The 137983-nt window shown below is 48.0% G+C and overlaps 41 protein-coding genes across 41 annotated transcripts in view; 15 read left to right on the forward strand and 26 right to left on the reverse strand.

The window, feature by feature from the left end:
• Positions 1-2442: 2442 nt before the first annotated feature.
• On the reverse strand, positions 2443-3341 carry N7487_009059 (uncharacterized protein; the record flags this gene model as incomplete). The annotated part of the gene is made up of 3 exons (XM_056876789.1): positions 2443-2739; positions 2802-3038; positions 3096-3341. 3 exons carry the CDS (start codon positions 3339-3341, stop codon positions 2443-2445), a joined length of 780 nt encoding a protein of 259 aa, XP_056725369.1.
• A 383-nt stretch (positions 3342-3724) lies between these two features.
• Positions 3725-6682, reverse strand: N7487_009060 (uncharacterized protein; the record flags this gene model as incomplete). The annotated part of the gene is made up of 1 exon (XM_056876790.1): positions 3725-6682. The coding sequence occupies one exon, from the start codon at positions 6680-6682 to the stop codon at positions 3725-3727; it is 2958 nt and encodes a 985-aa protein (XP_056725370.1).
• Positions 6683-6804: 122 nt separating this feature from the next.
• N7487_009061 (uncharacterized protein) lies at positions 6805-7764 on the reverse strand (the record flags this gene model as incomplete). The annotated part of the gene is made up of 1 exon (XM_056876791.1): positions 6805-7764. One exon carries the CDS (start codon positions 7762-7764, stop codon positions 6805-6807), a length of 960 nt encoding a protein of 319 aa, XP_056725371.1.
• Positions 7765-7799: 35 nt separating this feature from the next.
• N7487_009062 (uncharacterized protein) lies at positions 7800-9152 on the reverse strand (the record flags this gene model as incomplete). The annotated part of the gene is made up of 1 exon (XM_056876792.1): positions 7800-9152. The coding sequence occupies one exon, from the start codon at positions 9150-9152 to the stop codon at positions 7800-7802; it is 1353 nt and encodes a 450-aa protein (XP_056725372.1).
• Positions 9153-9408: 256 nt separating this feature from the next.
• N7487_009063 (uncharacterized protein) lies at positions 9409-10737 on the forward strand (the record flags this gene model as incomplete). Its single annotated transcript, XM_056876793.1, has 1 exon — positions 9409-10737. One exon carries the CDS (start codon positions 9409-9411, stop codon positions 10735-10737), a length of 1329 nt encoding a protein of 442 aa, XP_056725373.1.
• A 143-nt stretch (positions 10738-10880) lies between these two features.
• Positions 10881-11243, reverse strand: N7487_009064 (uncharacterized protein; the record flags this gene model as incomplete). Its single annotated transcript, XM_056876794.1, has 1 exon — positions 10881-11243. The coding sequence occupies one exon, from the start codon at positions 11241-11243 to the stop codon at positions 10881-10883; it is 363 nt and encodes a 120-aa protein (XP_056725374.1).
• Positions 11244-11984: 741 nt separating this feature from the next.
• On the reverse strand, positions 11985-12839 carry N7487_009065 (uncharacterized protein; the record flags this gene model as incomplete). The annotated part of the gene is made up of 3 exons (XM_056876795.1): positions 11985-12299; positions 12396-12575; positions 12633-12839. 3 exons carry the CDS (start codon positions 12837-12839, stop codon positions 11985-11987), a joined length of 702 nt encoding a protein of 233 aa, XP_056725375.1.
• Positions 12840-13239: 400 nt separating this feature from the next.
• Positions 13240-14320, forward strand: N7487_009066 (uncharacterized protein; the record flags this gene model as incomplete). The annotated part of the gene is given in 3 exon segments (XM_056876796.1): positions 13240-13271; positions 13419-13683; positions 13697-14320. 3 exon segments carry the CDS (start codon positions 13240-13242, stop codon positions 14318-14320), a joined length of 921 nt encoding a protein of 306 aa, XP_056725376.1.
• Positions 14321-15118: 798 nt separating this feature from the next.
• N7487_009067 (uncharacterized protein) lies at positions 15119-15385 on the reverse strand (the record flags this gene model as incomplete). The annotated part of the gene is made up of 1 exon (XM_056876797.1): positions 15119-15385. One exon carries the CDS (start codon positions 15383-15385, stop codon positions 15119-15121), a length of 267 nt encoding a protein of 88 aa, XP_056725377.1.
• A 2347-nt stretch (positions 15386-17732) lies between these two features.
• On the reverse strand, positions 17733-19149 carry N7487_009068 (uncharacterized protein; the record flags this gene model as incomplete). The annotated part of the gene is made up of 2 exons (XM_056876798.1): positions 17733-18157; positions 18231-19149. The coding sequence occupies 2 exons, from the start codon at positions 19147-19149 to the stop codon at positions 17733-17735; spliced, it is 1344 nt and encodes a 447-aa protein (XP_056725378.1).
• A 1629-nt stretch (positions 19150-20778) lies between these two features.
• Positions 20779-21288, reverse strand: N7487_009069 (uncharacterized protein; the record flags this gene model as incomplete). The annotated part of the gene is made up of 1 exon (XM_056876799.1): positions 20779-21288. The coding sequence occupies one exon, from the start codon at positions 21286-21288 to the stop codon at positions 20779-20781; it is 510 nt and encodes a 169-aa protein (XP_056725379.1).
• A 5659-nt stretch (positions 21289-26947) lies between these two features.
• On the reverse strand, positions 26948-27433 carry N7487_009070 (uncharacterized protein; the record flags this gene model as incomplete). Its single annotated transcript, XM_056876800.1, has 2 exons — positions 26948-27149; positions 27204-27433. 2 exons carry the CDS (start codon positions 27431-27433, stop codon positions 26948-26950), a joined length of 432 nt encoding a protein of 143 aa, XP_056725380.1.
• Positions 27434-27723: 290 nt separating this feature from the next.
• On the forward strand, positions 27724-28345 carry N7487_009071 (uncharacterized protein; the record flags this gene model as incomplete). Its single annotated transcript, XM_056876801.1, is given in 2 exon segments — positions 27724-27757; positions 27774-28345. The coding sequence occupies 2 exon segments, from the start codon at positions 27724-27726 to the stop codon at positions 28343-28345; spliced, it is 606 nt and encodes a 201-aa protein (XP_056725381.1).
• Positions 28346-28860: 515 nt separating this feature from the next.
• N7487_009072 (uncharacterized protein) lies at positions 28861-30381 on the forward strand (the record flags this gene model as incomplete). The annotated part of the gene is made up of 1 exon (XM_056876802.1): positions 28861-30381. The coding sequence occupies one exon, from the start codon at positions 28861-28863 to the stop codon at positions 30379-30381; it is 1521 nt and encodes a 506-aa protein (XP_056725382.1).
• A 105-nt stretch (positions 30382-30486) lies between these two features.
• Positions 30487-31715, forward strand: N7487_009073 (uncharacterized protein; the record flags this gene model as incomplete). The annotated part of the gene is made up of 3 exons (XM_056876803.1): positions 30487-30703; positions 30831-30966; positions 31448-31715. 3 exons carry the CDS (start codon positions 30487-30489, stop codon positions 31713-31715), a joined length of 621 nt encoding a protein of 206 aa, XP_056725383.1.
• Positions 31716-32137: 422 nt separating this feature from the next.
• N7487_009074 (uncharacterized protein) lies at positions 32138-32798 on the forward strand (the record flags this gene model as incomplete). Its single annotated transcript, XM_056876804.1, has 3 exons — positions 32138-32171; positions 32236-32482; positions 32567-32798. 3 exons carry the CDS (start codon positions 32138-32140, stop codon positions 32796-32798), a joined length of 513 nt encoding a protein of 170 aa, XP_056725384.1.
• Positions 32799-33520: 722 nt separating this feature from the next.
• On the reverse strand, positions 33521-33890 carry N7487_009075 (uncharacterized protein; the record flags this gene model as incomplete). The annotated part of the gene is made up of 2 exons (XM_056876805.1): positions 33521-33729; positions 33887-33890. 2 exons carry the CDS (start codon positions 33888-33890, stop codon positions 33521-33523), a joined length of 213 nt encoding a protein of 70 aa, XP_056725385.1.
• A 561-nt stretch (positions 33891-34451) lies between these two features.
• On the reverse strand, positions 34452-34664 carry N7487_009076 (uncharacterized protein; the record flags this gene model as incomplete). The annotated part of the gene is made up of 1 exon (XM_056876806.1): positions 34452-34664. One exon carries the CDS (start codon positions 34662-34664, stop codon positions 34452-34454), a length of 213 nt encoding a protein of 70 aa, XP_056725386.1.
• A 192-nt stretch (positions 34665-34856) lies between these two features.
• N7487_009077 (uncharacterized protein) lies at positions 34857-35105 on the reverse strand (the record flags this gene model as incomplete). Its single annotated transcript, XM_056876807.1, has 1 exon — positions 34857-35105. One exon carries the CDS (start codon positions 35103-35105, stop codon positions 34857-34859), a length of 249 nt encoding a protein of 82 aa, XP_056725387.1.
• A 336-nt stretch (positions 35106-35441) lies between these two features.
• N7487_009078 (SNF2-related protein) lies at positions 35442-38095 on the reverse strand (the record flags this gene model as incomplete). Its single annotated transcript, XM_056876808.1, has 10 exons — positions 35442-35676; positions 35830-35963; positions 36018-36116; positions 36189-36440; positions 36521-36796; positions 36884-37108; positions 37169-37398; positions 37441-37553; positions 37704-37936; positions 37988-38095. 10 exons carry the CDS (start codon positions 38093-38095, stop codon positions 35442-35444), a joined length of 1905 nt encoding a protein of 634 aa, XP_056725388.1.
• Positions 38096-40060: 1965 nt separating this feature from the next.
• Positions 40061-43913, forward strand: N7487_009079 (uncharacterized protein; the record flags this gene model as incomplete). The annotated part of the gene is made up of 3 exons (XM_056876809.1): positions 40061-41915; positions 41943-42730; positions 43674-43913. The coding sequence occupies 3 exons, from the start codon at positions 40061-40063 to the stop codon at positions 43911-43913; spliced, it is 2883 nt and encodes a 960-aa protein (XP_056725389.1).
• Positions 43914-53387: 9474 nt separating this feature from the next.
• Positions 53388-54851, reverse strand: N7487_009080 (uncharacterized protein; the record flags this gene model as incomplete). Its single annotated transcript, XM_056876810.1, has 1 exon — positions 53388-54851. The coding sequence occupies one exon, from the start codon at positions 54849-54851 to the stop codon at positions 53388-53390; it is 1464 nt and encodes a 487-aa protein (XP_056725390.1).
• Positions 54852-65382: 10531 nt separating this feature from the next.
• On the reverse strand, positions 65383-67335 carry N7487_009081 (CocE/NonD family hydrolase; the record flags this gene model as incomplete). Its single annotated transcript, XM_056876811.1, has 1 exon — positions 65383-67335. One exon carries the CDS (start codon positions 67333-67335, stop codon positions 65383-65385), a length of 1953 nt encoding a protein of 650 aa, XP_056725391.1.
• Positions 67336-68154: 819 nt separating this feature from the next.
• On the forward strand, positions 68155-70511 carry N7487_009082 (glycoside hydrolase family 3 protein; the record flags this gene model as incomplete). The annotated part of the gene is made up of 2 exons (XM_056876812.1): positions 68155-69975; positions 70059-70511. 2 exons carry the CDS (start codon positions 68155-68157, stop codon positions 70509-70511), a joined length of 2274 nt encoding a protein of 757 aa, XP_056725392.1.
• Positions 70512-70781: 270 nt separating this feature from the next.
• On the reverse strand, positions 70782-72542 carry N7487_009083 (Major facilitator superfamily domain general substrate transporter; the record flags this gene model as incomplete). Its single annotated transcript, XM_056876813.1, has 5 exons — positions 70782-71011; positions 71086-71768; positions 71830-72086; positions 72151-72291; positions 72351-72542. 5 exons carry the CDS (start codon positions 72540-72542, stop codon positions 70782-70784), a joined length of 1503 nt encoding a protein of 500 aa, XP_056725393.1.
• A 4203-nt stretch (positions 72543-76745) lies between these two features.
• Positions 76746-78812, forward strand: N7487_009084 (uncharacterized protein; the record flags this gene model as incomplete). Its single annotated transcript, XM_056876814.1, has 1 exon — positions 76746-78812. The coding sequence occupies one exon, from the start codon at positions 76746-76748 to the stop codon at positions 78810-78812; it is 2067 nt and encodes a 688-aa protein (XP_056725394.1).
• A 540-nt stretch (positions 78813-79352) lies between these two features.
• On the reverse strand, positions 79353-81511 carry N7487_009085 (Monooxygenase FAD-binding; the record flags this gene model as incomplete). The annotated part of the gene is made up of 7 exons (XM_056876815.1): positions 79353-80176; positions 80209-80437; positions 80495-80649; positions 80709-80853; positions 80923-81033; positions 81090-81331; positions 81400-81511. 7 exons carry the CDS (start codon positions 81509-81511, stop codon positions 79353-79355), a joined length of 1818 nt encoding a protein of 605 aa, XP_056725395.1.
• A 6075-nt stretch (positions 81512-87586) lies between these two features.
• Positions 87587-88084, forward strand: N7487_009086 (uncharacterized protein; the record flags this gene model as incomplete). The annotated part of the gene is made up of 1 exon (XM_056876816.1): positions 87587-88084. One exon carries the CDS (start codon positions 87587-87589, stop codon positions 88082-88084), a length of 498 nt encoding a protein of 165 aa, XP_056725396.1.
• Positions 88085-90408: 2324 nt separating this feature from the next.
• N7487_009087 (uncharacterized protein) lies at positions 90409-90840 on the reverse strand (the record flags this gene model as incomplete). The annotated part of the gene is made up of 1 exon (XM_056876817.1): positions 90409-90840. The coding sequence occupies one exon, from the start codon at positions 90838-90840 to the stop codon at positions 90409-90411; it is 432 nt and encodes a 143-aa protein (XP_056725397.1).
• Positions 90841-97255: 6415 nt separating this feature from the next.
• On the reverse strand, positions 97256-100308 carry N7487_009088 (DUF3638 and DUF3645 domain-containing protein; the record flags this gene model as incomplete). Its single annotated transcript, XM_056876818.1, has 3 exons — positions 97256-98262; positions 98328-99306; positions 99358-100308. 3 exons carry the CDS (start codon positions 100306-100308, stop codon positions 97256-97258), a joined length of 2937 nt encoding a protein of 978 aa, XP_056725398.1.
• A 794-nt stretch (positions 100309-101102) lies between these two features.
• N7487_009089 (uncharacterized protein) lies at positions 101103-102284 on the reverse strand (the record flags this gene model as incomplete). The annotated part of the gene is made up of 1 exon (XM_056876819.1): positions 101103-102284. The coding sequence occupies one exon, from the start codon at positions 102282-102284 to the stop codon at positions 101103-101105; it is 1182 nt and encodes a 393-aa protein (XP_056725399.1).
• A 267-nt stretch (positions 102285-102551) lies between these two features.
• Positions 102552-103648, reverse strand: N7487_009090 (uncharacterized protein; the record flags this gene model as incomplete). The annotated part of the gene is made up of 2 exons (XM_056876820.1): positions 102552-103205; positions 103289-103648. The coding sequence occupies 2 exons, from the start codon at positions 103646-103648 to the stop codon at positions 102552-102554; spliced, it is 1014 nt and encodes a 337-aa protein (XP_056725400.1).
• A 6927-nt stretch (positions 103649-110575) lies between these two features.
• Positions 110576-112123, reverse strand: N7487_009091 (cytochrome P450; the record flags this gene model as incomplete). The annotated part of the gene is made up of 2 exons (XM_056876821.1): positions 110938-112123; positions 110576-110857 (listed from the first exon to the last, which is right to left on the reverse strand). Coding segments are annotated over exons 1-2 (1425 nt in total), but the record flags the coding sequence as incomplete, so codon positions are not given.
• A 2076-nt stretch (positions 112124-114199) lies between these two features.
• Positions 114200-115090, forward strand: ftmF (2-oxoglutarate dependent dioxygenase ftmF; the record flags this gene model as incomplete). Its single annotated transcript, XM_056876822.1, has 1 exon — positions 114200-115090. The coding sequence occupies one exon, from the start codon at positions 114200-114202 to the stop codon at positions 115088-115090; it is 891 nt and encodes a 296-aa protein (XP_056725402.1).
• Positions 115091-116640: 1550 nt separating this feature from the next.
• N7487_009093 (uncharacterized protein) lies at positions 116641-124683 on the forward strand (the record flags this gene model as incomplete). The annotated part of the gene is made up of 1 exon (XM_056876823.1): positions 116641-124683. One exon carries the CDS (start codon positions 116641-116643, stop codon positions 124681-124683), a length of 8043 nt encoding a protein of 2680 aa, XP_056725403.1.
• A 1013-nt stretch (positions 124684-125696) lies between these two features.
• Positions 125697-127994, forward strand: N7487_009094 (uncharacterized protein; the record flags this gene model as incomplete). The annotated part of the gene is made up of 1 exon (XM_056876824.1): positions 125697-127994. The coding sequence occupies one exon, from the start codon at positions 125697-125699 to the stop codon at positions 127992-127994; it is 2298 nt and encodes a 765-aa protein (XP_056725404.1).
• Positions 127995-130538: 2544 nt separating this feature from the next.
• N7487_009095 (Rieske (2Fe-2S) protein) lies at positions 130539-131065 on the reverse strand (the record flags this gene model as incomplete). Its single annotated transcript, XM_056876825.1, has 2 exons — positions 130539-130781; positions 130841-131065. 2 exons carry the CDS (start codon positions 131063-131065, stop codon positions 130539-130541), a joined length of 468 nt encoding a protein of 155 aa, XP_056725405.1.
• Positions 131066-131420: 355 nt separating this feature from the next.
• Positions 131421-133625, reverse strand: N7487_009096 (RNA exonuclease; the record flags this gene model as incomplete). Its single annotated transcript, XM_056876826.1, has 1 exon — positions 131421-133625. The coding sequence occupies one exon, from the start codon at positions 133623-133625 to the stop codon at positions 131421-131423; it is 2205 nt and encodes a 734-aa protein (XP_056725406.1).
• Positions 133626-133986: 361 nt separating this feature from the next.
• On the forward strand, positions 133987-134922 carry N7487_009097 (PICOT family protein; the record flags this gene model as incomplete). The annotated part of the gene is made up of 2 exons (XM_056876827.1): positions 133987-134784; positions 134848-134922. The coding sequence occupies 2 exons, from the start codon at positions 133987-133989 to the stop codon at positions 134920-134922; spliced, it is 873 nt and encodes a 290-aa protein (XP_056725407.1).
• A 637-nt stretch (positions 134923-135559) lies between these two features.
• N7487_009098 (putative Gamma-butyrobetaine hydroxylase subfamily) lies at positions 135560-137051 on the reverse strand (the record flags this gene model as incomplete). Its single annotated transcript, XM_056876828.1, has 2 exons — positions 135560-136133; positions 136162-137051. 2 exons carry the CDS (start codon positions 137049-137051, stop codon positions 135560-135562), a joined length of 1464 nt encoding a protein of 487 aa, XP_056725408.1.
• A 430-nt stretch (positions 137052-137481) lies between these two features.
• The window catches only part of N7487_009099 (thiamine transporter TPC1), a gene marked incomplete at both ends in the record, with an annotated part of 1026 nt that continues 524 nt past the window's right edge, over positions 137482-137983 (forward strand). Inside the window, 2 exons of the mRNA XM_056876829.1 lie at positions 137482-137721; positions 137791-137983. The exon at positions 137791-137983 is cut by the window's right edge and continues 524 nt beyond it. Of these exons, the coding sequence (XP_056725409.1) occupies positions 137482-137721; positions 137791-137983 (433 nt within the window). The remainder of the gene's footprint in view (positions 137722-137790) is intronic.

The following is a 137983-nucleotide window of genomic DNA, read 5'->3' on the forward strand; positions in this document are numbered from 1 at the left end:
CCTAAAACCCTAAAACCCTAAACCCTAAACCCTAAACCCTAAACCCTAAACCCTAAACCCGAAAAACCCTGAAACCCGAAAAACCCTGAAACCCGAAAAACCCTGAAACCCGAAAAACCCTGAAACCCGCGACGTCCCAACCACACATGCCCCACGGTATCGCGTCTTGGGGCCGCCTTAATCCTGGGAAACTCCGATAACGGTTACACGGCTTTAAACCTCGGGAACTTCGATAACGGTTACACGGCTGTGATCCTTGGGAACTCCAATAACCGTCAAATACCTCCAAATAAAACCACTCGTACCTCGTCTACGCAATGCTATGAACTTTTCTAACTATACCCCTATCAACTTCGTTAAAAATAACCCTACTTTTTATCAAGCTTATATCAAACCCTGAACATCCAGTCTCCCCACTATGTCTAAGCTTGATCAATGTCATATCAACACGCCATCGTCACTCTATCCAATATATATCAACCATATATCAACACACTATCATCACTATATCCAATATATATCGACCCTGCCTCACTACTATATCCAATTTTTCTCTAATATATATCAACACACCATCATCACTCTACCCAATTTTTCTCTAATATATATCAACACGCCATACTCCCTACCTAAATTTTCTCCAACATATATCCAACTCAAAAAAAACCCTAATTTAAATCCCTAAGCTTTTCTCTTCCATCCAACCTATATTAATAAAACCCTAAACCTTCATCGAAATCATATCCTAATTCTCTCCAACCTACCCCTACTTCCACCTTATAATCTAACCCTAATGAACCTAAACTAAAATTTATCCTAGTTCGTTATATCACCCATCTAGATCTTAGCCACCACCACTCCCACCCTATATGATATCACCACATTGCCTTATATCTTGGTAATATGGGCCCGAGCCGATGATCACCACGCTTTATACTTCCATTCCTAAAATCAACCTGCCTACCCAATTATAATCTCACCATCAAATGCGAAGTCTGCTACCAACCTAACACAAAACCCTACAATTCTGAATGTCCACCCACTCGATCCCATCCGAAGCAAGTCCGACTAATCCGAATCATTACGACGAAACGATACCCGACGAACCGTGCCAACCAGCCCATTGCTGCTGCGCCTGATCAAGAAACTCCTACACATATAACACGTCTTCCGGAACCGAAGACCCCTATTACCGGATCCATGAGACCACTTCGGACCGCAGAACGAGATAACCCTGATCGTTCTCTATCACTAGACTGCGACAACGCCCGTTTTTGTGGAGACATTTTTAGCGTCGCCAAGACAGCACTTGGGCACTCTTGGCACGGTGGGTACTGCCAAGAACTAGTTATGTACATAAAATCGCCGAATAGGGTAATTTTTGCATTATTTTTGCATAAGGATGGGCGATGGGCGTCGAATTTCAAAAGGCCCACGGGCCGTGGACACTTTCTAGTGCCCATGGACGGGCGATGTCGCAGTCTATCTATCACCATCCTCCTCTATGTGTGACCGACCGCAGGAGACTCTAACAAAGGAGCCATTCCATGACCTCGCTCGTCAATACAAAACACTGAACGTGAAGATCCAGGAACTCGAGCTCCAACTGACAGTCCTTCAAGCTCAACCCCTAAGATCCAACCTCCGGATCGAGAACCTGAAAATCGAACGGAATGACGCTATGGCTCATCGTGACATTGCACGTCGACATCGCGGACATCTCGCCAACCAGCTCCGGAACCGAACCCCCACTGGCACACCCATCGTAGACGCTACTGCGAACCGAAAGACTACGAAGATGCCTGACCCTCCGATCCTCCGCGACGGTAAACAAGTCCGATGTGAAACCTGGGAGACCGTGGTCCGACAGACACTTGAAGCGAATGCAGACCATTACCCGCTGCCCGTTCATCGCAAGCTCTGTGTACGGAGTCGTTGCGAAGGAAAGCCTCGGCTCTCGATCGCACCACGAATAACTTCCGACTCGAGCAACCCCTACGTCGACGCCGAAGACATCATGGTCCACCTGAAAACCGGGTGTGCGAATCCGAACCGACGTGCCGAGGCCTACGCTGCATATCGTAAACTAATCATGAAGCCGAAGGACGACTTCCCCGATTTCCTCGCCGAGTTCATACTGCTCGCTGAAGAGGCTGCGGTCCTCGAAGAAACCCGGAAATGGGTGTTGTACTCGAAACTGCCATACCGACTACAGTGTCGGGTTGGGTGGGCAGTCAATCAGGATACTATGACCGTTGAGAACTTCTCTCAGACCTGCCAGAGTATCTCTCGAATTTGATTGTAGTGGGCCTGAGGACTAAATGATGGGACTGGGTTATATCGGCTTATAGTAGAAGACTATGTCAGGAAGAAAATCCCACTGCACTATTCATATCATTCGGAATTATTCCTAGCCAGGACCACACGACAGACTACCCACTATCACTGAAAACCATGGGGAAACGCAGGGAGTATCCGATCCGGAAAGCGGCCAAGGAAGCCTGCATAATCGTTCTGGTGGATAGTGCCTCGAACACCATCCTCGACGTGGCGAGTGACACTCTGCCGGAAGCTGCGAATTGCACCATACCAATTGTGGACATGGTCTTCCGTGTCAATGGACTTATGCTTCGAGAGGGAGAAATCTGCAAATCTCTCAGGACTGCCGTCAAGCTCGATCGCGCAGGGGATAGGCTGGCGACTGAGCAGCCAGTTCCGGTAGTGGGCACGACGAGCCCGCTGGTATCAAGCAATAAAAGGTTAGCAAGAAGAGCTTGGAAAATAGGACGTAAGAACCATACCGAGCAACCGCTATAGATTCCATGCTCGTCAATGTGATTCTGGGCCAGCAGACGAAAGGACTGGCAAAGGTTGGCAATCTTGGCCCCCAGCTGCGCGAGGACCCGGCCAGGCAAGATCCAGTTACGCTCAAACCCGTCGAAATATGGCCGTGTGGGGTCATAGGATCCCCACATCAGGTTCACCCAGGCGATCAGGGAGAGCAACTCGTAACGGTGGCCTTCGATCCCAGCAGGAACCTAAGAGGGAGACCGGGAGTCAGCAAAGAGATCGTGGATTCAATGCGGTGATACTACCTGCTCGCAATTCCGACCCTCCTGGGCACAGTTCTGGCAGTCATTGGAGTTACCGGAGTCCTGAACACAGCGAAACTCAAAACGAGACCCGAAACCATGCTCGGCCCCTGCCTGGATCCAGTTTATAACATTGAGCTGGACGCATGTGAGGCAAAAGAGGAACTGCCGGACCGAGGTGGAGAGTTGCGCACGAACGTGCTGGCCGGAGGGGTTGCTGTCGCCGGGGGCGCGACGACGCTCAGACATGATTGCTGAGGATGAAAAGTACAAAGGGACGTGGCGTCACTTGCGACGAAAGGGGATGAAAAGGGCGATAAGCACACTAAGAGGTGGCGTTAAGGACAAGGCAAAGGTGAGGAGCACACTCAGAGATGGCGTCAAGGATAAGGCAAAGGTGAGGAGCACACTCAGAGATGGCCTCAAAGGACAAGGCAAAGGTGAGGAGCACACTCAGAGATAGCGTCAAGGACAAGAAAAAGGTGATGAAAGGCAGGTCCGTTTACTCTCAGAAGGCTTCTTTTTGCCGAAGAAATCTACACGGAAGGCTGGCCATAAACACACGAGAACGCGTGAAAGGTTACTTATTCCTTATATCGACTCTCATATAGTACTTAATTTGCTAGAGTTGCTTAGATCCGTGCCTCCTTCTCCCCAGCCTTCTGCCACTGTACTCGCAACCAAATAAAATCCCTACACAGCATATTGAAGCCGGTGGTATAGTCTACCATCCCCAGATAATCACACATCGTATCGCGGTTGTGGGGATCAATGGTCTCGCCATACGAATGGCCTGTCAACCGCTGCACGATCCCCTCAAGCCATCGATCTCGGATACTGCGTGCGGCGACACGACTGCCTGTCCGAGCTGTTAGTCGTGCCGGCTGGGTCCGGTGCGCCATCATCGCTACCATCGAGAACACCATCCCTCGGTACTTACACTCCGTGATTGTACCAGGGAAGTGTCCAGGGTCACACGTCCGTCGTGGCATATAGCACTTGAAACATGCTGTGCCAGGTACGAGCTTGACATGACCACGTCGGGACGTCCACCACTCCTTGGCCGCTTGGTTCCCTGGGTTAGGGCACCGCCAGAGATCGTGGGAGACCTGCTCTAGCTCCATCCCATCCTGCGTACAGAACCAGCACTGCTGACCCCACCGGATGACCTCCGCGATCAGGGTCTCGCTGGCAGGGGATCCGGAGTGATCCGTGTACCGGACCTTGGACGGGGTACGCTCGATGCGCGGTGGGGTGGACCGAGGCGTGGAATGCCCTGGAGGGTGCGCGAGGACGGGCGTTCGTGGGACATACGGTCGCTTGGTTGCCGGCGGGAGACTGGACGAGCTCTGGCCTGTCTTGTATATATCGCGAGCAGTGCAGAAAACGGCCGGGGGATCTGTGACAGTAAAGTCATGGGAGATCGGTCGAGCGCGTTTCCCAGATGGTGTGTGGGGACTGAGGTGGCTCACGTCACGGGGAGAGTTCCGCGGCGGTAGAATCGCTGGAGTGGTGGGCGAACGTGCAGCGGCAAGACTGGCTATCCGAGGAGGACTCATCGCCTTAGCACGGAACCGCTCGTCCAGCAGCATCTGTTCGCCAACCGCAATGTCGGCTTCAATCTGCAACCGCTCGGCCTCTTCGTGCTCCTGTGCAAGCTGGGCCACATGGTCATCGTCCACGGCAGGATCAGGGGGAAAGTCTTCAAAGAGGTCCACGTAGCAGTCAATGTCGATATCATCCGGCGCCTCGTCATCCAATGGATCGTCCTCTAGCCACCGACAACCGTGGTAGGAGGGACTGCGTTCGGTCGCACTAGATAACCCACTGGGTTCAGACGTCCAAAAGTCCGTATCGATGGACTGGGTGGACGGACTGTATGCGGTGGTACGAAGATCCCGAACCGTTCTCTTCTTATCGACGTTATCCGGATCCTCTGGGTCTGGCTCGCATCGGTCACACCGCCGCTCGAGACGACCAGCAGCTCCGTCTCCACATCGCTGGCGGGAGTATCCATCCACACAGCCGTCGAGGTACTGGTCCAGGATATACCGTCGACAGTCCCCAGCAGCACAGTCCACAAACCGCCCAACCCGCTCGAACTCGGCCACGCTGCCCCCCTGCTGGATACGCGGGGCTCCAACTGGTTGGATGATGATGGCCTCACTGGGTAACCCATCCCGTCCGGCGCGGCCACTCTCCTGTGCGTACTCGAGGAGGGAGTAGGGAGCGCCAAGGTGGATGATGCAGCGGATATCGGGGATGTCAACCCCCATACCAAGTGCACTGGTGGCAGTGATCACCGAGGTCTCACCAGTACGGAACCGTTCGAGTATAGCGGCCTTGGCATTCTGGGAGCTGTGGTATCCATCACACTCGAGCACTTCTGCAAGTGCGTTGACGGCAGATACGGAGTTTGCATACACCAGCACCTTGCCTGGCAGACTATCGCGGACCTTTTGCTGGATGAAATCAATCACCTCGGGCGCCTGTGCCGGGCGGTTCCCGTACTGATACTGCCGCTCGACCACTGGCTGGTACATACGATACGCAACGTTCGGCCGCGATGTCCGGTCGCGGAAAAGATGTACGTCTTTACGCTGCGTACGAATCCGCATGAACAGCTCGTCTTCGACTTCAGGGGGAAGCGTCGCGGTGAGGTACACCATCGGGACCTGGAACTTGGTCAGACGCCCCAGTCGCGCCAGGTCGGGTCGAAAGTGCTTCTGATTGTTCAGGATGACATGGCACTCGTCAATCACGATCCGGTCGAGGCGGTAGAGCGCCTTGGTGCGGTTAAGGAATGCAAAAAAGTCTTCCGTCAGCGCTGACTCCGGCGTTACCAGCACAATCGACGCACTGTCGACTGGTCGCCGGCTCTCCCACTCCACACTGGACAGCTGGAGTTCCTGACAGCGACGGTGGATATCCCCTCGGAGTGCCAGCAGGGGAACCACAACCACCGTGGTCCCACGGGAGCAGATCCACGCCGGCAGCATAAAGAGAAGGCTCTTGCCACCACCAGTGGGCATAACGGCGATCACAGGACTCCGTCCCTCCTGGATGGCCTCGAGAGCAGGACCCTGCATACCACGGAACCGCGCCTGCTCATCTCCGGTCATATCACGGAGTTGGTTTTCCAACGACGCCTCTCGGAACTGGAGCTGCCAGTACTCCCGATTCTGCTGCGCCTCCACCTGCCACGGCGAGTGTGGGCCGAGTGGCCTCTTTTCGTCTCGGTGGGCCGTGGCAGATGGGAAGAGGAGCCATCGGTGGAGGTCCTCGCTGACAACACGGAAGATCTGCCGTCGATACGCCGTCGTGCCAGGCTGCTCGTTGATCAGGCGGCCGTAGGTCGTGCCAGCCACGTTGGACGAGTGTCCGGCCTGCATGTCGGAGGCGTGTGCCAGCCACTCGGGCAATCCCATGCCGCTCTCGTCGTCTGGATCATCCGGTTCATCCTGTCCACTATCCTGGGCTTGGACCGATTGATGCACAGCACGGAGGAAACGGCGACTGATCGCGGTACAGATGTCACGCCATGCACTCGGTGTGAGGGACTGTCCCTGGAGATCGTGGAAGCTGGCCATCTTGAGCTGATCCCGCAGTCGGTCACGGTTCCAGCTCTTGCCAGTGTAGTCTGGTGGCCATAAGAACGCACGGCGATCACTGTACAAGGTTAGGGATGCGGTCGTGATGGATTGGACAGGGCTTACCGTAGGTGATCCTGCTGGCCTCGCTCGGCTCGATACTCCTGGAGCTTTTCCACAAACGGCAGAACCAGCCAGAGATACCAGACGACCAACTCGCCGACCTCCCGGGGTAGGTACCGATGGATGACCTTAACGTCGTTCGACGCGTAGAATCCCTTGTGGTACTTGGTCACAAACGTGACCATCCCATCCTCGATGAACAGATCGCGAATCCCTCCACCAGGGGTATTGCGGTGTCGGATACTGAGGAGCTCCCGGCCACGTGCTGGCTGGCCGCCGCAGAGGTGGACGATCACGCAGAGTTTCTCCCGGAAGCGGATCACTTTGTCGAGGTAGATGTCAATTCGCTTTGTCGTCAGCTGCCGGTCGTCGATGAACTGGCTCTGGATACTCGGTGTGTTGCGGGTGCGGAGTAACAGCCAGTTGGATCCGTCAACCGGCCACGGGGTCCGTTTGTCCTGCAGGAAATTCCATCCGTCCTTGCTCTCCACGGGGTCGTCGTACAGCTGACTCCATGGGATGGTAGGGATTGCCGCCGTACCCTCGGCCGGGGCAAAAAGGAGTTGGTCGAACAGACACTCGTGCGCGTCGCTCACCCGCCGATGGACGAACGACCGGAACTCCGTCATCGTGAAGTTCAGGTCTTTGTATAGTAGGCGATCCTCGGCCATCCAGCTGACGTGGCCCGGCACCGTACTGTTGAAGTGTACCTTGAGGCCGTACGATCGAAGGTCGAGCATCCATTGGAGAGGACTGCGGGAGCCACGTACCATGAACAGGTCGACCATATGATCGACCCACTGTGCAAAGGTACGGGTGGTTGGTGCTAGTACCGTGGCATGGCGGCCAGACGTCACGAAACTGGGGTCGTTCAGGGGACTCGCACTGTGCCAGTCGGAGATATTGCTCGGATCCTGCATCTGTTGCATCACGCTGGCGGCGTTTGGGTCGAGCAGCATGGCCGTGTGGACCACCATAAACCGAGCAATCTTGATTACCTTGGATAAAATGGGGGGAAGCTATCTGCGGTACGCCATCCACCAGGTCCGTGGCCCTGGACAGCAAGGGCACAGAGCAGCGCGCACTCGTAGTCCTGGACGTGGATCTGCTGGTTGAGGAGTTCGATGCAGAAATCCAAGCATGCACGGTCGAGCTCGGTCAGTGGACGGCTGATATCCGTGGCGTACTGCTCGCCGTCCATCGAATCGTCACTGTCGTTGGAGCACTCGCTGGCGACGTCGTCAACCCCACAATCTTCCTGCGTCTCGCAGCGGCTGAGCACGGGAGGACCGTCAGGGTCTGGTCCATGGAGGGAGAGTCCAGCCTGCCGCCAGAGGTGCTCCCATGATAGACGCTGGCGAGGGGTGAGGCGATAGGACGGGCTCTTCCATTGGTGTGGGGTCTGGGTCCGAGCGAAGAACATGAGGATCTGCTGCCACGGGAGACAGTGGCGTTGGATGTTAGCCCCGTCCATATACGCCTGCAGTGGTTTGTGGGGGAGTTGATCCCGCTGCACGCGGATGGCGGCGATGCGGATGGTGTGGCCAGTGAGTGCGGTGACTCTCTGGCTACGGTGGGTGACCGCTTCCATCGCATCCCAGATGGCCGCAGCCGTCCGCTCCGCCTCGAGCTGGTCCCCACGCTCCGGTCGTCGTACGCACTGGATCAGGTCGTCTGGGTCCGATCCCTGGAGATACTCCGCCCACTGGGTACGGCGGAGCCATGGGTTGGCCTCGTCAGCCTGGGCGGGATCGATATCGCGGTTATCGGTGGCCGGATCGCCAAGTGCGGCCAGGCGGTCGAACTGCGTATAGAGCGGATCCAGTGTCGTCGGGTGGGTGTCTTGGACGCTGCGCTTGGCTGGCTGGGCCTCGATCATCACATAATGCGATCCAGTTCCCGAGGTGAATACCTTCTGGCATACCACCTGCGTGGTGGGCTGTGCGGTGCTAGGGACGCCGTTCTCAAGGAGCGCCGGATGGTGGAGGCGCCAGTGCTTCCTCATTGTCTGCGGAGTTCGTGCGATATACCGGCACATATCGACCGAGCCGGCGTTCTGGGCTGCCTGGTAGTCGATATCCTGGATGGTGCACATCAGAGCGTCTGGGTACTCGGCGATCCCGGCAATGGGCATAGGGAGACTGGCTGGCGGGATATAGGAGTCGCACTCGGCCGCTCGGTCCCACTGTTGGACCCGACTGGCGATCTGCTGGCGGACGGCAGGGCTGAGCTTCTTATGCTGGTGGTTGAGGTGACCATTGGTCTCTTTGGGCCGAACTCCGATTTTACATTGCGAACAGACGACCACCGGGTGGTGTTGAGGTGGTATAAATGGATTCTCGGCCATAGTCGGGGATTTGAGGGTGAGCGAAGATATGTCGGTGAATAGGGATGCATGGGGATATATATATTAATTTCCTCCACCATATCGGCTGCATATCCAGTTGCTTTTTTGGATTCATGGTAGGAGCATACCAGATAGGGCTGTGAAGATGACCTATCACCTATATACTATCTGTCACCCCGTTCTCAAAAGAAAAAGTCTAGACACGTCTCATACAGATAGAATTGGTTTTGGGACGTATCGAGCGGCATAAAATGAAATGCGATCGCCAGCAGTCTGTGGAAATCATCTTGGACCTGTCAAGCTACCGGCTGAAACGGGGTATAATATAGCGGCAACACCCACCTCCGTTGGCCGTAAATCGAATCCCCCTGCCGCTGTACGGCTCACCCATGTCAGGATGCCTCCCGAGCGGCGGATTGTCATGGAAAAGTCCAAAGATATAAAGCGACGACACCAGAGAAGCAAACCGTTCCGGTTTACACCCGCGCAGATCGCCCGGATGGACCGCGAGGATCAGCGCGAGGCTCGGGCGAAGCAGATTCGGGAGAAAGACGCGAGACGAATCGCGAATAAAAAGAAAAAAGCCGACGCAGAAGCCAAGGCGCGTACAGAGCGGAGGGCGCGGGGGATCCCAGACCCGAATACCCGTGTGCCGTCCAGTCAGCCACTACTCCTAAAGTTCTTCAACGCTAGCGCCAGACGTGATCGGTCGCCGGAGCCGGTTGAATCGAGCAGATTCGTGGCTGATATAGACCTGCCAGACGGAGCGATTCTCAGTACCGATCGGGTGGTACTTGGCGGGGCCGCTGACTGGGATTGTTTTGATTTGTGGACCGATAGAATCGACGGTGGCGGCCCCGATCTAAAACCGCAGAGGGATCTTGGTAACAATTTAATTGTGATTGGATCTTCATCGGATCCCAATCCAGCGCGAGGCAACGATCCGGGCTGTGGCGCAGGAAAAACATTACCTGGATGTGATGGTACCGATGTGGAGACTGCGTGTGAGACTGGGTATGAGACATACCGAGATGTTACTATAGGGGATATGGAAGAGGCCGGTGAATCATGCTGGCGTTCAAGTCCGCCGGTGTGGGACTTGGATGTGCTCGCGTCTCATATGGCGCCTTCTGCAGGGTTGGGTATTTCTGCTTCTACCGAAGAAGGCGAGATCACGATAGCAGTACAGAGTCCTAGTCAATTGTCCTGCAGTCGACAATCGCCTAGGACTCTGCACTGTATCCCACCATCATCGCCTGTCGTGTCGGCCCAGCGTATATCTCCGGATAGCCAGTCGCCGGTCGCTTCCTGCCAGTATGGAAGCTCGCATTTTGCTTCCTCCCAGTTCGACCCGACCGATTTCCTCTTGGCTGAGGCAACCGTACCTGTTCAACCAGCGATCCGACCGGATAGTACTTGTATTGGCGGATGGGTTGACGACGGAGTTCGGAGGAGGCAGTCTGTGGCTTCGAGTGAATTGTTTTATGATGATACTGCAGGTTGGATGGAGGATATATTTGTCAATACTCACGGTCATCCTTTCAGTGACGATCGACCAGATGTCTATCTTACGCAACTGCCTTGATGATGTTGAGTCGGTTCTAGACTCTAGGTAGGATGGGAGGGGACATGGATGTTGGTGGGATACGATAATCTGCCTCTTTGTTTACGGCATTGGTGCATAGACTCTGCCGGGCGGTATCTACTGCGGAGTTACGGGGAAGAATACTATCTTTTTATCTCATGGAGGGAGACCATTATAGATTCGAGTATATTTCGTATCGATTGAATCTGTCTTGCTGTTCCTAATCTCCAGTAGAAATCAACAATATCAAAGGGAATTGATTGTTCAACGCATTGGAGATCGCATCGAAGGTTCTCGTTCCATTGCGCCCATTGAACGTCCTGGAAAAGGTCTCGAACGGCGACAACCAGCTCTCCGATGGCGGTGACCACTTCCTTGGCGGCCGTAACAATCTCCTTCACCTTGTCGAGGAAGTCCTTGGCGACGACGACAACGCCCAAGACTCCCAGCAGGACGTCCTTGGTGGCGGCGAGGAGTGCGACGGCTTCAGCCATGGAGTCGGACATCTCCGGGAGAGGCTTAGAAGACAGTCAGTCTAGCAACGTCGAGGATAGGGTGGGCCACTCACCATCGCAAACACGATGGTGGGCCCAGACGAGAGTAGATCGGGTGGAGTAAGGTTTGAGCAGGTGAGACTCTGGTAGCAACGGGATCAGTATCTGCAACAGCAATCGGAGTGGTGGGGCTTACCTTGAGTGGAGCTTTCGAACGTGGGTAGGAGTGTGGCAGGTGGTAAGTAAGAGGAGGGAATTGGAGTAGAATATGTAGGTGAGGGATTCCGCGCGCGCAATGGAAAACTCTGTCAATAATGAGCGAGCGCGCGTACCATCAGTCGGGGATCGCGCAATAGAAAACTCTGTCAATAATGAGCGCGCGTGCTATCAATGGAGGATACGCACGCAGTGCAAAATTGACAATAATAAGCGTGTATGCCATCAATAGGGGATCGCGCGCAGTAGAAAACTGTCAATAATGAACGCGCGCACTGTCAATGATAATATATAATGTTGACTCGGGTTTATCACATAGAGTATGGCCCACGTGGTATTGACGGGTCGGCCCGTACCGCTTGCCGTCGTATTCGAACCCTGCGTCAACCTATGACGGTATACTGGGCTGTATACACACTCGGCTGCAAGCTTGCAGTTTATCTAAGGCTTTTTCATTGTGTGATGAAAACTGTCATTGCATTCGGCATCTTCACTATCGATCAATCCACTTGTCATGACCGTCTACCGGTGGTCTGTCTATCCTCGGCGAAGATCACGTTCCAGGAACGGGGCTAGGCGCCTCCACTGGCTGCTGGAACGCTCGTCCTCGTCCTTATCTTCCGACCCATCCCCAAAGTTCTCGTCAAATTCGTCGATCAGATCGCATATGCGATTCATAAAGGCAAGCTGGTTACGCTGGAAGGATCGTGCAATGTTCAATGACCGTCGCACCCCGGGGTGGGCGAATGAGCGGGCGTAAAGAATGCCGGGGTATCCGGTGTGGGGTCTCGCACTGATCTGGCTGTACTCATCTGGTATCCGACCTCGGGCCTCGAAGAAGCGGGTGCGGTACTGGCGCATAGTATTCTCGAGCGGCTTGGTTAGTATGTTGATATTTGACGGGTGGATGTATTCTACTCATAGGTGTGATATCGGTGGGAGACACACGCCATATACGCCGGTGTGCGGTGACCACGTGGACAAAGTCTTGGACGAGGGACCGGATCCTGAGGGCGACCGCGCGAAGGAGTTCGGGTTCGTAGGGGGTCCGGTATTCTGCCAGAGCATGTTTGTGTACTGGACTAGACCCAGGAGCTCACACAACATATAGGCGCAGCCAGGAGGGACCTAGGAGATGAAGATGTTAGCGTGACGTGACGGGGATGTGATCTGGTCAATATATACTGCGTGGATAGCGAGGTATTCCCGCTCGTTGGCCTCGTAATAGCGATATCTCACGGGACAGAACGCAGTATCCATATTCCACGAGTCGAGCTGCTGGTTGAGGTAGGGGATACATGGGAGACTTGGCATTGTAGTGGTGTCAGGAGTAGGAAATTCGAGGACGGCTGTTGGGCGCTCATCTTGTGGACTGGTGCTTGTTGAAGCCATAGTGAGGTGGGAGAGTGAGGGATTTGTGGTACGAGGAAAGTGTCTCGACGTGGAAGCTGGTCGATGCTGGCCTGCAGACACTGGGTTAGCATATAGGATATGAATGCTCGTTGAAACTGACCTTATCGTACTGATGCACAGTGTAGGAAGTGGATCCTCGTCGAGATTAACCTTCACTTACTGGCACAGTGCATAGGTTGTGGGTTCTTGTCGATGTTGGGATAGGTGCGACATCTATGGAGTGTGCAGGATATGATCGCTCCTACATTGACTGCCTGACCTCCTCTGCTTCCACTTTATAAACTTCCTTTACCCCTGTTCATAAGCAGACGCAGTACTCTCTCGCTACCTGTCCACCTCACCTATCTAACTCGCCCTGGTGTGGCCCCTCTGTTACATCATGTATAGTAAGAGGGCCGACGTGATTGATACGTGAATATCTGAACTTCATCGTACATCCAGGTGACCATTCCTCTACCGTCTAAGTCCTTCAGTGTGTCACATACTAATATATATCTCAACACCTCCAGTTCAAAGCTCCATCTCACACTCCGCTTAAACCCAACTCTCTTCGACCAGTCACCTCGCACAGACTGTAAGCTCATACGGCGAAGTCTACATTCCACCATACGCTACACCGACATTGGCACTACGGATCTACATCCCGAATCCTTACATCCAAGCTCAAAGCCGACTCACTCAGTCGACCATCGAATCCTCACAGCCAAGCTCAAAGCCGACTCACTCAGTCGACCATCGAATCACCAACTCGCATCGCATCACAATGGCGTCTCCACGATTCGGCCAATCGCTAGAGAGGTTGGATAAGCCCGTTTCAACCCCTGTATCTTCCCGAGCTCCCTCCCCCCGCTACCACTCACCCCAGTGGTGTCCCGTCCTCGGCTCGGAGCCACCACCGGCAGACCAATAGCCGCACATCCATTATCTCGGTCTCATCCACACGCAGCTCAGACATTGAGGAACTCCCAGCCTCACAGCCAGCTGTAGGCGATATCTCATGGGTTGCGAGATATCAGGAGGCTGCCGAAATTCCCCTCCTGGACTGCCTGAGGACTGGGTTCTCACTCGCGTTGATCAACCCGGCGCTACGATCGACAATGTTCGGTACAGAGGAGATGTGTCTACATTGTATTCTGTGTGTCGCCTTTGATGACAAGAGATCCCTGGTGTTTGAGCGGCCTTTCTGCAAGCCTGGTCCTGGAACGACCTGCCAGCGTTGTGTGGCGGGTAACTTGGCCTGCTTCCGTGCACCACAGGAGACCGCTCGGCGTTCATCTTCGGCCCTCCTAAGGGACGGACTGAAGCGTCGGCCTACTATCTCATACGACGCATGGCAGGAAGCCTGCTGTTTGATTGCGCAGAATGCTGGTGTGGAGGAAGTCGCCCTTCGCCGTCAGATGGACTGGGACAATCGAGTCTTCCGGCCACGGGAGAGAGGTGCGGCCATTCAACTAGACTAGTATCCTGGAATATGGAGACAAAGTGTGGTTCCTCGTTCTGTTCTATGATTCGTTCTGCTTTAACCTCTTCAACTATGGGGAATGTATCTGGACCCTGATGTGTTATACCCTATGCTGGTATATGCTGTGGTCCTGATCTTTGAGTTTTTATTTTTTCTTTAATCCCGGTTTGGCTACCTCGACGTACTTTTACTCGGTGGTTTCTGATTGTCTCTGCTTTATCAAAATGCATATTACCGGTGGTTTGATATTCTATATTGGGTAGTTGTATATCGTATTCTAGTTATTATAGATAATGTAGAATTTGTATATATTACCATTGGGCTTTTAATATTTATACCAATTACTATCCGAATTGACATCTACCTGACTTCGACTTAAAGCCCTAAACCCGATTAACTAGAAATTCTTCTATTTGGAGGGTATGCTACCACTCTAGAATATTGCCCCTCAAGTATAGACCCGTTGTCACCTATCTATCGACCAACCAACATGTACCGACAAAGGAAATCTTATAATATCTTAGCAAAAATAACTCTATCTTCTGCCAGCCGGTATATAACACTGTTTGTACAATAAGGATGGCTCGGTCGGAGTCACATTGGCTCGTGGTGTCGCGACTTATAACTCTGGGAGGAGACAGGTTTTCATATAGTCGATGATGATGGGACTAGCCCCAGTGCCGTGACTTCGTAAAAGTATATCCCAACCGTTGATGAGTCGCAGGATATAGTTGCAGAGATCGGTGTTGCTGTATGCGACATTGAGTGATGTAAGATAGTCCATATCGAGTAAGGCCTAGACAGATACAATGTTGTCTAGGGCGTCACATGTATCGACTGTTACCACCCGACGGTCTGTTATGGTCATAACGTTGAAGAGGAATATCAGTTCGCGTGCGAACAGACATACAGCCAGATCGGTTACGTTCGGGTAGGACAGTGGGTCGACGATGGAGAGACGTGCAGTCTGGAGTGCGTCGAGGAAGCGCAGGCGATCCTGTTCTTCGAAGATAACGATATCAGGTACCGGCGGAAGAGTCCGAGTCCGAGATACATTGTACATGTAGACATTGTCGGATGGGGGGTATGGTGTAGGTGGTAGTATAGTGCGATGCGATGGGATTTGAATTGGGAGGAATTTTATTGAATAAAAGCGCAAATTATGGGGGGTTGGTCTTTCTATTGGGGATGAACTATGCTGGGAGATTAATTGTACTAGCAGGGGTGAATTTTTAGTGGCGCTCTATCTATCGTGGTTTTTTTGTTTGGAACATACTATGCTGGGTGCTTCAATACCAACCCCTATTTACCCAAATTATTGGACGTGAGTGTTCGCCGGAAGGTCACTGTCGGAGTGATTTTGAGATTATCTCGAACTTTAACTATATAACTGCTTCTATGGACTAAGTATATACAATATATGTCGGACTTCCGGTTTTGCGACCGGTGTTGTTGTTTTTGTGAGCTGCATATCGAACTCATTATCAAAGGTAGAGCAGGCTCTGATGGTGGCTAAGAATGTCGGTATACTGATATAAGAGGCTTATACGGGTCCTCTAATAGGGGATCCGGCTATGCTCCAATCCAATGCTACAGAATCTGTTCTTACTGCTTATGTGTTCCTAGTAGAACCTCATAATCTCTAAGAGAAAATTGCTTAGCTTGGATACTATAGTATAAGATGTTTAATATTGTAGAGAGGCCTATAATTAAATCGATAACTCTGCCTGTATTTTTAAAAATTTCCTAAATTGATATTTTCTAATATTGCTTCTTGCTTCATACAACATATATCATATCGGCAGGTCGTATACGAACAGGTTCGGCTCGCGACGCTATACTTCATAATGATGATGATGATGATGATGATGATTAATTCACTAACCCGATTTAACTCGCTATTACATACATGCTGCTATGCGGAAGTAGCGTCCCTAGAGCCTCCTCTTCGACGACAAATGATAGTGCATCCCCAGTATCCAACCACCCTGTATGCAAGACTCAGTTTTCCCGAGGTGCTGCAACCTGAATTGTAAGGCGACAAACCGGCCGGCATAGTTAACTAGTGCAAACAATACAAAAGAAATTGTAAAGAAAGTCAATTCATCGCAGAGTGCCCCCCTCTCTCTGCAATACAGCTCTCACTTCGGTCACTTCTCTCACTTCGCTTCCCCTGGCTCCCCGATTCGCCGAGTCCCTGTATCACCAGGACCGCCAGTTATGCATCCTGCATCATACATCATACCCGCAAGTCGTATACAAATAGGTTCGGATCACGACGCTATGCTTCGTCGTCAGTAATAGCCGATCTCTATGTGTTTTGTTAGCGTGAGGTGATATTGCGAACTTAAACATATCACAAAAACAGTCCAGATCCCATTGCAATCAGGACAAAGGACTACTAACGATCTTGTCCGAAATGGTCCAAGGGCTCTCTCTCTCTTACTATAAGAATCCCTGGGATCTTACTTCTCTCTCTCTCTCCTCTCTCTCTCTCTTCCCTATCTAAGATCTCTACTAACAATCAGGACAAAGGACCACCAACAATCACGTCCGAAATGGTCATGCGCATATGGTCTTTTTTCGTCAAAGGCTAAGCTGGAAAGGGTCAAAATCCCATTACAATCGCCATAGGAATCCTATTGAAATCGGGATATCGGGACAGACGGGTATCAACAATCAAGACAAAGTACCCCCAACAATCTTGTCCGAAATGGTCCCTTGGGTATAGACTTTTTTCTGAATGTCCGAACTTCACATACGTGACCTGTTACAGTTTTCAGACTCCTCTGCGATATTATACCTACCTTTATCTTCCATTTAAAATGGAGAGCAAAAAACTGAAGCTAAGGTAGGACGTTCCAATGCGCCAAGCTCTATACCGGGTTTTCTGATGCAACAAGAAATAGAAAGGGAACTTCTCGATGTTCCGCGACAATCTGAGAAGACGTGGAATTCATCGATTTGTTCCAGGTAAAACACTCTATATAGTGAAACTGGATGGAATCTAACCAATTGTCGGAGTTTCGATAAACTTCATAAATTGTTGACAAAAATATATTTTAGACTTTATCGACCTCTTACATGTTGATCGATACCTACACTTTTATATCCGCCCTACTTTCTGACCGCGGTTAAAAACGGATCGTGCTAGGTATGGACAATATGAGATTTATAATAATGGTACAAAAGGCGACGATAATAAAAACAGATCAAATAATTTATATAAAGTCAGAAGCACACGTATAAGAGTCAACGTAATCAGATAACAGTGGCTGGACAAAGGACAGCCTGGATCGTACAACCTGAGTATAACTAAAAGAGAGACATATACTATCTATCAAGTTGAAAAAGAAAAAGAAAATAACCAGAAAAACGCAACATATACCTATCACTTATACCCCCTCTTATCAGTTACCACCCGGCTTGACATGTATACCGCATACCGGGCAGTGCTCGGTAAACTGTGGCATTAGACTATCAAGGCAACGGGGGTGGAACCAGTGGCGGCAGTGCGGACGGAGGGAGACAACCTGATCTCCTAGCTGGACGGCCTTAGCACAAATAATACACTTGAGCTTTCCAGCATTGGTAGCAGCGACAACGCCTTCCATATCCGTAGTAAGTGGCTGCTGGTGTAGGCCGGACCGGATAAGACTCCACCCGGTCAATTGATCACCAGCACCGTCAAGTCCGGGGTTTATATCCGAGCCCTGGCCAGACTCAGATGACGAGATTGCTACATAAGGTGTGACAACTGAATAAGGGCCCTGCCAGTTAGGGGGGCTGTGTGACACCTTGTGGAACTGTAGGCCAGTGCAGAAGCACGCCCATACTATATTCCAATTGGGCGTCTACCGCAAGAGTAGGAAGTCCGAGTATCTGAAGCCAGAGGGGATAGACCTCACGGAAGGTCTCGTTTATATCCATAAACGAAAGGGTTGTCTCATAGATCTCGACGAGCCTCCTAAGGAAGGTGACTACGTCGTGATGGAAGCCAGTGTTGTTCGGACCGCCGCTTTGGAAGAAGGTATTCAGGAGCATCCAGAGATCCCGCGTCGCGTTGCTAACCGCTCCAGCTGCGCGGGCTCGGGCCGCTCTGTCTAGAAATGGGTTTTGTGAGTCGCGGTAGAACTCTAATGATTCTCGGAGCCCTGCGAGGAGAGCGTTGCGGACTTCCGGGGTCACAGGCCGGATATTAGGGGCGGCACGTTGACAATCGGCCGCGATAGAAGACAGCTGTGCCCGAAAGCTTCCGACCACCTGGCTATGGTCATTTTCGTCGAGGATCGTGGGATAGTTGTGCTCATTCCAATAATGTTCGATTCGTTCAGATAACTCCCAACGAAGGGTAACACCCAGTCGGTAGAGTACCAGTGAGGTAGTCCTAAGGTGTGGGTTTAGGGCAAGAGCAGCCCATGCGCTAATGAGACTTAGAGCGTGCTCCCGTAGATTGGCTGGGTCATAGGAGTCGCGTACTGCATGGATACGCCGTATATCCGCTACCGTCTCTGCACCCACAATGCGGTTGCGAGCCCTGATTATTGTCTCAAAAAGGTCCCAAAGTTGGGCGATAAGGTTGCTAACCTCGGAAAGCGGGGTATTGGTATTTAGGACGAAAGCGCGGGTGGCTAAGAGTCCTCGACGATACCCAGCATTCCAATCCTGCGGAGGCCCTATAAGATTGGGCTCTTCGGGTATGGATGGGAAGCCGTTAATAAACCCTAGATACCGTGTAGTGATCCGATGGTATTCGTCCCTCCAGGCTGTCGCTCGAGTGAGGCGGGGAAGTACTGGTGGTTGACTTAAAGCGCGTTTGGGAGGCATGATTGGAGTCTTGAAAGCAGGTAGTTAAGAAAATGTAGAGTTAGGAAGATTTGGCTTAGATACTCCTATAATATATAGGAGGTCGAAACCAATTTGCACTCGAACTTAGGTTTACAAGCTGGCGCTATATTGCTTTGTATACTATTCTATGCTTTATTGAAGTACTGGGTAGAGTTTCTGTAAGTGTAGAATACCGCGAGTAGTATTCTTAGGATACTAGACTAGTTTCTAATTTAACTTGTACATTGGTATGTTTCATTTTCTTTAAAGGACGAAATAAATAGCAAATGGTTCTAAGGTCCTTAAGACTAGGAGGCTTCTATTTTGGTCTACTCTTAGAAGTTCAATCCTTGAAATAACATGGTGGACAAAGACCCGGGCTAGGAATGGTGTAAAGGTGCCAATTGGCTTTGGGTTTAAGGATAGATATGGTTTGCACCACGAGTTTCATTGTTACTGTTCATGGTTGCAACGGGGAAGACTTTACTTCTTTGATATTGCATCGTCTTGGTCTAAATCCCTGGCCAGCTTTCGATTACTTATTGGGTTGTAACTATATCCTGATACTCAATACGATCTTTATGATTGGTTGAGGTATGATTGTTTGTTATATGGTATAGATGATAAACTATGTGTATGAAGGATTACTCTGCTTAGGGGCTTACGTCCAAAGAAACTTGCGGTTTTATCTTTTTTTAGTCTTTTCACGAAAATAACCTGGCTAGGCTTAGGTATGGCCCGATGGCTATACACCCAAAGAAACTCGGAGTGTTGTCTTTGTTTGGCTTTCTCGCGAAAATAAACCTGGCTGCAACATGGCATGGCTTGGTGGCTTTACGTCCAAAGAAACTCGCATTCCAGCTTTTTTTAGTTTTGCACGAAAGAAATCTCGACTGTAGTATAGTAGCGCTCAATAGCGATCAATCAATCAAAGTGCAATTAACCTGTTACAGTCTAGCCAGTTACGTATGACTATGCATACGCTTCTTCTAACCGAAGCAAGAACACGAAACCAAGCCCTGAACTGGAGGCGCTTAGTGCTTCTATATAGGTGCCGAAGCAAGTGGTCTTACTGCTAGTGCTTAATATATAGAAGTTGATAAACTTACAGACTTAAGTTGGAGAGAGAATGAAAAAATTGACATTTAGCAAACGATTTTAAAATCCGGCCTAAAAATCAACCTTATGGGTGGAGCTGCTGCAGTATATGCCGCTGCCCGATCCATTATGTTCTGGGGTTCTACTCGCCAAGCCTAAGAACTGTTCGTCCAATTAGGTAGCCTAGAGTTATTACCCGGTCCACGTGCGGTCCCGGTCGTAACGGTAGCCCCGATAAAAAGATCTAGAGTTTTATGCTTAACAGTACCTGTCTTAAACCTTGTTTGCTTATATGGAGATGTTGGTATTAGGCTTTAAGGCTAATTAACTACCTGGAATGATTATCACCCGACTTTGGCTTATGGTTATGTATTACCAAGGTGCTGCAATTATTTTGTTCGGAGAATACTAGTATTATATTACAAGGCCTGTCAAATATGCTGATTGTCAACCTGCTAACCCACAACTCTAACATGTCCTTGAAGATATCAAAAAAAAAAAAGACTCCTATACTATGCGACCGGGCGTATATCACTGTTTGTGGAAAGGGGTTACCACTGTGAACTTCGCCTTGCGGCCTTGCCTTAAGACGTACAGCGGTGGGAGGAGACAGAGTTTCATGGTGTGGATGATGGGAGGAACGGCCCCAAAGTCGGGACTGATGAGAAGGCACGTCCAACCGTGGATGAGTCGGCCAGCATCCTCGCGGAGATTGGCGAAATCCAAGGAAGCATGGAGAGATGCAATGTCATCTAGTGCATCGAGAACATCCATTGTGACTAGGCGAAGGTTCGAGTGGGTCATAAGGTCGAAAAGGAATGTGAATTCATTGATGTATCTGTGTATGACATCGTCGGTAACGTAGGGGTGGGACTCGGGGTCTATGATGATGAGGTCCGCATCCTCGAGTGCGTCAAGAAGGGGTTTGCGATCATATTCGTCGATAATAACGATTCCAGATGCCTGTGAAAGGGTTCTGGCTCGAATGACACTGGCTATGGCGGAACGGGTGTATGGAGGGTATACTGTAGCTAGTTGCATAGTGCGGATGCTGAGGGATTTGAGTTGGGAGGAATTGAACAAATTGTAAGTGGTGTGTGTAGGGGATTCAGTTTACTGTTAGGAATGAACTGTATTAGTAGATTAATTGTGCTGGTCCAGCTGAACTTTTGGTGGCGTACTGGCTATCATATTTTCTTTGTTTGGGCTGTGTAGTTGGCTCTTGCTACATTCGGTGCTTCTAAGTTTCGGTACGGTGTCTTATTTGCCGAAATGTTTGGGTGTCGGTTTTGTGTGGAAGTAGATCAATTTTGGATGGGTCTCGAGCGAGTAGGTGACTGCATTTGTGGACTAGTAGATTATATGTTGTACTATAGTAGCTTTCGAACTGGGATAGTTGTCTTAACGCTCCCTGCTCTGCATGGTGTAGATTTGAGAGCAGCCGGATTGCTTCCTGTTCGTTCGGTGTCGATATTCCTTGATCCTTCCAGTCGAAGGTCATGGTTGGTTCATACCCCCTCTCTAGCCCTCTGGCCGGGAAGGGGCCGCAGAAGCGGAGGTATGATAGAAGAAGAAAGGTTGGTTTGTGATCGGTATTTATCAATTTAATTAAAAGTCTGTTTGGATGTATGATACAGCAAGATATATAATGCATATACCAATGTGGTTGTACTTGATATACCGGCACTTTGTAATAGAATCAGGAATCTCTGACTTTTGTAATCGCTAGCAATTCACTTCGGCCTCACTTGACTGTGGTGTTCATATAATACTGAGTACAAAAAATTCTATATCTATTAGTTGTATGCATTAAGGAATACGAAGGTCAACATGCGTGCTGCGGCGGGTATTATCCACCGTGACGATAAGGTCTTATCTATCCGGCTGCCATAGTCGCAACTCCACCACCCCAGCAAAAAACGTCTAGATTTTCATTTATGATTCAAAGCCTTTCTACCTGGGTTCAGTATTAATGAAGCTCACAGTGGACAGTTTATATACACGTTTAGAACTTCTGAAATTTTTATATCGATCCGACGCGGTTTACAGGTAGGACCCAGGGTAGGAAAATAGCCACTTGGCTGTCTTAGTTTGTATTAACTCCCTAAAGTTTCCCATAGTAAAGGTGACCTATAAGGCATACGCTGTATTCTACACTTTCTACCTGGGTTCTATCTCTATAATTTCTACAGTATATCCTAATTCTTACTATAAAGGTGCTAGCAAAGTTACAGAGGAATTTGATCAAGTTTGTGGTAACTATTCAGGTTTTGCATTAAAGTGCTGTGGTTGGTCGGCCGCTCTCTGTCGGTCGGGTAGTCTCCACCATCGCAACTACATCAAAACTATCTCCATATTTAATAGTATACTATATAATACCTACCTGGGTTAAAGTGTTGCTACCTCGATACCAGATATATAACTATACTCTCTATAATCTGTAAAAATTTGAAAGTTGTTAGACCTCATAATAGGTCGTAACCCAGGGTAGAACGCTCTGGTCCAACCATTTGCTTTTCGCCCCACATACGCTAGCACCGTTCTGGATAATAACTTCAGCTATAGATTGCTCACCGTCCTACCTGGGTTCCGATCTTGAAATTTGGAGGACACCTAGAGAGCAGGGTTAAATATCGTCTGGCCAAGTTTCATGAACATCGAGGCTAAGCTGCGGAGTGAACCCAGCCTTGTCATTTTGCATGAATGGGAGGGTATCCACATTTGCGGGAACCAACCAGATCTAATTAAAACCGGTAAGTAATGTATTGAAACCCGCACTCAGGCTCGGTCGTCCACCCCCCATGGGATAGGTCGTCCTCTTCTCAATCCCCTATCACACCCTGAATTACTTATACTCTCTCCGATACTCTATTACCTATCTTATAATAGATATCCGGTTTATATAGATAGATAGATAGATAGATTATCTTTATCTCGACTATAGTAGTATACTATAAATCTATATCTTTTAAATTAACAAATATTAATCTACTAAGTTAAATCCGTAGTCTTTATTATATAATACTATCGCTAATCTATACCGCTTAGGAAGTATTCGGAGTCTATACCCCTTTTTAAACTTAACTATAAACCCTACGATTATATAAAATTAATATAATACTTTATCTATTATACTATTTTATATCTATATTTTATATCTATATATATCCTTTAAACTTATCATATATCTAAATCTCTACTTATTAGATTTAATATTATATTCTTAATTATATTACCTATTAACCTAAATCTTTATTAACATTCGTCTATAGTAAGCCTTAATAACTCCCGCCGATTAAGTCCCGCCTTAGCGCTAAGTAGGAGCTAAAGCCCTAGTTTTAGTACTACCTTAATATTATTATACCGACTACTTTCCTATCTACGTAATTTTCTAGCCTAAATAGGTATACTCGCACCACTATAGTACTAGAATTCTATTTAGTCCTAGAATACCGGAACTAAAAATTACCTAGTACTATACGACTTATTAAGCCCTAGTCTATAGTATAAAAGTAATAGAATATTATATTAATCGTTTATAAAATCCCTTTTTTATAGCTCTTTATATATATCTTAAAACTTATCTTTACTATCTTATAATGAAGATCCTTTTATATTATTCTTAGCTATTATTAGTATTAACTTATACTATTTAATATATTCTTAACCTTATCTATAAGAACAATAATATAAAGAATATATTTGATTAAGTTATATAAAACTAATCCGAAATAGGTTATAATTATCTAAGATATCTAGAATATCTAGAATACCGAGTAGACTGCGACATCGCCCATGGACGGGCGGGTGGGCAGTGCCCACGGGCCTTATGTAAGCGGGCGATGGGCACTATCCATACGCCCATGGACGGGCCCTACCCTTAGGGCCCATTGTCCATGGACACCGTGGGCGCCCATGGGCCTTTTTAGTAAGCAGAATTTCTTGACCTCGTGACCTGCATTATTTGTGCATTTTTTTCTCTGTATTTTTGAGTAATTCGATTACATGTACAATGACTTGATACTACTGTCAATTTTCTGACCGAGGTCAGAAATGAGCTTTAGAAGCCTTTATACAACAACTTGACACATTGTCACTTTTTTGACCGGGGTCAGAAATAAGCCTTGGAAGCCTTTGCATAATGACTTAGGCATTCATTATATTCATATATTTACACTAATACGATACAAATTGATCATTATTAGGTTTGCCACGCTTCCTTGCTTCTCTTAAACCAGGGCGCTTTTGAGTGCTACCCTTATCTCCATAATGAGGGAGATGAGGACTGCTCTTATCTTCGCTGTCGACTAGCTCACTTCTCTGTCGCTTCCGCGTACTTAGCACTATAGAAGGACGAGGAAGCTGACTCTCCATCATAAACTCATACTCGATCAGTCCAACAGGATCATTATCCTCGGAATCCTCACTATCGCTGATTGGTTCAGGCATGTCAGTGGTAAGCTTAGCCTCTCTCTGTTCGTCTGCTTCTTGCATTGAATCCAAGGACGTATCCTCATCGGGTAGTTCTTCTATTTCAATGTCGAACTGGGTTTTATACCGGAACATTATGATATCCTGGACTGTCTTCGTACTCAGCCGCCCACGTCGGTAGTGGCAGACATCCCGTGCTAAATTGAAAAGACGTTCAACTCTAGCGCCTGTTGCAGGAATAGAGAGAATGTCGCGAGCAACACTGGAAAGAATTGGGAATTCATTACCTGGTCGAAGTTCTCCCAGACATCTAATATGTGTTTTGCATCCTATCGTAGCCTTTGTTGTGTCTCAGTACTGCTGCCGCGTACTGTGGTACGCCACCACTCGATAAACTTTACTTTGGACGCGTTGTTCATCGCGTCGTAGAGGATAAACTGCTTTCTCCGATCGGGGCCGACGCGTTTGAGAGAGCAATCAAGAATAGCCGGTTGAGTGAACTCGGACTCTATCAGTGAGATAGAAGTCTGTTGGCTGTTGAAGAGACTGGGATCAATATTTGGATTAAGGTTAGGATCAAATATATCGGCGACGTAGGAGAGGTCTGGTTGGGAGCTCGGAGGAAGTGAAGAAGGCCCTGCGGTATAGGCACTAGGTTGGGACATGGTTAATGTGATGTAAGGGATAATATAACGACTATAGGAGAGTGAGTGATCTGAACTTACAATAGGTAACTTGCGACCGTGTGAAACGAGGATTACTAGTAAAAGGGGTGCTTTGTATAGATCTGATAGATCGTAAATTGAGTGTAGACCCACTATATATTATAAGCTGATTGGCTATAAGTGTCTTTGTCCATGGGCATGCCCGTGGGCACGCCCGTGGGCACGCCCATGGGAACATACCTAAACGCCCATCTTGAGTTACAATCGAAGGATTTAAAACTCCCAGAATAATAACACAAGTCTTTGAGTGATATAATTGACAGAATTTAGTGATATAAGCTTATAAAATAAGAATTATACTAATTATCTTTCGATCTACCTATGAGAAATATACTAGAGTGAGAGATAAAGTAGAATCCATAAGTAGTATTTTACTTATAGAAAATGCCAGGCATGTACCACTGACTTAAATATATATCTTCAAGCTGTTACAGTATGATTTGATAAGTTAATAAAAATACCACACAATATGATGTATTTCGATTAAAATTTTATTCCAATTCGTATCATATATATACTAGTTTCTCATATACATAGATATTTCAGTAAAATTTATAGATGTTGTAGATTAAAACTGCCATTTTACATGGAGTTGGCAAAACAGGTGTAAATAACAGTTATTTATTATGCAAAGTCAGCGAGTTATACGTCCATTTTGGGTGACTTTATGCAATGGTGGGCATCGTGGGCATGCCCGCCGTGGGCATGCCCGTGGGCCTTGGGCGTTATGGACGGGCACTCGAAAATCCAAATAGCCCAAGGCCCACCGTGGACGGGCCTTGGGCACCTCCTAGGTGCCCATGGACGGGCGATGTCGCAGTCTAATACCGAGTCTTCTTTTAATCTACTAATATAAGATAGCTATATTTATTAGGATATATCATTATAGGAAGTGCTATAGTCCGGTATATAGTATAGGATAAACCCCGGAATAGGGATATAAATAAAGATAGGGAATTAGTAGTAGTAAAACTAAGTAGGGATATAGTTAACAAAATACGGTAATTAATATATAGATTATTCACATAGTAATTAGGGAGAAATATACGGTTTTTAATTATATAAACTAAAATTGTATATATTATTAAAAGGGGGATCCTTATACTAAGCCCTATATATATATTTATAGATTCTAATGATTTTATATTTTAGACCAATGTAAACTTCTGCATTTTGGACCAATGCAAACGTCTGCATTTTGGTCCAATCTGAACTTCTGTATTTTGGACCAATGTAAACTTCTGCATTTTGGTCCAAACCGAACTTCTGTATTTTAGACTATCTCCTCCTTTGTATTTGTACCTATAGCTTTCTCTTATATTCTCCCCTATATTCTACCTAACCTAGTAATTTCTGACCGCGGTCAGAAATAGACTATACTATCGTACTGTATATACTCTATACAACCCTACAACTTCTGACCGCGGTCAGAAATCTACCCCAATATCGTAATATCTATATAATATATACGATTTCATATCTTATCGTTATGACCGTGGTCAGAAAAAGGGTTATATATCGAGAGGTTTGATTTGCTAGCCGATCTAGTAGCTAGGAGGGATCCTGAAAAGGCTCTGCTCAAACTTTCGGGTATAGTGTCCTGTTCGCCGAGTAGACTGTGGGAGCGGACGCCGTGACTGGGGACCCCGAGCGCTCGCGTGTGATATCCGTCCCTGGGCGACTCGGTTTAGCTCGGCGCGGGAGAGATTTACGTCCGCAAGGTAGATCGGTACGTCCTCCTGAGCACTAGACGGGCGATTAGTAGAACGAATGTGGATCGAAGCGTTTGGAGGGACGGACCTCATGATCTGAATCTTCATATTCCTCGCTTTGTAGCGGTACTTTTTGGCGTCTCGGCCAGGGTGGATCCAGTCGGATTTGGGGCCCTTGGTCCATCCGATATAGTTGTCGTTCCAGATTGCCTGCCACGCGGTGCCGAACTCCCCGAGGAGCTCCTCGAGCTTCGCCACTTCGGCCGGACGCCAGTGGCGCGATGGGGTCCCGAATCGGTGCACCGGAACCTCGGCCATCGGGGGTTCGTTGTAGCGCGCCGCGCTGGACGCTGATCGGGCTGTTCCATAAGAGCCTGAACCGCTTGCTCCTCCTGGTGTATTCGGGCCCTGAGGTCGGCATAATCTAGATCTGCGCTGCTCTGTGAGCGGGACCGTGACGGACGATGTTCAGAGTCTGCGTCAGTATATGTGTCGGTATGAGCACTAGAGATAGTACTGCCGTAAACGCTCGGTGCCGCATTGGGGAACTCAACGGCATAGAGGGGTATCTGGCTACGGTCTGCCTGGTGTAGAGATGACTGTGACCAATGAGTTGGTCGTGGAGTAGCCGGTGCTACCCTTGTACGTTTGTCTGTAGGCTGGACTGCTGTGGATAGGTCTGTCCTCGGACGCTTCTGTGGACGTTGGTATGGACTAAGCGGCGATTGGATGCTGGTAGGAGAGGATGGCTCTACCTGGTGGGTAGTAGACGGCCTAGTAGATGATACGAACGGCGATAAAGTGACAAGAGGGGGTGCAACCGGTACTGGAGTGCTAGGAGACGACGGGACTTTGGACGGTGTGGTCGGTACTAAGGTTCTGGGGGATGACGGAACACTAGACCATGGTACCGGTGCTGGAGTTCTGGGAGACGACGGAACTCTGGAAGATGCGACTGGCGTTGGATCTCTGCAAGATGCCGAGGCTCTACCTCTAGGTAGTATATCCCGAGGACGCTTAGTTAGATGCTGGGTGCTCCATATTTGGTCGAGCCGGGTCTGGTTTGAGCTGATAGAACTAGCTCGCCGCTGGCTACTCGAGCTGGATCGACGAGTGGATGGCTTGGAGAGGCTCCTCAGACGACCCTTCCCTTTATCTTGTGTACTTGGGGAAGTCCACTCGGGACTCTCGGAGCTAGCAAGGGACCGTGGAAGAATAATAGCCATTTAGATTAAGAGTGAGATAGTGATTAAGGGGAAGTAGTAAATAACTATCGAATAAACATTGGATTCGACTCTAACTTAAAGCGGTCTATGGTAAACTCGAGTTGGATAATAGATCCAAGGGAAACGCAACCCTCTACGCCCGTGTTTCGAATATAGCCTAGTAAATCGGGTGAAATCGGTAAATATCTCGCTCATAGCTATACCTTTCTGATACATCGAATCCTGAGCCATAAGAAGGTAAGAATCAGGGGGCTTAGGGGGTTTAGGGGGTTTCGGGGGTTTCGGGGATTTGGGCCGCACGTTTTCAGGGTTAGATGGCCTCCCCGCTAGATATAGATATAATTGACTAGATATAGCTCGACTATTGTTGGTTTACGGATACTCAATCTCTATATCTTCGAGATGTCCATCTGATCTACTCCTATTCTAGCCAATATATCCTACCCATTTCTAACCATCTCGGCTTCCTCCAAATTGAACGCTTAGGCTACAGGGTTGAGAAGATCACGTACCACGATCATGGTTGGCCGCCCACGAAAGTATCCGAATCGAGCTGCAGCGCTTGCGGCCCGGCGCCAGCGGTATTCCCAGCGACGGCAGGCGAATACGATCTCCCAGGCGGAGCTAATCCCGTATGACGCTACCAGGCAGCCGCTCCAGCAGCCGCTACAGCAGATTACCTACTTCCAACATACCTCGCTCCTACCGTTAGAGGCGAATACAAGTGAGACTACGCCGCTTACCTCGACTGTCCCGGATACATTTACCGCGCTTCGGGCCGAGATCGACCACGAGCGATTCGGAGTAAGCGACGGGAACCACTTCGATCTCGACGCGACAGCGGGCGAGTGGATGGTCGGTACCGACGAGGTTTCAGAGGAATTGATCCCCCCCCAGGCCGAGAACACCCCTGCGCCAGGTCCCGAGCAGCCCTATACGGTACAGTCGACAGAGGGTCAAGTAGTATCACCTCAGGTCCAGCAACTCGCCTGTAGAATCGCGCAACAGCTCCTCCGGCACCACGGGTGCCCGGCTAACGGCCATATAGAGCCGGAGGCGACCGTGGCGTCGGGACAGCGGATCATCAGCCTCCGGGAGGCGACCCAGCAGACTGTCGTACCAAGTGTACTAGATAACCCGACCTTCCAGCAACATCCTGCCCCCTGGGCCGATGAATTCGCGCCGATGGTCCGTCGGCAGCTGCTCTGCGGCCTAGGTCCTAATGCGACAGCGTCCCCAGGTAGCCCGGGGCCACCGCTCTGCGGCCTAGGTCCTAATGCGACAGCGTCCCTAGGTAGCCCGGGGCCACCGGCGGTAGATCCAGGCCTCGCGAACGCAGCGGTGCCTCGAACGCTACCAGTGTCGTTTGACATCGACAGTAGTGGTGGGTGGGCGACGAGCCTCGCCGTCGCGCGACAGGGACTCTATTGGCTAGCGACCCGACCAGCTACAAGCACCCTCACCAGCTCCCTCCACCTCGACCCGCTCCTCGTCGAGTGGACTGATACCGATACCCAGCGGCTACACCACCGGCACGTCCCCGTACACCACGTCCCACACCTCCCACTCGGGCGGCTACGCGGCTTTGAGGCTATGGAGATCTTTATCATCTTTCCTCGGCTCTACCAGCCATCCCGGAAGGCCTTCGTATTAACCAACGAGGAGTACTCGGAGTGGATGGATCATATCATGCTCCCAGCTCTAGTCCAGACGCTACCCCAAGAGACCATCAGCCGGCTACCGGGGAGTGGGGAGGAGGCGATTAAACGGGGAACAGCAGCCGCAACTGAGGGTACCACAGCCTCGGCTTACCAGCAAGCGCGGATCCAGCTCCTAACGCACTTTATCGGCCCTACGGCTCTCGGTGCCGTATGGACGGCGATCCAGGATCGCCTCCCCCCTATGGCTCACACGGCCAACGAGTACGGCCAGGCGAGGCTGCTCCTCACGTCAAAGAACCTCAAGGGCGAGACGCGGCGGGATACCTGGTCACAGATGGTCCAGGGGGTGGGGGAATATATGGCGTGGTGCGGTAGATGATCGGTTTATAACAGGCTCCTTTTTCGACGTGGCAAAGGAGGTAAGCCTTCCCAATCAGATCCTGGGCCAGGAAGCGACCGGATCACAGCATGCCTTAGAGCTCACATGGCGCCGCTGTTGCCTCAGTCAGTTCGAGGAATGGCTGGTACAGACCGAGATGACGCTTCAGAACCAGACCGAGCTAGCAACCATACCTTCTCTATCGCCCTCTCTATCGCCTACCGAGCCAGTTTCCCCTACGCCGAGTCCCACGCAGAGTCCTATACACAGTTCCACGCCATCTCCAGCTCCGACTCAGTCGACTACGCCGTCACCGAAGCCGGTACGGTCACAGTTCTGGCCCTGGGCGCTCCTCCGAGATACCGGGAGCCTAACCGTGGAGACGAAACGCCGATCGACCCTCCGGCAGGCCGGCCTCCTATACGTACAACTATACAATACCTCCAAAGAGATCTTCGCGGTAGGAAAGCAGTACCCGTTTGGGAATGAGGCGCTGGATACTCTCGCACTCCCGGCAGCGCTCGTCCAGGTATTACAGCATACGGGCGGAGGCCGTGCCTACTCCCGTGCCACGTTACTCCGTGGGTACCTCCATACTAAGGCACAGTATCACCTAGCTCTATAGGGGGCCCGGGGCCGATCGTACGGAACCCGCGAGGAGTACCGGGTAACGGCGACGCTGCTATCCGCGCTTAACGGGGAGATAGAGGCACAGGGAGGAAACGGGGTGCTCTATGTCCCCCCCGAGGGATGTTGCACTACCGCCGTTCTACTGCCATACGACCGACGACGCAGTCTAATAGCTCAGATGGAATCTTAACCGTCTCTGCCTCGCAGTAGAGCTCGTCTACAGTATTAGTCCGGTAAGACAGCTCTACTGGGAATATTCGAGGGTGGCGATGGCCTTTCTCCGTGTACTACACTACGGGCTAGGGGGATAAGGGGCCTCCCCCTCCCACTGCCGGGAGCTCTGGATCAGTGAGCGGACCTAGCCGCCGGGGGAGGGCGAGGATACCGGCACGATCATCGAGGGCCTCGGCTAGAGGGAGACTATACAGCGGTATAGGTTCGCCTGGTTCCTAGATAAGTTTGACTGGGGACTGATGCTGTTCCGGGAGCCGTACCGGGCTAGGCTCGCTATCCGGCTGCCCTCGCTCCTAGGAAGTTATCTCCCGCGCTACGGGGCAGTACGGCAGCTGCTTGACGACTGGGTATTCCTCCACGACGTATTCCGCCAGCTGGAGGCCTGTTGGGGGCACCGCCCCCGGGCGCGGAAGATCCTCGTCCTCCTGGCCGATCTCTACCTTATAGCGTTTCGACGAGAGGTCTTCTAGCGGCTGTCGAGCGTCGAGCGTCTCCGAGGGCCTCGTGCCGCCGCGGCGCTCGAGGGCCGCCAGCCGCTAACTATAGAGGCGCTCTGTGACGTCCTACCGGGCGGGCGGCTGGCCGACCATATATACCCGCTAGGCGCTAGGGGGATCCAGATTAAGCACATCGATACCATGTTCGCGTTCCTCTAGGGGTGGGACGGTGACGGGAGGCAGGGAGAGCTCGTCCAGCGATAGCATTGGGCGTCCAAGCCGTACCGCGAGCTATTTCGTCGGAGCTTCGACGCGATCGCAGCGACGTACTCCCACGAGACGGTATAGGAGTGGCGGGGGCTAGTTCACGCCACCTTTATCCGTACCCACTGGGTACTGCCGAACCCAAGCCAACGCGAATTCTGGCCTAAGGGGAGAGGGGGCCGGCTCCCGCTATGGTGCAGTACCCACCCGAGCCTCGTCCAGTACGTATGCCGGGAGATGGCGGGGCAGCTCTACCACGAACCGGTAGTATTCCGCTGGACGCCGACAGACCTACCGACGTTACCTCGCACGGGGTGGGAGAGGAGCACAGAGGCCTTTGGGACGACATTACCAGTCGGCTGCCGGGTCGAGGTAGTCCTGCCCTCGCTACCGACCGACAACATTGAGGACTGGGTATATGAGGACTGGGTATACGAGGACACTTCGGCCACGACGGCCGATAGGGGACCGCTGATACCGCCGCTAGATGAGGAGGGGGATATTGCACGCTGGATCTGGGCGCGGTACCCGCCGCGGTACGCGCTACGGAAGCTGACCTAGTAGGCGAGGTGGAGCCTAGAGAACCTGATCAGGCAGCCGTGGCTAGTAACGAGCTACAGCGACGATATCTTTACCCGGATTCGGGCGGTAGACCAAGCCCGCTGCGAGGCCGTCGGGCTGCAAAAGTTCCCGAGGTTGAAGCAAGTAGACGCCGAGGAGCTAGACGAGCTTGCGGATCTAAACTCGATCCGAAGGGAAGAACAGCGCGCTATCGAGCAGTCTGCCCGGTACCGCGAACTGGCGGCGAGAGCAAAGACGGCGCTCCGGAAGGTCTGGAAGTATGATACGTAAATGAAGGATATAAAGAAAGGTAAGATCGTTTAGGGTACCAGGGTAATTGGCCGACGGGAATATACGAGAATCGCTGAAAAGAGAGCGTTAGCGCGGGAGGAATTTTTAAGGCCGATCGAGGAGATCCTTACCGAATTAGATCCGGAGCGATTTCCTATAGAACTGTTTGTGGCCTCGAGAAGGGAGCGTATGGCGGAGACGGGGGGGGAGACGGGTAAGAGTCTCGAGAAAAAGAGATAGACATCATAGATACCAAAGAAACGAGGCTAGGAGATTATTTAGTGCTAAGGGGGAAAAGGGGGAGGGGCAGGGTCATCTAACTGAGCTAAGCCTAATCAATATATATCAATCTAAGCTAAAGATTACTTCTAGAATAAGATACGCCTATGGTTCATATAACGGTTTCTGACCGCGGTCAGAGATCGTACTAGGCTAGGGAACTTGAAATATATTAGGCTACGTGGCATGATACGGGGAGATGATTGTATTCCTATCTATAGCTGTCCTGGTATAGGAGATGGAGATAGTAATACGCGTAATGCAAACGAGCGCGAGTGAATTGGAGAGAACTATCTATCACATATCGTTGAGGATAGTGTACGCAATGTAAACGAGCGCGACCATATCAGCCTCGAAAACCGACCAAACACCATGTAGGCTATATAGGATCTCCCCCGGTATCGAAGTTGAGAAAGGACCTTGGGAGAATCGCAAATCAATTACTACCTATAAGTTGCGGCGTAGGCGAGGGACGATGTGGATTCCTTCTGAATTTTGTAGTCAGAGAGGTTGTAGGCGAAGGACGATATGGACTCCTTCTGGATATTGTCGAGGTCCACCTCGTCCTTCTGAATGTTGTAGTCAGAGAGGTTGTAGGCGAAGGACGATGTGGACTCCTTCTGAATGTTGTAGTCGGAATATATACGGCTATCTTCTAGCCGCTTACCGGCGAAGATCAGAGGGTATTAGTTAGGAGGAATCTTTATATCTACAGATCTTAAATAATTGCGAGGTATACGATAGTAGAGGACGCGACGTATACATAATCTCTCCCCTCTCACCCATCTCTCACTTCAGTTATCTCTCACCCATCTCTCGCTTCAGTTATCTCCCTTCTCACCTATCTCTCACTTCTCAGTGCTTACCTAGCCTAATACGTATCGTTTTCTGACCTAGGTCAGAAACTACTAGAAAGCAACTCTAGTATCTGCCCCTATCGCCGATTATAGTAATATCAAATAGTCATAACCGCTCATTTCTTCTTCTAACTTCACCGTAGACGTATCACCCTCTGGCCGCGGTATGATTTTCTGACCGCGGTCAGAAAGGGGAGCCTACCTAGCTTTCGCCTCTAGGGATTTCGCGATCACGCGAATACTAAACTCTACACTATATCCTACGATATACCAATGACGCGGGATAACCTTGTTCTGTAGGCTAATACGTGCTTTTTTTGAAATTCGAATATTATAGGGCTGATAGACAACCTATCATATGAATAAAGAATAAAGACGTAACCAGCTCAGGGGATCCGCTAGAGATTAAAAGATCAACCCATACCGAGTAAGAGAAAAAGCAAAGATATACCGCCGGGAGACAAATCATAAAACCTATACTAGGTAGGAGAGACGGAGAGACAGAGATATAGCCCCTCTAACTAGTTATGTAACCCTCATCGTCCACGCCGTCCCCGCCGAACTTGGCGATCCGCTTGGGCGTGGGGGGGTGGTCAGGACCGCCCGCTGGGCGCTTAGAGGAGCCGCGTAAGGAGTACTGTCGCCCGCTTTTACTCTTGCCTTTCAGCCTAAGGTCCTGGTAGTCTTCTATCGATAGCCGATCTACGTAGTCTGGGCCGATGCCAAGCATGTGGCTGAGCAGTTGGTTGGCTAGTTACTCAATGGTCGCGTCACGGTCTTCGGTGGACTCGGGGACCTATCGCTCGAGGAAGGGGCGGTATTGGGCCGCAATCTATGGAAGCACCTTAGTCGTGTTGTTGAACTCCATATACCGCTGGATGGTATGGTCTATGAATAGCAGCCACGCCCGTTGCTCCTCCCGCTAGCCGAGGCGGTGGATACGCCCGATCGTCTGGAACAGGGAGTTGTGGTTGAGAGCTGACTCTATCAGGACGATACGGCTGCATTGTGAGTGTATGTTGAGGCCGGTAGCCCCGCAGTTGTAGGTGGTAACGAGGACCTGCGTGGACGAGCTAGGGTCGTTAAAGCGGGCAATGGCGTTTGAGCGCAGACTGTTGGGTATACCGGCCCGGACCACCATAAAGTCAAGGGGGAGGGTGCCGAGAAACATTTGGACCAGCTATATGGTAAGGGGCCAGTGGCAGAAGATCAGGAACCGGGGCTGCGAGCTCCCCGAGTTGAAGACGCCTTACTACACTAGGATATGGAGGAGGTAACGGAGACGGGGGCTCTGATGCGCGAGGTAGCGGGCCACGGCGATAAGGTTGGTGGGCACCGACGCCGACGGATCCTCGGTGGTTCGGGACTAGAATAAGCCAAACCCCTGATCGTCCCCGCGCTCCGTGAATCGAGAGATCTCTGCGGAGAGGACGCTGGAGGGCGAGCGTTGTAAAAACCGATCAAGCTTAGGCGATACCGAGAGGTGGCAGAGTATCCGGAAGGTGGCCTAGTTCATGGTAGTAGGGCTATCCGCTGATGCGGCGGAGGCCGCGGCAGGAGTATCGCTGGGGGGCCTGTAAAGGCTTTCACTGAGGATGTTAAACACACGGTTATGGATATCCTGGGTGTACCGGGTGTACCGAAGCTCGACGGTCGAGATGTGAAGGCGCGGGATGTCGTCGCCGATGACGATCGTAGTACCGTGGGGCCCAATCATCTGGTTACCGGCCTTACGGGTCAGGCTGCTCAGACGTAGGACGATAGGGAGGGCTAGGAACCCGTTCGTAGTGGAGAGTTTACCACGCCGGGCTAGGACCACCAGACCACGGGGATCTAGCAAGTAGTATGGCTTACCTTCGAGGGGAAGCTGCTCGACCGCGGACCACTAGGTATACGGCTCCAGGGGGTCGCTCGCGGCAGCCGGGGAGGGCGTGACACTAGGAGGGAACTTTTGCGGGCTATCAGCCGGGATGGTAAACTCCGCCTTCCACAGCAACGCCAGGTAGCCGCAGTAGTCCAACGCCCGGTTCTATATGGGGGTCGCGGTCAGATACTAGGTATACTGCCGGTCGAGGAGGGCGACCGACTGGTGCTGGCGTAAGGAGATGGTCTTCAGGCGGTGGCCCTTATCGCAGATCACGCGGTGGAAAGAGGCAGTGAGGTCGGAGCGGAACCGGCGGGGCTGGTGCGCAGTAGCCTTACCTGCCGAGGACGGGCTAGCCGCCTGCTCCTAGAGCTCGCTCAGTTCAGTGACGGCGGCGTTGACGCCCGGGGGATAAGGGGTGCCGACGCTATCGGTAGGCGGGGTGTGTACGCTACTGGGGGAACCTGGCTCGTCCGAGACCGACGGGGTCACGACGTCGTCGGGGTCGGGTATATCCTCATCTACGTCGGCTTCGGCGGTAGTAAGATCAAGGGCCATAGGGTCGGTCTCCTTCCGCGTGGCCTTCCGGGCGCGGTACGTCGGCGCGCCATTCTCGTCGATCTCGGTGGTGGTACGCGTGGCCTAGGTATTGTATGATAAGAGGATCACGGTACGCGCCGAGGAGGTTTGATGGGGGGGCAGCGGCCGAGGAAGGCTTGGACCTCGCCGAGTGACTCGAGCAGCATCAGCTTACGCTCGGAATCGCCAGTACGGGTTTTGGCACTGTAGAAGAGCCGGACTATCAGGGCGTCCCCAAAGTGGCGCTCGATCTCCAGGAGCCATGTATCAATCAGGGCCGAGGGCACTAGGATCAGGGTAGGCCGGTATGGGGGCCGGGGTTGGACGAGGGCCGCCTGGTAGATAAGCGTGAGTGCGGTTAGGGTCTTCCCGAGGCCACATACGTCAGCGAGGATCCCGCCGTGGAGCGGGCTGGCCTCCTACTAGAGCATCCAGGACACACCCGTAACCTGCCACGGCTTAAGGATCGTAGAGGAGACCGGGTATAAGGAGGGTGGGGTAAGTACCGGCTGCCCGTCGCTATTAACTAGAATTTGCGTATAGCGGGTTACGAGATCAAAGGGATACGTGAGACGATCGAGGGACACATCCCGGGCGCAAGTGAGCGCGGCTAGGTCAGCCAGTGGAATTGGCTTATCGTCGGCAGTCTCATCGGCATGGCCAGTAGAGGGGCCGAGAGATACATCGGGGACAGAGAGAGCGACTAACGCCGAGCTCGACGAGATCGCGGTCTACAGGTGGGGATTGGGCTGCAGGCTAGGAGGGACCTCATCGGGAGCAGCGCGAAGGACCGAATTGTTGAAGAACTCGGGGCTACAGAGGTGGCGGTAGAGCTCGTGGACGTCAGTGAGCGTAAGAGGCGCGCGGTTCAACCGAGCGGTGGTAGGCTTAAGGAGCTGGGTGGTGAGTCCAACAACTAGGTCTCGGTACTCAGGCTCCGAAGGGACGGTATCCATAGAGCTAGTAAGCGGCTCCTCGTCAGCATCGTTAGGAAGGTCCGAGGGGTATAGCTTGAGGAGGTCTAGGAGGGCTTACGTCTCATCGCGGGACTAGGCAGACGTACTATAGCTAGGGGTAAGAGTGGAGGTTAGACTAGCGGGACCAGGCCGCGAGCTCGTAAGCTCAGGCGGGACGGCGGGGCGGATGTAAGGAGTAGCGGTGAGGTAGGCTTCGAGACTACGAGCCTTTGAGATTTAGCGGGAGAAGTAGATCAGGATCTTCCAGCAGACCAGAGTCTCCTTAGCGTCGAAGTAAAAGGGGGTCTTAAGAAGTTGGCTCCGTCGGCCAAGATCCTACGAGCGGGAGAGGAGAAGGCGGCGGACGTACCATAGCGCACGGAGGTCAAAGAGATTATTGGGCTCCATATAGGGGGTGGACAGATCCGGGGGAGATAGGGACAGTAGGACACTGCCGTATTTACCGGTATGGTTAACCGCAAGGAGAACAAGGGAGTTGCGGATAAAGCGGAGGCCTAGAGCGACCTGGGTCGAGTTGGCAAACCCAAATTTGTTGTCACGATCTCGGTAGAAGGCAATGATGATATCCCGGGTCGTATTGCACTCAGCACTGATCAGACGGTAGAGGTTTTAGGTATTGGGATAGCCGATGACGCCTGCAATGGCGGGAGCAGAGTCATCCATACGGCGGATAGCGGTAGTAGAGATGTTGATGGTGCCGACGTTCTCTAGGGACGCCTCCTTAGCCCGAGACTGCGCCATGGTTGGACGTGGTAGGCACGGCGCGACGGGAAAAGTGCGTAAACTGAAACTTGGTTAGTAACCGGAGGGAAAATAGGTAGGCGAGGGGAAGATAGGGGTACGTGAAACTAGAAGGGAACTGAAAGGAGCGAGACAAGATAAGCCACAACACGAGCCATAAAGGCTGGCTTTCTGACCTTGGTCAAAGAGACGCGATCAGTCCTATGATCATAGGCGGCAGGGTCTCTCGGACGGTAGGGAAAATGGAGGAGAAGGTTTGCAGGGGGGTCGACAGGGGTTTAAATACCTGGCAGATATGAAGTTGTTTGTCTGATAGTCGACGGCCGAAAGCAGGATAGTCTGGGGAAAATACAGAGGAAGGTTTGCCAGGGGGGGGCAGCAGCTTAAATAGATCTATGGCCGGGAGTTGCTTGTATAAGGAAAGGGAGAGAATAACTAAAATAAATCAGGATGTAGTTTCTGACCAAGGTCAGAAAATAGGTGTAGGAAGGCGGATGCATGATCGTGACAACCGTGGTGGATATATATATATAGGATGTTAAACTGCATGACATAAAATATTAGAATACTATGGGCACCACTTACCCCCCTAAGGCCTAATTTCTGACCGAGGTCAGAAACTGTAGTTGTATAGTGTGATTTAATACCTAGGAGTACTGAGCAGTGATAAGGATATATCAAAATGTAGAAGGTCAATATAGTCCGATATGCGGGACGACTATGTGGTTCGGTATGCGGGACGACCACGTGGTCCGGGATGCAGGACCACTACATTTTGGTCCGATAGGGAGGACTACTACATTTTGGGTTATATTATGCTACTTTAAGTGGTGCTGGAGCTTCTAGCCATAATTTCTAACCGCGGTCAGAAATTAGACTAGTTTAGGGAAAATTAACAACTGCGTGCGTATGGTAGAAATATAGCAATTTGACGTGGTCGGAAATGCAGGAGTTTAACGTGGTTCAAAATGTAGGAGATAGAGATGGTCGGAAATGCAGAAGTTCGAGGTGGTCCAAAATGCAGAAGTTGAACGTAGTCCAAAATGCAGAAGAAGGGGATGGTCGGAAATACAGAAGTTTAACGTGGTCCAAAATGCAGAAGAAGGGGATGGTCGGAAATGCAGAAGTTGAACGTGGTCCAAAATGCAGAAGAAGGGGATGGTCGGAAATGCAGAAGTTGAACGTGGTCCAAAATACAGAAGTTAAACGTGGTCCAAAATGCAGAAGAAGGGGATGGTCGGAAATGCAGAAGTTGAACGTGGTCCAAAATGCAGAAGAAGGGGATGGTCGGAAATGCAGAAGTTGAACGTGGTCCAAAATGCAGAAGTTTAGTTTAGATGACTTCTTCTGCATTTTGGACCAAGCCGAACTTCTGCATTTTCGACCAAGCCGAACTTCTGCATTTCTGACCATCTCTACCTACTGCATTTTGGACCACAGTCAACCGCTCTATTTCGTACTATATTGTACTACCATAAGCGCTACTAGACCTTTCAGCCAGATTTTCTGAGCGCGGTCAGAAATTATACTCGTTTAGTGATATTTGACAACTGCCGGTATGTTTGAAAGAAACTCGCTCTTTCAGTTTGTTTATGGTCTTTTTTTCGCGAAAATACTCCCGACTGCGTAATAGCAGCACTCAATGGCTGGGCTCAATAGCTATACGTCCAAAGAAACTCGCCCAAAGAAACTCGCCCTTTCAGATTATTTATAGTCTTTTTTTCGTGAAAATACTCCCGACTACGTAGTGGCAGCGCTCAATGGTAGCGCTTAATAGCTATGCGTCAAAGAAACTCGCTCTTTGAGTTTATTTATAGTCTTTTTTCGCGAAAATACTATTAGCTATGCAATACTAAGACGTACAAACAGTTATATTAAGATACTGAGGAGAGAACTTACGTAGTTTCTACTTGAACCAGCGTATTTACGTGGATTTCAAACTTGATAATCTCGGTTGACTTCGCCATGTCAACAGTGAGCAGTGACCCCAACGCATATGAGGCGATAGACCAATCCTTTGCCTTCGCCGCAACGCTAAATCTCAACGGACAGTATGTGAGGTCAATTGCGGAAGGGCTCACGATAATCAAAACCCTGTCGCCCCGGGATATTTACCCGGCCGCGTTGATGATCCAGGATCATGCCCACGGCGTCATGGGGGACGCTGTAAGGTCGTTACAAGAGGTACATGACTTTGTTGAACATGGAGAGTTCTGGAGGATGCATGAAAAAAGCCTGGAATCATTCCGAGACTCATGGCAGGTCACACGGGATGCGATAAAAGTCCAGGAAGGGCTCGATCGGTTTAAGGCGAATGTACGGAAGCGAGCGATCCTCCAGTGGGGCGAGCAGCGGGCCAACACTCTTCTGATACGCATAGGAAGCTACGCCATGCTCCGAAAGGTCAGTAAGACTATCAGTGAGGGGCTATCGTACCCTGAGCTCCAAGCTGCTATCAACAACGCGATTGTGTACCGGAAGTCTAGACGTGGCCGTGGCATTCGCCAGTATGCTCGAATCATGCAAATTGATCTCGACGTAGCGCTAGCGCAGCGGAATTTCGAACCTCTCAATCCTGAAACCCTATACACGCTCGCGCTTGGGGTAGATATGGATGGATTTATCTGCTCAATTCGACCAGGTTGCCAAATACGGGCTACGGGCATAATACCACCAGTACCGCTAGTACAACCTGCGGGGGCCGCGAACGCTATAGACCCCCCGGAGTCCCTAGAGAAGAGACCCCGCGACGAGACGCCATCATCAATATTATCACCGTTGTCATCTTTGCCATCAACCCCCTCTGTTCTATCTGACGACGAGCAGGACGACGAGGAGCAAGACGACGAGGAGCAGGACGACCAGGACGATGACGACGAGGAGCAGGACGACCAGGAGCAGGACGACCAGGACGATAACGACGACGACGAGCAGGACGACGAGGAGCCTCTTCCTCGCCCTCAAAAGCGATTACGCCTAACTCCTAAGAACCCACTTGCCAGCTGTGGCTGTGCTCTTACAAATGCCGCAATTCGGCGTCTTCTAAGGGGGACCGAGCTCCCTACCGATACCCTCAAGAAGCAGCTACTCCGACAGGTTGGAAAAGCAATGGCGACCCGGAGTGCTGCATATACCTCTCCATCACTATCTCTCTGCAATCTCCATACCCACGGGCTATGTAAACGCTTAGGCCTTTACTGTCGTAACCCGTACAAAGAATTACTCCGGCGGTTGCGTGAGCTATATGCAAATCTTGGGGAATGGGATCAGATGAAAGGTCGGTATAAGGGTTGGTTTAAAAACGTGACAAGTAATCTAGAATCGGGATGGCGGTTCCCGGTTGCGGGTTCGGGTATGCCGAGGGTTGCGAACCCGGTGCTGATACAATCGCTAACGTTCGCTCGACTGTATAAGCGCTGCTGCGGCCGAGACGCCGACCCTGCGGTTTGGGACCTCGGGCAGCAGCTAGATCGAGACGGAAGTATTGTGCTACCAGGGCTGTTTGAATGGCTGGGGGAGGATTTCGACGGGAATCACCCGGGTGGCCTACGGCATCTGATCATGGAGGAATTCAATATGTACGACTGGCATTACCTGGCCCGCCCGTCTAAGCCTCGTATTGGTTGGGCTAGGAATATGTGGTTTAGCTTAGTACAGCAGATGGTTCGACAGGACCCCGCATACTATGCGTTCTACGTCCGATGCCGTCCGGATCATGCGTGGAAGCTGGTATCATTCCCCTACTATGCCAAACGGATATACCCCGGAGAACGTACCTTCTTTCGCCATATTGACGTCAATATCATCGACTTTGTCCGCAGTGGGCGGGGGGTCAATGCGCTCTAAGGGAGTCTCGCTCTCTCCGACGAGGATAGCGGCAACTGCACCGAGTTACTCCTAGGGATGCATCGCGAGATCGCTACGTGGCATAGGCGGCTGGTCGACAGAGGGTATGCCAAGGATGGGTATGTGCAGCGGATTGACGCCGACATGTGGACCGAGGATGATGAGGCCCACTTTGGCTATGGATGGACTAAGCAGGTCTGCCGGTTTGGGGATGTCCGGCTAAGTTTACCTGGCCTACCTCACGGGTCTACCGGCCCGGCGACTGCCCACCGTGTTAATATCCTGCCCTGGTTCGTTGCGATCGGCGATGATCACCAAACCTTGGACACCGCGGAGTCGGGTACCTGGGATGACCTCTCGCGCTGCCATCGGGATTTCGACTCGGGTACCAAGACACCCTCCGGTCTGCCGAACAGCACGTACGGTGGTCGGGTGGATCATATATTTCCCGCGACCGTGCGGCTGGGACGCCTGGGGGCGATTTCAGATGCCCTGGTGGGCCAGACGCGATGGGATACAGTAGATGTACGGAGGGAGCTGGATGTTTTATTCGGGGACGACGATGATATGGCTTGGGGCTATGTGCAGTCCTGGAGACGTAACGCCCAGCAGCTCTACTGTGATGCGTTTGAAAACCTCGTGTTAGCTGAGAAGGATGCCTTTGGGGAGAATTCCTACTTCTACCGGAGGGAACGAAATCTGTCTACGATCCCGGAGTTCGTTCGTGATGGTATCGAAGATGCTAGGTCCCAGCGTCCCCTAGGTACCCCGGAACCCCCTGATGCTGAAGTAGGTGGCCTTACTGCGGGTACCGAATATATAGAAGCTGATAAACCGACGGACATTGGTATTGGTATTAGGCAGGATGAAAGCTTAGACATTTAGTGTGCGGGATTATTTAGTGAATTAAGCATTGAATCGTCTGTTTCTTATGATAATATAATACAGAAGAAGAGCTCGTACTACTATAAGCACTACGAGACCTTCCAGCCAGATTTTCTGACCGCGGTCAGAAATTATACTCGTATAGTAGTAATTAACTATTAGAAGCACCAACTAGTATCTAAAGTTGATTTAAATAGAAATTGGACGTGGTCTAAATCTAGGAGTAGGCGATGGTCGGAAATGCAGAAGTTGGCCGTAGTCGAAAATGCAGGAGAATGGGATGGTCGAAAATGCAGAAGTTCAGTTTGAACGACTTCTTCTGCATTTTGGACCAACCCGAACTTCTGCATTTTCGACCATCGGATTATAATCCATTTTTAACTATACCCAACTACTATATTTCAGACTATATTCTCCCTTAATAAGCAGAAATTATACTTATATAGTAGTAATTAACTATTAGAAGTACCAATTGGTATCTTTTTTATCTTAAAACAGATATATGGCGTGGTCAAATTTGTGGGAGTAGGCGATGGTCGGAAATGCAGAAGTTCGGTTTGGTCTAAAATACAGAAGTTCAGTTCAGATGATAACTTCTGCATTTTAGACCAAAGCTTCCCTTTTGGGAATTTTCGACTAAACGCTAACCCGATTCGGAATTTTGAACTAAAGCTACCGATCCAGTTAACAAACTTCAACCCCTTCCAAAGAATTAAATAAAATAGATAAAATTATACAGGCTTCACATATAGGTTTATATATACTATGAGTTTGTCTAAAAAATATAAAAAATATAAATATCATAGAATAGAGGCTTTAATATGTGCCTGTATTCGGCTAATAGAAGCTCGCCTGGAAGAGCACCGGGACGTATGTGAAACACCGACGAAACGACGGTACCCCGGAAGAGCTCCTAGATTACCTAGAAAAGATCTATGGTGACCCAAACGCACAAGCACGGGCTGCCCGACGCCTTCACCAGATCAATCAATCTGAAGGTATGGCTTTCTCGAAATTCCTACCACGGCTAGAAAAGGAGTTCGCCGACGCTGGAGCACTAGAATGGCCCGACGAAGCTAAGCGATAGATCTTGCTCGGTTCCCTAAATCGAACTATGAGCAATTCGCTGATGAATCGTGGTATACCCGCCACCTTCTAAGGCTTAATCTCCCGTCTTCACGAAATTAGCATAGATATGGACGCGTTGAATATAAGTAAACCGCCCACTCGCCGCTCTACGAAATCTGTAGATGAAATGGATTGGACCCCGACGGTATCGGTAAACCGCGTCGATCCGCACGCGAATCACCGACGAATCAGTCGCGAACGCCACGAACGACCAAAGAGAGCACAATGGGTTAGTGAAGAAGAGATAAGCAGCCGCCGGGAAGAAGGCCGCTGCCTACGTTGTGGAAAGCCCGGCTGCTGGATTTCGGAGTGCCCGCTCTTACTAGTAAGACGCCTAGAGCAGAAAAACCGCGTGGCGGCAAGTAAGCCGAAAAGGAAGGAGGATCGCGATAGTAGCGAAAAGCCGCCGAAATATAAACGAACCGCCCGTATCAAGAAATCGCGAGCAGTAGTCGAGGAAGATACCGAACCTAGTTCGACAGAAGAGAGCGTACAGACCAATAGTGAGTCGGAAAACGAGTAGCTCCTGTTCTTAGCCGCGAGTAGGAGCGAAAGGGGGTCGAGAAACTAGACAGAAGCGAGGAACCACCGTTCCTAGTTGACGTTAGAGTGAATAGGATCCAGTTTGCAGAAGCACTAGTCGATTATAGCTGTCTAAGCTACGCAACAGTAAATAGAGTACTCGCTAAATCTCTCGACCTTCCGCGCATACAGATTCGTCCCCGACAGCTAGACGGAGTGGTAGCGAATCAGGGCCGAATCACCCACGTCACGTATTTCAATACGGATATCCACGGCTACTAGAACGGTACGATCTTTGCGTATATCATTGAGGACCAGATAGACGAAATCATTCTTGGCCTCCCGTGGATCAAGGACGTCGATGGAATATACTCGCCGAACAAAGGATATATAGACATTTTCTCTAAAACCAGAGAGAAAACTAGATGCTGGAATCGAAAGAATAGGACTATCGGACCGGTCGGTATAAAAGCACTACGTGTTAACCGCGCTTCAGCTAAGTCGATTCGGCAGCTATTCGATAGTACCCCTCGACCGGATCGCCTACAGATTGGGAAAGTCACGCTAGACGATATCGACAAAGCACTACGACCTAAGAAGCATGTCGATTTGAAGGAAAAGCTACCGAAACGGTACTGGCAATGGCTGGATGTCTTTAGCTAACAGTTAGCTGATAAGCTACTACTATATCGACCTGGAATCGACCATAAGATACCACTGAATCGCGACCGAAATAGTAACGAAGAATACCCGCCTTACGGTCCACTATACGGAATGAATAAAGATGAGCTTTTATACCTACGAAAAACGTTGACAGATCTACTGGATAAGAACTTCATCTGTGTTAGCAAGTCACCTGTAGCCGCCCCAGTACTCCTAGTGAGGAAACCGGGCGGGGGAGTTCGATTCTGTGTCGATTATAGGGGGTTAAACGACCTAAGCGTAAAAGATCGCTATCCACTACCCCTTATCCGAGAAACCCTACGGAATATGGCGAAAGCGAAGTGGTTTACGAAACTGGATATTATCGCAGCGTTTCACAAAGTACGGGTAGCACCAGGAGAGGAATGGAAGATAGCGTTTCGTACCCGATACGGCCTCTTTGAGTGGAATGTTACGCCTTTTGGCCTCACCGGAGCGCCAGCGACATTCCAACGGTTTATCAACCAAACCCTACAAGAGTACCTCGACGACTTTGTATCAGCGTATGTCGACGACATTATCATTTACTCTAGCGGTTCAATAGAGGATTACCGCTGAAAAGTATACGAAGTGCTACGGAAGCTTAAGGACGCGGGGTTGCAATGCGATATTGGAAAGTCGGAGTTCGAACAGAGCTCTGTTAAATACCTTGGATTCATTATCCGTGTAGGCGAGGGAATTCACGTGGACCCGAAGAAAGTGGAAGTAATACGTGCGTGGGAAGCCCCGAAATCAGTACGCGATATACGCGGATTCCTCGGATTCGCTAACTTCTATAGATCGTTTATACCCCGATTCGCTGCCTTATCGGCACCGTTGACCCGGCTTACGAAGAAGGACGTGGTGTTCCAATGGGATGAAGCTTGCCAGCAGTCCTTTACAGAACTTAAGGACCTCTTTATTAACGCCCCAATCCTAGCACACTTCGAAGAAGAAAGAGAGACGGTAGTAGAAACCGATGCATCCGGATGGGCTACGGGAGCTGTACTATCTCAACGACAAGACGACGGCCAGTTGGCCCCCTGTGCCTATATCTCGCAGAAATTGACCCCAGCAGAGTCGAACTACGAGATTCACGATAAGGAGTTGCTAGCGATTATACGCGCACTACGGGAATAGAGGCCTAAGTTGAAGATGGTCCCACGATTCACTATCGTAACAGACCATAAAAACCTACGATACTTTAACAAAGCGCAGCACCTTAGTGAACGGCAGATGAGATGGGCAGGCTTAATGGCAGAATTCGACTTCACGTTATACTATCGGCCTGGGAAGCTCGCAGTACTTCCCGATGCACTCTTACGACGGGGCCAAGATATGCCACAGGATGCTACTGACGAACGACTATCGAATCGGTTCCGAACCCTCTTCGAAAAGGTCTCGGTTCGACTGAGCAGACTAAGATAAGTAGTTACCGATGCCTTAGAGGAAGAAGCGCGATTAGACTTCAATACCCCAGTTTCCCTCTTTGAAGAACCCGAGTTACAGGAGGAATGGAAGAAGGGCAGGGCGACAGATGGCATATATCAGCTATACTCCTAAGCTCTACAGCAGGGAGACCGCCGAATCGCCGCCGAAACGGGCGTGAAGACTAGCCTATCGGAATGTCACCTCGATGAACGAGGGCTACTATATTTCCGCTAGCGATTATAGATCCCAGACAGCGAGCCATTACGCACAGGGATCATCCAGAAGATTCACGATTCTTATATCACCGGGCACCCAGGACGAGACGCTACATACTCGATACTATCTCGACGGTTCTTCTGGCCCGGCGCAGCCAAAGATGTACGACGATTCCTACGAAACTGTACGGTATGTGGAAGGAGCACAGTCTGGCGCGATACGAAACACGGGTTGTTAAAACCGTTACCGATTCCCCAACGAATCTGGGCCGAAATAGCAATAGATTTTATCATAGACCTACCCCCGTCGAAGGAAAACGGAGCCACGAATCTATTGGTTATAACGGATAGGTTGACAAAAGGGGTTATCTTAATTGGTATGATAGAAATCACGGTAGGACGGGTAGCGGAAGTCTTCTTAACGCATTTCTATATATACCACGGACTCCCGCTAACGATCACGAGCGACCGAGGCTCGCAATTCGTAGGTGGGTTCTGGCGAATCGTCTGCGAGAAACTATCGATTCAGCGACGATTATCTACCGCCTTCTACCCCCAATCAGATAGAGCAACAGAGCGAGCGAACTAAGAGGTCGAACGGATTATGCGAACGTTTATTGCCTACGCTCAGGACGACTGGATAGGGCTACTACTAATAGTAGCTATCGCGATTAACAACCGAGACGCCTCCTCAATAGGTTTATCCCCGTTCTTCTTTACCTATGGGTATCATATCGACCCCCTAGGAATCGAAGACAGTAGTACGAACGCTCTCGGAACAATGATGACTCAGCCCGCACGCGCTGGCGAAACGTTCGTGAATCGACTACGAGAAGCCACCGATTGGGCACAGTCAGCGATTGCAGTAGCGCAGGAGAAGCAGTAGGAATATGCAAACCGATCTCGGCAAGCAGCACCTACCTACTATGTAGGAGATCGGGTATGGTTGAACCTACGAAACGTGCGCTCTCAGCGCCCGTCGAAGAAACTAGACTGGATTCATGCACAATACCAAGTTGAAGAGGTGCCTACGTCCCACACTGTGCGCCTCAATGTGCCTTCTGGCATACACCCAGTCTTCCACGTAGAGTTGATTCGACCTGCCGCAACGGACCCGTTTCCGTCACAAATCGTGGACGATTCGCAGCCACCCCCAGTTCTAGTCGGTGGCGAGCTGGAGTACGAAGTTGAAGAAATATTGTCGACACGGGAGAAACGAGTTGGTAGGGGAATACAGACTGAGGTTCTGGTGAAATGGGTGGGATATGCAGAAACGACATGGGAGAGGTTGGATCTGGTTGAGAGCTGCTCAGCACTTGATGACTACGAACGACGATACGGGCCCGTTCCGAGGCCCTCTCGGCACCGTTTCAACGCCGACGGCGACATCATCGTGCCTATTGTGAGGATCAATCTAAAGGGGGGTACTGTAACGGGCCAGAGCCCGGCTTGGATCACGTGAGGCACGTGCCCATAACATACATAAACCCCCATCGCCAGTAGATAGTTACCTTTTCTCTAAGATTGATGTAAACAGCATGTTGGCCTAGCCTAATTGAATCAATAAAGCTTCAGCCCTTCACAACAACTGCAGTTCTGCCGTTGCTTACCGCCTGCCGGGTTGAGACACGTGGAGGATGGTGTTTGCATGGTTTGCACAAAGGCCCCACAAAGGACCTTTGTGCCCACCAATCCTCTTCTTCCTTTTCTTTTTACTCTCTGTACTTAGTATTTTCGTTGAAATGCACTCTTTCGTTTAAAGAACTGGCTGGTAACAATCAGATTATAATCTATTTTAACTATACCTAACTACTACATTTCAGACTATATTCTCCCTTAATAAGCAGAAATTATACTTATATAGTAGTAATTAACTATTAGAAGTACTAATTAGTATCTTTTTTATCTTAAAACTGATATATAGCGTGGTCAAATTTGTGGGAGTAGGCGATGGTCGGAAATACAGAAGTTCGGTTTGGTCTAAAATACAGAAGTTCAGTTCAGATGATAACTTCTGCATTTTAGACCAAAGCTTCCCTTTTGGGAATTTTCGACTAAACGCTAACCCGATTCGGAATTTTGAACTAAAGCTACCGATCCAGTTAGACCTGGCATTACACCGCCCACAGGTGCAGTACCTCCGCACCTGCACCTGCACCTCAGGAGGTTCAGGTGCGGACCTTCGCACCTGACCCGCACCTGAGGGTCGACAGGTTCGGTGCAGGGTTACCCTCATCAACCCGCATATGCATAAATTTCTGACACCTTACCCCTTTTGGCTGGATAAAATGGATGATTCATCTCTGTTTTTTACACCTGTTCCGTCAGCCTGAAGCCATATCAGTGAATACTCTATCAACATAAGGATTTATGAACAAATACTTATGTAAAAGTAAACAGTAGGTATTGTTACCTATAAACTCTAAATAAATACAAAGAAATTCGACGTTGGAAGTGGTCAATAAGGGTTATTGACAAAACAGCATGTAAAGTTGCAGATATATATATCGAGTATGCTGTTTACCTTATGTATCTTCAAAGGCATAACTACAGTTTTGTGTAAAGAACTTCAAGATGTTGTCAAAATCACCTTATTTTGATATCATTGTAACCGTCAAATCTTCTTCTATCATGTTGTCTTAGAGAATTAAGAATATCTAACACAGATACATCATGAATTGAGTTCAAACTTCCCAGTTGTTAGACTTAGCTGTTCTGATTATAATATTTTCTCAACCTGAGGGTTACTTTGAGGTGCAGTGAGGTTTATTCAGGTTTACCCCTGAGGTGTAGCGAGGTGTACCGAGGTGCGATGAGGTTTAATTAGGTTTACCCCTCAGGTGCGGTGAGGTGCACTGAGGTGCGGTAGGGTTACTATACAAATTACCCACTGAACTAGCCAATAGGATCTACTTATAGATACTCAAGATGATAGATCAATTCTAGCATCTTGAACAGGGTCAAACAGAGGCCCCAAGAAGATCATGTATCTTTTCATGTAAAGCAATCAGTACGTTTTTTATCTTCTTCTTCTCTAGTATCTAGCTAACTGAACCTACTATGTCTCAGCTCTCAGACATCTACCCATCGTCTCACTTCGATAGTCAAGACGGGGTGCCATATGACGCGTTACACTTCCTCCTCCCCGAAGACTCCCTCTCCCAACGCGAAAGCCAGAGCCAGAGCCGGAGCCAATACCAATCCGAAAGCCAGTTTGGATCAGTTCCAGACCTTCTTAGCCCTCAGTCACACATTTCACCACTCGCTCCAGACACCCTTGCGCGAATTAAGCCTGACCGTATCAACGAGTTCATTATCTGTACACCAGAAATGACAAAGGAGTTCGTGGATTGGTGGCTTAAGACTGGCTATGGTAGGTCGAAGCAAAATCTCAATTGGGATATAAGTCCTACCAAACGTCGTGCAGATTGCTGGAAAGGGTTCCAACAAGTTGCAAACACCAAAGATGGAAAGCCAGGCGTTATGTGCAAACGTTGTCGCACAGTTCTCGCGCATCCAGCTACGAATCATACAGGGACATCAACAATGCAGAAGCACCTTGATGGTCCAAGATGTAGACAACGAGTACCGAAGCAGGCACTCCAGGGAACTAGTAGTGTCCACCAGCTACTTAGTGACGCAGTATGTTTACCTATATTTCTTGTTGAATATTAAGACGAATCCTTAATTAACTATATTTCAGGCTGAGAGAAGACCAGTACCTACCTTTACACAGCAAATATGGGAGCAGAAGCTACTTAATCTGATCACTGTATCACATTTACCCTTCCTCTTTGTCGAGCATCAAGAATTCCACGACCTTATCTCTTACGCCCAACTAGCACCTACACTACCAAGCATCCCATCAAGAAAGGTTATTCGTGAGCGTCTCCGAGAGTTCGTCAAAGAGTCTCAACAAAAGACTCTACAACAGCTCCCACCCAGTGCAAAGATGTCGATTGCCCTTGACTGTTGGACTTCGCCATTTAAACATGCCTTCATGGCTATCACAGGATACTTTTTAGACCAGGAATGGGAGTATCGTGAGGTACTCCTTGGCTTTGAGCCAATTTCTGGTACTCATTCTGGCGTTAACCTTGGTGAAGTTGTTATTCGAATTCTACAACAGCACCAGATCATTCACCGTATACTAGCGGTGACAACTGATAATGCGTCTAATAATAAGACACTTATCACAGCGGTGAATGAGTCAATCAAGGATCTACAGTCAGACCCGGAGATAGATTCGACAATTGTTCAAGTGCCTTGTCTTGCCCATGTCATTCAACTGAGTCTACTTGATTTACTTGGTAAGATCAAGGCTTCGCCGAGGAATGATAATGCTGAGTCAGAATTACCTGACGATCGGTTACGTCAACTCCGCTCGCGCCAACAGAAGCATGAGATCGCTGATACATTAAACAAGGTATGCTTCTATTTATGAACTGTGAATAATACTAACTATTACTTATAGGTCCGAGGTCTTGCAGTTTTTATCAACGGGAGCCCTCAACGCAAAGAAAACTTCTTAAACCTCCAGTCCAATACTCAGTCACAGCTCCTCCCAATCCAGGATGTTCGTACACGATGGAACTCGACGTTCCTAATGCTCCGGCGGGCAAGAAGACTTTATACTACGTACAATTCGTACTGTGCGGACTTCAATCAACCCTATTTCGCATTAAATTCAGAGGGGTGGCGACAGATTGACTATCTACTTTGTATCCTCCAGCCTTTTTTACATTCACCACATTGGTATGTCGTACCAAAGACTCGAGTATCCACCTTGTCTTCAGGATCTACAACAAGCTCTTTGATCATCTTGAAAGGTCAATATCTCAACTTCAGCGGAAGAAGGTTCACTGGAAACAAATGATGCTCTCTTCCCTTGAAGCTGCAAAAGAGAAATTGATCAAATACTATGGTATGACTGATAGTATTGAGGGTGATCTCTACGCAATTGGGACAATCCTAGCACCGTCGAACAAAATGCAATTCTTTTCAACAAGTGATTGGGACCCAGATCCAGAGACTGGAAAGGACTACAGAAAGGAATACCGTGAGAGTCTCCAGTCACTTTTAGAGAGGTATCGCCAACATGTACCATCAGATATGGTTCAGTCTGATAGCCATTTAATGACAACCGAGTCAGAGCTTGAGAGGGCATGTGGGCGTGATCTTTCAAAGGGATCAACTGGTCCGCAATATGACGAGCTCACTAAATATCTCCAGAGTGGTAAGTTAGCACTAAGTCTATATGATCATAAAACTAATATTCTTAGATACTATCGATGGTTCAGCTAGACTCTTCTGGAAGAATCATCAAAGAGAGTTCCCTATTCTTGCCCGCATTGCCCGTGATATCATGTCAATTCCAGCGACTGGTGCTGGAGTTGAACGTCTTTTTAACTCTGCCCGGGATATATGCCACTACCGCCGGGGTTCATTAAACCCAGAGACTATTCGCGATATCATGTTGTATATGTGTACAACAAGATTTGACTTGAAGGAGGAGCAGCGGCTAATTCTGCAAGAGTATCTTATGGATCATGAAATGGCAGCTTCAGCTGAAGCACTTGACATCCAGACACACTCCTTCGACGCTATCAGTGATGATGAGGAAGATGTTGAGGTACATCATGATATACCACCACTCTTAGCAGTTGCTGCCGGGAAGCGCCCTATGGTCTTTTCTGGTGATGAGGAGGAATCTGAAGGCGATGAACTTCCGGAGATAGATAAGGGCAGGGTCTCCGTGTCGCCTGACCTACCTGATACACAGCATCGTGTATCAGGTAGGATGCGGAAGAAATCGAGACTACTGGATGGGTATATAACTTAATAGTTTAACTCTTGAGAACATACTGTATAATAGATATTATCACTGCAAATGTGAGAATTGAAGCCCTATTCAAACATGAAACTATGACCTATGATATGCACTCAATCCTCTTGTAAGGCTATACAGTAATAAATCTTTAGCTTACAATTACAAAAGAATACAGCCCAATTCTACATAATTTATGCAATTACCCCCAAGTCACGTTTCTAGCATATTAGTCATAGTTTTCGCACCTCAGGGGCACCTCAGGGTTACCCTCATGAGGTGCGGTGCTCAACCTACCGCACCTGAGGGTCGGAATCTTTGAACCTACACCGCCCAAATGGAGGTGCAGGTGCAGGGTCGGTAGGGTTACCCGAGGTGCAGTGCCAGGTCTAGATCCAGTTAACAAACTTCAACCCCTTCCAAAGAATTAAATAAAATAGATAAAATTATACAGGCTTCACATATAGGTTTATATATACTATGAGTTTGTCTAAAAAATATAAAAAATATAAATATCATAGAATAGAGGCTTTAATATGTGCCTGTATTCGGCTAATAGAATCACTCCCCCCTCCCCCATAGGATAGAATTAAATAAAATAGATAAAAATAAACGGGCTTCACATATAAGTTTATATATACTATAAGTCTGTCCAAAAAATATAAAATATATAAATATCATAGAAAGGAGGTTCTAATATGTGCCTGTATTCGGCTAATAGACGCAGCTGCATTACTACAGACGTCGACACTGCAGTTTAACGATAAAGGAAAATCCAAACGGCCAAGGTGGGGACGACAATAGATAATCGGAATATCACAGAAAAAAGTTCCTCCGGATTTTGAGGGAATCCAGACTCGGCCCAGCCCGTATTTTCCTTTTGATCAGAGTGTGCCGGGCCTGAGCCAGTGGTGTTTGAACTGCTGTCAGGGGCTGCATTTGGCTCCGAAACAACAGCAAGGCGGTATACTGTAATGTAAAGGATTAAAATCAATATGATCTCGAGAACGCACGAGAGTTTCTCCTGTGTTAAACCGATAGCACGTGATGCTAGGGCTAGAGCTCCATAATAACTCGAAATTCCAGGTAGGAAGAGTATAATTAAGGCTTTGAGAACCTGGTAGATGATTGGAGCGACTTCGGCAAGGTCTTGGAATTTCCACTGGATCCGTTGTAGGATATGGATTTGGTCAACCAGACGAGTAACCAGGGGCGTAAAAAAGAGAAGGCGGATGACTAGTAATATGGAGGCAATGTAGACGAATAGGAATATGAACAAAGCAGCACAAAAGTCGTATAGCGTGGAGAGCACGCCATTTAAGATGTTTCCTTCCAGCAACCTGCCGGCAAGTTGGAGAATCACTGGCCCCAGTTCGCAGTGTAAAAGCCAGGTGGTAGACCCAACCTCGATCAATGACCACGACCAACAGATTGCACGCACAGATATGTGCAAGATCACGTAAATTAGACAACGCCAGTGCCCACACGTCCATTGGGCGGGGACATTTGGATCATAGACCATTTTTAATTTGGAAGTCTGCCCTAAAGGAAAGGACTGTGAGGCGGGTTTGGCATATGGTTCAGCCGCTGATAGTGAGAGCTGGCGTATGCGATCGCAGAGATTATCTGTTAGAACAGGGGTCGGTGCAATGTTTCTATGCTCGTTTCTTTTCTCAGATCTACTCGCTTCGCCCTTGTTTTTGCCATGGTCTTGTGTGAGACGATCGGCAGAAAAGACAGATCCCTCCACCAATACACGGCGAGGCCAGCCTTCACGGAGTTCATACGAAGCCACACTGTAAATCGTCGAGAGCTCAGCCAGCATGGTCTGTGCGATTAATGACGTCGTAATGACTTGGTTCGTTCGATCCTGCGTTGACGCTAGCAGCATCATGTACAAGGGGAGAGTTGCTCCAGTGAGAAATGCACGCCGTGCGAAACACGACCAGGACCCATGTCCGAGATGAGGTGGAAAACCATTGTGTACGAGGAGCGCTAGGCCAACATGTGTTTCAGCAATGTTCAACATTCTGTAGCCGATTAACAGGGTGACTACATTCGTGGCAATTGCACCGGACCGGAATGGAGAGAAAAACCAGATGTTCCATTTGACACCTTGAAGGAACGATTTTTGTAGATTAGGACTGATGAGGTAACTGATCGTCGCGGTCAGGAGAGAAAAGGTGGCTAGCAGCGACGCTGCGTGTTCGGAGAGTGCCATGTAGTTAGGTAAAACTCTGCAAGGATTCGGCAAGGAGAGGTTAAGGTCTAACCCCGAGTTCCGGGGGTAGGCAGAAGACTGGTATTGATATTTGGACAACCGCCTTTGGTGCTTCCAGTCCTGCCACTGGCGAAGTTGTGTCGGATAAAGGTTTGTGAAGAAGGCAGAAGGAATGAATCATGCGGCGCCTGCGGAGGTGTGATTATTCCGGCCCCCACATCCCTTTGATGATCAGGGGCTGCGAAGCTGTACCTGCGCCTCCCCGTTCCCAAATTTCCGCTAATCTGGGAATTACGTCGAGACTTAGGCTCGACATTTTGGGGCAATGTTATACTAGATATGGATCCTACCTCTGCTTAAAAAGTCTACCAATCGCTATCTAACGGAACAACTCGATGGTATACTTTAATTAGTCTTCCGCACGACCCAGTAAAACCCAGACCCAACCCAGACCCAACCCAGTCTGGGTTGGGTTTTGGGTCGAACCCTTCGACCCAGTAATGGGTCTGGGTCGGGCTGGGTAACCCAGTACTGGGTCTGGGGCCCCAAACTGGGTTATAAACAGTGCAAACACACTTTTATGAAAAATACACAATGTTTGAATGCTGTAATTGTAGTATTAACCTTTGTAATATTAGTATCTATTAATTAATATATATATATTTAATAGTAATTTATATCTATGTAAGTTTAGAATTATACAAATTCTAGTTTTGAAGTTGAAAATAAATTACATGGTATATGAAGAAAGTGATGTACCTTTCTGCAGGATATATATATATCTTTATAACAATAAGAAAACCCACCCACTTTTTAAATTCTATTCTAATATTTTTAAGTAATATATAGATATAATAGGTATATATATAAGCTTATAATATAAAATCTCTATTAACTTTAGTATAGTAAGTTATATTAGGTGTATTGGATATTACAAAGACATAAATTAATGCAAAAATTAAGTATAAATTATGCACAAACTGGGTCGAACTGGGCCTAAACTGGGTTTTCTGGGGCCCCAGTCACTGGGTCTGGGTTGGTCCTGGGTTACGAGGTTTCGACCCAGACCCAGACTGGGTTGGGTTCTGGGTCGAGACCTTCGACCCAAACTGGGTCGTGCGGAAGTCTAACTTTAATCCTCAGTATAAGAAATATCAGTATTATTGTATTTCACTAGACTGCGACATCGCCCGTCCATGGGCACCTAGGAGGTGCCCATCGCCCGTCCACGGTGGGCCTTGGGCTATTTGGATTTTCGAGTGCCCGTCCATAACGCCCAAGGCCCACGGGCATGCCCACGGCGGGCATGCCCACGATGCCCACCATTATATAAAGTTGTCTTAAATATATATAAAAATTAGATATATAGTAAATTTAGACCTTGCCAACTCCCATGGGAGTGGTCCCATGGGAGTGCCAAGAATGGGACTAAGCGGTCCAGTCCGCTCCCATGGGACTTTGATGGGACTCCCATGGGACTGTAAACAGTGCAAACATGTAGAAAAATGTGACCTGCATAACTTATGAAGAATGCCACTGTTTTTTTGGGTATTTTAATTACTCAAAGAATAGAGATAATAATACTTTGGGCTTGGTATTAGGACAAAAATAGTAGATTTGCAGTGCTATATCTAGAGCGCAATTTCTGATAGACAGTAGAATTTGATATTTTAACAGCTGTTAAAAAATTCTATACTAATCTATCTCTATTATGTATAAGTATACAAATCATCATCTCTTCGTCGCTTGCGTTCTCTTTGGGGACGTTGTTGACTGAACGGAATCACTGGTAATTGGTGGCGTATAGAATGATCTGGCTCTGCCTCTTCTGTGGCGGTATCCATATTGTCTGGATTAACGTTGTCGGCTTCATCGTCTACACTGTCTTCGCCATCTTCACCATCACTGATTGGCTCTGGCGTATAGTCAGGAAGTCCTGCCTCCCTTTGTTCGTCAATCTCTGTTCTTTCGTCTTGGTTAAGAACGGATTCAGGTTGAACAGTATCCTCAGTTTCTTCATCTCTAATGTCAAACCTTGATAAACAACGGAGCATCATTAGATCTTGAATCGTCGATTCATTTAAAGAGCCCCGTCGGTAATGGCAAATATCGCGAGCAGTACTAAAGAGACGCTCAACACCTGCGCCTGTGGCTGGGATCGAAAAGACGTCCCGTGTAAGTCCTGCGAGTGTCGGAAAGTTACGCGCATTCTCCCTCCAGAAATGGCATGGATTCGTTGCGCTCCATTCTATAGAGAGTTAGTAACGTGGTTCGTAAAATTGTAAAAGGATAGTATAAACTTACCAAGATTGAGATATCCCTTAAGTTCTTCTTCCCAACCAGTGGCTTTTGATGGTAGTGGGGGCGGTGGCTGATCCTCAGCGAGAAGGCTTGCCATTTCATCCTCTGTATAATATGCCGAAGGTATCGCTGTGGGTGGTACTTCCCTTTCTGGCTGATGTTTCGAATAGTCTTCAAGATGGCTATAAAGCGAAGACTTGTATATATCATGCCAAGAGGAAATAGTATCATTGAGCTGAACCTGACCTAACCATTCTGGGCCTTCAAAAAACTTGAGCTTATACTGGGGAGCAAGAATGGTACCTATGGCGTATAAGCTACCATGGGCTTCCTCTGTTAATTGGTAGTATACCGAAAGCTTTTCCCTTCCAGCTTCAAGAGCCGCTAGCATAGCCTTCTTCTAGGGCACCTTCTTACGACGAAGTCGGGCCTAGGATTGTTCAAAATGTGTGAATAGCCGGTTATATACCATAAAAACATTGTGAATGGTTGTTGTCTTGATCTTTGATAGACCGACCGTCCACTTGTAGAAAGGCTTTGTGATACAGAGTAGGTAATCGATTTGGCGCCACTCCCCTTTACTGATGTGGAACTCAGGGCGCTGGTGCTCTGTACAATACCGCTGGAATATTGTCTGAAGGCGCTTGGCACGCTGGAGCATAAGATATGTGGAATTCCACCGAGTGCGGACATCTTGGATTGGAGCCAGCTTTATTCCGTCGCTCTGGAGATTCAGAAAGGCCTCCCGTCGCTGTGGGCTAGCATTGATGAATACAGCGAAAGCGCGAACCTATAATCATGATTAATATAAGATACCTTTATAGAGGTTAGATATATACCTTTGCAAGTGTATAAATAATTCCCTTCTGTAGCTTTGCTTGCTGAAGGATGCCCCCATTTTCTTCTGACCATACGGTCGCGGTTTTATCATTCTTTGGATTGGCCTTCATCAAGCCAAGAAGATCTTTTAGACTCAGCTGAATCACATGGGCAAGGCATAGAACCCGTATAATCTCAGTGGAATCCGGGAGATCTATCTGTCGGATCGATTCACAAAGACTTTCAACCATAGTTTTGTTGTTTGACGCATTATCAGTAGTAATTGCAATCACCCTATCAACGATCCCATGGTCAGAAAGAATACCGAGGAGAACCTCTGCCAAGTGAGCGCCGGTATACTAGCCATGAACCGGCATAAAGCCTAGAAGTATCTCATAATATACCCAATCGATATCCACAAAATACCCTATGATCGCTATAAACGCTTGTTGGAATGGTGAGGTCCAGCAGTCAAGAGCAATCGAGAGCTTTGCCCCAGCGGGGAGGTGGGAGAGTAGCTTTTGCTGTTCTGCCTAGACAATCGATTAGAGTCGACGCCGCGCAGTTTTCGGTGAAAGAAGGCTCAAAGGTTGTGGTAAAAGCTGTGCCTCTGCTATAAGATCTTGGAATTCTTGGTGCCGGAGGATTTGAAATGGAAGGCGAGAGTTTGCGATAAATTTTACCTAGGCTCTCTCAAATCTTTGTAGATTAAAGGCCTTTCGAGTAGATACACGGTTTGACTAAGAATGATATAGAAGTTAGCCTTAGATAGATTATTTATAAGACCCTAGTCTTACCGAAAGTTCAAACGATTGTTGTATATCCTGTTGGGTTGAGTCCTTTTGTGCGCCAGTTTTGCATGCGCGGCTACTCAAGTGCGCAGTTAGGGATTCCGACCCATTCAAGGTTGATGATGGGTGCGATAGCACCTTTCCACATCTCCGACAGAGTGCCATTGGTTTTCCAGTTTGATAGTGTGCTACCTGGTCAAACTGATCCCAAGCAGAAGATATATATCGTGCTTCGAAGTTCACTTTATGGAGTGGAGGGTATGGATGAGCACCAGTTGTATTCCTCCACCATTCAATAAACTCTGCCTTATTCTCCATAGTCCAGAGAACCCAGAACTTTTGATTTCGTAGACCGATTCGACGAAGACTAGGTGGAAGAGGTGTTGATTCAATTTCGGACTGAACAACTGAGGATGGTGGTACGCTATAAATCGGCTGCTGGCTAATCGAATGGTCTGGTGTAAGGGGTTCATCTATCAAATCAAGATTATAGAGTGAAGATGGTGGAGGTATCCCAATTTGCGAGGAGGCAATCTGGGACGAAGGGCTAGCCTCAGCATAAAGATCGTATTGAGACATGATATTCCAATAATCATTATATCGTAGAGGACTGGGGTAAAGAGGGGAGGGACTTAGGAGTATAATAAGGATAGAATAATCTTGACTTACCTCTCAAAAATCTTCTGATTAACGATCGCATCTATCCTCTATACCTTGAGTACTCTATAGTAGGCCGAGTAATAACTAGCGCGAAGATAGATCATAAGATAGTAAGACCTTCTATTTACAGCTCCCCGATTGGTTAAGCAAGCTTTATAATAGTGGGGGTCCCATGGGAGTCCCATCAAGTCAGGGGTATAGTCAGTTTTGAGGGTCAACCCGATCCCCTAGCATTTTGATGGAATTTCTTGTATAAAGGCTTCCAAAGCTCAATTTTCTGACCCCAGTCAAAAAACTGACAGTCGTATCAAATCATTGTATCTTCTACTGCCATTTTTCTGACCTCGGTCAGAAAATTGATAGTCGTATCAAGTCATTGTATAAAGGCTTCTAAAGCTCATTTTTCTGACCTCGGTCAGAAAATTGGCAGTAGTGTCAAATCATTATACTTCTAAACCTACTATATGCTAATGCTACTACTATGTACATATAATTAAATTACTTAAAAATATAAAGAAAAAATATACAAATAATGTAGGTCACGAGGTCAAGGAATTCTACTTAGTTACTAAAAAGGCCTTAAGGCCCGTGGGCAGTGCCCACCCGCCCGTCCATGGGCGATGTCGCAGTCCAGACATTGATTTCTATACCAATAATATGATATTAAGAGTAGTTTTGAAATAAAAGGATGAAATAAAGACCTATCTATAGTATCTAATGCTGTAAAAAAAAAGGATTTATTATATTTTGGTATAATTTTTAATATGTGTAGAGCTTAGTTGAAACTGGAGAGTATAGCATGTATGTGAATATATATATCTCTACTGACTGACCATGATACTAAGTCAACAACTTCTTCTTGATCTCCTACACCTAATTTTACATATTTGAGCTTACTTTTGCTTGAATATAATATTTAAATATATGGCTGAGATATTCATCTTCTATTTTTAATAGTATGCCATATAAAAAAGTTAGATTGCTACAAACTTGAAGTGAGAATGTTGATACACCTGTAAAAAACAGTATTTTATCTGCTGAGTTAGCATTTTTGTGCAACCAAAATAGGAAATGCTTGGCAAAAATATGTATGCCATGGGACCATATGGGAGTCCCATCACTCCCATGGGACTCCCATGGGACCACTATGGTAATGGGACCAAAATTTTGGCTAGTCCCATGGGAGTGATGGGACCAGGATATGGGACCAAAATTTTTCTAGTCCCATGGGAGTTGGCAAGGTCTAAGTAAATTATAGTATATATATATATATATATCTTATTAAAAATCCGGAATTATGATTGTAAATATATAAAAAATATAAATTTAGTTGAAATATTTTGAGATCTGTCAATTAAAATCACGTGTTGCGCTAATTTTGCTTACTAAAAAGGCCCACGGGCGCCCACGGTGTCCATGGACAATGGGGGTAGGGCCCGTCCATGGGCGTATTGATAGTGCCCATCGCCCGCTTACATAAGGCCCGTGGGCACTGCCCACCCGCCCGTCCATGGGCGATGTCGCAGTCTAGTCGCACCCAATTGGGAAGGCGGTACTGAGAATTCAGGCAGCGGCGGGGGGTCGCATTACGGGGAGGGGGGGTCCCTATACCAATCCCCTATAAATATTAATTATTTTTTTCATACCGAGATGAAAAATCTCCAAGACTACATGTATACTAACGTACTCAGGTAGGCACCTAAGCGTTATCTATGTTGATATAGATCTAGACCTCATTAAAAACATTTAGAGGGCCGGCATCTCCCGCCCTCCGCCCGCGAGGGTCGGGCGGAGGGCGGATACTTGCTTGCCCTCGCCCGACCCTCCGCCCTCTGAGGGCCGCTCGAGGGCGGCCCTCATCGGCCCGCATAACTAGCCTCTTGTACTTGCTGTAATATGACCTTCTACGCATCGTATAAAGATCAAAATTAGACTATAGATTCAAGTAAGCTTTATAAGTATAATACTAAATTTTGAACTAAATATAGTCTATAAAAATCGAGAAATCGCGTAAAAACATAGAACTTATATCTTAATATTAGATATATATTTTTGAGATATACGGTAGTACTACCACTTTCTAAGCAAAACTCTGTAATTTATAAACTATCTAAATAACGCGTTCTATAATATATTTAAAAGTAATTTATAAATCTAACTATTAATATAATCTATCTATTAAAAGAAAATTAAATATTACGTATATGAAAGGTCTATAAACAGTGTTTATACATAGCGTAATTAAAAAAGTCATATTTTTTGCCTGTTTGTCTTGTTTGTCGGCCCTCAAAATATTTGGAGGGCCGCTTGGTGAGGGCGGAAAAAAGACCCGCCCGACCCGCGGGCGGGTGTCGCCTGCCCTCCGCCCGCAAAAGTGCGGGTCTGCGGGCGGCCCTCAGAGGGCCGCTCGCGGGCGGTTATGAGGTCTATATAGATCACATGACTTGAATGGCGCATTATATAATTCTTCCAGAAGCAGATTAGTGCAAAGTGTAAAACGATTCACGCTTGTTCTTCCACGTCTATTTCCCTTCACTGTGTTGGGCCCTTCATCAGAATCGCATATCATACTATGGCAGCACATTTAGGTCATTCCTTGTCATCACGCCTTCGCAGAGCATGTGAGGAATGTCGAAGACGAAAGCTCAAATGCGACGGACATGAACCCTGCAGAAGCTGTGCTGAACGGTCAAGTCCCTGTGTCTTCGGCCAGGTTCGCCGCCGAAAAACAGCTTCGCCACACCATCAGGAGCTTGTCACAAGCACGGCCAATTTCAACGCAGCAAAACTCATTCAACCCTTCCATGCCACCCATCAAGAATCTTCTCTAGGCGAAGAAATGATATGTAATGCATTTTTTGGACCGTCTTCCAATATCTCATTACTCCTCAATCTTTATCATCTGCTCCCTTCTTCTTGGATTGGTGGATGCCATAGTGGACACGATGAGATCACTTTGGCTAACAACTGTTTGGACGCTTTTGGATATCGTCGCCTGATCTTTCCCAACTCACAACATGATCTCCATTCGAGCACGTCCCAGGACACAAAGATCAATCTCGGCTTACTCCCTTTTACATTAGCCAACCGCTTCTTGAGGAATTATACGTCTACACTTCTATACATGCTTCCCTTCCAACCCGCCGCCTCCTTGGAGCGCTGGCTGAACCAACTATATTGTCCAGGCGCTCCAAGGAACTCTTCCCCCGCGCAGCACGCGGTTCTTTTTGCTGCCTTATCGATTGGGACGACTTTCACCGAACAGGATCACTGGGGAGAAAGGCTTTTTCAACAAGCAAAGTTCTTGGTCAATGAAATGTCCGGGTCACTATCCAGCATTCCCGCAATTCAAGCGACAATTTTAATGATACGTTCTCAGCCTTTCTCTTTAGTCCAGTCATCAGGCTGATCTTTCTAGGAATACGCCCAGTATGAGTGGCAGGTTGGCCGGGTGGATTCAGCCTACGCCTTACTTGGCGATGCGACTAGGCGGTCTTTCGCAGCGGGCTGCAGCATGCAAGCTGCACAGATGGACGGGATGACTCTCGTGGTCGCAACGTTTTGAGGACTACCTATCTGTCGCTTTATTGCTATGAAAGGTTTGCCCCCACTTTGTTATCGCCGTTGCTGGAAGGAAACCCCCATTGACACTGATCCAGCTATGTCTGTACCTCGCTTGGACGCCCTTCCTCTTTTGGTGCCGAGCATATAAAGAATGCCATTGTCTGTTATGAGGAGCCTGTCTTGGCCGCCCTCGTTAGTTTTGCGCAAGTCATTAATGAACTTCACCGGGTTCAAAACAGCGATGAATTTACAGTGCATGACTTGTTACAATCTTCAGACAAAGCACAGAAACTCCTCACAAGGCTTGCTAACACATTGTATGGATTTAGCTCTGGAGGATCACTACAAGATGAAACAAGGCAAACAACATCTTATCTGCTGCTAATATGTAATTTTTCCCGTCTCGTTCTCTCCTTGGGTTGATTGACACTTGTCGGCTGGCGCTAATGTCAGTCTAGTGTATCATTACGCTATGCTCGTGGCACACCGTCCATTCCTAGCGTTATTGGACAGAAGTAAAGGCCAGTCTCAGAGCACGGAATACCAAAATGGAGCTTTCGAGGCTTGGGATATTTCGAACAGCTCGTGGCTCTTAGACGGTGTTGAAAAAGCCGTCTCATCCGCAAAAATGATCATATCGTTACTCGAAGATATTTGCAAGTCCGGGTCGATACTCAAGGTATTTATATCTTTCATCACCCTCGAGACTGCTAGCTAATCCTTGCAGGACTCTTCCAACAATATTTCATTCATTGAAAGCGCTTGCTTGGCTCTAGGCTACCACTGTCTTTTAGATGAGAATGCCTCTTTGAGCAATGCATCCTACATTCATGCCGGCATACAAACCATGCGAGATATTGCTTGTCAGAACGTCGTTTCCGATCGGCTATTAGCTATGGAGAATGTGCTTGCCATCATTGATTCTCACGGCACAATACATCTACCTAGTGCCATACTAAATGTATGAACGATGAATTACACAAACTGTCCGGTTTTATTTGAAAACCAGTTCCTTCAATTGCATATCACTACTTCCAAGGTTGGCATGCTATCATCTTATCACAATACCCTCATACCAGCTTTGTTAGAAACGATGGGGACACGGGAGACATCATTGGTTGAAACAATATCGCGTGTCACTGAATTTGTGGAGTTACATATATAATTGCATGATATTGTACTGTGTGCATACACTGCTACGAGCATTTCTTTATTGGAATACTTACCTAAGTGGGCAAAGTTCCTCTCTCGGCGTACCCAACTTTTTATCCACTTCCAAGATTCAAAGATTCTTACTTCTCAGTTTACAGCAAGGGTCGGTGGACATGAACCTTGGAAGAGTTGTAAACACTATCCGGGTTTGTACGATGCTTGTCGCTATGGTTGACTGCGTCATATTTGCGAAACCTACAGAATTTCACAGGTTTAGACCGAATATGGCACCCCGCGAAGGGAATCATTGAAGTAGTGAGGAATGCTTGTTCTAGTTGGATGCGCTTCCGATCGGCTGGAAGGCCGGCGATCGTATTTGCACGTGCGCATTTGGTAAATCTGTTCGCTACATATTGTAGTGGGGGACATAGTTCTCACTACATAACAGCCTTGCCTCCCTTTCTTTGGCACAGCGGTTATGTAAATCGGCTTTTGCTTAATAGTCTCAAAGCGTGAAGGTAGACGGGCGATAAAGTCATACGCCCAGTTTTTTCCGAGCATGCGGGTGCGTTCATGACGTCGAACAATTTGTAGAGTAGCAGCCTGAATTTGCCCTGCGGTCGGGGGAGAATCGGCCGGGTCTAAGGTATCAATCCATAGAAGTAACGAATTCTCTTGCTCCGGGTCTAGTGCTTTGTTGGTTGGGATGTGATCGTGCCTAGTCTTACGACCTTTCAGGCGGCCCGGAGAAAAGTGAGATCACGCCCAGGAACCCACCCTGACACCGCCTGGTGGCCGCGTTCGACCACCCGATTAGCAGATAGCTACAGATTAAGAATACACACTCCTACACCTCCCTGAATTCACTTCCTGGATTGACATACCAGTTGTTCTTGTATGCCCTGGTTGGTATGAAGAGCAATTACGAGTGCTGAATTGACCCGTATGCCAGAAGAGCATACTGTCTTGAGCGTTTCCCTCTTCAATATGTATAGGTATCTTACATGTCATGCCTTCCCAAATCAAATAACTTTGCTAGTGACGAAGAGCCAGCAAATTGGTGCTAAGCTTGGAATAATTCTTTAGATTGAGCGAAGTATCTATATCAAAGTGAATTATTGAAGAGAAAAAGAATAGCGGATAATTTCACCAGCTGCAAAACCTGCCAGGTGAGGCTGTCAAGACTGTCAGAACGAATGATCTCTCCGCCAACAGGAAAATGGAGACCATGAAACAGACGAAGATCAAAGAGGCACTGAATCATCGACCGAGGATGTCACGTTCAGTGGAACAAGCAGGTAGCTATCGTATTGGCCACCAACGTGGAACAAGTGGGTGCCATTGTTGCGGCTTGTTGGCGTCGCAACGCGCTGAGCGGCAATATTGTCCGGTAATTTGCTTGACCCACCAAGGACCTTCAAAGTGGTGTTCGATGCAGCGGGGAATGTGCCCCCTGCAGCAGGTACGGGAACGGCGGAAATGCCAAAGCCAGACTCGGTGTCGGAACGAACAACTGTGTTTGCCGCGACTGTCAAGCGCAGATGCTCCCCAGGGTGGAATCGTAGACCAATTGACCAAAGACTGATTTCGACAGGAACAATCTCATTAACGCTCAGGGGCTGCTCCCGATCAAAGGTTTGGTAGGGCTCAAGGGGTGTAGACTGTGCTTCATCCAGGTGGCGAGCGGAGACGCGCAAGTATCCCGTGGACGAAACAATGTCCGATGTCTCGCTGCCCCCTGTGACTATGTAGGAATCGCCGTTGGCATCAGTCTTCTCTAAGGTGATGGCCAGTTCCATGTCGTCCGAGCCATCAGCCTGCACCCATAAACGCAGCTTAGTATATCCAATCAACTCGGTCACTTCTTCAAAGGGCAAAGGCCATGTCAAATTACTTGAGGTACCACCAACTTTGTATCCAACTGTGGCAGCTGAGGCAGGAGCCTGGGTATCAAGAGAGCCGTTCGCTTGCAAGTAGAGCGATCGGGTTTCGAGACCAGAGACAGGCCACTCTGACTGAGGACGGTTGAGCTCATCCTGGTGGCCAGGGTCAAGGATAGCAAGGCGGACGGACGGTGTCTGTTTCCAGCCGTTGTGTTTCTCTTCTTTGAGATAATGATCAAAGAAACGATTAAGATCATGCACATGGGCGGTTTCATAGTAGTCCGGCCACTCTGAGGTGTTATGAACACGGAGCCACTTCTCCTGGCTTTGAATGCGGCGGAAGGCCTCAAAGGAGCCATGAGTATGCACAGCGTTGGTGTAACTAGCAACAATGTAGGCTGGGACCTTGATTCGGTCGAGTCGTACTATCTTGTCTTGCCAGTAGTGATTCATGAGCTGCTGGTTAACGGTCATGCGTGGCACATCTTCGATCCAATTGGGACCCGAGAAAGTTGTGATGATTTCTTCGTTGAATGCAGCCGCCGCGATGCCGCCTCTGTTGCTCGAGTCACGGAACATATCAGTGAGACCCTCCCAGGGCGCGATGGCTGCTAGATGGGGTGGCTGCTCGGCAGCAATGAACCATTGTGAAACCGCCAGCCACGAGTTTCCTGACATGGAAACCTTGCCAGTACACCACGGCTGCTCTGCGGTCCATTCGACGAAGTCATAGCCATCTTCCGCGAGCTGGCGTCCCCAAAAGGTGATGTTTCCTTCAGAGGAACCAGCACCTCTGGCATCGGGGTTTAACACAGCATAGCCCTGTGCAACCCAATACGCGGGATCAGGGCCCTCGAACTTTTGAAGCTCGGATACCTCCGAAAGCGGGACGCCGGATCGGTCAGTGACATCATCAAGCCATTGACCGCCGACTTCTTTGCCGTAGGGACTCCAGGCAATAATGGCTGGAACTGGGTAATTGCCAACAGGGCGGAAGACATCGGTATATATTGTGGTTCCGTCCCGCAACTTCATGGGTACGTCGCGTTCAAAGAGTATATCACTGACTAGGGCCTTGGCTCCGTGGCGGCGGATAGACCCTTTCTTGAGCACCTCTGTCGACTGATTGAATCCAGTATATCTGGAACGAGCGGCTGAGGGGTCCATGGCTCGTCGGAAGGCAACTGACGCGGTATCATCGCCGTAGATTGGCATTGAGCCGCTGGCAATTTCTGCGGCATCATTCGAGCCTAGAGCCGTGGCAAGGGGAATGGCTCCCAGGGTCAGGAACCCGAGGAGAGTAGGGAACTTCATGAGGAAGAGCACTGAAATATGTGAAGATTGCTGTCAGGAGCAATTATCTAATGATCGCCGACTTTGGGTAGATATGATGGATGCCATGGAAGAAACAGGGAAGCATGCCACTATTTATAGCGATCATAAACAGCTGCAGAGCGGCCAACAGAATTTGGACTCTTCGAAGATGCCGGACAGACGGACAGACCCAAATACCCCCTTTTTCTCCTTCCATTTTGAGAGTTGAATCCACGTTTCTTTTGGGCAAACGTTGGTGGGTCCTTGTCGCAATGTATTGAGGAACGTTCCGATTATAAACTCGCGGCAAAATGGCCGGAGCCAGCGGCTGTCACAACCGCTGAGTAAGTATATACAGGGGTTCCCGGAGCCGGAGGATGGAAATATTTGAAACCAACCCATATTTGGAAGGTCTACAGAAGCCAATAACTGAATACAATCATGGTTGAAAGTAGATTCGATATCACGATGATGTGCCAAGCCGGAGTTTCGTGGGGCCACCCGGAGCCTTGTGGGGCCTGACGATGAGGAGACACTCAATTAGAGTTGATTTTTTGGCCTAGAACTTACGCAGCTTCATCCAGACTAGGTAATACAGAAGGGCAATCTTCATCCTCTTGAAGATCACTATTAGACTAATTGTTCGGGTTTTTGGTGCGATATTAAGAAGATTGAGAAAGGTGTTTTCATGGTTGAACAAGGATTTCTGAGCCTTGTACATATATAAATGAGCATTAAAACACCAAGTTCTTCAGTTTCTCTTTCACCTCTGAGGAGCCTTCCGTCAATACCGAGCTCCTTATCCTTATCTACATCATTATGAAGCCATTTTGGGGGCTTTATCTGATCCCGGTTCTGAGTGCGATTGCACTATCCCTGACAGACAAGACGCCAACCTCGGCATTGCTCTCGTCAGGTACCGTCAAGCTGGGATTGTATGGAACTGCCTACGAGAAAGCCAAATCACTTGTTTCATCCCTCAACAACACCGAGAAAGTTACGATCATCACGGGAGGCTCAATTGATGGAGTGTGGACAGCACTCGAAGGTAAAGATGGAGTCAACGGTGTGGATCTTAACTACTTTGTCTCCGGTTTCCCTGGTGCCAATGCCTTGTCGATGACCTGGGATCGTAATCTTGCATATGAACAATTCTTGGCCACCGGCAAAGAATTCTATGGCATGGGGTATAACTTGGTCTACGGGCCGGAGTGTGGTCCATTAGGTCGCAGCCCTTGGGGTGGTCGTCAGGCCGAGGCATTTTCTCCCGATCCTTATCTGAGTGGCATTTTCATGGAAAAATCCATATCTGGTCAAAATGCAGCCGGGGTGATCGCCACTGGCCGCCACTACCTCCTGTACGAGCAGGAGACAAATCGATCCAGAACCCTCAGTCCTGGGGCTACTCAAGCGTACTCCTCCAACGCTGATGACAAAACAATACATGAGGTGTATCTTTGGCCGTTTGCAGATGCAATAAAGGCTGGCATGGGCGCTGTGATGTGCGCGATGAACAGAATCAACGGCACGCTATCTTGCGAGAACGAAGTCGCCCTCAGCAAACTCCTTAAGTCCGAACTAGGTTTCCCTGGAGTTGTTGTTCCTGATGTTGGCTCTCAAGAGACTTCTTTCAATTCGGCCAATGCTGGATTGGACTTTGGGTCTAGTTCACTTTGGTCCGAGAGCATCATCACAGCTGGTATCCGGAACGGGTCGTTAACACAGGCGAGATTGGACGACATGGCGATCCGCAATGTTATTGGCTATTTTTACGTTGGGCTTGACAACAGGAAGCAGCCTTCTGTGGCGGATTCCACAGAGTACCGCGATGTGCGCGGTAATCATTCCTCCCTGATCCGTCAGATTGCCGCTGAGTCGTTGGTGCTACTCAAAAACAACATATCTGGTGGTCGCGGTCTTCCATTGAATAGACCACACACTCTGGCTGCCTTTGGTGCACATGCTGGTCCTACGATAGCCGGCCCGAACCACGCCTTTACTATTACTGGCTCCGGTAGCGATACGTATCAAGGTCATCTGGTATCTCCCTCGGGCTCCGGTTCTGGGTCCTTTGCTTATGTTGTTGACCCCCACATGGCTCTTACCTCTCGTCAAGTCGAAAATGGCGGCATGTTTTGGTGGCTCATGAATGATACCTATGCTTTAACAAGCAACAGCAACACAGCAGGTGCAGTCGGTGGTGGTGGTGAGGGGACATCCATGTCGTACTCCTACTCTAACTACGCACAGAATGCTGAAGTCTGTCTCGTCTTTTTGAACACCTACTCGGGTGAAGGTGCGGATCGCGGTGAGCTATCAAACACAGACCAGGACTCAATGGTGAAGCGCGTGGCGGCACAGTGCAAGAATACCATTGTTGTCATCAACACTGTTGGCCCGCGTCCTGTGGAATCTTGGATAGACCATGAGAACGTGACTGCTGTCCTCTACGGTGGCATGCTTGGCCAGGAGTCTGGTCACTCAATTGTCGATGTTCTCTATGGTGATGTAAACCCCAGTGGTAAACTAGTTCACACCATCGGTCGTAATGCCAGTGATTATCCTGCCTCCGTATGCTATGCAGCCGACTGCAGTTTTTCCGAGGGAGCTTATATCGACTACAGGTGGTTTGATAACAAGGTTAGAAAATTCATTCAGCCTCCACGGTAGCTGAGGACAGTGCCTTTGGTGGATTTTGCGAGCTAATATTTCTTCTCGAGCAGAATGTCACTGCACGTTATGAGTTTGGCCACGGTCTTTCGTATACCACATTCAAATTTGGCACCGTGACCGCTGAAGTGACTAACCCCTCAGCCTTGGCCTCCCGCTACCCAACCGGTAGTCTCGGCCTCGGCGGCCACCAAGACTTGTGGGAAGAAGTTATCCAGATAACAACTGAAATTCAGAATACAGGTAGCGTCGCTGGGGCTGAGGTTGCTCAACTTTATCTCAGCTTCCCCGCCGAAGCAGCGCAACCAAAGCGTGTACTACGGGGCTTTGAGAAGGTCAATATCTCTCCTGGCGCTTCTACCAGTGTCACCATGAGCATCCGTAGGAGGGATATCAGCTACTGGGATACCATGGGTCAGAAGTGGGCGATTGCGAAAGGCCGATACCTGTTCTCTGTTGGATCCAGCTCAGAGAAAATTACGGGCACTGTGATTCTGAATATCTAATATATGATAGAAGGTGTTATATTACTAGCATCTATGTTGGAAGTATCAGACTGTATTGAAATGATGAAGAGAGAAAAAGTTGGCGCGACCTAGGTTTGCCATGTTATCGAATATGCAAGACTTCGCCGTGACCGGTCGGCCCAGCTACAGAATATTGTAAAATATTTGATGTATTTGTTGCCTCAGCCTATCTCCAGGGGATATAATCAGACTTAGTTCATGTTGTGAACCCAAAATTCTGTAGCTCGGTGCAAAGTTGATGCATTTTGCTTAATCCTCATTTTGCTCACGATGGCTTCCACCTTTCCAATGCAGCAGTGCTACCGGAATAATAGCTACTGCAATGATAAGACTAACCATGAGGCCCGCAGAACCGCGTAATCCGAGGGTGGCGAACATGTCCGGGTACCAGAAGGGACCCAGGAAGCCCCATAATTGGCGTACGAGACTGACGAAGACGCCAATAGAGGCGGATTGGTCCGGATGGCAGTCTATACAGTCTTTACCCCTTTTTATTAGTGGTTTCTTTGAAAACGAATACAGAGACAGAGCAATGAGGGGGAAATGGACGTACAGATGATCAAAACTGTGGTGATGACTTGGTTACCAAATGCAGCAATCCCAAGACCAATGATGAAAGTTACGTTCCAATGCATCGGTGGTGCACGATCCAACTGCACACAAAACACCGTTACACCAATTATTGCACATAAATATCCTAAATAGCTCCCCCATAATCGGAACTCGAGAGGGGGGAGACGACCCCCTCGGGCTTTGGCGCCACATCGCATAACTAGATCAGAAAGATTCCCACCCATTAGCTCACCCGTTAGGGTCCCGATAATGACTCCGAGGAACTGCAATCCGATTTCTTGTGAGTTGAAGCCGAACTTCAGTCCTAAAAGCCCCGGAATCTCGACAGTGCTCATGACAGAACAGAAGCCGAACACCATAGCGTAGCTAACCACAGGTGTCATGATTTCGAGGTATCGTACTAATAAGATAGGTTGGTAGAACTCAAACAGAGTAAAGGGTTTTGGGTCGATACGACGAAAGTGTAGGTATTCGACTTGGGTTTGGGATACGCCCAAAGGGTGGTGACGCATATAACGAGTTTCGGGGCCGAGAAACAGATAAAGAATAAATTGGAGAGCGTTGATTATTGCGAAGATCCAGTACATCCATTGCCATCCGATATGGTAGGTGACGAATCCCATTACAAATGGGCCGCATGGAGGACCGAGTGTGACAAAGAGTCTGTTTGTTCAAAAGCATGTCAGTAAATCATCAAAGGGGGTGTTTTTGAACGAATACCCACGCCCAAATTCCCATTTTCCGACCACGCTCATGTTGAAAAAATACCTCCATTACAACAGCAGTCCCAATAGCAAGGGGAGGACTGATGAAAGTGGCAGTCAAGATACGACACAGCATCATAGTTCCGTAGCTAGTGCACTTCGCGCAACCGACGTTGCATATCAAAGCACCCAGGGTTGACACTAGCCACACGGGACGACGGCCAAACCGGTCTGAGAGAGGTTTCCAGAATAGCGGGGTGATGCCAGTGAAAAGAATCTAATAAGGGTGAAGATATGATGAGAATTCTGTATCATCGGACATTGTTCGGCTGTAAACATACCACAACAGATGTATAATAACTGGCATCCTGAACTGACACATCGAATATATCGGCGAAGGTGTCATAGGCAGGAATCACGCCAGCTCCAATGAAATTGGCCATGAAGGAGTGAAATGCCACCAGCAGCAAGGTGGTATGTTTCTAGGAATAACACATGAGCAGTTGCTAAAGTTGTGCTGAAATTGCCGGATCTCACGTACCTTCCAGCTGGGCCAGTTTAAAGGATCAGCCCGGTCATCCGATGGCAAGGGATTTAACTTAAGCGTTCCATGACGCCGAAGCAGATATTCGCGGTGCTCTCGAGATATTTCAGGTCTCGAGTTATCCTCAACATGCATCGCTTGCTCTTTTGGTAAGACATCATCCATGTCTCCGGTGTTGTTCGGGGTCATGGTCACTTTGTGCCTGCTTCTCTTCGGGCGGTTGCTTTGAGGAAATCCCTAAGGTAAAGTACAGAATTCAGAGACAGCGTAATCTCTAACCACGACGAGATAGGGAAGTTGCTAGTACTAGTAGGAGCAAATAGCCACCTCTAGGATTCTTACGAAGCTAATTCACGCGCATTATTTACATCCGTGAGTTCGTTTTCTACTAGCACCCCCCTTGTTTTGGACTAGTCTAGATTCCCACCCACAGAGCAAGCGAGTTCCCCACAGTTATAAACAGGCTTTATTCGTCCGCAGAATTGAGGACAAACCACACGCGTAGTCCTTGCCTCCTTGTCAAAATCTTGCACTTATTTAAAATGCCTTACAAGCGGATTATTGATAATTAAAACCCTTAAAAAAGAAAATTTTACCTACCCTGGGACCTAAGAGATTCACTGTTTCTTGTTTGTGGGGAATGACAGGCTATGGGGTGGTTGATTCTGCAAGGGATCAGGTGAATGATGAAGTGGGGAAATACGGCAGTGGGGGAGTGGGGGAGTCTTTATGACGAAGAGGCAAAGGGAGAACCAGGCATGTATCATCCACACTAGCTGCTGAACAGACATAACAAGAAGAAGAGAGATGTACAGAGAGACAGATGTCCCAGGCCGCAAACTCTTTACAACATGGCAACCAAGCCTCTCGAGGCAAGGCATAGTGGGCTAAAGCCCTGGAGTTGGGATGGGGTTCAGGACATCATCGCATAATCGCATCTTCCATTACTATCTGGACAATGGCAGGAGTTGTATTCCAGTGGAAATATCAACTATTGACTAAGTCATCTAATTTCTTTTGTGTTGCAACCCAGATATTCCAAAGCATCTCGTAGGATCAATCGATGGAAATGCAATCTCTTAAGTTGAGATAATGGGGACAGCCCTTGTGGATTTAGCAAGCTAATTTGGGCCCCATCAATGTGAATCCTACATCCGCTGAATAACACTTCACACTGAGTCGTTGATTAGACGTTTGGCAAAGCTTTCAAAGCCATGCCAATCCGGAGTTATGTGGGGATATCCGGATCAATGTGGGTTCTCATGCGAGAGAGAAGCAGCCAATAAACATCTCCGGTCACCTGCTCAGGGGCAATATCTTCATTACGGTGACGAGGCCACATCCAAGTATCCTCCATAAACGCCTTGAATTATAATGTTCACATGGTGATTATGGGCCTGTTCCCTCCAATTGCAACTTTGTGCACAATACCATTTTGTTTTATTTTTAAGTATCTTCGTATCTTCTATTCAGGGCTCACGAATAAAAGGTACAAGCTAAACTCCTAACATACATAATGCACATGCCTGTTTGTAGGGAGTCCACCTTGCCCAGGTGGACTCCTTACTCGGTGCCGAGAAAGTAATGAAAAACAGGTATCGATTTATCTTTCATCTTTCATCTACAGCCTTGGTTCATGGCAGTCTATTGTTTGACTTGAGCGTTCGTTCCCGGGTAGTACCCTCTACCTAGGTAGAGTTGGGAATGGAGTTGCAAATTCCTTGATCTATTTGTGCAGGTTTTAAGCCAATTGGTACTAGGAGAAACAAGAAAAGGCTGTTGGAATAACCACTAACCCCATAGAGATATGTCAAAACCCGGTGACATTAGAACAATCTCAAGAGTTGAACATACCATATGGCTCAAGGAATGAAAGGAAGAGGGGAAGTTCAAAATACACCATATCTACAACAGATATTCAACCGCTCTCGCATGCAGCAAATATAAAATTATTCTATCCCAATTTGTCTGGTTTTTGATCCACGTTGAAGAACAGGCCCGAATAATTGTTACTACTCATTGGCTTCATACATACATCCGTATGCATGCCAATCATCGCGGCTTGGGAAACTTATGACGTTGTAAATGTTTGCCAATCCTATAGGGACCAAAACGCGTAATCGTCCATAGTCATCAAGTCCATCTCGATGAGCGTGCTGAGCTGAACTTGACCGATTCTACTTGTTGATGCTCAAGTAGCTCGGCATATCTATTTGATATACCTATGAGTTAGTAAGAATACGTGACACGTGATTAACAATGAGGTGAACGCTATCCTTACCCTTTGGTGCATACTTTATTATTGCTCTTCCGTCTCTTCCCAAATACGCGGATGGCATTGTTTGTCTGACATCGTGAACATGGACTATCTCCATCACACAGAGTTCGATAAGATCAGTTTGGTCCTAGATTCTTGCACTTCATTTTTTGACGGTAGGATGCATACTTTGCTTTTTTTAGGCGAAATCGATCACATGCTGTGTATACTCTCTTCCGTTCCATGGAATCCGATTTCAAATGTACAGCCGTTGAATTTTCTCTGAACGCTGCTATAGCGCTTTTTAACGCAAGTGGAAGACTAAGGAGACAAAACTTTTCAAATGGTCAATGAGAAGAGAATTTAAATAGTTACTATAATTTCATTATTTGATATACTTCATGTCTACTCCTTGAATGCAAAGATAATAAAGCTAACCAATAAGCAGTGACACGCAACACTCATGAAAAAATTGGCCATTATGGGAAACTTGAATGGACACATCTTGCGTAGGTGATTTGATAGAGATAAAGCTGCATGCCGCAGGCTTTATGTTCGATTCGACCTGAAAATCAAGGCACGAATCCTCTGTAACTGTCAAACAGATTTTGAACAGAAGTCCCTGTTTTCTGTCCAGAATACAGTCCCACCTAGAGTTCGGAAGTGATTTAGGAACCTGAGATACTGCTCTGAACCGGACCTGGCCTAGCTCGCTGGGGCATTTATTATAGTGGCTTTACTGTCCCATCTCGGCCTCTCCACCTAATTCAAGGGTATAATTGGGGCGAAGGGCTTGTTGGTTCCTCGCAATTCGGGGGTCTAATTAATTCCTCCAGCTACGTAATTAATGCTAATGCATGTAAAATCGAGAGGCCCTAGTGAAAGGTATTTATCTTCGAGATCTAGAGCGCTTTTGCTTCTTCTTCTTCTTCTTCTTCTTCTTCTTCTTCTTCTTCTCGTTTATAACTCGTGTTCGTTTACTTTTTTTCCAGAAAAGCAGCTGACTCTATTATGACTTAGCACGCCTTTTGAAACCTGATTTGTCGTATTCATTAACTTTTATCTAGACTCGGAGGGCTCCGGGATCTCGTACGTAAGAATCTTTAATTAATAAAGCTTACTTCAGTAAATATCTATGTTTTCAGTATATTTTTGGGTTCTAATCACTTTCCCAGACTCGAACCTTGGAAGGGGCGTCGGACTATCAAAGATACAATAAATATACGGGTATATAGATTATGAAGGTGCAAGTAGCAAGGGATATAGACCGTCTTTCTGCGTTTTTTTAATAGCTTATCTATCTAGTAATATCCTTCCATCTTCTTCTGCTAAAAATCTAACGCGAGTTAGTGGCATAGTGGGTGGTTGAATTGAGTAAGTGCTAATTAATGGACGCGCTTTCGACTGGTGGCCAACCTTCCTACTTACGGATTAGGGCGTGGAATTTGATGCCTTAGTAACAAGGCATCAATTACATGTCGGATTGGTCTGTATTGTAAATGTAGGGGTCCAATCAGTGGTATTCAACTCTCTGTATTTCTATATCGGCTCTTGGTACAATTTATATGGAGCCATGATTATATAACATTAATTACAAAAATGTGTAGGATTAATAAATCCCCCGGTATGCCGGTCGTCATGCTCCGACATTACATCAAGTGCAACGTCGATTGGCCAGTATTCTCAAAAGTGTATTGACTAGCGTCGCTGAACGGAAGGGGGGCTTCGGTTCCTGCGGATATACATGGTTCCTCACATAAGCATCTATTCCTCCCGAGGTCTCCCAACCCAATCCTTTGTTTTTCTCTCCCACTTCCCATACCCCACATCCCACCTGATCCTCTCCTGACGAATATGGGCTCCCCTCCAGTTACAAGAAGGGCTAAATTCCCCACCAATCAGAATAAATTTCGATGTAGCGTGTGCGATAAGACCTACACCAAATTAGAGCATCTCACAGTACGTTGGCTTCAATGTGCATTACATCATACCACGAGGCTGACAAAACCGTAGAGACATGAAAGAACACGTCAGTAGTCACCACAATTACCAGCACAGCAATAGGCAGAAGTCCTTTTTTAAAAAACGAAAGTAGCTAATAGAAAACAGATACAAATTTGAAGCCTTTTCGCTGCATGCATTGCAACAAATACTTCGGCAGACAGGATGTGCTGAGCCGGCACGTGAAGCTGCATGCGAAAGGGCCCACTGCCACAGTTGCACAGCAGCGGCAAACTGCGACCGCCGTTGCAGTACTTCCAACGGTACCAGCATTCTCGCCAACTTCCTTGGGGCCGGCGGCAACCTCGATAGAGCAACCCAGGATCTTTGACCAATCTCTTCTTGCCAGCCCCTATACACTTGAATCGGGAAATCCGTTTGATTGGCTGATACCAGATGTACCAAACGATCCATCGCTATTCTTGCCCATGGCAGATTACCTCAATGATTCCCATCAAATGATCTCGGCTTTGAGCAGTTTACACTCAATTCCTCCCGCTGATGGCCAGGAGAGTGCTGGCCAGCATGCGTTGCATCAGCTTCACAAGCTCATCGATGATCTTTCTAGGAGACTTAATAATGATTTGCAAAACACGGGAGTCACCACGCCGTTCGTTGATGCATGTTTGAGAGAATACTTCGGGCGAGTATCGCCATGTTTTCCGATAATCCACGAGCCTACGTTCTCTACGCAGGACTGTATCTCCCCTCTGCTGTTAAATATGATTGCTTTGGGTTCACTATTTGTATGTCTCCCCGATGCCGCCCAGAAAGGAGAGATCCTATGGCAACTGGGGCATACAGCGGTTGCAACCTCCTGGCAGAGCTTGATCGAGTTGCGAGGGCCACGTGACCAGTGCAATGGCATCCAGCTAGTTTCAACGGCTCTTCTGGGACAAACGTACGCATTACTTTCCAGTAATACCAAAATTCGATCAACCGCATTTGTCTTCCACGGATTAGGGTTCCATTGGGCAAGGATATCTGGTATGTACCCAGTGGGTGCTCTGCAGCCAGGGGCCATACCGGACTTGGAAGCAGACCCAGCTGTTAAGGACGCCGCCTGGCGGACGTGGGTGGCCACAGAAGTTCAACGCCGAGCAACACTCGGACACTATATTTTAGACGGACTCATTTCGCAGGCATCAGGCTGTACTACTAGCGCTCGGCATCTCACTAATGAAGTCGAGGCCGTATGTTATGATGCTGCATTTACCGCTGAAACGGCGGATGAATGGATCATTCGAATGCCACGGCTAGACCGTATGCAGATCCCATTTTCAGAGCTATTCATTAAAGTGTGCTCGAAGGATCATATTCAGACACCATTACAACTCTCGCGGGTCTCTATTGCGGTCTTACTCGAAGGCCTGCAATCATCAATTGCTGAGTTACATGATATCAGGGGCCCTGCTTTGGGGACCGTTTCATGCTCGCAGATCATCCAAGGTCTCATAAACATATACAAAAACAATCTTTCTACAGCCCACAACGTCGAGTCCCTCCAAACCCTCATTCGCTGGCATGCAGTATGCATCGAGCTTTCCACCCCCACCATATTTCTCTACCGCCGCATCTGCGAGGCGTACAACTTACCGCAGGTCTTAAGTGGTATTCCTGTCACAGGCTGGGCACGCCCCTTCAACTTCACCATCTGGGCCCAAAGCGTCGAGGCCTTTCGCGCCACTCTCCACGCAGTTTCCATCATACGTATCCTCGATGAGATCCCCAACGGTCGCACTCACGAAATCCATATCCCCGGCTGTCTCTTCGCCTCCGCCGTGATTCTAGTTGCCATTTACCTTTGGAACAATAAGACAATCAAGATCCCCAAAAGCCACCGCTGGCATGAGGTCTGGGCTGCTGTCATCACGCAAAATTCTTCGACCGACAAAACCCAATTACCTGAGAACGTGGAATATGTACCTGCTTCATCTTCATCTTCAGATTCTCCTTCAGCTTCTCCTACTACCTCTGCTTCATTTATCCCCTCCGTTAACTTTGCCGGGGCCGAGGAACTAGTCAACGCGCTGAATCCAAGTGGCGCGGATGATGCAATGACCTCAGTAAGTTTGCTACACGAGTTGAACTCATTGCAGATTGGTCTGAAAACGGCTGCCTCTCGGTGGTTGATTTCGACGCAGATGGAAGAGATCATTGGGCGATTGAGAATGCTTCCTAGGCAGCAATTGTCAACATGACTAGTCAGTAGGCATGAAACACGGTGCGATCTATTTTTAATTAGGTATTGAAGTACTATTGAGTAAGATATTAATGTTAGCACGTTGACTCGGTAGCACGCATCGCCTTTTCTATGGCTGTCTTGCTTCCTCCTTCTTTGGAATTTTCTCCTTTCTTGTTTGAATTTGATGTTTGATGTTCAGAATTATTTTTTGATTGCTGTATTCAATTCGTGCTTGCGAAAAAAGGGCATTGTTACAGGGGACCACGCCCCTGGATGACGGGATCTCTTTGCGTGGTTAAACGATTCAGGTCTAGGTAATTAGCTCATGGACACTTTTGGGGTAAGGTGTGCCACTGGATGACGTGCACCGCTCGTCTACCGATTATTTTGAGTTTCTAGTTATCAAAGCGAGGTTGTGTCTGTAACAATCCCCTCAAAAAAACGTCCGTATACTCAAAAATCGAAAGCAAAAATTCAGCAATTACTCTCGATCCGTCGATTTTACATCACATCTACCATACCTTGGTAGTGATGGTGCAGCCACTATATTACCTATCTACCAAGCTAAATGACCCCTCAAAGCCTCTACAATGTGACCTGCGCTGGCATTCCGATCCAAAACAGCTAGAATGTGTTGATCTGGACGCACCAGCACAACCTGTCCCTGCTTCAACGACACCACATTATCCCACTTATCCTGGCCAGGCTGTAGCACGAAGTCAACCCCCTGGATTGCCACCCGCAGCGATAAGGGAGAGGCCAAACTTGCAGGCACTTGTTTTAGTGCCTCTTGCACGGCGGATTGAATCTGTGAGCTGAAAGTCTCGTAGACCAGGAGAGTGAAGGCGTCAAACCGACAGAGATTCAGGGTAGAGTAGGTCATTTCCGCCGCTTTCTGTGCTTCGCCACCAACATATGATGAGTCAATTTTAGGAAGCTGCACCTTCTCGGGGACAGCAAGCTTGATCCAAGCATGGGGCAGACGAGCTCCAGGCACGCAGACGGGCTCATATACGGATGCGTTTTCGGGGATGTGCTTGTTGCCGTAAATGTAACCGATGTGCAGGCCTAGGTTGTCAAAATGCTCGCGCTGATCCTCAATGCCCCTGTGGATTTCAATCATGGCTTTTTCATCACAGATCTTGTGATATAGGTTGTGCCGAGCAACGTCAACATCAGGATCGGTTGTGCCAAGTGTCTTCAGCAATCTAAAAATCTTATTCCCATTCTTCACACTCTGTTTCGAGTTTACCAAGGCAACCTGACGACGCTCGGCTTCATATGTCTCCAGCAAAGCGTCCTTGGCGGATCCATGATGGACGGCAGCCAGCTTATAAGCCAGGTTGTGAACGTCACTCAGCCCTGAGTTCAAGCCCAGGCCTCCAGTGGGGGGAAGGAATGAGCGGCATCACCAGCGCTGGAAACAATCTTAGCGATTTCACACAGGAGCAAGGGAAACACAAAATTTGCAAAGGATACTGACAGGAAGACCCGGCTATCACGGTAGAACTTGGCAACCTTTCGACTCAAGATCCAAGGACGGAAACTGAGAATGTCATACTTCACAGTCGCACCGATCGCCGCGTCGACGACCTTGCGGCAGTACTCTTCATTCCATGAGTCGATCGGACATTTTTTGGACTAAAAAGAAATGTATTAGTGCCAATTTAGAGAGGAGGTTAGAAATTTAAAACACACGTCAAAGTTGCAGATCAGAACTTGGTTTCCGGACAAGTCATAGGCAATAATGAATCCAGATACCAGCGGATCCATAACCCAGTGGAGCATACCGACCTGCTCTTGAAGAATGGGACGTAAATCCGCGTTGAAGTGGATCGTCATCATTGTTTCGTCTATATGAGATCTTTAGTATCTAATTCATTGCAATCCTAAAAGGAGACTGCAGACTTACAAGAATCCTCGCCTTCGCTCTCGATACCAAGAAAGTTGCGCACTGCACTTTTTGCACCGTCACAGGCAACCACATGCTTCGAGCGGACTTGGTATGTTTCTTTTGAAACACGGTCCTCGATTGTTGTGATAACCTGTTCATCAAACTGATTTCATTAGAAGTTACTACATGGAAAACATATGCCTAGGTACATATATTGGACAAAGGTTCTCACCTGTTTCAAGCTGACAAAGCTATGGCTCTTGCGAATCTCGACCAGTCTACTATTGGATAGCCTCTGGGCAATCAACTCTTCGAAAGCAGGCTGCGGGATATTATGAATCATCTAATTGCGATATTAGTGTTGGGAAGGTTCCAAATATGGCTTCATCAGGAACTAACAGTAGGGGTGCTGTTTAAGACTTCAGCGTCCATGCGCTCGTAGGGCAATTTGCCGACATGCTTGCAAGCCAAACTTGTGATGAAGTTCACCCAATAGGCATCCTTACGACTGGTTCCGACTTTGCGAATTTCATTCACATCTAATCCAAATTGGCGACACATCTCCAATGAACGAGGACTCAGGGCGTGGGCCTTGGGGGCAGCCAATCTGGCCGCATATCTTTCAGCAATCAAAGACCTGACTACCATACCGTTAATATGTAAACTTATGGCATGGCACCTTATCCTAGAAGAGAGGGGGCATACAGACCACCGAGTTGCTCCAACATGAACGCCAAGAATAGACCTGACGGGCCACCACCGATAATCAGGATCGGAACATCCTCGTCAAAGATTTCGTTCCGAAGAATCGAAGGTGACATTGTGTGCTATCGTTCTGAGGTTTGTGTTTCTTTGTGAAGTCTGTCTTTGTCAAGTAAGGCTAATAATTTGCTTTGACTTCATTTAGCTCCACCTGGACAATTTATTGAATTCAACGTAGATACATGAAGAAGAGATCAAAGTATTTAAACCGGGGTAGAAGAAACAGTCAATCGTTCTTTCCCCACATATTTTGTGGAGGTAATAATGAAAGTGGGAAATTATTCGCATTCGATGAGCAACCACAGGCGACCGGATATTTCGGATAATGACTTGGAATGAACAAGAGCTCCTCAAATGGATTCCTGGTCATCTGTTTCTGCTCATCCTTAGGCCGCCATCATAATTGAAATCATACTATCCCCACAATCTGATATGAAGACTCACAGATCCTATCATCTCAATGCGTTTCAAGCATTTTATTATCATTACTATATGATCTCTTAGACTTCAATTACTAACTGGAAATAACGACCTCGGGAGTACGAGTAAATAAAATATATGCGGTGTGCAGAAGGTCAATCCAGGCCACTTGGAGACTGGTTTGATGTGATGTGAATTGATAATGGGTTGACGAGCCCGAAATTTCCCCGCTTATTCATAAGAACTTCCTTAATAATGAAGAACCAAAATTGTTTGCTCTAGCTTGAATCTCCGATAGTTCAAATGTATCGGTTCAAGCATTTTGTTCAGGCATTTCCCAGGAGGGAAAACCTCAAGGGAAGGGTGTGATTCGTGTCAGAAAGTACCTCTTGTGGGAAAGAAAGGTGAGTGAGGAAGAGTAAGTGGGAAAGAAGAGTAAGTGGGAAAGAAGAGTAAGTGGGAAAGAAGAGTAAGTGGGAAAGAAGAGTAAGTGGGAAAGAAGAGTAAGTGGGAAAGAAATGTAAGTGCGGAGTCGTTTCCTACTCTTGGCAATGTTAACCATTTAGGGATTTTGCCATACTTGTGATCGAGTACCAACAACGTTTGGAACGGGTGTTCCAGTCTCAATTCGCTTACTTTCAACTTTTCCGGTAGGCTCGATTTAGACCTTGCCAACTCCCATAGGACTAAGAGAATTTTGGTCCTATATCCTGGTCCCATCTAGATCTGGCAGTGACCCTCCGGGTGGTCCATGATCTTAGACCCTCCACCCGACCCGTAGTGACCCTCGGATGTATAAATTTCGAGCGCTAAGCCTAATTAAGGCAGATAAAACTACTCACTAGACTGCGACATCGCCCGTCCACGGTGGGCCTTGGGCTATTTGGATTTTCGAGTGCCCGTCCATAACGCCCAAGGCTCACGGGTATGCCCACGGCGGGCATGCCCACGATGCCCACCATTATATAAAGTTGTCTTAAATATATATAAAAATTAGATATATAGTAAATTATGGTATATATATTTATATATATCTTATTAAAAATCCGGAATTATGATTGTAAATATATAAAAAATATAAATTTAGTTGAAATATTTTGAAATCTGTCAATTAAAATCACGTGTTGCGCTAATTTTGCTTACTAAAAAGGCCCACGGGCGCCCACGGTGTCCATGGACAATGGGCCCTAAGGTAGGGCCCGTCCATGGGCGTATTGATAGTGCCCATCGCCCGCTTACATAAGGCCCGTGGGCACTGCCCACCCGCCCGTCCATGGGCGATGTCGCAGTCTAGTCTATATCGTAGTAGAAATATATATTGTAGATATATATCTATACATATGATACTGCTTAAAACCAGTATATTTTATTTCAATACTGTAGGTATAAGACAATTATATTTAAATTAGTTTAGAAGGGTTATAAAATAGTATAATATAGTATTATTTTTCTATCCCAGGGGGGGAGGTGGACGACCGATCTATTAGCCGAATACAGGTACATATTAGAACCTCTCTATAATGATATTCACATATTTTTTATTTTTTAGACCTACTTATAGTATATATTAACTTAAATGTGAAACCCGCTTATTCTTATCTAATTTATCTAATTTGTTATAGGGGGTTGAAGTTTGTCAACTGGATCGGTAGCCTTAGTTCAAAATTCCGAATCGGGTTAGCGTTGAGTCGAAAATTCCTAAAAGGGAAGCTTTAGTCGAAAATATAGAAGTCGTTTATATTTTAGACTATCCCCTTCTCCTATATTTTCAACTAAACCGAACTTTTATATTTCCGACTATCGCCTATTCCTAGAAACTCGACTACACTATATATTTCAGATATGAACCTAGTATATTCACTACAACATCAGCTTGATCTACTATGCTTACTAATAATACTGTTTTAGTGAAAATCATTCTGTACTAGACTGCGCCAAAACCCGCAAACCCGCAAACCCGAAAAAACCCAACCCCCAAATGGGTCGGGTTTCGGGTCGACTTTCATAACCCGCAATGGGTTTCGGGTTTGCTTGGGTAACCCGCGCGGGTTTGCGGGTTACCCATGCGGGTTACCCATGCGGGTTACCCATGCGGGTTACTAAACAGTGCAAACATAGGAAGAGTCGTATCTACATAAATTATGCATTTCTTACCTGTATCTTGTTGTATTTCCTTTTCACCTCAAGGGGGTAAAAGCTCCTACAGCCCGCTCTAATTCCAATACACCACTACTATTTCTAACGGCTGTCAGAAATTACTTATGCGTGAAAAGCCACTTTGCCTATACTATTTCTAACCGCGGTCAGAGATAGTAGTAGTCTGAAGGGAGTTTTCAATGTATAGATAATTTCTGACCGCGGTCAGAGATAGCAGTAGTCTGAAGGGAGTTTTCAATATATAGATAATTTCTGACCGCGGTCAGAAATAGCAGTAGTCGAAGGGTGCCTTAGACGTATAAACAAAACCGCCGTAGATTACTGTATTTTATTAGTATAAATCAGCATTTTTATACACTTCGCCATGGCTTAATTGGGAAAATTATGCAGCCGCGGGTTTTTGCGGGAACCCGCGCGGGTTGCGGGGCGGGTTGCGGGTTGGTCGAGTCTACCTATCGGGTTTGCGGGTTCGGGTTGCGGGTCGACTTCTCTTACCCATTCTCGGGTTTTGGCGCAGTCTATTCTGTACACACACCATGCGGGAGGCACACCATGCGGGAGGCACACCATGCGGGAGGCACACTATGCGGGAGGCACACTATGCGGGAGGCACATTATGCGGGAGGCACACTATGTGGGAGGCTAGTGATCAGTGACACTTTTATCAGACAATATCCCTGGTTTAAGCGAAAATTGCGTGATAGTGTGTATACGGCATGAAAGGCCAAATCTGCGCCATATAGATCAAAAGTTCTGATTTTAACGATTAATAAACTGCCATAGTAAAGTTGATATATATATAATAGGAAGAGTATGCCTAACGTTGTTGAGTAAGTCTTTAAGTAGATATTGATACACCAAAAAATAGTAGGCATATTTTTTAACTACTCGCCCCTATACAGCAAAAGACCACAAAGTTTATATTATGATATTTATGGAGAATGAGATAAACCACATCTGTTGTAAACCACATCTGTTGTTACTCTTAGCTCTGATACGTCTAGGCCAAGTGTAATTAAATCCCCTAGATTGTAATAACATCTGGTAACTAGTCATCAACGCACGCTTAGTATAAGGATGGCCTGGAGGAATATGGCAATTTATTGACTTAGGTACTGGAAGCAACATAAGCTCCTCAGACATAATACATGAATTGACACGCTTCGAATCAATCTTAGACCTCGCCTTAGCGTGTTCGGGTAGTGTTATTCATCCCAGGGCCATACTGACTGACAAATTGAGGCAAGGTGAAAGAACGAACGTCTTACGGGCTAAATTGTATAGTGGCTTCTTTCTTTGAAAAGACCGTTGACTGGATCTTTGATAACTTTCCGCTCCCTAGCATTGGGATTTACGTTCGGCGCAAATGTTCTAATTCATTATAGTCCTTTAAGAACTTATTGGATGATATGCCTTATATTGGTTCGGGATTAGGAGCGTAGCTTGCCCGATGAAGTCGTCTGGGTAGCGCAGCTTCGAAAGCTGAAATAGGGACTGGGTGGAAACGTAACAGGATATAAAGGCTTGGGTGGAACTCCAACACCCGTCGTGGAGTGATTCCGTTTTTTGAGTACCATATTCTTTGAGGCTATGGCCAGAATGCCATTTAACAAAATATATAGGAAAAAAGAATGAAGATTGGAAAAGCTAAGGTCTTCTAGGAAAATAGCCGGGTGGAAAATAGCCGGGGCTCGAAAAATAAGAGATCGCTGATAAGAAAAGTGGACAGAGAATGAATAGACAGACAGCGAATTTAATTTCCTGGATCTTGATAATTGAACCTTTCAGCTGCTAAGACTACTGGCATGTTTTCCCTTGTAATGCCTCTGAAGGTTGTCTTTCCGCGTGAATTTCGTCGGGCATGCGGAACAGGCGAACGATTCTATAGGCCCACAAAGGTCTTCAGCCAGTCTCGGGTGAGCAACCTTTAAGTGTCGGATAATGTCACTTCGTTCAGCTGCTGCATATGAACACTTAAAACATTTCAGAGGCAGAGTATGTGTCCGAATATGTTTTCTGAAATCATTAGAAAAAATAGAAACTAGAGTTAGACGTGAAACATACCTCAGCTGACATTTATGAGTAAAGCCCTCCGCCCTTTTACATCCCGTATATTGGCAGTAGTACAATCTATTATCCGGCGAAAAAGCGATGAAAATGTCTGAAGGCATCTCAGCTTCTTCAGATTGCCAACCGCCTGTTTTCGCCGTGTTATAGGCCACCGCCCCACTATGGTTCGTATTGATCACCGAGCCAGATCTGTCAACAAAAGTTTTAGAAGAAGAATGATCACGTAGTCTGTCTTCGCTAGCCATGAAATTGTCGCATAAAGTTCTCTACAGAGAATCATTTTTATCGACGACTTCCTGAAGAGACGGAGACAAGGTATCAGATATATCTTCATGGTCAGGCTTTGCGGCAAAAACTTGTTGCTGTTGATCCTGGCCGGTGGTGTAGGAGTTGGAGGCGTCTAATATGGCGTTGCTGCCTAGTGACCACGGCTCCATGGTCGAATAGGGGCGGGGCGGGGTGTCAAATGGGAGATGAAAAAGTGCAATCTTAGCAACTTGGCTTTCCGGAAGCCAGGAATAAATAGTCTATACTGACGAGAGACCTACTATCCCCGTTATCTCCCCGTGAGTCAGGAACAACCTTCGGGCGAAGAAAGGGAATCTGTGGCGGAGAACGCATACTACAGCCTCCAATCAAATTTCACCTGTCAGCATATATTGGGTAGCCACGCAGGTATTGATCTATCTCGCCATTGTTCTCGTACATTTGCACCATAGAAATTTCCCTTCTTATTTTTGGACGCGTGTGCCATTTTCATTCGAGTTTGATGGCGGTTTGACAGGTCGTATTTGAGCCACGTAATATCACGTCGATAAGCGTTGCATTGCCTTCCTGCAATGTCCAATGTGGAGGACCATGCTAGCCATGTAGTACATATCTTCGTGCATATACAGCTCGCTTCACTTTTATCTGCAACGTGAGACAATAACGGTACGGCTTGTTCTACACGACGAAGACAACACATCCACGAGGGGACGGCATGTCATAATTGCGATAAGTCTCATATGTGGTTCTATTGTAAAATTTCAACTCGGCCTATAGCTTGCCGTTTTTACGACAGAGGCACCTGGTGAGTCATAATAGAAATAAACTCCATCCAGCACTCATTGGATCTTCATATAAAACTTGTGTAAACCACTCAGAGGGGGATACGCGGGAACAGTCGACATATTCTCATTATCACCTAGCGACTCCAATATGGCCGCTTTGCCAAATCATAACCAATCGGTTGGTTCTGACGGTGAGTCGGACGGCCATTACTCTATCTACATCCACTTTGATGCTAAATCTTGTAAAGACTTTCTCATCGGTACACTCGTTTATCGTGCATCAATAAGCCTGTCCCTCACAGGGTCTGGGAAATCGCGTAGTGGGATTGAGGTTAGCCCACTGTTTCCTTCCTTCATCCATCGTCGGCTTCTGGACTGACCCATATGCAGGCTTCTTTCAATTATGCTTTTCAAAATTTTGACTGGAGTGGCATGATGCATGCTCTCGAAGTTGCTGAAGGACATCCTATCAAATCTATTCGCGATGGAGTCAGTGTGCAAGACCAAGTAGTCGCCCTCATAGGGCACACTTATAGGGTCTGCCCTGAGGCGGAACAGCTTGCTCTTTTATGGAGCCTTGCCGACAATTTCTCTCCTGCTGGCCCCGAACGGGCGTCCTGTGGCAGCAGTGGACCATCAAGTATGGAAACGTCCGTCTCCAGTTCTCTCAACCAACTTTACTCGGGGCCAAATAAAAAGACCGAACACGCAGTGGAACTCTCTCAGTATACTTGCATGCTAAACCAAATGGCACAAAAAGAAAATAAGGCATTTCAGCGGATCAAGGAGGAAACCATCGCCCTTGAACCGCCTTTGTTCAGGGTGACAGTCCAATATGGGGATATCAGCTGTTCTGGTAGTGCTCGGACTAAGAAAAAAGCGGCGCATTTGGCTGCCCACAGTATTTATAGCCAATTGATTGCAAATGAATGAATGGACATTGAGATGAGTAGTCAATATTCTGACCCTCTCTGGAGCTAATCAAGCCAGAGGGAAGAGGGCAGAGATTAGACGTTCTAGGGCTGAGACAATAGACAGGTCATTTATTGAGTCACTGAAGTTTTCAACGAGCAGTGAACCTGTGTTATTGGGAAGTAGTAATAGAGGCCATCGTCATTATATCGTGTAACCTTCTTGAGTAAGCCGTTAAAGGTTCTTCCTTGTCGTGGGATATGATCAGTCATACCCTCGAATGGGTCTAGGATATGCCAGTAAGGTCATACCAGATGATAGGAGTCTGTATTACGTTTGCAGAGAAAGCTCTCAGATACTTCGTACCCTGGCCGTGATGCCACATCTTTTTAACGACACATCTGCCTTAGAATACACATCTGCCTTAGAATACACATCTGCCTTAGAATACACATCTGCCTTAGAATACACATCTGCCTTAGAATACACATCTGCCTTAGAATACACATCTGCCTTAGAATACCGAGCCTCTCTACAGCCCACACTGCAACAAGACACCAAATACAACGATCAACAGGGATAAAGCAAGTAGTAGTAAAAATATAGAGAATACAATGTCCTCTTAGACTATTATTCAGAACGCTCCATTCATGTTTCTGTGCTATTGCACAACTTTGTCCCTCCCTTTCGGATTAACTAAGCATAATTGTGCAGGTGAACAGCTCTTCAGGGCCCAAAGGTTCTCAGCAAAACATATACGAGCCAAGTAGCCGTGTCGATAAACAACTTTCTTTCCAGCTGCTTTGTACTTACAAACGAGGCATTTGGAAGATCACTTATATGTTTGAGCGTGTCGTCGAGAATACTTTCGAATAAAACTAAAGGTAGGGTCAGATACTATACCCACCGTAAGGTCACATCCACGAGAATAGCCATTCCGCCATCACAATCTCTTCTCCCGGCAGTAGTAGGGCTAACCATATAGTAAGCAAGCCATAATCTCATCTGGTGGCATATTGGATTCTTTATATAACCAGTTGCCCGCGTCGAATTGAATTGTGATGTTCAGAATCGCTCATTGCCCTAACTCTGGTGAGATATTGCTAGAAGGGCGACCAGAGACTGGTCGCATAATATAAGCTACAGACACTGATTTTAATCTAATGTTTGCTGTCGATTTCCACCGTCGGTGTATGAGATGATATCGTAGAAGTGGTATTGGTCAAATGTGAACTGATGTATACCCTAGAGTGACCAAAGGCACTCTTCCATCGGACACCAACAAGGCTTTTCGAAGTACATCTGTATCAATCCAAGTCAGGGTCATGAGTAGCCTAAATTGGGTAGCCACAAGTATGCCATGTCAGCTGCAAACATGCCTCTTCACTATTGGCTTTTCTTCGCCGTCTTCATATTATCACATATATGCGCATAAAATAGTGCATGAAGCTGGCTCAAGAGAAGAATCCCACTGGCAGGATCCCAGATAATTCCGCAGGCCTGCATCAAGTGTCGGTTACTAGACAATGCGCTTTGAGGTTTTACGTGGTTGTCAGCAGCTTGCGGACTTGTCTAGTAATGTGGTGTGCGCAGGCAGCTATAGCAAGGAATAGTAAGCGATAATCTCTCCTACATGCATAGTGTAGTGAGTTTACTGACCGATAAAATGAGAGCCTACTGGGTGACTAGTCGAAAACTTATATTTCCAGTGATTGGAAAGACGGTCTTGGGCGACTGGCCAACCATTTGAAGTCCGATGTGCCCCTTTCGGGAGAACTTAGACTGGACAATGAAAATTATTGTAATGGACAAAGACGGAGATAGCTTGGTGATTGTCGGATATGGTGATCAAGTTCACCGAACTAAAAGCGAGACCATCCCGCAGAATTGCTGTATTTATATAGCTGGTAAAGTGCGAACCATCGTTGGGTGTCTCGTAGTATAGTTGCATCTCATAAACTGTGCCGCAGAAAGTCATTGATGCAGTTTGCTCTGGTGGAAATGTCCCTGCAAAAGCTGTTTCGATGACCCAGCCGCCACAAATTCGAAGACACGAGATTGCATAGCGTGTAATTTCTTCCAGGCGGCAGAGAGTTCATACATATACAATATTTCTAGATTTTCGGTAATCAACCTTACGCTTGACACTGAAGTTAAATGTTTCAACTCTCATTTATGTATGAAGAAGCGCGGATATTCTTCAAACTACAGCGGAACCCGAAAATATAACATTATGATACAGCTCCGAGAAAAAGCAATTCATTTCAGCAGCGTTGGTCGAAAGACAAAAGAATTTGAGATCATACACTGCATGCGCCTCCCTGATGGGTTGATGACTGATTAGATCATAATTTTACACCCCCATCTTCGACATCCAACTCGTCATCTGACAGTCGTAATGGCTCGTACATAGGTGAGTATCTTTGGCATTCCAGTTTGATGCTTGATTCACTTTGCTCAGCAAAAGACCCAACAGGCAAGCTTGATCCTGTCCTTGGCTGGTGCTTCCGCAAATCTGTCCATAGACGAAGGTCCGGAAAATCAGAGATTCCGGTCTTTGAATCGGGGTGCCAATGGCTAGCTGGAGCCTGTCCAAGTACTTGGCTGGCGATAAGCTCAGAAATTTCACGGATCATCCGATTCAATATATCCCGCTGCCCAATTGCTGCTGGGCTGGATTTTGAGTAGTTGTGTATCAGTGGCGGGCCCCAATTGATCCAGACCTTGCGGTGGGACTCAGGAATACTCACGCGAGCCGGGTGATATCTGAAGTACATTTCACAACATATGCATGCTGGTTTGCTGCAAGCAATAAAGCGGTCACCTCTTGCAAAAACTAGTTGATTGTTGTGGAAATGTTCGAGAACTTGCACCTCAGCGTGTACTAGAGGATCCAATCTATCATAATCATTGACAAACTGTGAGAAGATCCCTTTTATGGAATCCAAGTGGTGGAGGCCTCGCTCAATCTCCAGTCTTTTATCGTGGTTTTTCCCTAGCATCCGGTTGAGGATACCGTCCAAGTTGGTATGTTGATCGCGCGGTGGCCGAGCCCTGCAATATATTGAATTGATATTGCAAACTTCATAGGATAGAAGCATGTACCTCATATGGGTGGCATCCTCACAGAGTTGCTTTGTTGCGCGAAAGTGGTGAGCTAGACGGCCCAAAAAATGTCTAACAGAGGCAAAACTATCGTATCTTTCTTTCAGACCTGCCCTCTGTTGTGTCCTTGCAGACCACAGTTGGAGCTCCTTTGCAAATACCGAGTGGCGAGTATCATATGCGGAGATACATAGCTGCAAGTTGCTTTGCTCCGTGAGAAATAACGATAGCCAGGTTTCTAGATCCCTGGCTGATGCAGAGTTAGTTGACGGTAGATAAAAAGGACTGTAGAAAATCGAATTACCTTCTTCCGCTCCCTGATTGGATAGCTCTTTCATGCACTGTCTTACAGCACGGAGTAGACATTTCCTCTCTTTTCCTATGCGCCTCGCTGCAAAGTCTATACAGAGCTCTGACAAAGCTCCAATTTTGTCCGTCGCCTCCTCAACCTCCGGGTCTTCACTGATTTTTTGTAGGGAAAGAAGGACCTTTTGAAGGAACTCTTTTGTTTGACCGTTTTCTTCGTTTGATGCAAGCCAAAGTCTATAACAAGTCTCGCATTCTTGAAGGCCGATGGCTGTGCAGGTCTTGCCACCTTTCTCAAAATCACACATATAAGCAAGGTTTTGCAGAAATCTCCTGCGGGTTACCGTTGATTCATCTAAATAGAATGTTCTTGAAGTGTGTTCTCCACGGCTCTGCCCAAGCAACAGGAGGAAGACGAGTGCTTCGTATAACCGACTGAGCAGTCTATTATAAGGGTCAGCTCTCGGGCGACCTACTCGAGCAGGCTTAATCTCAAATTCCTTTAGAACAGCTGCTGTTTCGTGCATTTTGGCAATGTGAGGAAATATCGAGAAGTTTTCTATCATATTCCGATTTAGCACATTTAGAAAAGCAACAGGCCATCCGCTGTCTTACTTATAGGATAATACATGTGATCTAGCGAGGCGCTTTCCGGATAGTAAGGCATTCAATGAGTCGGTAGACATTGGGCAGCCACTTGTGCAGCATGTCGGAAGCCAGCCAATTTACCGGTAAGCGGTAAATCAGTTGTATCAGCCCGTGGTTCTGACCAAGATTGATTTAATGTATACATTTACATATGACGGTAAAGATTGTGTCTGGCATTCATTTTTCTTTAGCATGTGGATATTACCTACTAAAGATTCATAATTAATTTATTCCCAGCTAAGTGATATACTAGCTGATCTTTCACTCATAGTAAACCCCTGATTGCTTCATATGTTCTTCATTCATCGCGAGAAAAGCAATTCATTTCTGTATAGTTCGAGACCGATTGAATAGATGGTAAGAATGTAGCTTCATCAACACTCCGCTGTTGTAACTTATGCAATATCTGATTGAAGGCCAAATAGATATAGTGTAGCCAAAAAGCCATGTGTGCGGAGTCAGCGCAGATTACAGCCTATATTTGAGTGTGTGGATTTGATCAATCGGGTTATCCCTGAGTTATCTCGACTGTTCGAGACCAAGATTATCCGAGCGCAAGCGGTCAACAAGTAGGAAGGTGGATATATTTGATTGGTCGCGTTCAAAGCTTGGGGCAAATAACGGGCTTAGGTCTAGAGCGTTGCTGACTCGGTTGTATTTTCCTAATAACCTGCGTATGATTGATTCTAAACAGAACCGATAGAATATATTTCAACGGCGCCACAAGATGCGCTGTCAAGACTATTCTAGCAACCGCATTTTGATTCTGTAGATACTAGCATAGTTTTGGCAGTTGTTTCTTATTCCCTACTCTATAGCTATTGTATATATCGGACGCAAAATCTTAAATAGTATACGTGATTTCTATCTACAATAGTGCTAAGGTATTGATATTTTGGGGCGGTTTTATCAAGACTCTTATAAGATAAGAAAAGAGATTCTAGTCAATCAAGATATACAGCATTAAAAAATCTGTTACCGGTATCGGTATTACCTTTACCGATAAATTTGTTGAGATTAGACGAAGAGCAACGAACGATAGATTCCGAAACCTACACAGCTCCTAGGCAATCTTACTCGTAGAAACACTTTATGACTATATTACAGCGCTAGGCCGAAAAACGCTACGTCACGTATTAGCGTTATAAGCAATCTAGCTGCAGAGCGATCGGTTGTCTGAACAATATAAATATTTCTACGGCGGAGGAAAATTGAATCTAAGAATAAGTGATCCGCGAACTATACCAAAGGAAGCCAATTTAGGGTAAGCTTATTCGCTGACATACAGCGTGGAGTCATAGCGGTGAAGATGATTTTATAGGACCTATAGACTTCACAGAGGTATTCCGTCTCGATTCTTTGCTATTCCGTTAAATGTGAAATCGATGCAGCTGGGGGTAGCGCCGCTAACTGTTCAAGCGATATTTTAAGATCTTTTCTGCCGGAACGTCCAAATATAAGTGTTACAGAGAAGGCCAGGGACTAGTAAGTACGCTGGTAAAATCACTGTATTGCGCTAGAGAGAGGGAAAGAGAAGAAGCTATCTACAGATGCTAAGACTAATGTACTGGGAGCAAACAGTGATGGTCACGTGACCTTCCAACAATAAGATATAGTGACAGAAATAGACGGGTACGACAATGTATGGTAAATCTGACATGTGTAAATTCTCTAACTAACTAAAATGACAAAATCTGCTCCTTTTCCAATCTAGGCGGATATAGCTGATTAAGCAATGTATGTACTTTTGTATGGTACCGTTATCATAACGGTCCATTGATTTTCCGGTTTGTAAAGACCTAGTAATTTAACCATGCATAAATGCATGGTACTCGACATATAGGTATAGATAGGTATTCAGATCAGTTTACGTACTAATCAAGGCATTTATTTCCTATTCCTCATCCCAGAACATAGTATAACCCATAACTATCGCACATTTTCCACCGCAGTAGGCACAAACTACGAAAATGGAAACGATACTACGCCATATAGCTATCTACATATATATAGTAACGGATACGTAGGTCAATCATCACAGAAAGAGGAACCACAGTTTTCTAAGTCGACAGCTCACTCGCTGAAATGTCCAAGGATCAAGTGAATAGCGACAAGCCACTTTAGCCAACTTCTCATCCTTAGCCAGATTCACCACCTCACCTACCGTATCCTAATACTGCACATTAGACAAAAGAGCAGCCGTTTTAAAAAAGTACCATCGAGATGTATATTTCGCCAGCATGCACATCCAAATCAATAAGCATCTAAACCGGAAAAGGGAAGAAATCTGATGAATCACAAATCCATCATATTGAGGTCGGATAATCGAGGAGAGAGCATCCGACGGTCCACTCAATTTAGACCAGCCCGTTTCTGCATACCGGCGTTCCTGAAGCTCTTCACGTAGTCGGTCGCGATACCATGATAGTTGTGTTTGCTGCAGAAGATTCAACATCTTCAGCCACACGGGTGTTATTAGGTGGACCAGTAATCGCATATTGCTTCATAGTCTTTTATTTTCAGCAGGAAATGAAACAATCACTTGATTGGTGCGAGGTGCAGAAAGGTGTTCGAGATTTAGACGCGCCATTCAATATCGAGGCTGGTGTTTCGGGAAAGGAACATCCTTGCTCCGAACTCTCAGCTCCCGCATGGATGACCTCCCGCATGAACAGCCTCCGGCATGGATGGTCTCCTGCGATTTTGAACATTTCAGCTACTCTCCACATGCCAAAAGTGCGACTATGTAGATAGGAATTCGTCACTCTCTTCTTCATAATTGCTATAAAGCTGACTGGATTAGTACTCTTTTATGGCCTTTTTCGACGAGGTTCATTGCCTTTGGTACCTTTATCAACTTCATTAACTTCTAAAAGATATCATGAGAGGCTTTGTCTCTATGTGTTACAAGCATGGCCCCAAATAAGGATCAAAAGCCTATAGCGACGTCGTCAATGTATCAAGCTCTTCATAATGAGGTGTCAAGGTTGTTGGTCGAGGCAGACCTTCATTTCAGGTTTCACGAGGATGATGACGAGATAAGATGCACCAAAGCGCATAACACAAACATAATGGACCGTTTCGTGTGCCACAATTGAGCATGCAAAGCCAGCAGGTTGTCAAGCAATATGATCGCTATCAGAATTCGTCTATACCCAAATAAAAAATACAACGCAAGGATATACCACCAACGCTGCAAAGCATGTAGCAGGCTTAGTCGACCAAGGCTAGACCAATCATACGCCGAGAGGGTCGTCTACTGGATAAAGCAATGGAATGGCGTCCGGGTAGAGAGACCTCCAGTCTTTCGCAACAGCAGGGGTCCCCATAATCGTCAACTTTGTGAAGGCTGTAAGGCTGGGCACTGCTCACAATCCGAGGCCACCTCCGTGGAGCTACAACAATGTGGGCGTAAACGTTCTCTTCTCCGATAAAAGTTTTTCGTTTTCCAGAGATGATGGGAGTAGTTCTGTAGATCCTAGTGATTTTAGTTTCATTGTTTTCCCCCTGCAAGATCCTTGTATTGAAGAATCTTGTGTGAGTTATTTCTCATTATCACACCCCACAGAAAGATACATGAATAGAAGGGTTTACCCCTACCCTTCACGGAAGCTATGTCAAGTCAACGGGATGAATGAATGAATTATGTTTTAATTCAATGTCATTTTACGGGGTCATATGGAAGGCTCTGTTAGCGAGGCATGGAATTCGTAAGTCAACTATAACTAGATAGCGCATAACTAATCTGTGCCCGCCCAACTCGAACGCGAATCGCTTACGCTGCCCGCCCGAAGAGGACGAGAGGGACTCAATCTCCTCTCTTCCAAAGATTTGACTTCATGTATTCTACTCCATGATTTCATTTTCCTCCTTTCGTCTAGCCGTTGTCCACTTCAACAGGATACAATGTTGATTTTTGAACCCGACAATCCATGAAACCTCATAGGCTTCCAGATAATTGTCACACATGCTCCACCCATGATAATGACGAGAGTGGGTAATCCATTTTTGAGTCCGTGAAGATAAAGAAGAAGCGCTTCTGAACATCCCTAACCCCAAGGCTTTGGTGAAACCCACACGGCTCAGTGACGCTAGACTGTAGATAACCTTGCGGGGACCGGAATGCAAATTTAAGGTATATAACATGACCAAATACACCGAGAAAAAAAAATTATACGCCAGGAAGGAGGTAGAATGACACTTCGCTCCCCAGCTTGTTGATCACTCGACACCAACTCCCGGTTTCTGAGGAATAAGAGTTCAATGCTTGTTTGATTTGACGCGTACTGAATATTTCGGTTGTAGTAACAGTATCAATGGAGTTCATTCTTTGCTCGAATTTCAACTACCATTTCTTGTTCTCTTCTTGGCATTGATTTCGGCAACCAAAAACCCACTTGAATACTATGTATGGTGATTGCCTCGCTATCCACCCAGTCAACCCCTCCTGATGCCATTACTCACAGCAGTATTCTACATTGAATCCAAATTAGACCAGCAGATTCACCTTCAAATTTGCACTTAGCAGAACTGAATATGTCACAATCTGCCCCTGCTTCCACAGACTTGCATAAATTCACTTCTTCAATGTATTTATTCCAAGCGATTTTAACTGTCTGAGATTTAATTTGTATAAACCCCCACTATCTGGCTATCTAATGATGTCTCTCTCCTTCAACCTTGGAATGATTGATTGACATGCAGATATTGAGCTCCCAGATTGATTCCATTGTTCCAATTGGTAGTAAGAGCTTCGCTGGGGGGTTTGTCTGGGTCGCAGCTATGGGCAATTAAAAATTTCATAACCATTGCAATTTACAAAGGATTGACATATATAAATCATTCCCCGGATCGGTGCAGCCCCAAATGGATGTGAGCAGATACTATTGGCGAAATGAGCTAAGGGATGTGAACGGTATATATGCTCTTTGGGTCATAATACCAGTCCTCAATGCACAACGAAGGAAAGTAAACTTACTACCAGCCTATGATGAGAATTTCGATTTACGCACATAGGTTTATTGTGTAATTCATTACTACATCGCTATATTTGACTGACTTCAAATCTTGCGTGTCAAATTGGTGGAGAGACCTCAATATGTGCCCCCAAAAGAGAGGTTTGAAATAGGGTACTCAGTCTTTCGCCGTGCGAATGCTAAATTGTCGATTTGTGCTTTCGAAGAAGTCTCGCGGGGATAGGAGGCGACCATTGACAACCTGACCCATGTGTGTCCTCCCGATCTCCTGACAATTCTTTCGGATCTGTGACATCAGGATCCCAAAGTATTTCAGCGGACTACGACGGAAAGTGCTTTTATGTTCCGAATTGCCTTGCTTGATGAAACCATCTGAGGCAACAATCATTCCCTGTGCGGTCTGAGTCGATGCAATCCCTAGAAAGCCACAGATCTTCTGGTACTCCGAGTAGGAATCAAAATATAGCTGCCCCGAGAAAAGATTGAGATGAATCCGAAGTTCATCGGGCACCGAAATCATCCCAGGCAGCTCCGGAACGTTATACAACGTGAATTTGTCCAGTGGTGGGAAGGTTTGATTTTGGCGCGGTGCATATAGATGCAGAGTGACAGATGTCGAGTTCCGTATGCGAGACATGAGGTAGTTGGCCTCAAAAGGGCTGATGATCACCATATGCATAACCTCACCCCTGCCTTGAGATTTAGGAATTGCACTGGTAAGAATCCATCTAACACTTCTTTGAAAGGCGTCAGGCATGAAAGAAGAAGAACTGGACGTTTTTACGGTTGTGAAAAAGTCTCTGGTGGCTAAAAGTCCCATGGGCAAGTCATCAAAATCCAGATATGATGCTGCAGAGGTATTCTGTAGCGTATGAAACGCCGGTTCGAATCCCTCTGAAGAGCTCTTTAAGTCACCTGTGGTGATGAAAGAGCAGACATGTGGGTGAATGCGATGTGCTTCCGGTATGGCGGGCGAAGGTCTCTGCACCTGTCGCTCGCTTTCGATTTCTGGTACAAGTTCGCGCTCTTGCTCCTCTTGCAGAGTGGAGGAGACATGGTCGAGCTCTTCAAATTCTCCGCATCGTTCTCGAATCAAGCGTAAGTGGTGACTTGCATTTTCGGATTCGGAGGCGCATGTTTTCTGGTAGCTTGGTCTGTACCTCTCTTCAAGAGTCTAAGACTCAACTTCTAAGAACCTTTCTGCATGAGTTGATGACATCTCAACGTACCCGCCCCGATCGCGGATTGGCCATAACTCATGGGGCTATCGATCGGTTGTTTACTCAACCAGTACTCTGCCACACCGCGATTATTAAGCTCCAAAATCTGTGCGCCTACATCTAGGATCACCTGAGCAGGTGGATCCAAAGTGGACACCAAATCTAAAAGAGTGTGTGCATTGGATTGGTGTGACGAATTCGGTAGCGGAATATGCGTCACGGAGTTCTCGTCTTGTAGCAGATATTCAAGAACCAAAGCGTTTGTATGGTTTTGCTGCGATAGGTCGAGTTGATGAACAGTCAAGGGCAGGGTTTTGCGAGAATCGTTTGTCCCACTGAATCCCACTGTGGGATTCATTTTGACCTCTTCAATATCCCAACCTGAGGCAGATAGCTTGTGCGGAAATTCTCTCATTTCTCTAGGAAAAACGATATGTGACAGAAAGTAATCAATGGCCGCTTTTGAGAATCGAAGCGCAGGGAATATTTGACTGACACAGTGCGGCCGGTCGTCCAGATTGACCCCCACTAGGTGATGGTAAGCTGGCTGGAGTTTAGGCGCACCATCAACCCAAGCTTGATACTCTGCATCAGCTTGGTCAGATTTGGCAATATCATCAAAGGAGAGGAACAGGTCACTGTCAGTGAGACCAGAATAGTAGTAGTTCAGGCATGTCAACAAAACCACAACGTCCGGATGGCTGAACTCCGAACGGAGGGAAGGACTGTCCTTGGCTCGGTATGGCACACAAAGCCTTGTCGGTGGATCTCGGTTCAAATCTGGGCCGTAGTTCACTCGCCACCGTTTTCGTCCTAGACAAAACGCTAGAACACCTCCAGCAAGTAGGCCTCGCACCAGAAGAAGGGAACTGCTAGTGCTATCCCCCCAAAAACCTCCTGCGTCACCGCCCTCCACGGCATGAATTTGATCAGCCGTGAGATCTGCTGTCCGAATGTAGATTGAGATTGCATCCCTTACAGACTTCGTCTGTCTAGATATGGCTAGGGAGTTGATACTGTTTTCACATATATGTCTTACCATGTGCTCCAGCAGAGCCTGCTCGCCGTCATCGTCGAGCAAACGAATGCGAGGGAATCCCCCATGTTGGTTTTCGCTTACCTCGATCGAGTGAGGATGTTGATTCTGCACAAGAGGAGCATACCTTTGCGCAAGATCTAGTAATTCCTGTATGATCATCCACCGATGAGGACTATGTTCGATGGGCCGTTGATCCCCCATAGTATAGATAAGTTCGAACTTGACGTTGAAGTTCTCATCGCTCTCGTCTACAATGTCACGACAGAACTTCCGAAAGAGATCTAAGATGCGGAGCAGGGAGCGGCCCACCGTCTCTTTGCCAGCAATGAAACACTCGAGACACATCAGTTTCAAAGAGATTATATGCTCCGGCTGAACCAATAAAACTCCTCCATGACACATACATTCATTGCACATGCGCTCAATCTCCTCCGCCTCTTGCCCGCCCAGCTTCAAAGAGCGTGCGATGGGCATGTGATAGATCCGTCTATCCAGTAGGCCACCGAGTTTCGCGACCAGCATTTGGAGCATTTGCCTTGATTGTGGCTTGGCAACAAGGACGCAAGCAAGATATGATCTGTTCGCAAGATCCGCAGCCACAATCGGGATAATGACTGATAATTTGCCTTCTCCCATATTCAGCTGCATGACAGCATTCCTCCCTGGGGCTGGATTTCTCATGATCTGCGCGATACTCTCTTGCACATCTCGAATCAAAATCCCATTTTCAATCTCCAGCAGCAGGGTCTCGGGGAATTGAAGGGGGTCCCAATTTGTGTGACCAGGATTTCCAAGTTCCTTGGCTAATGCATCGGGCTTGTGGAGCAGATTAACCAGTCGCTCAGCACGCTGCAATGCCGTGATCGATCGCCCGTAAATAACGAAAGCTCGCTTCCAGTCCTTGTTTAAGCATGACCAGCGATTGTGAGACAGTCGGTCCAGGAAGACCATGGGCGAAAACCTCGGAAATTGCCGACTTGCGAAAGCTATGTTGACCACCTGTCCTCTGAAAGTCCCCTTTCGTGCTGAAGAATCCGAGTATCCTTGAGAAGAGCGAAGTTGAGCAATAAGTAAAGAATAAATTCCTCGAGAATATTCCCGACATGTACGAAGGTACTTCTCGATCACTTTCTGTAATTTCATAGCCGCCAAGTCCATATGTGCAACTTTTTTCAACTGTTGTAACGATCCAACACTGCTCCTCAGCTGGCTCACATACCATTTTTCATACGTGGATCTGGCTTCCAAATCCAACGAATCCACTAAATCCAGTAGAGCAAGACTCGATTCTCTTGACTCTAGTGATATGGAAAGGGATTCGTTCAATCGAGGCTCCTCAACGCTAAAAGATGGCGGGCTGTTGAGATAGTCATCAAAGTAGATAAATCTATAGATAGGTGTGATGGGATCGCTTGATTTGGGTAAATAATACGGAGGCATGTCGACTATTTGAGTTTGCTGATCACAAAGCGAATTTGTGAGGTCAACTAGGTACTTTCTCAATTCTTGGTTACCTCTCCAAATATTGAATATCTCGGCAATTCTAGCTGTGGCCTGATGCAAATCGTAATAATCATCAAATCTCGGTGTTTCTATTGAGATTGGATATGACGGCGCTCTTGTAGGCCATTCGCAGAGGAAGTGAAGTAATAGTTGTTCCCGAACCGACATCCGATTTTGCTTCAGAATTCTTTCTCGGCGTGATGTAAAGGCTTCATGGGTCTCATTCCCCTCGGGGAGTATACCTAGCTCTGATAACCCGGCGATCCAGTACATACCCCTCCGTAGGGCGAAAGGCGACTTCGATTGGTGGGGGAAATTGACACCAACTCAGCTTTGACAAACATGGATGCAATGGTCTCAAGCACAATGATCTCAAGCACAATGATATCCAGTTTTCCTGAGAAAGCGATGGTTGAGAGCCACATTATGAGCTGGTATTTGTTATATATGTCGCCTGGGAAGGATGAAAGCTTATGCAAGGTATACCAATTGCTGGCGAGAAATTCATCTGCCCCTTGAAGCCATTTGGAATCATACCGGAGTTTTGATACTTCAATATTAGCACCTGGGCCTTGTATGCCGTGAGGTAGACAGAGGAAATTCCAAAGATGCGAGACGCGCTCATCTGCTCCCAATTTTGAGATATAAGCTCTCTCATCGCAGAGCATCCTGGAAATCGAAAAGCTCCGAGATGAGGAGGTCGATCTGCGGTCGGCGCCGAGACTCGGATAGGCACAATCGTACTTTCGCGAGTAATCCTCCGTACCGAAACCCGAAACCCGGAAGGATGCCGTGCGAATTCGATCACGCGATGACAGACTTGGCTCTAGGTGCGGAATTGCGCAGTTGGTGGGCTCTGCGCTGGGAAACAAAAACTTCGTCCGGCGGTCTTGCTCCAATATCGCTGCTACTTCTTCGCGAAAGCCATGATGATGAGATAAACAACCGAGGTTGCTTTGCCAACGAACGCTCTGCATTACGCATTTATTCGCTGGATAGAATCTCCTTTCAGGTGTCAGAGATGCAATGTATTTCAATAGTTCACTCTCACCCGATCGAAGTTGGTCGAAGGATCGGACGGATGCGGAGCGAAGCATCACCAAAGCTTGCTCCGTGCCTGTCCTGCCTGTAAGGGGATCTGGCAAGAAGGAAGATGTGAGAGCATGTAGGTAGGTGAGGTATAGCTTGCTTTTGAGACTTCCGTTGTCCATAAACCGACCAAGCTGGGTATCTATTAGGTATGCGTGAAGCTTGGTCTTGAGTTGAGAACTGATTGCAACTCGAACATAGTCGTCTTCTTTCGACCATGACACCTTACCCTCAGGGACCGGTAACACCCGATCTCTGGATTGAGATCCAACTAAAAGAAGTTTGTTTTGGAGGCCAATCAACGAATCTAGTGATTGGTCGTTGTCGATCAACATGCCGGGATGTTGCCTGGATTGTAGATCGGAGCATCCAGACGCGAGAGAGAATTCTAACTGAAAATGCAGCAAAGCCACAGATAAGCTCTTTGACGTATGGTGTAGAATGCAATGCAATTTTGACGCTTGTTCAATCGGCTGAAATATACGGGATATAACTGTTGCGGTCCTACTTCGGTTGCTGACTAGGAAAGTCTCATCTCTCGCAAGTTGCCAGGTAGTCGCTGAGTGGCTCTTGTGCAAGCGCCAATTCAAATTCGTTGAAACCTAAGGGGTTTCTATGGATCTAAATTCCACATAGCCATCCTCGACAGAGTACCAATGTGCGTAGTCCTCGACGAAGGAGTCTGGGAATAGACCACTCAAGAGTCTGGGTGGGACAAATTCCCAAATACGATTGTCTCTCACCGCTTTCACCAACTCGCAGTTGCTGGACCCTGGAACCGGTTCTTTTCCTAGGTGCACAGTATGGTTCAGATATTGCCTTTGGCAAGAAAACTGCATTCCCGGCAAGTTACTGGGCATTACCTCCAGCTGAGACTTTCCGAACAGGATATGGTATGTCTCGTTGGACTCAAAATCTGAAGGCAGACGAGCAAGTGGAAGACCGTCCATAAGAAGTTCTCCGCCCAACAGATTATAGTGTACTAACACCTCCGTGTCCGGGGTAGATTGAGCTGCAAATCTGCAGAAGAGCCAATAGCCTGCTTCCTCGGGCAATTTAGACCACTGTGCGCCCGGGTGGTATGCTGCCCAAGCTTCCTGCATCGCCCAGTCCATTCCGGGGTTTTGTTCGTGAGCAATGCAGTCGGCTAGGATAGCGTAACTGCGATAGCTGAGAATCTCCCAGCGATACAGAAGTATATGGGCGATGATCCTGGCTTGATGAGCAGGGAGCCTCGGCCGTTGCAGACGATCGTGCTGCACTGCAAAAAAATTGCAATGTCCATCGAAGAGGCGAATACCCGAGGAAGATTCTCTATGTTGAAGGTTTCTGCACGCACTAACGAAAGGTGGACTGACTTTTCAATCAGGTACGACTTGTGATGAACATCAACTGCCTCACTTGCTTTGTTTTTGACGACTTCCACCCAGTGAAATACCGTCTGGCGAAGGACTTTCAAGCAGTCAAAGTACATTGCCCGAATCTCCTCGGACGGAGAGAGCGCAAAGCCTCTCAAAGCAAGACGAATCAGAACGTTCATTCTATGAATCATCTCCCAATTTTCTTTGATTTTCTCATATATGTCGTTGATTCGTGAGAGCAGTGCAGTTGTGAAGAGACTATCGCTCAGAATAGAGTGCCCTCGTCTCAAATGCGTGTCCAATCTCGGTGGACCAGCCTGGTTGATGATTTGAAGCATGAAGAATGCGGTCTCAACTTTTTTTCATATCCACCGATGGTGCACACAATTCCACAAGAATATTCTGCCACTGAATCTCCACGCCAAGGGGCATCGTTGCCAAGGCCTTATACTCTTCTAGAGACATCTCCAATGGAGCCGATGACTGTGTGGCAATGACAGTATTGGGTGATGGACCATCTGGTTCTTCAGCAGGGCGAAAAAGGAATTGCTGCAATGCCGTGCTGGATTGCGGAAGCTGGTAAGTGCATGCGATTGCAGCTCGATGCGTCGATTTTAACGTGCCTACGAAACATCCCGCGCTGTTATCAAATTATTGGAAATGGAGACGATTGTTCACACATATGTCCCTCTCCGTCACACTGACAATGTGCCGAGACTTACGATGAGTTCTCTGATGTGACTTTGATTGCGAAAGAAGACCGATTCGTGTGCACGAGCCATGCGTATCGAAGAATGAGGAGAGACGCGAATAGCTGTTTAAGCGATGTTCTGCCCTGGGCTTTTCGTTTATCACATAATCCACACCCAAACAGTTACGGAGGAAGAAGAGTGTAGTCTCTCTCCAGCTTCGAAACGGCTGGGGCACACGCAACTTAAACACCGTCGACTTAGTTTGCAAGGGGTCTATCGGCAGGGGCCATTCATAGATGCTAATGTTAATAGACTCAGCCTCCTTTTTTCCGCGTGTCGAGAGCAATTCTGGCTATTATGGGACTCCTTGAAACCAAAGCGTCTGTCGATGATGACATCAACATACTGACAGTCCGTCTCGTCGAACAATTGCACTAGTCGTCCATACTGCTGTTGCTTATTGTGGAGCTCGGTCTTTTTTGCTCCCTCGCGTGATTTGCACTTTCTTCAATGGTTGCAAGAAGTTGCTGGTGTTCGTGGGATTGATTGAAGTACCGAATTGAGAAGCATGACGGTGTGCCGAAGTCACGAAAAATGCCCGCGCCGCGAATTCGAACGTAGTAATTTCTGATAACCGTTAGAAATAGTAGTGGTGTATTGGAATTAGAGCGGGCTGTAGGAGCTTTTACCCCCTTGAGGTGAAAAAGAAATACAACAAGATACAGGTAAGAAATGCACAATTTATGTAGATACGACTCTTCCTATGTTTGCACTGTTTAGTAACCCGCATGGGTAACCCGCATGGGTAACCCAAGCAAACCCGAAACCCATTGCGGGTTATGAAAGTCGACCCGAAACCCGACCCATTTGCGGGTTGGGTTTTTTCGGGTTTGTGGGTTTGCGGGTTTTGGCGCAGTCTACTGACGATAATAACGATACTGAGGATTCTGGGGGTGCTGGAGGCGTTTAATGCAGAGATAACAGTTATATAGGAGTATAAAGCAATGAATCAGCTGAAATGAGCATTCAATTCTGATAAGAAGGGTGCATTTTTCACTATGTAAACCAGAATTCAAACCTGCAAAAAAAGATCCGGCAGAATATATTGATGCCTGAGTAATCAGGCAGAATAAGGCATAATTCAGGCAGGGAGGTGTCCCATTATCCAAAGGGGTGTCCCATTAGCCGGGGGGGTGTCTCTATAACAATCCCCTAAAATTAAATATACCAGAATGATCTATTCTCAGACTCCTTCTAGCTTTATATATCCTAATCTAGTAATTGTCGAACCGTTTAAAACCGGCAGAATTTCCAATCGTCATACCCTTTATACTATAGTTACCTGGGTTAAATATAAAATATATATATAGCCTCAGTCTGTTGAAAAACTAAGTTAATTCGTCATAATTAATATGCAATTGGTTCCAGTTCAACGCTAAACCCTAATTGATTCCACGCATACAAAGATCCCTCGGTCGCTTAGTCTTGCAGAGCTCCTACGGAATCGAGATTAGCGGCAACGATGCAGTTTGACGCCCCTATCACCCACTCTACCATACAAAACTCGAGTATCTCGATGTTCAGGCCTATATTCTAATCCAGGCTGCTTTTAGTCAACGGGATCTCGAAGAATCCAGTTCTCAGTACTGACACATCTCATTGAGCTGATTCTTCATCAGATTTCTCAGCCCAAAGAGTATACTAGCCAGAAAGGAAGATAGGACTCACAGGGGAGAGGTGAAGCCATAAACATGGCTTCATCCCCAGGCAATTAAGAAGATTAGACAGTTTTCAATTCATTTTTCATACTACAAAGTATCCCTTTGTAAAAGATTTAAATCCCAGTCATTACATGCTGTTCAGTGTACTATTCGATAGTATATTATTCCACACATTCTACTTTTTCTAGACTAACCGTATCTAGTGAATATGGGTAGTTATCCGTATCGCCCACTTGGCCTATGTAGGCAACCCCAGGATAACTAGAGTAATTATATAAATTTTCTCACTTATCATCATAATAATATAGCAACATTCCATAAATAAACTAGTTATAAAAAATAGTGATTTATTTAAATAACTTAGTATCGTTATAAACGCTAAGGCCTATCTTTTATATAATAATAGGTTCAGATAGCCCTGGAGGTTATTATTAGGTTATTAGGTTTAACCTATCGGGTTTGGGGTCGCAACCTCCGTCCCAAAGTGGGTCCTGCCGAAGTCTAGGTCTAGGTTAGTCCTAGGTTTGTGAGGTTTCGACCTATGCTTAGACTAGGTTGGATTCTAGGTCGTACGGAAGTCTAGCAACTAGTAAATTGAGGGTATACAAATCGTAGTTATCAGAATAATTTAGACACCTCAGCTCCGCTAATACTCTCTCACACATCTTCTAATTTTCCTTCTAGACCTGGCTTTGAACCTCCGCATGGGTCCCTACCCCGGAACCTCGAACCTCACCTCTTGAGGTGAGGTTCCAACCTTACTAACCTCCAACCGCCCATTAACCTCCAGAGGTTCTTTGAGGTTCAACCTCCATCGACCCGCATGAACCTGCATATACATAATTTCTTGACGCCTTTCCTCTTTTGGCTGGATAAAATTGATGATTCATCTCTGTTTTTTACAGCTGTTCCGTTAAACTATAGACTTTCCACTGAATACTCTATCAATATAATGAATTATAAAGATATAGTCATTGAAAAGTAAATAGGAGGCGTGGTCACCTATAAATTATAGGTAATATCCGATGATATCGACGTGGTGGGTGGTTAATAGAGGTCATCGATAAAATAGCATGTAAAGTTGTAGATATATATATCGCAGATACTGTAAAGTATGTGTATCTTTATTAGTAGAACTACAGTTCTTTAAGAAAACTATAAAGATGCAGTTTAATTCCCCTCATTTTAATATCATTCAAACCATTATATCTTCTTCTATTACTTTGTCTTTTAGAATTCATATTAATTGGTCTAGATATACCGTGAATCCGGATTAAATGTCCCAATTGTTAGACTTAGACATTCTATTTTTCCTACATTGAGGTTCTCGTTGAGGTTCGTTGAGGTTCATTGAGGTTCGTTGAGGTTCGTTGAGGTTTATTGAGGTTCGTTGAGGTTTATTGAGGTTCGTTGAGGTTTATTGAGGTTCGTTGAGGTTTATTGAGGTTCGTTTCTATAGTGATCCACTATACTAGCGAATCAGATATAGATAGGGCTTTATAAAAGTTGATATATCAATTTAAGCATTATGGAATAGGGATAAACAGATGCCCTAAGAAGACCCCGTAACTTCTACAGAATAACTAGTGAGTTCCTTATTATCTTCCCTAAGTTGTACTGGTTTACTAAAGTTATCATGTCTCAGATTACCGACGGCTACGGCTACGCATCATCTAGCTTCGAAGGGTTACCGCTAGACGCGCTACAGTACCTTACCCCTGACGATACGCTATACCAACGCGAAAGCCAGTTTGATTCAGTTCTAGACCTTCCAGACCTTCTAGACAACCAAGTCCGATCTCGTGCAGGACCTCGGGCCCTAGACACCCTTACGCGAATCAAGCCAGATAGTATTAACGAGTATATCGTCTTTACTACCGACATATCCGCGGAATTCGTTAAGTGGTGGCTTTAAACTGATTTTGGTAAGAAGAAGCGGCTAAACTGGGAGGTCAGCCGTCGCGCAGACTGCTGGACTGGGTTTCAACAAGTTGTATATACTAAAGATGGAAAGCCTGGCGTTATGTGCAATCGGTGCCGTACAGTTCTTACGCATCCAGCTACAAATCATACTGGAAACTTATCGATGCAGAAGCATCTTGATGGGCCAAGGTGTCGACAGCGAATTACGAAGAAGGGTAATATCCAGCAACTACTTAGCGACGCGGTATGTTCGAAATAGCCTATACTCAATATCAATACTAATAATAAATTCACTATATTTTAGGCCGAGAGAAGACCAGCGCCTCTCTTTACCCAACAAACATAGGAACAGAAGATTCTAAACCTAATCACTATATCACATTTACCCTTTCTCTTCGTCGAGCACTAAGAATTCCATGATCTCATTTCCTACGTACGGCTAGCACCTACACTACCGAGCGTTCTATCAAGAAAGGTGATTCGCGACCGCCTCCGGGGTTTCGTTACAGAGTATCAACAAGAGACACTATAACAGCTGCTATCTGGTGCAAAAATGTCGATTGCGCTTGACTGCTGGACTTCACTATTCAAGCACGTATTTATGGCTATTATAGGATACTTTCTAGACTAGGAATGGGAGTATCGTGAGGTCCTACTTGGGTTTGAGCCAATTTCTGGATCTTATACTGGCGTGAACCTCGGGGACGTAGTTATCCAGATCCTACAAAAGCACTAAATCGCTGACCGAGTGCTGGCGGTGATAACTGATAATGCGTCTAACAATAAGACACTTATCGCAGCAGTGAATGATTCAATCAAGAAGCTACATATGGAGACGGATTCTACGATTGTCTAAGTGCCTTGCCTTGCGCATGTTATTCAATTAAGTCTAGTTGATTTACTTGGTAAAATCAAGGCTTCGCCAAAGAATGATAACGCCGAGATAGAATGGTCTGATGATTGTGTACGTTTACTTCGTGCGCGCCAGCAGAAATATGAGATCGCCGATACTCTGAACAAGGTATGCTTCTATTTAGAAATCATGAATTATGATTCAATAACACTAACTATTCTGATTCCTAATAGGTCCGAGGTCTTGCGGTTTATATCAACAGAAGCCCTCAACGTAAGGAAGCCTTCCTAAATACCCAGCCTAGTAATACGCTCCGGCTTCTTCTAATCTAAGATATTCGTATACGGTGGAATTCGACATTTCTAATACTCCGACGGGCGAAGAGGCTTTATATCGCATTCAACAAGTTCTGTTCCGACTATGATTAACACCATTTTACATTAAGTGCAGAGGGGTGGCGACAGATTGACTATTTACTTTACATTCTTCAGCCCCTTTTTTACGCTCACTACGCTAGTTTGTCGTACTAAAGACTCGAGTATCCACCTTGTCTTTAGGATTTACAATAAGCTCTTCGATTATCTTAAAAGATCAATAGGTCAGCTTCGTCGAAAGAAGGTTCCCTAGAAACAGCTAATGCTTTCCTCCCTCGATGCTGCGAAAGAGAAACTGAAGAAATACTACGGCGAGATAGATAGTATCGAAGGCAATCTCTATGCAATTGGGACGATCTTAGCGCCGTCGAGTAAGATAGAGTTCTTTTTAACAAGTGATTGGGACCTAGATCCTAAGATAGGAAAGGACTATAGAAAAGAATACCGCGAGAGTCTTCAGTCTTTTTTTGAGAGATACAGCCAACGTATACCATCAGAGATGATACAATCTGATAGCCAGTTATTCACAACTGAATCGGAGCTTGAGAAGGCTCTTGACGGCGATTCTTTATAACGATTAACTGCTCCGCAGTACGACGAGCTCACCAAATATCTCCAGAGTGGTAAGTAAGTAAGCCTACTTTATAAATCATATAACTAACCTTACCTAATTAGAAACTATTAAAGGATCTATTCGGATCTTCTGGAAAGATCATCAGAGGGAATTCCCTATTCTTGCAAGTATTGCCCGTGATATTATGTCAATTCCAGCGACTGGTGCCGGAGTTGAGCGTCTTTTTAACTCTGCCCGCGATATATACCACTACCGCCGGGGGTCGTTAAACCTAGAGACTGTTCGCGATATTATGTTATACATATATACAACAAGATTCGATATCAAGGAGGAGCAGCGGCTGATTCTCCAAGAGTATCTTTTAGACCATAAGATAGCCGCTTCGACCGAAGCACTTGATGTCTAGACACATGCTTTCAAGGCTATTAGTGATAATGAGGAGGATGTCGAGATATATCTTAATGCAACCCCGGACGCACCGCTACTCTTAGTAGTCGCCGCTGGAAAGCGGCCTGCGGTTAATTCTGACGATAAGGAAGAATCTGATGCCGATGAATTTGCGGATCTAGATAAGAATAGGGCATCACCCTTACCTGACTTCCCTGATACGCAGCATCGTGCATCCGGTAGAATAAGGAAGAAGTCGAGACTACTAGATGGGTATATAGCTTGATTACTTGAATCTTGACTCTTGAGAACTATAACCCGACACTGAACTATAGATATAATATAAACCATTGATGATTGAAAGTTGAAACCCTAATTCGACGCTGAGCCAGTGAACCCATAATATGCACTCAATCCTCCTGTAAGGGCATACATTAATGAAGTGTTGTTTTATAATTACGAGAGAATACAGCCTATTTCTACATAATTTATGTAGTTGACCCTAAGTCACGTTTTTTACCTATTTGTCATGCTTGTTGAACCTCAGGTTCACCCGCGGGTAACCTCCATGAGGTTCGGTCCAAGATAGAACCGCCCGGAGGTTCTAGGTCATGGAACCTTAACCTCCGGGTGGGTGAACCTCCTTGAGGTTCGTGAGGTTCACCCGTGGTTCCTGGCCAGGTCTATTTCCTTCAATGTCAGCCTGCACATCAAAGGAGGCTTTTCCCACGCGGTATACGCCGTCTGGTTATACCAGGCCGAAGACTCCTCACAGAGCTCGATGTCAAAGTTCCATAAGAGGCGGGTCAGAATTAAGCGCATCTCAATGTAGGCCACATTTCGGCCAATACAGTTGCGTGGGCCCACAGAAAATGGCTGCACAACATCCCGTTTATCAAGGAAGAATGGCGAAGTTGGATCAATTCTTGCTTCCGGCAGCCATCGCTCTGGAAGGAAGCGCTCCGGCGCGTGAAAATTCACCGGTGACCACGAGGCACCTAGTGGGTGAACTGATACTTTTGTCTAGATTTAATATAGGCAATCAGTTCCGTGTAACAAGAGTAAAGCAGAATAACTATAGGCTGCAGAGGGAGGGAACCTACGCCTGGTGGAATTTCATGTCCCGCGATAAACATTGACTCGAGGGTTATGCGTTGCAGTCCTGTTGGGACGGGTGGGTAGAGTCGGAACGCTTCCTGGATACAAGCCCACATGTAGGGACAGTGGTTGGCGCTGGCGGAGGTAGGAGTGATGTCCGATTCGGTTTGCACAACGGAACGCACCTCGGTAACCACTTTCCTAAGCGTCTCTGGGTTCCGGAGAAGGAAGTAGGTGACACCTGCGAGGAGGGTAGCAGTTGTCTCACTGCCGGCGACAATAAGAATGTTCGCATTAGCGACAAGCTCATCGTCGGTAAGACCATCCTTGTCACTGCGGTTCCGTGTCATTGAATCCATAAAATCGCCGCGGTTGTAGGCCGAGGTGTTCGCTAAGCGTTTTATCACTGCAGCACGAGTATGAGCGTTCTGCTGTCTCTGGGCTTCCAGAAGCCGTTGCGGTATCATGAGCGAGATAAAGCTGAAGAGGATTGGGTAATCGTCGCGCATCTTAACAAAGGGAAAGAGCTTGATCGACTCGAAGATGGTTTTCACTGTGTCGTGATATTCGGAGCTTACCAAACCCCCGAACGGCTCCCCGAAGGCGAGATCGCCGACGATGTCGAAGGTCGTCAACTCGTACCATTTGCTCATGTCTGTGGATGTCTGAGAATGCGCCACATCTTTCAGTCGGGCGAGCAGTTGGTCCACATAATTGTTGATGTACGGTTCCTGGGTCTGCAATCCTTTGGCAGAGAATGCATGCGAAAGCGACTTGCGGTAACGGCTGTGGTCAACATCATTGGAGCTGACGATATCCAGCGGGTTGCTGGCCGAGTTTTTGACTTTTGGCAACTGGCCATACTTGTTGTTGTGACCGTAGATATCCTTCCACGCTTCGGGGTCAATGAACGAGACTTCGTCCCGCCCGAAGCGCACGATAGGGCCGTACTTGAGATGAAACCGGGGGATGTCTAGGTCGACCAGGCCCCGAATGGCGGATAAGTGCCGGAGAACGGGGAAGACAATCCACCATTTTGGGCCGGGGATCCGTCGTAGTGGATGAAAGTATACCGCATGTATGATGCTGTACAGATAGTAGATAAAGCAGAGGGCAAGCGCCGCTTGCACCGTCAGACTAACCAGCATCTCAACTAGCCAGACCTCGGTCGTGATTTGCGAATTGAGATGACTTTAAGGAGATTTTCAGACTTGTTCTTCAAGTTTCGATGGTCGTATGTCCTCTCTTCTATGAGTTTCTCGAATAATGTTGCTGCTCTGTACGTACTATACAAGTGTACACGTCACATTGATCGTTGTACTTGCCTGTGCCCTTGCCGAGGATTCCTAACCTCTCACATTCCAGATAACAGTCCACCCCTTCTTAGCTTGTGTCCTTCTGTCCCTGATTTGGAATTGAACATCACTGTGGGTAAGACATTATTGAGAGAGGGAGAGAGTTGGGCCGGAATGATGTGATCATAGGATAGTGTAAGGAGAAGAGATCGGCATGCATTCTGTCTCAAGGCACCCAGGAAAACTACGACGATCTTATCAAATACAGCCGATGACTAGGGATTATACTCATTCGTTTCACACATACTATACTGTAACTATGACTGACACTCAGAGTAATCACACTGTGGATGGAATTACACGTGAGACTTTATAGGGCTAGATATTTGAAACTAAGGGGTATGCTTGTCATTTCTTCATCTGTCAAATGGACGCTCCGTTCAGTATACCATTCCCAGGATAGGTGAGCAAAGCGCTGTGTTCCTTGATCGCTAAAGGAGATCAGCAAATTGTGCTAGGTAATCTCACTTGCATTGCTGGCGGGGAGGTACGCTACGCTTTCATGAAGCAGGGTCGCTGTATTCACTTTTTATTTGAAAGTCGGTGGAAATAACAACGAGGAAGCACCCGCTAGGTCCCTCCACCACTACAAAGCACTCAGGCCATCCGTGGTAAGGTGGATACCCTTTCTGGGCAGATATGCTCATCAAATAAGCCGCGTTCTAGGCGAGGGCGACGCCCTTCTCATGCGGATGCGGGAACGGGGTGAGTGACTAAATGTCCTCGAGACGGATACAGATCCTGTTATCGTAAGATTGGTGTTCAAAGGCGGATCTTGGGGTCGCGCGTTATCGTTGGGCAACGAGGTAAAGAGGGTTGGATCGGTCTCGAACACTTTCGCAGATACATACACAAGGTCGGATGGCATCGAACAAGCCATTCGAGCCAAGATCGACGTTGAACTTACCTCTTCGGTCATCGCTTGAGGCAGTCTGCATGGCTGTTTAACAGGCCGAATAAAAAGGAATAAAAAAGAAAGCACGGCTCTATCGTGCCTCGGAACTCTCACCGTGCGCACCAGTCTCCCGTCATCTCAGGCTGCAAACATGCCTCCACCGATCATGTAGTCAAGCCCCGGGTTCTCAGCCGCCAAGTCAGGTGTGTGGAATGTTAGCTATTAAACGCTACTGTAGATCGGTTCCACTGTAGACCCGTCGAGGCGCGGAACGGGTCGCTACCCGCGCCGTCCAGGACGCCCGGCCTGTCTTGACGGTCACGTCGAATGTTTTTAGTAAGGTGGGTGGTGGGGGTGCTGTTGGTCTTCACCTCTAAAATCCCAAGCTTGATGGTGCCTATCGCGTCATCGTTCCACAGTTAGTAAATTCGAGCACCTTACTACTCTATGAGCTTTGATCTTCGGAAACGGACCAGCAAAGTAGCTACGACAAGTCGTTAGGCGAGACTGTCTGATGCCACATTTCCGTGTTTATATACAGTATTGGCCTGCTCGGCTCACAGTGTCAGGATCTTCTGCAACCGAGAGTATCGCCTGCAGCCTTTGATTGCACGCAGACCTAGTTCAATCAGCCTTGTATACGCTTACCCTGATGCAAGAGGCCAATCCTAGCATACCTTCGTTATATTGTGGCAGCTGGCTACACCGCAGAGTGGCTTTGAGGAGCGCGCAGGACAGGCGCTTTACGACCAACATGCAGGTTGGGTGACGTGTACTATTTCCGAAAATCCTTGTTTATGCAGAAGCCTTCAGCCCATGGAATGAAGCCACCGAACCCCCTTGCATATCCCACTATGATTCCGGGAAACTGCCAGTTGAATGGCTTTCATACACTCCTAGATGTGGCCCCCGCTTGTTCAAGAGGCTAGCGATTCTCTCTGTGGTTTTTTTTTTTATCTATCACCTCCAGCGCAACACACCATAACTACCACCACACTCATCGCAATCACCAAAACTATGACTAGACAAGAGATCCCCCGTGTTTCTGCCATCAGTGAATCTGGCAAGATATGGCCTACCGTCCAAGAGCATGGCGCCGCCATAATCAAAGACTTCCTTCCCTCGGATGTGGTGCATCGATTCAATCAGGAGATGGACCCTCATGTGAAGATTGAAACGGTACCGGCTGCACGAACTAAGGATCGTCCTAATCATGTTTTGTCCACCACGACTCGAATCATGAATGTCCTCGCCGAGTTGTCCAAGACTTACCGCGAGGACATCTTGAACAACAAAGTTCTGAATGACATCTCCGAGGAGGCCTTCAAGGTGTATGGAGACTACTGGGTGCTGATGGGCGCGGTGATGGAACTCGCCCCGACGAATCCCGCTCAACCGCTCCACCGCGACATGCGTTACAGCCACCCCATCGTCGATTATCTCAAGCACGATGCGCCCCCCACTTCGATAAATCTGCTCATTGCCCTGACCCCGTTTACCGCGGACAATGGCGCCACCCATGTCATTCTGGGAAGCCATAAGTGGACTGATCTCAGTCAGGCTACCATGGGTCAGACCGTTCGCGCTATCATGAACCCGGGTGACGCCCTGTTGATTACGGACAGTACTGTTCATTGTGGAGGTGCCGATATTACTGGCACTGAGACTCGGCGTGTCCTATCCTTGACCACGGGTATCAGCCAGCTTACTCCGTTGGAGAGTAACTTCACCGTTCCTCGTCCAATCATCGAGAGCATGACCCCTTTGGCTCAACGACTTGTGGGGTGGAACAGTCAAAGATCGTCTGTGCCTAAAGATATCGGGTTGCTAACTATCAGAGGAAAGTCGATTCAGAAAGTGATGGGCTTGAAATCCGAGCAACCCCTCGAAGAAAATATCACCATCTGAAGGTCTAGCTGGGTCTCAATCTCAGAGAAGATTGGATAGCATTTTAGTGCTGGATGGTGATCGTTCGGTCTACAACTCAAATGATAGTTGATAGGGCGCCCATTCACCACGGCTATTACATAGATTAGACCCATAGAAAACAATAGTGAGGAATACAGCTCGAGTAATCCGTACCAATCCTACCCACACCGTACGGCAGTTGATCCGCCCGTAGGGCCAAAGCATCCAATCGAAAATATAAACCCACTTTATCACCGGTACACCCTGTTACCAACACCCCGGGAAACTGATTTCTTATCCCAATCAGATACCGGTACTTACGAGGTTCATGGGTGAAGGTTTATTCTGTTTTGGGTCTGAAGAGACATTGCGATAAAACCTCGTATTATTAAACTCATAGTACTGGTTTATTATTAATTACGTCTTACTATTCTTGATTTCATACAAAAAATGTGGAGTGGCCAGCGTTGTAGAAAACGAATTTTCTGATGTGGTACAAGATTGTTGAGATATATATTCATTACCACCTTATCCAGGAACATCCTACTTAGGTATGTAGGTAGTTGGTATGTATGCTTGTGTTCTATATTCTATATATTCTATATATTTCTACATGTTATATATCCATGGATGTTCTATTCCGTAGTGTATTTGAATTGACATGGATCATAAATATGAGATAGAATACTAGATTAGGACTAGATTACCACGAAAGTCAAAAGTGGCGAGCTGAAATATCTGCACTCGATCTCCGTATAAGCATGCAAATTAGCCTGGAAGTTGGTTGGGCTGGGGTTGGGTCTAGGTTTTGGTGGGTCCCGACCTCGGGAAGTGGCACTCCCGTTATTCCCGAGGTCTCTGTTGCAACTTCGAAACCAACTCCAGAATGTTCACCGTAAGGTTCACATACCCCCTGGGAGCTACTTTGATCTGCCTTGGCATTTCATCCAAGTTTTGAGTCTCGTGGTACGACATTGTGGATCCGTGCAGCTGCAATCTGTGCTTCTCTGGACTGTACTTCCCAAGGACGGCAGTGCAACTGTCATACCCCTTCCATCACTACTTTGAACAATGGCGGGAACAAAAGCACACATAGGTCGACAGCTGATGTTTACCGGTAGATCTATTTCTCAGAGTGGACGAATGTCACTCCCTGGCAGATGAATTTTGGTGTGATAGTTACACAGGAACCCAGGCCCCCTTGCTGTAAGGCCTACCATACCTATATCAGCAAGAATGAGGCTTGAAAAAGGCGATCTGACATTTCACCGCTGATTCAAACACATTGGTTTCACTTTCAGCACACCATCAAGGTGCGGAATGATGTGGTTCTTTTGCCTATTCGGTTCGAACCCGTCATATCGGAAAACACCGATGCCTTGTCCGGCCATGATCTCCTATATATTTGGATATCGACGATTTGGTCCACCGGAACAGCCTTTCTAATACTCCGCTTTCAAAACATTTCCGTGAAGAAGAACAAGATTCCGGTCCCTATATTTTTGGCTCCCCTCATTCGGCGAACACTTGAGACTGCCCTTAATTGCACAATGAAGCCCTCAGCCAATAATTATGACGTGTTACCTGAGCTTTGTGGTGCTTGCACAAAAGATGAAAGGGTATCTTCCAACATCACACATGTCATCAAACAAGGCCCGACGCACCCCAAGAGCCTTATTGGCGAAATCGAAATTTCTAGCCCGTCACCCCAAAGCGCGGTCTCTGAATGCAACAAAAATAAACAACAACAGGCGTCTTTGCTTGAGGTAATCCGTGGACATGCAGAAACCCGCCCCCATCACGTTGCCGTTTGCGCCACGGACGGAACACTATCGTACGCGCAACTAGAAAAAATCACGACGCGGTGGGCCATCTATCTTCAGATCCAGGGGGTCGGACCTGGATGCCTGGTTCCACTGATGATGGACCATTCTAAGTGGGCGGCCGTTGCGGAAATCGCCATCCTGAAGGCCGGGGGGGCCTTTGTGCCATTGGATCCGGCGCAGCCAGTAGCCAGACTGGAGGATATTGTCCAACAAAGTAATGCCAAACTCGCTGTTTCCTCTCGCAGCCATTTTGATAGGTTATCGAACCTTGTGGCAACCGTTATTCCGATATCAGATGAGACGACAACAGGTCTACCTATACCCTCCCTAGGTACTCTGAAACCCCCCACCCTTGATCGTACTGCTTATGTTCTCTTCACGTCTGGAAGTACGGGGCGTCCCAAGGGATGTGTCGTCAGCTACAAGGCTCTGAGCGACGTCATACATCAAACTCCAGCACTGAAAATTGGCCCTCTCAGTCGGGTGCTGCAATTCGCTTCATACACCTACGGAATGTCTCTGATTGAGATATATTGTACATTGTCGGTTGGAGCGACGATATGTGTACCATCAGACGATGAAAGACTGAATGCGTTGAGCAGTGTTATACAATCCATGCAGACGACATGGGCCATCCTCACCCCTTCAACAACCTTGTCCATTACAGAGTCGGTGGGCCACCTACAGACATTAGTCGTTGCAGGTGAGGCCTTGACGCTCGACCGGGTTCACGCTTTGGCGGCGAAGGTTGAGCTCATCCAGGCGTTCGGACTAACCGAATGGGGTGGAATTTGCTGCGTGTCACAACGAATTACCTTGGACTCCGATAGACGAGTCATTGGCCGTGCGCCGACTGCGCGTTTATGGCTTGTCGATCCCAATGACAGTAATAAACTGGCCCCGGTCGGCGGAGTAGCTGAGCTCCTGGTTCAAGGTCCAGCCCTCGCAGAGGGGTATTTAGGACAACCCGAGCAAACAGCCGCAGTCTTCCTAAAGGATCTGCCCTGGTTGCCACCATTAGCCACTGATAGCATTTTATACCGATCCGGCGACTTGGTTCAATACACATCCAATGGAGACCTGCGATATATTTCGCGAAAGGACAGTCAAGTCAAGATCAGGGGTATGCGTGTTGAACTAGCTGAGGTAGAATATCAGATCCGCCAAGCATATACCCAGTTGGACCAAGCAATTGTCGAAGCCGCACCCCCGAAGGATTCCAATGGGATACCTGTCCTCGTCGCGTTTTTGTATTCGGAGAACCAAAACGAGTTATCGGGACAGACCTTCTTGAACATGATTGAGAAGATCAAGAATTTCCTAGCTTTGACGCTTTCGGATTATATGTGCCCCAGCGTTTATGTACCGTTAGACTCAGTCCCCGTGACAATCTCCAGAAAGGTTGACAGAAAAGCTCTTAAGGAGACTATTCTAACTTCCACACGCAAAGAGCTGGAGAGGCAGCAGTCTGCCCCCACGTCGATAGTCCGACCACAGACTGACGCTGAACGACTTACACTGGAGCTAGTCGCCGAGGTGCTCCGTTTAGAGCCACTCTCCTTTGGTCTGGGCCACAACTTTGTGAGCCTTGGTGGTGATTCCGTCACGGCTATGCTGTTGGTTAATAGATTGGCGAAGCGCAACTACACGGTCACTGTTGGGGCACTCCTTAGCCCACAAAGCCTGTCTGATGTCGCATCTCTCCTCCAACAACGGACCAGAGCCCCTAGAGATGAAGGGTGGCAGAACAATCTCGCAGTCGAGGCGAAGTTGAAAAGCCACGCTGAACTAAACGGCAGTGTCACTATCCCCAGGCTTGTTCACCACGGTCCTATTGAACAATCGTTTTCGCAGGCGCGAATGTGGTTCCTGCAAGAGATGCATGCAGACTCGACATGGCTACTCCTCCCCCACGCCACGCGCTTTCGGGGTCCATTCCAGCTCAAAGCCCTAAATGCTGCCCTTTCCGCGGTGGTTGAACGCCAGGAAGCCCTCCGAACCACCTTCACGAGCCGCAATGGGGTTGGGTTGCAAGTTATCTCCCCATTTCAGCATCTGTCCTTGAAGGTTGTAGATTTGAACTCTGCATCGGATGACGAATTCCTGGGCCGCATCCACCAGCAGCAAAATACTCCGATGGACTTGACCAAAGAGTGCTGGCGTGTCACCCTCTTCCGACTGTCCCCCACGGACCATGTCCTTTCAATTGTCCTACACCACATCATCGCGGATGGCTGGTCCTTCGACATCTTTGTGAAATCCTTAGGAAGATATTATAATGCGTTCCTGCGAGGACAGTCTCCGCTCGACGTCGACGCGCCTCTTTCAATTCAGTATCGAGACTTCACCGTCTGGCAGCGACATGAGAAAGCTAGCCTCCATGATGAGCAGCTCGCTTACTGGGAACGCCAGCTAGACGGCAGCCAGCCGCTAGAGTTTCTGTGTGATAAACCCCGACCTACGATGCTCTCTGGTAAGGCTGGGTGGCTGCCGGTGGAGGTTGACGGGTCTCTGTATCGGGACCTGCAGCGCTTTTGTCGCTCTTACCTGGTCACCCCCTTTTCGGTCCTGTTGGCTGCCTTCCGGGCGACTCATTTTCGGCTCACTGGTGCCTCTGACGCAACAATCGGCATCCCTGCTGCCGCTCGCACGTGTACAGAGCTGGAGGACCTGATCGGTTATTTTGGCAACGTTCAGTGCATCAGGACTAAGGTCGAAAGTCAAGATCAGTCCTTCCACCAACTTGTGGATCAGGTCCAATCGGTCACCACCGCTGCTTTTGAAAACCAAGATGTACCTTTTGATAAAATTGTTTCACGACTTATGAAGGACCGTGATGTTTCTCGCCATCCATTGGCTCAGGTTACGTTTATTCTCCATCCGCAGACCAACTTTGGTCAGCTACGACTGGACGGCCTCCAAGTGGAACAACTGCATCTCCCACAAGTCTCAAGACTCGATCTCGAATTCCATCTGTATCCAGCAGATGACTGCCTTCGAGGAGATATCCACTATTCCGTGGACCTGTTCTATGAAAAAACGATGCAAGGAATGCTCTCAGTGTTTTATGACGTGCTCAGGGAAGGCCTCCGTGAGCCAGATATGGATGTTGGCTCCCTCCACCTGACCGACGGTTATAGCACGTTAAATGAGCAAGGTTTGATATATCCAGACCCTAAGCCTCCTTCTCCAGCGTTGAGTATTATCCACATGTTCCTTGAGCAAGTGGCTGCTCATCCACATGTAATTGCGGTCCGAGATATCAAGACTCAGCTCACCTATTCTGAGCTCGATCAGAAATCCTCCTTCCTGGCCGCCTGGTTGACAAAGCGATACTCATTGCCATTAGAAACTCCGGTCGGGGTCTATGCCCCTAGGTCATGTGAGGGCATTATCGCTAATTTCGGTATTATGAAGGCAGGACTGACGTATGTCCCTCTGGATGTCGATGCTCCGATGGACCGCGTTGGGACTATTTTGTCTTGCCTCCCCGCGTGTCACATTGTCTTATTGGGATCTCATCAGGTACCCCCTAATGTCTCTGCGCCGGGTGTGAAATTTCCGTATATCGCGGACTCATTGGGCGAAGCGACAGCGCAGGATGTGCGGACATTTTTGAGCACCACACCCATCACCCGTCCGAACAGCCTGGCATGTATACTATTCACATCTGGTACGACTGGAAAGCCGAAGGGAGTTATGATGGAACAGTATGGCATCGTTCGGCTGGCCAAAGACCCCGAGATCGTGGCCCACGTCGCCGCCTCTAGGGTGTCGTCGTACATGCTCAACCCCGTGTTTGATGCCTCTGGGTTCGATATATACCCTGCCCTGTTGAATGGCGGCACACTGGTGTGCATTGAACGACAGGCCGTCTGGGACTACACTGCGCTGGAAGAAGTCTTTGTCAAGAACAGGGTACGGCGGGCCGTGATGACTCCTGCCATGCTGAGCCAGTGCCTCGTCTCCGCCCCGGGTGTACTGCGTGGGCTGGATATCCTGTACGTCGGGGGCGATAAGCTGTCACCAGCCGACGTTAGGAAGGCGCGGTGCTCTAGGGGCAACCCACGGATCTTCAATTGCTATGGACCCACCGAGAACTCGGTCATTAGCACGCGGTACGCCGTCTCCGATGACGAGCCCGGCGTCAATGGCATCCCAATAGGACGCACAATAGTTGAATCGGGCGCGTACGTGATGGACCGCAACCTGCGGCTGGCACCCATTGGTGTCCTGGGCGAGCTGGTCGTCACCGGATTGGGCCTGGCCCGCGGGTATGTCAACCCTGAGCACGACCTGAACCGCTTCGTGTCGATCGATATCGGCGGCCGCACCGTTCGTGCCTATCGCACTGGGGACATGGTTCGTTACCGGCCTAGTGACGGACAGATGGAGTTCTTCGGTCGCATGGACCAGCAACTGAAGATCCGCGGTCACCGCATCGAGCCTGCGGAGATTGACAATATCTTACTTAGCAACGACTTCATCACCACCGCTGTGACAGTGGTGCAGAAACGAGCCACGCAGACGGAGTCAGAGCTGGTCAGCTTTGTTACTGTGCAGGACTCCGCCCAACATCTAGATCGCTTGGAGGACAGTGTTCAGAATGGCCATGTCGACGCCTGGAGGGATAAAGCGGATGCGGATGATCACTACGGCGGCGTTAATAACATCCAACCGGAAACTCTGGGTCGAGACTTCTTAGGTTGGGTTTCAATGTACACAGGCGAGCCGATTATGGAAGCGGAGATGAATGAGTGGCTGAATGATACTATCGCTGCTATCCGCCGGTTGGAGCCCAGTCGGGTCCTGGAGATCGGAACGGGCACGGGAATGATTCTATTCAATCTTATTGGCAGTATAACACAGTATTTTGGCCTAGACCTGTCCAGTCAGGCAGTTCGCTTTGTTCAGGAGGCAGTGGGTTGGGTTGATGGGGCGGCAAAGAAGGTCAATGTGCAGGTCGGCACCGCAGCCGACCTGGCCGCTGTGAAGGGCGCAGGGCAATTGGATCTCGCTATAATAAACTCCGTGGTGCAGTACTTCCCCTCGATATTTTATCTGCGCACAGTGATATTGGATCTTATCCACACCCAAGATGTCAAGTGTATCTTCTTCGGTGATATCCGCTCGTACGCCCTCCACCAGGAGTTCCAAGCCAGCAACGTGCGACATCTCTACGGTCACACCTTGACCGCGCCAGAATTTCGGCGGCGAATGGCGGAGGCTGCCCGCTCTGAGCGAGAGCTTTTGGTTGATCCAACTTTCTTCATTGCGCTGGCTGCAGAACTGCCAGGCCTGATTGAGCACGTTGAAATCCTTCCCAAGCAGATGAAAGTCACCAATGAACTCAGCTGTTATCGATACACCGCAATCCTACATATCAAACGCTCTGACCAGCCATCGTTGGATATTCGAGAGGTCGACCAAAGTTCATGGATTGACTTTGAAATGCAGGGATTGGACTCCCGATCCCTGGCGCAACTGCTGACGACGCCCGAAAGTCCTCATGTCCTCGCCGTTAGCAACATCCCCTACAAAAAGACGATTGAGGAGCGATTTTTAATCGATGCTCTTCGGTGCTCGATACCGGGAACCAATAGCGCAGGGTGGAGTCTGGATGCCTGCAAGCGAGCCCATGCTTACCCGGCCCTAGCGGCAGTTGATTTACTGGATCTTGCGCAACAGACAGGGTGGGAGGTGGAGATCAGTTGGGCAAGGCAAGGCTCGCAGCGCGGGGGGTTGGACGCGATCTTCCATCGTCCTACCGCCACTCAGACCACAAGGCGTGTGCTATTCCAATTCCCAACAGATTGTCACAATCCTGGCCCCGTCGACATCTTCAGTAATAGCCCGTTGAAACTGCGGCGGAATCAACTTGTCGAAAGCCAACTCCTGGAGAATCTCCGTGCCAAGCTTCCGTACTATATGGTTCCCCAGCTGGTCCGAGTACTAGACCAGATGCCAATGAATAATGTTGGTAAAGTGGACAGAAAGGCTCTCGGGCAACGGAACGACCTGGGCTCCACACCTGCCGGCGCCACCAAGTCAAAATTGCTCTCCGGGCAAGCGCCGTCTTCGTTCTCAAATGAGGCGGAGCGTACATTGTGGGAAGAGTTCACGAGCGTGCTTGGGGTGGAGGTGGGGATCAAAGATAGTTTCTTCGATCTCGGTGGCCACTCCCTGATGGCCGTCAAGCTAGTTTCCAGGATTAACAAGCGACTGGGATCCACATTGCGCGTGAGTGAGCTCTTTCAGTATCCTACAATCAATCGTCTGGGCCAGCGTTTGCAAGGGTCCGGAGTTCCTCCGTCCGGCGTTGCCGTCACCAACACCTACACGCCGTTCTCTCTGCTAGATGACAGTAGCCTCACTTCGGTGCAGGCAATCAATTCATCTCACTTGTCCGAAATGCAGCTGCCCTCTACGGTTGTCATTATGGATATCTCCCCTGTCACCGAGTGTCAGGCTTGGCTTTTGAGGGACTGGAGCTTAGTGTCACACTCTTTTACAATCTATGGAGACCTCGACGTCGCTCGGTTCCGGTCCGCCTGTCAGATGGTGGTGCGGCAGCATTCGATCTTACGGACTGTCTTCACCACCTTACAGGGGCGCTTGGTCCAGGTCATTTGTGAATCTGTTGATGCGCCCTTCGTGCACGAGACCGCCGACCGCATCCCAGATGCACGCAACACCGTTGACAATGAGAAGGGAGTGTTAGCCCCGGCCCCGTTGACGACCAAGTTTACCCTTAGCTCCGATCTGGAGACAAACGAGCATCTATTCACATTGCAACTCTGCCACGCACAGTACGATGGACCCTCTTTGTTCTCCGTTCTGTCGGACATTGCCTCCACCTACAGTGCCCCATCATCCCCGCCCCTGACTCGTACCCTGCCTTTCTCCCACTACCTATATGCATCTCGCGTCTCTCGCACAGACGCCTCCCTCGGCTTCTGGAAGGAATACTTAGCTGGCTCATCTGGGCTGACAGCCGTCCCTTCTTCCACCGGTCTAGGGGAGAGGAAAGGTCATTCGCCCATGAGCAGCGTCCAAGAAGCAATTGGTGCAGTCCCTCCTCTATCATCAGACATCACCTTCCCCACCCTCGTCAACGCCGCCATCGCCCTGTCTCTGGCCAATCTCACCCAGGCCAACGACGTTACCTTTGTCTGCGTAATGAGCTCGCGCGATGTTCTCGCCACCGCCGCCTCCCCCAAGTCCCAAGAAGTTGATCTCCTCCTTGGTCCGTGTATCAACCGCACCCTGCTCCGCGTCCAGCTTCCTGAGGCCACAACAAACTCCTCAAGTCTAGACTTCTGTCGCCAGTTGCGCAGCGACCAATCCCGTGTTTCGGGCGAGGGACACCTGGGATTAACTGATGTGGTCGAGAACTGTACCGACTGGCTTCGTCTTTCTTCCTCCACCGCTTCGGGTGCAGACCAACTCCTGAAAGAGACCCCATTCATTATCCATCTCCCTGCTGACACCGCGACGCCTTCCTTTTCTTTAACCGAGGATCTTGATGTGACATGGAAGTCAACGGACGTCCGTATCGACCCCGAAAATCAGGTCTTCGTGCGGTCGACCACTTCGACGACCACAGAGAACAAACTGAACGCCTGCATCCAAGTCCAGGCTTCTGATGCAGTGCTAAGCGCAGAGGATGCTTCTGTATTAGCTACCCACATTCTAGAGACAGTGCAGCTGTTATCGGCAGCCCCTAAGGTGCTAGTTCGAGATATTTTACATTCGGGCGAGATTTGAAGTAGGTTTGTGGTTCCGTTAATGGTGGTTTTGCGAGCTCTGAAATTCTTCAAATCCCACACTCCAAAATGACTCTGCTAAGCAACAGGGCCTCGGCGGAGTACTACTATCTGGGGTCGCGCTGCGAAAAGTCTTCCTAAGGCTGGTCCATGTAACACTACATAGCTATGTAGTATAATTAGGGTACGGTCCATTCCGGAACCGGTGGTCCGGGCCGGTACTAAACCTTACCTTACGCTGGATTAATAATCAACCGTTCGCATGTATCCCAAGTAATCGCAAGATATGTTTTAAGGGTAATAGCTCAGATGATATGGGTAGTATAGAAAAGACACTACAGTGTGGCTGGAACACCGCTACTTCAACAAACCTGCTTCAATCACTATTTCCGGGCACTATACTGTCAAGAGAGTAGATATCAGGGACATGTAGAGTTATGGAGATCGTTTAGCACCACCAGCTGTTCTGAAAATAGACTTAAGCGTATCTAGACACACCGTGATTTATCTCTGCCATGATCGATATGTTAAACTGTAGATTCGTTTAACTTCAAAGCATACATAGCGCGGTGGCGGCTTTTTTTGTCTCAGATAAAGATGTGATGACGAATACGTGCAACCCCCGCTACTTCGCCAGGAACAAGTGAAATACTTTATCCATATGATATCACCGCATCCTATGGCTCATAGAAGCCATACGAGAAGAAATGCTAGATGATGACCGAGTCGTGCACGTCAATATTGAGGCCTGACTGTCACCCTGGCCAGTTGATTACTAGGTCAGTGCAACCATCAAGATCGCATGAAGTACTAATGTAGAGATCCACACCTTTTCTCTGTTTCTGTGTAGATGAGTGCCTCGATGTAACCCGATTGGGGGTAGTCGCTATCCAAACCAGTATATAAAGCCCCCCCCCACTGATGTTCAAAGTTCTAGTGAGATTCATCGAACAGCTTCAGATTATTCCATCTATCTTCAGCATATCTGCTAGAAGTCTTCGACCACTAAATACAATGTCGAATTGTGATGGATTTCCTCCGGGGTACACTGACGGCAGGCAGTGCCCCGTGAGTGCTTGTGGCTCAGGTCAAGCCGGCAAATCCAAAGTTGAGGTTAATAAGAACCTCAAACACGTGTACTCGCAAGCGAGCTCTGATCACCCGGAGTCATACATTCACACAGCGCATAATCACCGTAATGTACTAGAGGATGTTATCGCGAAGCTGCAGGGGGCCGGACCCAAGGTCGAAGATGCGCTCCTCGAGATCAAGGAGCATCTCAAAGCCGGCTTTAACCCCGACCTGCTCCGTGAGGCAATGAGTATTCACCTCACTCATTCACCGGATGCCCAGAAGCGCCACATCCACGCACCGGCTCTGAAGGAGCATGCCGCCTTCAGGCACCACAAGACTGGGACTGAGTCCAAAGCGGCGGACCCCGTGCCGACCACAGTTTCTGGTGAAATTGTCACCACCGACACCCTTCAGGGCCCCGGACTGCTGTCGTACTGGCGCGATGACTATGACATGAACGATGCCCACTACCACTGGCACATTGTTTACCGCGGTGCCGGCGGCGACAATGCGGTCAACACCCGCACCATCGATCGACAGGGGGAGTTGTTCCTATACACCCACTCGCAGATGCTGGCCCGCTACGAGGCTGAAGGTCTCTGCTGGGGTCAGCCGCTCGTTCGTTCTTGGAACCTGTACGACGAGGTACTGGAGTGGGGATATCAGCCAGTACCCGCATTGCAGGAATACTACTCGGGCTATGGACCTTTCTCCTCGTGGTACCGGGTCCGCAACCCTGACATGGCCGATATTCCCGGGGTAACCATCGGCGTAGGCGATATGGAGAAATGGCGCGACAACATCTACGAAGCGATTAAAACGGGCGTCATCATAACCAAGAAAGTGACCCCATACGGGACCCAGTCCAACCCCTTGCTGCTGACTGGCGAAAATATTCTGAACTACATTGGGGGCCTGCTGGACGCGCAATACAAATTTTTTGATAAAACGGACGATGGCTTTGAGATTGACAAAGACCTCTACGGTATCCTCTACAACTACGGGCTGGGAAAGTTCGCCGAGATGTCGTACCGCGCCGCTGAAGACGGACACTACGGCCTCATGATCTCCAACTTCGGCGCCGCTCGCGACCCCTGTTTCTACCTCTGGACCAAGCATATGCAGGATTTTGGCCGGCTGGCAGGTTCTCGTTATCCGCAGGACATCAACGAGCATCGCGCTCAGGTCACTTTGTCCAACTTGGTACTGCGGCCGCAGGATAAAAACCACCCTCTATACAAGAAAGGCGGGGTAGTCAGTGTCCTCGGGCCCCCAGCTACGGACATGCTTGAGACCAAGGCGAAACTTGACCATGAGCCGTATGAATGGAGTGTGGATATCACCAGCACCGAATTCCCTTCCAAAGACAGTCCTCAACATGTGACACTGCGGTTTTTCATCGCGGCCAAGGAGCTGGTCAACCACTACCACCACTGGATAGAGATGGACAAATTCACCGTAACCCTAACAGACCGTTCGGTCATGACTAAGGTGCGGCTAGACAAGGAATCATCGGTGGCGCGAAAGATGGGCAAGTACAGCGAGCCGGACCCGGAGCACGCCTCGTCGTGGTGTCGGTGCGGGTGGCCACAGAACCTGATGCTTCCAGCAGGACGGACAGAGGGAATGTCGTTCGTGGCCTTCTGCATGGCCACCAACGATACACTGGGCACAGATAATGTCCCGACCCCGTCTATCAGTTTCTGCGGTGCTAACGTCAAGGCCCAGACCTATCCGGACCCGCGTGGCATGGGTTACCCCTTTGACCGCGCCTGGAGGCAGCTTACGCTAGCCCAAACCGGCAAGATCTCGCTGGCCTCCATCATCGCCCCAGACAACCAGGAGTACCCCTTCCTCACCAGCAGTGACTTCAAGATATTCCGCACGTACAACTGGCGCGACCCCAAGGCCGTGATACCCCCAACCGACGTCACCTGGCACAACACCATCAAGTACTACTTCAAGGAACGGGACATCGCGTGCATGCGCAGCGAGTATGGCTACAATCTTGGTCAGTACGAGGATGTCGTTTACCACCACGCCAACATCTATGAAGCCACGGTCAGTGGCCGCATGCCGCTCCAGATGCCACCGGCTACCCAGCAGAACCCCGATCCTGACCACCCGCTGTGGACTGTCGAGATGTGTGAGAATTTCCGCGCCTGGATGCTCAACAAATGTCCCAAGGGTGAAGAGAGTGAACCCAAGAAGCTTCCCGTTCGAGGTGGTAAACAGTAATCTTTTACAATAGTAACTTGTAACTTAGGGATGTATAATTAGTGGGTCGAAGAATCATTAACACTTTTGAATATCGAAGTTTTATCCGCGGGCTTTTACGTACTAATAAATAGTTTGATTGATCACTCTACGTAGCCGATGCGTCTACAAAAATGATCTGTTTTCTTTTCTTTTCTTGACATAAAGCTCAGGCAACTCGTAGGGACATTCTTTGCTCACATTGTCCAAGGTCATATCAGCGTCTCTTTGTATTTGCCTCAAATCAACCCTTTCGAAGAACACATTATGTATTCCTGTCTTGGAGATTCAAAAACATGCCTAGTCTTAAGTCTGGCTAAGCACACTCCCGACCTCGTGACTCATGTAGCCCTTCCCTTCATAAAGGTACACTTTAATCGTACAATACCTCAAAATTGTTCCTGCATCGCCCTGAGCCGGGCATCCATGGATGTGGACTACATACTTCTTAAAAACTCAAACTGTCGGAGTGTCACTCTCCCAGAGTAACGACTCTCTCGGATGGAAAATGAAATTGGTAAACACAGTCGTTGGCTTCCGACTAAGGGTCCCCTCAACCTCCTCCTTAGTGTACCCGAACTCGCGGTGAAGTCGCTGCCAGAATTCCGACTCCTCTATTTCGGCCTTAGCCTTGTTATCTAGAGTTTGGTCGCAGTCTTCCTGCTCTTCATTTCGTCTGTTAATAAGGGGTGTGCTTTGTCTGATCTGATCTTTGATATGAAAAGGCTGCTCCGTCGCGTGAAAGGCTTTCCGCGGGTGAGATATATTTTACATTTGCTTCGGTCGTTAACCTTCAAATCCGTTACAGTGGACGAGGGCCGAATTACTCTTTCACTCTCCTGCAATCTTTGGGTGTAAGCAGCTAGCTCGTCTAGAAGGTCTTCATTGATCTATTTCTTGATGCTGGGGTGGTCACTATCCTGCTTTTCAGAGGTAGTCCGTAATAAAATGCCCGAACCCCAGAGTGGCAGCACAGAAAGGTTTTATCCTTACCTTATCCTATTGCTGGGGCAGGCCATATTCAATTAGCGCTTTTGGACGTATGTACTGTCGATATGTCGATAAATCTGATTTTTAGGTTATGTTAGCGGTCTCAAGAACACGGGGCAGAGGTCGTTCCATCATACCCCGTAACCCTGATATATCTTAACACCTTTTTCTCTTGCTCTTTTTCTATCCCCTCGAATCTTAGAGTTAGCTAGGGCACCCCTCTCATAACCATAGTAAGTGTCCTAGCTTTAAGACGTTCAATTCCTTCAACGGTGGTACGGTACTCTGCGAACTGAATCTACCCGAGCGCCCCTTCGCTGTAGTTACTCGTGGCGTCTAGCGCTTTATATTCATTATTATCCAGAGCAGCTAGCTGATTGAGGATATTTGGGTCAAAAGATCCATTCCACTCTTTAAGCCGGGGTTTTATTGGTGGGATCTGGGAGATTTACACTACAGGCATCGTAGGCGATATTGATTTGATGGTTTGTAATAGACGCCCGCGGGGATAAGAGATTCAATGTCGTTGCTAACCATACGAGCGAAATATTGGGGAATGAGGATATAGTGGTGATCTAGAAGAAAAAAATGGTTAGAATATCTCTAATATATTATGCTATCAGACAAGATCTTACCTTTCTCTGGAATCGCCATTTAGGGTGGAACCCTAAACCCGAACCAGGAACTCCTAATCCTCTCTAGAGTAGGCAACAATTGCTGTTATGCGCTGAATATCCTTTACCGTATCTATCTATATTAGCAATAGACCTTACAACTATTCCACAGGAGAAAGTAAGGGTGACTCGCTCCCTATCATCCTTCTCGAATAAGCCAGCATAGCGCCGATCTCCTAATAGTATATACGGGTTCTAAATACTGTTGTCAACATAAATATTGCGCTCACATAGACATACGGATCCTCCAACTACTTCGTAACTATTCCGAGCAACAAGCCACCCAAACAAAGCCCCAAACAAGGTCCCAAATGACGTACTCTTGAAAGACTAAGCGCAGGGGAAAGGGGGATAGTAACGTTCCTTCGATTCGTGAACAAATAGACCTATAAGGCCCTACATAAGGCCTAAACAAACGGGTGCCAGGGATCTTAACAGATACAAATAACCACACAAATGGATGCTATATCCAACACCAGCTTCATGTTCTTTGCACCCCCTCCCCCCACCCTTCAGCGTTCCTCCATAAGAGAACTTTGGGGTTTTTGCAATCATCGAAAGAGCAAGGTTGTCGTAACCCCACAAAGTTGGTATATGGGCCGAATTCAAGCCAAAATCCTAATCAGGAATCAAGAGGGTGTCCATCTGAATATTTTCACTTGCCCAGTTGGATAGACAACACTTTAAATAGCTTGAATATCTTGGATTTGGTCACTTAAGGGGGATCTCCGTGGTTCTGGGGCAGTTCCAAGATATCTTTAAGTGAGGAGAAAAAGTGCTGTCAAACTGTAGCTATGGCCCTATTCGGGTCAGCCCAACCTAGGTGCACTTCCGGTGATACACCAAGAAAGGGTGGCCATTTTTAACCAATTCTTTGTTTCCGCCTCACCCAAACCTCTTGGTCCGTACTCTCAGGTGCCGCTGAGTCGCGCAGCTGCACTTCCCAAACCTTGAGTGTGTAGTTGCCGCGATCGGCACGTCCTGAGAATATATCAAATGACCAGCCATGCTTGGGACACGTGAGACCCGCGCTGAGAACGATCCCAAAGTCTTCAATATCAAAGAGGTTGCCCTGAGAAAGTGGGAACGACGAATGGGGGCATTGCTAGAAAGGATAAGCCCAACCCTTCCGACTACAAGAAACGGAAGAAACATCTAACTCACATGATCAATGGCATGGTATTTGCCCTTGTATTTGAATACGAGAACTTGGTCCTTTAGTTCTCCTGGTAGGTCAATATCTTCGACAGGTTCTATGGCGCCATTTGTCTTGGGAATTTTGAAAGCCTTGCATCTTGGCACAATCCGGTTGTCATCATCGATGCTCGGGAACTCGGACGCAAGGCCAACCAAGTGCCAGGCTGCTGTTGCCCGTGTGAAGGGATTCATATGTTGTAGTGTGAGAGGTTTGGTCTCGGTTGGTGTCGGGAGAAATCTCCAGACTCCCACTTCCGCCCCACCAATTCCGGTGGGGTCTTTTACAACAATAACCGATATTCAACGTAATGTACGGAGTACAATATAATCATATAATCATACAATCATATAACCATATAATCTATACGATATACAGGTTGAATAAGTTAAATATATGAATGGAAGTGTTAGGGTTATCAAGGCTATATGTACTACAAGTTACGTTCATGATTTATTCCATGATATAGGGATGAAAGGTGGATTCTATCAATTCCTCTCTAAAACTGCTTTTACATAGAGGTGTGGGCTTAAGTTAGCCTGGGCCGAATCATTTGATACACATGAAACCGCAACCTTCGCGGGCACGCTCGCAGGCCTTCTTTAGAGCCTGTTCCTCAACATCGGTCCATTTGTATGTCAGTTCATCCCAGGGCTTGCCAGACCGGAACTCCTCGCGGTGCTGCTTGTGGATGGATTGTAAACGGCCCACTTCACGGGGATCACCTGTTCCCGAATAAACAATGAAAAGCGTACACGGAGGGAGGGAGTCATAAATGCGCGAAATATTAGAGACGGTTCGGGATACAGCGTCCGCCAAGGCGTCGGGCTGGGGTAGATCTATCGAGTGTCCATTCCCAGTAGCTGTAGTCGGTGTAGTCTCCTCAGGAGGAGGGAAAAGGGTGGTAGATTCGTTGGCATTGTTCGGATCGGGGAGGCGGCTACACCAACCACGAAGATATTCGAGATCACGAATGCGAGCCCAGGCAAAATCAACCCCACCTCCAGGAATAGAAGGATTGGACTCGTCGCCATTGATTACCGCTGAGACACCGGCGACGACTGCATCATCATCCCGGCATCCAATCGAGACAGTTGCCTGGGCACCAAACCCACGTTCTGGGTTGCCCCAGTCAACCACAGCTCCTGTTCGTTCCTCGCCGGGACGAGGAAGATGACTCGGTCGGGTAGAGCGCGATAGTCGACGGAATATGCTCTCGTTTGAAGCTTCACTCGTGCCCCATCGCTCGCCTTTCTCGCACTTTAGCTTCACAAGCTCAAGCACCGCACGGGCATCCTCGATGGAATCATGCCCAGCCATGCCGTTTTGTATTTGCTTGTTCTGGTATTTCTGGGTAAGCCATTTCAGGCTACATTTGAGTGGGGGACCACGTGGGTGTGGGTAAATAATGCTCGTATCGACAATGAACGGGTGGACAAGCTTGAGCGCGGTAAGATCGGAATTAAGGGAGTGTCCCACGAGTATCGCACGCGGTGTGAGGATAGTCAGGAGACGTTGCTGAATATCATGAAGGGTCGTGGTGACGGGCTCAAGCATCTCTGGGGTGATTCCGGAGTAACGTGTAAGATAGTTTATGACCGGCCGTGCTGGTTTGACCAGTTCATCAAGGACCACCTCGCCGTCCCAGCCGACCATGCTGATGCGTGTGAGTTCGGACTGACCACCCTCGGTAATACACATCTCACAGTCCAGCGCAAAAACATCTCGACCATCAGTAACACTGCCACTTTCAATTTCAGCATCAGGGGCTTGAGCAGACTCCAGAGTTGGAACATGAGTATCCACCCATCCATCTTCCACCGATTGCCCGCCTCGCTGACGAGCCTCCACCTGGGAAGATTTTTCGTTATCAGAAGAGAAAAAAACGGGATGCAAGATAAAGTCGTTTTCCAATAGATCGTCACGGGAAGTGACAAAAGCTGTGATTGGTGTTCGTTTCGGGACGAAACCTTTCTCGACTTTTGCGGGCCGTGCGCCCTTCGCACGGGAGTCATCATTTTTGGTCTTGGGGGACGCGGACATAAGGATTGCCTGCAGTGGCGAATGGACCTTATTGTATTTGTTGTCGCCTGGCGCCTTCACGGGCCAGATATGGGGGAACATGTCGGCCAGGGGCTGAAGTGGTTCGGGGAGGGTTTCACGTGTGATAGATCGAGGATTGAAACGATGCGAGCGGTCCGGCAATGGGAGGCCCTGTTTCCATCGCTCATAATCAGCAGCATGTTCGTCTTTAGGTGCCTCATCGGTGGCTCCCTGCGCGTCCATCTTGGGATCCTGCGTCTCTTGTTCCTCGGTAGCTGATTCTCGTTGCACAGAGATTGTCCCATCAAACATGCCCATCTCTAGGCCAGGTACCATCAGTACAACCACCTTCCGCACATGGCCAGAATGCTTCATGGAAATCCATTGTGGTGCGATACCATCGGCGAAGCAATAGAGAAGCAACCCCTGCAGATCGGCAATTCGGATAGGGGACACTAATTTTCCATCGGCATATGTGAGATCTGGGTACTTCACTTTCTCGCCATCAACTCTTTTGCGCTTTTTTGACGCATGGCTACCGTTCGAACCTTCGCTGCTCGGGTTATCGCTCTGGAGACGGGACAAGGTATCAGCGACTCCGAATGACTGAGGTGTAAGATCACCAGCCGGGTCGTCCGAGCTGAGCTTTCTCTTCCTATCTCTTCCCATGTTGTTGTCTTCGGGTTTGTTTCCTCGCTGGACTCGCGGCATGGAAATTCAGGATGATACGCGATAAGATCATGTGCTTCAAAAGATTACAGTCACGTGAACATCGGAAAAGAGCTGTCCCGGTGCCGCTGACCGTTTTGGCTTACTTAAAACAAACGGCACGCCAGAAACGCCAGAGACGCCAAACGATCTGATAACCGGAAGATTGCAAATCTGGGATCGCCGTGCAGGGGGGCTTATTTTGGTATCCATCACGCCATTCCTCCAACACGTTTTCTTCGCCTCTCAACTTTGGTCTCACCTTGAAATTCGTTCCACCTTTCGCAGAATACCTCTCACCATCAATTCCGGGGTTTGCCATCAGTTCCCAGTCGTCTCATCCTCGTTTCACGCACATCCCACAATGTCGACACTCACCGAAATCACATCTGAGGCCGACTTCTCGTCGCATCTCTCATCTCTATCGCCTTCTGCATTGGTAGTCCTATACTTCCACACTCCATGGGCTGCCCCTTGCGCGCAGATGGGCGCTGTGCTTTCAGCCCTCGCTTCGCAGTACCCCGCCACCACCCCGCCCACCATCTCGTTTGTCAGCATCAATGCTGAGGAGCTACCTGATATCTCAGAGGAGTATGATGTTTCTGCCGTGCCATTCGTTGTGTGCCTCCGTAGCGGCCAAATTTTAGAATCGATCAGTGGAAGTGATGCCGTCAAGGTTCGTGACGCTGTCGAGCGCCACGCTGGCCGCGGAAATGTTGCGGGTGGCGTTGGTCCGATGGAAGGTGCCAAAGCCAATATCCCCCCGCCGCTGTCTGCTGTCCCTCGTGAGGATGGTCCCTTGACTGCTACTCAGGCCCCCGTTACCGCTTCTCAGCCCCCTTCCGCTGATGCAGCTAACGCAACCGCCGTCGCATCTGCCCCCGCTCTGACACCCGAACAATCCCGGGAGGCACTATTTGCCCGCCTCGAACAACTGGTCAAGGCAGCATCTGTCATGTTGTTCATGAAAGGCACCCCGAGCAGCCCACAATGCGGATTCAGTCGGCAGCTAGTTGGCATTCTACGTGAGCGTAGTGTAAAGTATGGCTTCTTCAATATCTTGGCCGATGAGGATGTGCGCCAGGGTCTGAAGGAGTATGCTGAGTGGCCAACTTTCCCCCAATTGTGGGTGAATGGAGAATTGGTCGGTGGTTTGGATATTGTACGCCCCCCTCTCCCCTCCCAGGGCCGATGGTTTAATTCAATTACTAACTCAATGGTACAGGTCCGCGAGGAAATCAACAGCGATCCCGATTTCCTCACTGAACACTCAGTCAGCAAGCCCACTACGGCTGCTTGAGTGGTTGGTTGATCGTTGCACGATACCCATGACCCCCTGTCTCTGGGGCTAGATGCTATAAGTCTAACATAATGATAAACGTTTTTTGTCTTGATACGGATTATATGCATGTCTGATTATATCGTATCTTTCTCATTGTTGCGTGACGTGTCCTTGCTATAATTTGTAATAAGCGGCATCGAATCAAAGCAATCCATTGTCACAGATCATCCCTGTTGGCCATGACAGATTCAACGCATCCTCAAGAGGCTGGCACTGGTGGTTCAACCCACCTTGTATCCCAACTGTGACTGCACTAAAGCTGCTCTCTGGTTTCAAGAATACGAATACATTATATTTACAACGTTTAGATATACATATATAGGCAGTGCATCATGGACCAAGGACTCGAAATAGTTCAGACTAACAATATGTCACATTCGTATATTCAGTCGACTGCCAAGAAGATGGGAGTGATGCCCAGTCCTAAGCACATTCGGATATTGGGTTAATCAATCTCCACCTTTGGAAATGAGTATACTCTCTTCTCTGTTGTTCTCATGAACCTGATAAATCCCTAGTTCTCCCTCAAGCGTTTTTCCGATCCTCTTCGGCCGCTCTCTTAGCCTCTTGCTTGTTCTTATGGTTGCCTACTTTCCTACTTATTGTCTCGGTTGTTGGCCGCCAATTCTTTCTTGGCTTTCTTCGTCCAAACATATGGATGCTGGCTCCTACAGACCGCAAAGCGGGATAGGAGAGCATCGGTATCCACGTAGGCGCCTGCTAACCAGCGAGATCCCACGCTAGCATTGAATTGGCGGCGGGCATGAACGATTCTTCTGTTATCAAAGATGACGCAATCGCCCGGGTTGAGTTTGAGCTCAAAGATGCGCTTTTGGTTATCAATAATTGAAGTAAACCTGGCAAGGGCATCCCGTAGCTTGTTAACAGGCTCAGCATCATGGCCTTTCCCGTCGCATGGTGGGAGGGGAGACTGGAAAGGGGGCGAGTAATTGACGTGGCGCAGCTCGTCTGTGTAGGAGTCATGTTCAAAGACGGGTCGTTCGTTGTAGTAGATGTGATCCTTGTGCCTGTACTCGTATCCCAGCCGCTGCTCACGAAGCACTTTATACTCTTCTGGGTGTCGCTCTTTCATGAGTTTTGCTGCCGAAAATGTGTCTGCGAACAGCGACTCGCCCCCCCGAACATGAGTTCTCCAGACAGTGGAGGAGCTGGTATCCCGGTGGCTCGTTCATATACATCAAATCCATGTGAAAGCCAAGGAATTGGTTTGTATATGCGACATTTTTGGCCTGTGGAACGGTGCGCACATCGAATGTTGAGCCATAGAAGGTGTTTCGCAGTGGACCCATGCGTGTTGCAATGGCTTCAACCATCGATCGTGAGTCTGGAACATCCTTCACAAAGATAAGGCCCAGGCGCTGCAACTGCTGCATCGCCGAGGCAAATTTGGAATCGTCCGCGATATATTCCGGGTAAGACACCCAATGTTGACTTTGGTCCATTTGAGCTCGTCCCCATATGATCGGGTTGCAGTTCGCACTCCAATGTTGACGATGGGTGTTGAAAATGGGGGTTTTTAGGAAGTCACGGTCCCAGGTTGATTCATGCTCAGTCGTATACCCCTCAATGTCGTTGGTCCACCTAATTGAAAGTTTGGTCCCATCCCAGTTGACCCAGCGTGGAGCAATGTCCTTGGGAATGTCACTTGTGCGGAACGAACGCTGCTTCGAGTGTTGATCCTTGCACACTCCACACTGGCAGGAATCGCGCAGATAAGTATATGGCAGTTTGATTGTTGTGTTTTTATCCAAACGCAAGTACAATTCCTCTTTTCCAGCCCAGATCGACTCTTTTTTGCCCACTTTTAGAATGCCATTCACACGGGCTTTTCCTCTAACCACATCAGTGGTGGAGTTCCGCACATCACCCGTGGAATTGCTGGGTTCTTGTGATGTAGGCAATGAATGGTCGATTTTTGGGATGACAGGTTCCAATATGTCGTGAGAGTCTGACTCTACAGGGCTGTTGAACCTACTAGAGGGAGCTATCAAGTTACGGCACGGGACAGAATATGACAACGCTCGTGGCAATTGCCAGAGGGGAGGTGAAGTTCGGAGACGATGCATGAAGGGCCTTTAAACCCGTTCAGAAGTAGAGATGCTTAGTGAAAGGGTAGAGAGGGAGGATAAAATCAACCTTACGGGACACGCGGGACAAATGGAGGGGAGCTACAAGTTACCTCGGCTTGTGATTCTGTGGGGTTAGTGGTGCCTAAGGCATGAGATTTATACCTCAGGCTCCAAGTGACACCCCAGGCTGGAATTAATACCTCAGGCTTTAAATCACACCTCAGGCAGAAATATCATTCTTCCCGCAATGACATTCCCCGGGGCCAGCCCGGGACTTACGTAAATTGCCTTTTGACGTTGTTTTTGTTTTTTTATCATTCCAAGGCAGAGTCAACGAATCAACATGGATCTTCTTACTTCATTTTCTTAACTTGACCAAACCATACAGACATCTTTAGTCTGTGAGATAAAAATCAACTCTCACCTCATGTCGGCCGGGGGCGAGCATCTCAAAGATGAAGGCACCAAGCGACAGGTCGTATTGGCCGGCGGCATTGCAGGGCTAATCTCACGGTTCTGTATTGCGCCGCTGGATGTCGTTAAAATCAGGTTGCAGTTGCAAATCCATTCCTTATCAGACCCTGCGTCCCATCACAGTGTCAAAGGGCCTATATATAAGGGGACATTGTCCACTATGCGGACGATCATGAGGCAAGAGGGAATCACTGTACGTTGAAAATATTACCTCACTTCTCAATGCCAATGCATATAGCCTAACCTGGATTTCTTCCCACAGGGCCTCTGGAAAGGCAATATTCCTGCCGAACTGATGTATGTCTGCTACGGAGCCATTCAATTCACTGCGTATCGGGGAACAACCCAGGCCCTCGCTCAACTCGGCTCCTACCGATTCCCCCAACCCGTCGAATCCTTCCTCTCGGGTGCATTGGCAGGCGGATGTGCCACGGGAGTAACATACCCGCTTGACC

This window comes from Penicillium crustosum (genome assembly GCF_028827405.1).
Source record: "Penicillium crustosum strain IBT 35664 chromosome Unknown utg000004l_segment0_segment0, whole genome shotgun sequence".
In the NCBI taxonomy this organism is placed as follows: domain Eukaryota; kingdom Fungi; phylum Ascomycota; class Eurotiomycetes; order Eurotiales; family Aspergillaceae; genus Penicillium; species Penicillium crustosum.